Source organism: Alligator mississippiensis, chromosome 15 (genome assembly GCF_030867095.1).
Source record: "Alligator mississippiensis isolate rAllMis1 chromosome 15, rAllMis1, whole genome shotgun sequence".
In the NCBI taxonomy this organism is placed as follows: Eukaryota; Metazoa; Chordata; order Crocodylia; family Alligatoridae; genus Alligator; species Alligator mississippiensis.
This window is the reverse complement of record NC_081838.1, coordinates 22201844-22328477: the sequence shown is the minus strand read 5'-3', so window position 1 is coordinate 22328477 and position 126634 is coordinate 22201844. Positions and strand designations below refer to the sequence as shown.

Here is a 126634-nt window from a genome sequence, read left to right as displayed (position 1 = left end):
CAACAGACAGCTCTCTCCTTCCGGCCCTGCGGCTGTCCAGCTGGAGAACAAGTATGAAGCCCTCACACCGAATGAGGAGCCCACTCCAGTGGCAGGGAAGGCCAAGCCCTTCACCACAGAGTAAGGGAGGATCAAAACCACTGCTGCCAAGAAGAAGAGAGGGAGTTGCCTAGGGAGTTTGCCCTATAAGAGAGCCAAGGAGCAGAAGACTGTGTGTGTGTGACCATGCACTGGGGCCCGGGTGTGGGTGTTTGTTGCATGGGCTTTTGTAGGGTGGTTTCCTTTTTCCCTACAAAATGAGCAAATGAGGCAGGAACGGAGGCTGGGACAGCACCTGTGACCCGTGTGGGATGAGCCATGTTCATGTTCCACCTGGAAGCTGTAGCACTTCATTGGCATCCAGTATAAGCTGGTGTCTGCCCTGGAGAAAAAAGATTCAAAGACATCCATGCTGCATTGCATCAAGGAAAAGGAAGATTGATTATTTGGACAGGAGTTAAAACTTGTGAGCAGGGGGCTGGGCTAGATCAGTGGCTCTCAACCTTTTTTTTTTGTATCAGGACCCATTTGACCCACTCTGTTCAGTGGCCAGTCCCGACCCAGTGAATAGTTTAATTCGAAAACAGACCTGCTGCCCCCCACCCCAGGCCAGAGCCCCACAGTGTGTGGGGCAGGGCGTGGGTGGGTGTGGGGGGTGAGGAGGCATTGGGACCCCCAAACAGCCCCTCTCAGGCTGGGACTCTGCCAGTCTGCAGGGAAAACCCACCGTTTCCCACATTTTTGTCCTGTAAAGGAGAACCCACTTTGAAGTTTGTTCATGAACCTTTCATATATTCTTGCCACCCACTTTTGGGTTGTGACACACAGGTTGAGAAACTCTGGACTAGCTGTGACTTCTGCTTGGCTACGATTCCAGGCCTGGTCACTTGGAGTTCTCCAGAAAGGGAAGCCGGTGAACTGTAAGAGGCCACTATTCATCTGAGCTGCCCTTGCCAAGATGCTTCTGCTTTCCTGAGCCCTTACGCAATGCTACTTCAGATGTGGAGATCGCCATGTTGGCCAGGCTCAGCCCCTCTAAACTGCCTCGTCCTCCTAACAGTTGTTTGCAGAACGTTTTTGCTCCTCGTTGCTCCAGACCATGTCTGCCTGGGCCCTGGACCGGAGCTGCAGGAGTCTCTACCCAAGGGCTGCTGTCCTCATGAGAGGTTTAGATCTGCTCTTTTGCTTAGAAGCCCTTTCTGGGGCCATGAGTTGCAGGTGAAAGTGGTGTGGGGCATGCCGTGTGGGGTCCCATGGTGTGATGTGAGCATGTGGTGTAGTCATATAGGATGGCCACGGGGTGGCAGCACGGACACGTGTGCCCCACGAAGGCTGTCCTGGGCAGGGGAGAGGCAGAGACTGTAGCTCAGAGGGGCTGGCACTGTCCTGGGGGCATCGTGACGGGAGGGCCATGGTGACTCCCTGAGATGGGCAAATGGCTGAGCTGGGGCTTCTGGCCTGTGTTCAGGGGCCCAAACTATATTTGGGCTTTTGGGAAGCAGGAGGATCTGCTGACTTAGTTCTGTCTCTTTGGCATTGGCTCACGTTTAGCTGGGGATGAGTGGTGTCCTCAGAGGAAATGGGGTTGGGACCACAAGTATCCGTGCTATGTGGTATCAGGGAGAATGAAGACTTCTTGGATAGGAGTCATGAGAAGCTGGTGCAGGAGCAACCACAAAGTGTGCAGAGAAGTGGCTGCAGGTGACTGCCAGGGCATGGAGCGTCCCCAGCATCCACGAGGCACAGACAGCCGTCAGTAACAGCCGTGGGCGCTCAGAGGTAGGAGAGCTGGGGAAAGGCAGAGGAGACAATGGCTGACAAGCCCGGGCTGATCTAGAAGGTCTGGCACGATGGGACACAGTATTGGGGATCTGCGATAAAATTCCTCAAGTCCCATTGCACGTTTCAATTAACATCTGCCAGCGCCTGAGACCCAGTTGATCAGAGGTGGATTTTGTTCTCCTTTCCTGGTTCAGAGGTCCCGTGACAGCCCCCACCCCCCAGCTGTATAATGGGAGGGGAAGTGAAGATGCTGAGTTTCGGTAAGTGTTTGTTGAGTTTGACACTGCACTGTGCAGCTGCCCTCCACCCAGAGGGAATCCCAGTGCTTGCAGAGCAGCAGTTCTCATTCACCAGCAGCTCCCAGTGCTGACCTTACAGAGCCAGACATATGTAGCCTTTAGTCCTAGATCCCGTGGTAACTGGGGAAGCAGCCTTGAAAACACAGGAAGTGCTAGGCACCTATGAGCACTATTTCCAGCAAGTGTGGATAAGTTCATACTCCCTGTAACTCCAGAGTCCTTTCTTCCATCCTGAGCCCATGCATTTAAGTGGAGCACACTGTAGACCAGTGGTCCTCCATACTTTTAGACCCAAGGCACCACTTGTTAGACTCAAGGCCCCCCCCCCCAAAATGCCAGCTTGTAGCTCTTACTCAGTTCTTGACTATGGAAGAATAACAGACCAAATCTTCTGTTGCAGAGAACTCAGAAAGATACAATCGGACAAAAGGAGCAAGCAAGAGGGAAAGCCCGTGAGCAATCCCCTATCACTATAAACTGTGTAGCTGAGATACTTGAATTTGGAAGCATTTCTAGACTCTCTCAGGGGTCTTACCTGGCAGAGGAGATACCACGATCTCGAGAAGGTGGTGAAGATTGTCCCTTTGTCCTGCAAGCTGGCTGACATCTCTAGGTGGGGACTGGAGCCCTCCTAGCCAGAGGTGTTGAGGATGCCCTCGTGCCCTTGCAAGCACACCTTGCTGGGCATGCAGCTGCCCCCCCAGGCTGGCTGTGAACCAGTCACCAGCTCATCCCTGCTCATCCCACATTGGGTAAGTGGGTGGGAGAAAACCCCAAGATAAAACAAAACCCATTTCCTTCCTCTTCCCCAGGGCAGCAGCTATGCAAAGGGGACTGAGCTCTGCTGCAGTCAGTCGGCAGACAACTGCCCCAGGATGCTGGGGAGTGAGGTGCTGCTCATGCTGGGTAAGTACCTGTGAAACAGCCACCCTGGCTTGGACAGTGTCGATGAGCAGGGGCTGTTCAGGGAAGGGGGAGGTAAAGCAGGGCCTGGGTGGCCTGTACATTAATGATGGGGTAAACTGTAGGGAGTGAGAAAGGAGAGCAGAGGTGCAGAAAGCTCACTGAGTGCCTGGGGCAGTTGGGGGCGCAGGCAGGAGGGGAAAGAGAGGTATGCTGGCCACTGGGGTGGAGGGTGGGGAAGGTGAGGGGAAGGGAAGTCTTACCTCCCTGGGCTCTCTGCTCACTGTAGGCAGCTGTAGCACATTGGCTCCAGTGGCAGCAGCCCATGGTGCAGGCTCCCTGGAAGCTGCCCCACGTGCTCCATGTGTTTGTCCTCCTCCCCCACACCAGATATGCTATTGGGAGCAGGGCCACCCCTGCCTGGTCTGATAAAGGGTCCAAGCGATGCAATACCATTGCACTCTCCCTGGTCCCTCACATACACTGCGGAGCACAGGGCAGTGCTGCCTGGCTCCTATGGGCAGCGTCCAGTTGTCCTTCCTATGGCAAAGACTCCTGAAGGTGGCATTTTGCCTCCCGCAACCCAACTCCAAGTTCTGCTACAGGTGAGAGCCCAGCATCTGCTTGGGTCAAGGTCACCTTAGGGAAGGGCAACAGATGTGGCTCCCTGGGCCAGGGCTGCAGCCAGGTGCAGACACTGAGGTAGGATCCAGACAAAGACTGTAATGTTGTTAGAGAGAACTGCTGGGCATTATTTTCATGGGGGACTTTGACCTCCCAGATAGAGGATGGGGAATAAATGCTGCCAATGTTGGTAAGCCTGAAGGATCCTTCAGGGTGAGAGTTGACAGATTTTATCACCAAACCATCATGGAACCAAGGGGATGATGCTGGTTTGGACTTGGTCTTGGTGATGGATGGGGTCATATTGAAGTGTCCTTAATAGGAAATAACTTTGGGCAGAGAGATCACAAGATGATTGGATTAAAACTAAAGGGAAGGACAAAACAGCTGTTCTCCATTCTGAGAGGATGGACCTCTGTAAAGGGAGGGAACCAGAGCGAGGTCACCAGGACGGAGGAATTCAGGGACCTGAGTGTGGTTTCAGTCAAAGGTGCTAAAATGATCTGGAGTCTGTATCTCAAGCAAGGGGTAAACTCATGTGTCATAACAGTCCTTCTGCAACTCCTGCTGGTCGGGAAATCCAGGAGAGAGCATGTTCAGAGCAGTAGGTGAGCTTAAATTAATTTTCTATTTCCACTTTGTTAATTTTTTCCTATAAGAGTCAAAGCCTTTAGCTGCAGCTGCTACTTTCAGCTACAACTGGTGCTTTCCAAAAGCACTGAGCAGCCCGTGGGCTTAATGAACACCAGTGGTCTCGAGCAGCACTGGTTTCACTCTAAAATTGCAAAGTTTTGCTTTTGGGGAAACTCTTATCAAGTGCAGTTTGAACGGGGGTTTCAGATCCTGGCAGCCCCTGCATGCTGCTTCACTGTGACAGATATGAGTGCACTGTGGTTTGTTGCAGGTTGTTTTTATCTGTCAGGATCCTTATGCCTTGCTTGCTATCCCAACAAGCCCCGCTCCACTGACACAGGAACAGAGCAATGCCAGGCTCTGCCCATCATATGCATCCTCTGTTCCCAAAGGTTTTTTTCTAAAAGAAAGAATTAGGATTAACTATAACAGTGAACTATTTCAATGATGTGCTACTGACACTAATCATTATTTGTAAAAATACTTTTGCATAGTTTTTCATGGCAAATTTGTGTTTGTTACATCTTTTTTTTTAAGTTAGTTGGTTACAGGTTATGCGCAGCTGAACATAACATATGATATAATATACAAAACACAAGTAGCATACATGGTGGACAATACTATATGTATGAACGCCAAAACATATATTCTGCCCTATTCAACATGGATGAGGCATCGCTTAAAGTACTCTGTCCAGGTTTGGGCTCTGCAGTTTAAGAAAGATGTAGACAAATAATCCAACAGAAAACAACAAAAATGTTGAAAGGTCTGGAAAGCTGGACTGACGATGAAAGGCTGGAAGAACTGGAATATTTAGTCTGTAGAAGAGAAGATTGTGGAAGGGATTTGCTAACAGCCTTCAAATACTTGAAGGGCGATTATAAGGAGTATGGTTTTAGACTATTCGTGTAACACTTAATGCTTTAAATGCAGTTAAACATGAAGTGGACAGACGGATAAGCCTGTTACACCAGTTTAAAGCTGCTTGAAAGAATTCAAAAGTGTTCCTGGAAAATCAAGTAGTACTGTGAACCAGGTCACTGTGAACCCATTCAGTGTGACATGTGAACACCAAGAGTTTCACGACATGGGTCTGGTCAGTCCTCCAGATATCCCATGCTACATCATTCCTTTCCCCCTTACTCCTGCAGAAACGGGCCACTCTAGCGCGCTGCCAGAATTCTTCTGCTCTCCTGTTTCCCCTTGCGCTGGCACTTTGTACCACAGTGCTCCCTTGCCCTGCCTGTTCAGTAGAGCCCATCTTTCTAGCAGCCAGCTAGACTGTGGCTGAGGCTGATAAGGACAGCCAGAAGCGAGGTGTGTACAAAAAGGCGGAACATGTTTTTTTGGAAATCTCATTTTTCATTAATCTAATATAAGCAATAAAATATACTCAGTAAAAAATTGCAAGACTAGTAGCTGGCATCCGGTTGAATCAGTGCAGGAGAAATTAGGTGAGCTTCCATGGATTTCCATGGATTTACAAGTGAACACAAGCGGTACCTGGTGGTGCAATCATTGCAGAGCAGGGAAAATCACGTTTTTGGGCATAAGTCAGATAGATCCACATTACAAATGTAAAACGTTAAGAATAACCCTCATGAAAGAAATTTAAGAGCTAAAAATAAAGCATGTCGGAGGGGTTTTAAATTACCGTGAAGAAAAAGCCACAAAAGCGATAAAATCAGCTGATAACGTGGATACACAGATGCGATTTAGCTAGCGTAATGGCAATTTTTGTCATGTGGGTACAGGAAAAGTGTAACGTGGTAACAGGAGAGGTGTAACTTGGATAAACACCATTTGGGACAGTACCATTGCTACATGCGTCCACCTGCTCTTTGAGGCCATGAGGGCAGGACAAGAAATGCCAGTTTTAAATTGCAGCCTGGGAAATTTAGGCTGGATATTAGGAAAGGCTGGATGTTAGGAAGAACTTTCTCACTCTGACAGTGGTTCAGCAGTGGGACAGATTCCCAGTGATTGGAGAATCTCCATCCTTGAAGTTTGTAAGAGCAGATTAGACATGCACTTGGTTAAGTCGGGGACAGTGGCAATGCATAGGGGGTGCATAAGGGTGCATGTGCACCTCCTGAAAGTGCTGGTGCACCCCCTGACCGGCTGCACTCACCACTTAGGCGATGGGCTGGGGGGGCAGGTGGGACTGCCAGTGCCCTCCCTGCAAGCATCAGCCGATCACTGCGATTGCTGTAGCTGCTGCAGCAATCGGCTGTCACGGCCCGCAGGGGACGCCCCCCCCGGTTGGTGGGTGCCCCCCTGACCAAGGTAGCATCAGTCGCCCATGGTCAGGGATAATCCTGCCTCCATCAGGGAGTTGGACTAGATGTGACCTCTGGAAGGCCCCCTAATTCTTTGATGCTAAAAGAAACCACAAACAAAGGAAAACTATATGCTGATGTAGCAAGATCCAGATCCAGATACACACACCCCACATGAAGCCAATCTAACTTTTTCTCTTTTTTTTTTTAACTCTTTTGCAAAAAGAGTACAGAAACCACCCCCAGAAACTCTGGGCAGCTAAGCATGGGCCCAAGAAGGGAACAAGTGTGATACAGACTGTCTTGGGGTCCCAGGTTTGCATGTGGACAAACCTACCCTGTGACCTGGTGGCTTGAGCCCTGTGCTAGGAAACAGCAGATGCAGGTTGAAACACACTCTGGTTGAGGGGATCTAAAAGACAGATGTCCTGCTCTAAGCAGTAGGCTAATGGGATAAAACAGGGGAGGGCCCTCCTCCTCCACCATTTAACCCCCAGGAGGTAGGAGTGCCGAGGTTTTCTGCATCACTGCAGGGGAAAGCAGACTCTGAGGCTTTGCATAAGGGCTGGAAACTTGCTAACCAACCTCTTTCTTTCCAGTTTTAGACCGTGGGCCAGCAGGTGGGCAGATGCACTCTCTTCCTGTTTCTTTATGTCATGTCTAGCTAGAGCCAGCCCCTCCTCAGCAAGGGTTCTGCAAAGGCTACTTTGACTGTGCTTTGCCATCCTCTCACTTCCTAAAACTTCAGCAGAAAGGGTTGATTTTAGATCAGGGGCTCAGCTGTCGTGACCAGCAAGCTCACCTCCTGGTCAGACCTCATCTGTGGGAGCTTCTGAATGGTTTCTGGGTGCAGAGGACCCAGTGCCTGAGCTTGTTCTGGGGTTGAGTGGTTTTGGTGCTGGCCGCCTCTGCAAGTGCATCTATTTCCTTGTTCCCAGCCCCAGCTCATGCAGGACACCACGGTTTTTTTTTTCTGAGGGCCAACAGTGCCGGCTGGCTGTCATCCTCCTCAGGGCTGTCCTGCCAGGGGCCATCCCTAGGATCACAATAAGGGACACAGATTCCCTTCTTCATCATTGGATAGGGTGGGAAATATCCCCCTGGCCATGGAAGCAATGTGACCTTGCTGGGCTTAGACCTGGGCTTGCCATTTCACTGCAGTCCCTGTACTGCACCCATGGGAGGCCAGCTGCACCTGTGGGAGGCCGGAGTTTTCTGGCCCTGGTTCTGCTGCATTGTTGCCTGAAGGGCAACTCAGGGACCCCCCATTCCTCTCCTCCTGCACGCAGGGATTTCCCTGTTATGACATGGTGCAGAAAGCTCTTCCTCCTTGCTGGATGCTGTTCCAGTGCCCTGAGGAGGAAAGTGGGCAGCGGGTGCTGTCAGCAGGTCCCGTTCCATCACTCCTCAAGGACTGCAGACAAAAGTGATCATTTTTGCCCGATCTAGCCACAGAAAGCAGTTTATAGCTGTGACCAAATGCAAGTGCACTACTGCAGACAGCTGCAAAAACGGCCAACTGACTGAAAATCTGACTCCTCATTCCACGAGGTATGAGATGAAGATGTTTCAAAACGTAGCATCTTCTGTAACCTGTGTCTGGGGAGCTCCCAGCCTGTCCCTATTATCAGAACGGGAGGGGGGAAAGGAAGGGGGGGGAGTTCAATCTGGGAGTTTTCCAGCCCTGTCTGGAGGGTGGGGGTGTGTATTGGAGACCCCCAAAGGTAAGGGAGCTCCAATTCGCCATCACACCCTTCCCCAGCTGGGGAGCCTAAAAATGAGCTCCCTTTACTGCCTTTCCCACATCCTATTCTGAAAGCAGAGAGCACTGGCAGAGAGACGACTTGCTAGGAGAACCTACCTACAGGCTCCCAGCCCGCAGGTAGATTCCCCTGCCCCCTGGAGCCAGCAGTGAACGTCTGTGTGGTCAGGGTAACGCTGTAACTCAGAGCACTTTGCAGAAAACGTTACAGCCGGGAGCTGCACTTGTGTCTGCACCCAGGGTTGCTGCTGGCCTTATATTTGCCCTTGGGCTGCCTGGGCTGCTTGGAGCCTGTCACTTCCCAGCAGCTAGGGAGCAATGCCCTTTCAAAGGCAGCCTCCCCACTTTGGTGGCCACTGTTTGGTGGCCACATACATGGATTACGTGTGCCAAGGACTGATAAAACCCTCTGCAAGGGGAGATTTTGTCTTGCACTCATACTCATCCCCCTCCCAATCTCTTTGTAGGAGTTTAGGAGATTAGTGGGGGAGGCACTGAGGGCCCAAAAGGTAGAGGATAAGGGAGTTCATGAGGGATGGTCGTACCTTAAGGGGACAATCCTCCAGGCTCAGAGTGTGACAGTCCCCGAGAGAAAGAAGGGGGTAAGAGTGCTCAGAAACCCCCATGGCTCAGCAAAGGCATTCGAGAATGCCTGAGGGCCAAAAGGGAGGCCTACACCCGGTGGAAGGGAGGGGCTATCACCAAGGACAAATACTCCTCCTTGGCCCATGAGTGTAGGAGGGCCATTAGGAAGGCCAAGGCAGGGGTGGAGCTCAGGCTAGTGACCAGGATTAAGGACAACAAAAAGTCCTTCAAATACATTGGGAGTAAGAGGAGGGCACCAGGTAATGTAGGGCTTCTGCAAGATGCAAACAGTAATCTTGTGGCTACGCCAGGCGAGAAAGCCAAAATTTTTGACAAGTTCTTTGCCTCCGTCTTCTTGGACAGGGACCAGGACAGCTCTCCCACCACAGGTAGGGGCAATCTTGGGGATAGCACTGCCAGGCCTCGGGTCTGTGCAGATGTAGTTAGGGATCTTCTGGAGGGGCTTGATGTTTTTAAATCTGCGGGCCCTGATGCCCTCCACCCATGGGTGTTGAGAGAGCTGGCGGGGGTCATTGCTGTGCCCTTGACCCGGCTGTATGAGCTATTGTGGTCCACAGGCCAGGTGCCCAGAGATTGGAAACTAGCTAATGTGGTCCCCATTTATAAGAAAGGGAGAAAGGAGGACCCAGGAAACTATAGGCCCATAAGCCTCCATCAGTCTTGGGGAAAATCCTTGAAATAATTATCAAGGATCACATCTGTGGGGGGCTAGCAGGGGAGATCATGCTCAGGGGCAATCAGCATGGGTTTACCAAAGGCAGGTGCTGCCAGACCAACTTGATGGCCTTTTATGACCAGGTAACTAAATCCCTGGATGATAGTGTCACCGTGGACGTAGTCTTTCTAGTCTTTAAGAAGGCCTTTGACGCTGTCTCTCACCCCATTCTCATTAATAAACTGACCAACTGTGGCATTGATGCCTACACAGGTGGATGGGTCAAAAATTGGCTGATGGGGCGCACCCAGAGAGTGGTGGTGGATGGGACATACTCGACCTGGCGGGATGTGAACAGTGGGGTCCCCCAGGGCTCGGTCCTGGGGCCTACACTCTTCAACATCTTCATGAGTGACTTGGACAAGGGGATGGAAAACACGTTGTCCAAGTTTGCCGATGATACCAAGATGTGGGGAGAGGTAGGCACGCTCAAAGAGAGAGAGAGGCTGCAATTAGACTTAGACAGACTACAGAAGTGGGCGGATGTTAATAGGATGGGCTTCAATGTAGACAAATGCAGGGTGCTGCACCTGGGGAGAAGGAATCCACAGCACACATACAGGCTGGGGAGCTCCCCCCTTGTGAGCACAGAGGAGGAAAGGGATCTTGGAGTCATTATTGACTCCAAGATGAACATGAGCCGTCAATGCCAGACCACAGCCAGCAAAGCCAACCGTACCTTGTCATGCATCCAAAGGTGCATCTCAAGCCGGTCCAGAGAGGTGATACTCCCCCTCTACGTGATATTAGTCCAGCCTCAACTGGAGTACTGCATCCAGTACTGGGCACCGCACTTTAAGAAGGATGTGGCCTGCCTGGAAAGGGTTCAGAGAAGGGCCACCCATTTGGTTGGAGGGCAAATAGGGCAGGCCCTATGAGGAGAGGCTGAGGGACCTGAACCTGTTCAGCCTCAGCAAACAGAGGCTGAGTGGAGATTTGGTGGCTGCCTACAAATTTGTTAGCGGAGATCATCAGCAAATAGGAAGGGCCCTATTCCCCCCTGCAGCACCTGGGGTGACGAGGAACAATGGCCAGAAGCTGCTGGAGAATAGGTTCAGGTTAGAGATTAGGAGGCACTATTTCACTGTCAGGGTGGCTAGGATCTGGAACCAACTTCCTAGGGAAGTGGTCCTTACTCCTACCTTGGGTAAATTAAAAAAGAGGTTGGATGAACACCTGTCTGGGGTCATGAGATCCCAGCGTGTGCTCCGGCCAGTGGCGGGGGATTAGACTAGATGATCTATTTAGGTCCCTTCTGACCCCAAACTACTATGAAACTATGAAACTAGGCCACTGACCCCATGAGCAGCCTTCCTCACAGAGGAAAAGGAAAAGCTTTTTGCCTCCTCAAGTGCAAGGCATAGCCTGTACTCAGAGCATCGTGTTCCCTCAAAATAGCAAATATCCCCAGGCTTCATGTGGGGCGATACAATTGATACAACCCTTACCACCTCTGGCAAAGGTTGGGAAATTGAGGAGAACTCATCGGGCCACTTGATCGGTTATTATTAGAAAGTAGGCCTGCACGAGTCAGCAGCGATCTGATCTGGCTTCGGATCCGGCCACTTCGGGTGTCCTTGATCCGATCTGGAGCTCTGACCGGGTTTCCGCCTATTTCAAGAATTTAGGTACAGTTGCCCCCAAACCCCTGCACCAATCTTCTTGAAACTTGGCAGGCTTTGTGGCCTCAGTAAGAGCTGCCACCCCTGCAGTTTTCACTCCGCTATGTTGTAACGCCTAGACATGCCATGAGTTTTGCTTTCAAGAATTTGGGGTGCTGTTCCCCGCAAAACCCTACACCGCTCTTCTTGAAACTTGGCAGGCTCATGCTCTCTGCAGAGTCTACCACCCATGAAAATTCCATCCAAATTGGACAAAAAACAACAACGTTATAGATATTTTATTGTTTCCCCATTATACCCTATGGCCGGATCGCCAAGGCGGCTGTGAGGTGGCTCCGAAGCTCTTCGGGAAGCCGAACATGGCAGCGCTTCGACTCGGACGTGCTGCTTTGGACCCCAAAGCATCCGAAACTTCTCCAGATCTGAAGCTCTGTCTGAAGCCTTGCATAGCCCTATCAGAAAGCGCAATGATTCATGAAGTTAAGCAATAAATCACCAGGCTACTGAGGGCTATAAGAGAAGTGACCAACCATATCATCTGCTTAGAGGCCCCTGAGGGTACTGCTCAGATATCTATCAATTCTTTGGTCCATTGGTGCTGACGTCTCCCCGAACCACTGTAAAATTCCATTTTCATCTCTATTCCTACCTGTGCGTGTATTAACCAACCACAGATTTCATAGATTTCATAGACATTAGGGCTGAAAGGGACCTCAGAAGATCATCGAGTCCAGCCCCCCGCCCCAGGGGCAGGAAGTCAGCTGGGGTCACAGGATCCCAGCAAGATAAGCATCCAGATTTCTCTTGAAGGTGTTCAAAGTGGGTGCTTGAGCCACCTCCGATGGCAGGCTATTCCAGACTTTGGGGGCTCGGAAAGTAAAGAAATTCTTCCTTATGTCCAGCTTGAAACAGTCTTGCAGTAATTTATAACCATTTGACTTCATCATCCCTTGGGGCGCTCTGGTGAATGAACATTCCCCCAGATCCTGGTGGTCACCCCTGATAAACTTATAGGTGGCCATCAGATCACCCCTGAGCCTGTGCTTTTCCAGGCTCTCAGCCTGTTGTCGTAAGGTCTGTTTTCCTGACCTCTGATCGTGCGTGTGGCTCTTCTCTGCACCCTCTCAAGCTTCTCCACATCCTTTTTTTGAATTGTGGGGCCCAAAACTGGATGCAGTGCTCCAGGTGTGGCCTCACCAAGGCCAAGTACAAGGGGAGAATGACGTCCCGGGATTTGTTTGAGAAGCATCTATGGATGCAAGCCAGCGTTTTGGTCACTTTACTAGCCACAGCATCACTTTGAAGGCTCATGTTCATCTTGTGGTCAATGATGACGCCCAAGTCTCTTTCTTCCATAGTGCTAGCCAGCGTAGCACTGCCGAGCCTATAAGGATGCTGCGGGTTTTTCCTCCCAAGGTGGAGAACCTTGCATTTTTCAGTGTTAAACACCATCAGGTTCTCATCCGCCCATTTTCTGAGCCTGTCAAGGTCAGCCTGGATCACCCTCCTGTCTTCAGGTGTGGATGCTTTGCCCCAGAGTTTGGTGTCATCGGCAAACTTGGCCAGTCCGCTTCTGACTCCAATGTCCACTTCATTAATGAAGATGCTGAACAATATGGGTCCAAGGACGGAGCCTTGGGGGACCCCATTAGTCACAGCCATGATGCACATTTCCATCTTACTGTATTTCACTAATAAAAACAAATTATTATTCCAATGAGATGGGGAATCTGGTTATATGGGTCAAAAACAGAGTGGCTGGGCAGATTTGAGAAAAGACAAAACACATGGCACTTGATGCTGCCCTGTTGGAGGGATCAATGATCTCCAGCTCCAGGCCTGCTGCAGCCCAGAAATGTAAAAGAACTGGCACAGGCATCACAGGCTCTAGGGTGCCCGTCTGGCCCCTGGGATGTGCCCAGTAGTGAGGGGCAGGATGGCAGCAGTGATACACCTGACAGGGATGCTCAGATAGTAGAGAGGAGCTGCAGGCTGGTGTCCAACAGCTATGACATGCATGAAGGCGACCCTGCAGCACTGGGGGTCCTTGTGTGCTAGGTCAGCCTAGGAGGTGCAGAGGGGTGGGAAGCTCCTGCAGGCAGGAGCTCTGTCCTCACTCCAGCAGGGGGTCTGGGGAAATCCTACCCCGTGTGTGCTGGGCTGACGGCTCTAACCCTCTCTTGGCAGGTTGTGGGGCCAGAGTCTGCTCCTAGAGCACAAGGCCAGAAGAGACCCCTGTGGGCAGCCAGTCTGACCTCCTAGAAGGAACAGACCTCTGGGGTTACTTGGGCAGCCTCAGGGTTGCTGTCAGCACTGAAGGAGAAACGGGGTTCACTTGCATCCATGTTCTGTCTTGTTATCTTTGCAGCTCACACCCTTGGCCTAGCTGGTGAGTCCTCTCATCTTTGATCTTCCTGGCATAAATTCCAAGTTCCTGAGCCCCTGGAGCTTGGCAATCCCTGGGCACTGGGGGAGGGGTGTACTGGGTGATGCTGAGAGACAATCGTACTGCCCCTGGTGCTGGACAGGACTTGGTCCCTGGAAGGGGAACTGCTGTTATACGTCCCCAGTGTTGCCTGCTGCAGGACAGTACCCAGGCCCCAGGGATACTGCTATGGCCTTGCCCCACTGTGCCCCTGAACAAGGCAATAGATAACACTTGGCTGGACCCCAACTTCTCTGAGATCCTTTAAAATCCCACACAGTGCCCTGGTTCTGACTCCTGCATGTAGCGCTCAGACTCATCTCATCCCACCCACCTGTGCGCTGAATTCTCCTTTTCCTGCTCCCTCCCTCCCCGTCTGCCTGGCCCCAGCAGCTGCACAGAAGGCCGTGCTGACCCTGGACCCCCCCTGGAGCACCATGTTTGAGGGGGACAGCGTCACTCTGACGTGCAGGGGGCCCCACTCTTCTGGAAGGACCCACACCTCTTGGTATTTGGAGGGACAATCCTTGAACTCAACAGAAACAAACATCCTGCATATTAAAGCTGCAGAAGTGAAAGACACAGGCAAATACCAGTGCCAGACCAGTGGCTTCACACGCAGTGACCCCGTCCAGCTGACTGTCTCTGAAGGTGAGTGCTTTCAGGTGGGCTCCATCCTGCTCTGCACCCGCTGCTGGGACCTACAGGCTCTGGGGCAGTCAATGGGGCAGATTAGGCCTTCTGCCGTAGCACGTGTGGCGGGCCAGTAGGGGGAGCTCCTGCGTTGAGCCTCCCACCTCACCACGCCTGTCCACCTGCCGGACTCCACATGTCTTTCCAGGGGCGCCTAAGCCCTGGCAGACCCCCTTTCGAGCCCCACTGCAGAGTCCGGGGGTAACATGTGCTGCCACCACCCCGAGAGGGGACCTTCTAGGTCCTGTGTCCTCGGGAAAACACAGGCCTAATAGTCCTACGGGTACTCGACCCAATCCAAGCACTTGGGGCTCCTCCCCAAGTCGGGGGCCAAAAAGGATAGTCTCCCTTAGTCTGCAGACCCAAGGGGCCTCCTAGGCATAATTAAACCCACCCCTCAATAAGTCTCCTACACCAGTCACAAAGGAGAACTGTATTGGTTACAAAGGGTAGGGTTAGAATAGGGTAGGAGGTAGAGCACTCTCAAGGGATTACCATTGAGCAAAACAATCTGGCTGAGGTAGCCGTTTGATACGCAAACTCATCACTGTGAGCTGACTAGCTCTCTAGAAACACTTACAAGTATCATCCAGAAGATAGTAGAAATCTGGCTCAGAGATTTCCAGAGAGAGAGCGTTTCAGTTGGATCAGACTCTCTCCCTGTGTCCTGATGCTTGTGCCATGCTGGTAAAATGGCTTCTCTCCTTCTTCTTCTTGGACCAGGCCCTTATATAGCCTTTCTGACCTCAGCAGCCCAGTCCAATAGAAGCCAGCAGTGTTGGCCATTAGCCAACCAATTTAAAAAGCATCACTGGTTACCTGGGCAGAGGAGCAGGGGCTTTTCCCTCCCCCACTCAGGTGACCAGAGGGACCACCCCCTCGGCACCAGGCTTTTGTCACAAAGGCAGGGAGGAAAATTCCCCTTCCCTTAGGAATTCGACCGCAGTGTCCCAAATTGACTGGGACAGGTTTCTGGAGAGAGACACAGATGGTGGCATTTCTGCCACAGCACTCAGATGACAAGACTGTGGTTTTCCTCCCAGCTGACAGTTTCTAGTGGCGAGTCGAGGGCCCCCAGGTGGGCTCTATTCTGCCCTGCTCAGACCATGGAACTCACGGGCTCTGGGACAGGACACCAAGACAAATGCAGTGTCCAGCTGTGACAATCAGAGGGTAATTCTGTGGTTTCCCTCCCACAGCTCCCTAAGGACTCTGCAAGGAGTGACCAAGAAGGCCTCTCCAGCTCTAGCAGAAAGGTTCTGGGATGCCTGTCTCATCTTGCTAGAGCTGGAGCAGCGATGGGGCAGGTGCCTCCTTGTCCTGCAGAGTCTGATGGGGCTGGGTGAGGAGGAGGGGAGGGCTGTAACTGTGCAGGGGACCAGTTCCTAGGACCTTAACCAGTGCCTCAAACCCTGGAGCTAGACAACCCCTGAGAACATGAGGAAAGCTCTCACTTTTTTCTGATACAAGAGAAGTCTCTGGGTCATTGACAGGTAGGTCCCAGGCACCTTTCTGAATGCCTGCCCCTCTCCCACCTCACTGCCTTGTACACTGGTCCCCACCGCTACTGTTCTGCATGTATCTCTTTCAGACTGGCTGATTCTCCAGATTCCTTATACAGTGTTTGAAGGGGACCAGCTAGTTCTGAGATGCCGTGGGTGGAAAGACAGAACCGTGTCTGATGTCAGATACTACAGAAACGGAACTGACATTGCACCAAGCCACACATCTTCTAGTTATACTATTCAACAAGCAAAGACCACTGACAGTGGCGGATATCACTGCACAGGATCAGTGGGATTTGATTTGTCTAAAATGTCTCCTATGGTGCCAATTTCTGTCCAAGGTAAGGAGCTGCCTTGAGCATTGGGCTGGAGAAATGGGACAGTCACAGCACACAGGGCAGGGGGCCACTGATTCCCTTAGAAGGGAAATGTTCCCTTAGGCTGACAGCATCAAGGGGGTGTAATTCACTCAAGTGTCTCTAGTCTGGTTCCAGTTTGCCCCTGGTTTCACGGTGGTGCAGGTTCACTGGCTGAAGTGGAGCTAGAATTCATGTCAGTGGAGGGGGTGATATCAAAATTGGGACCTTTATCTTCAGCTGTCAGAGCATGAACCTGACAGTGCTGGAGGCAGGGATGGGCAAAGCAAAAGAAATGGATAATAGCAGGAGATGGATAATGCAGATAACAGCAGGAACAATTGTCCAGTGCCACCATCTGCTCACAGAGCAAAACATGCAGTTAAATGCCAACAAGGTTCATTATACGGTGACCTGAGTCAATGCATAAATAGCAGAGCAAGCCCTGGAGCACCGCCCTCCCCAGACAAAACCAACCTAGTCCCACACATCACATACAGCCTTCCAGGCACTCTGAGCCCTGGCCTTGCCTCGTTTTGTCCCAGCTGGGAAACCATCCTGTAGCAGGACCTGGCCTTAAGGCTGGCCATGTCAGCTCCTGGTGCCAAGCTACTCCTGCCCCACTCCAGCAACTCAGGATTCCCTTCCTTTTCCACCTCGCCTGCCATGCCTGGATGAGTAGTACAGTGTTAGGGAAGCTACCCCTGGCTCCTACTGTGAGCCTCATTTTACTCCACACAGCTTCTTGTCCCTGTCTGGCACCAATTCTGCCCCTCAGGCACTAAATCATGGTCCTTCTGGCCCTGTCTGTGACTTATGGCGTAAGTTGCCTTAGGAGTGATAATTGTGGCCTCCTGCTGCCACTACAGCCATGTCCCCAGGCTTGGAATATTTTATTCAGTACTGATTTGGAAGGGGCTCCCTGGCCCTGACCCCCACACTTGGCTCCTCAGGCCTCAGCCTCGGTCTAGGCTTCAGCCTTCCTGGCTTTGGCCCTTTTTCTATGGCTATGCCCCTCAGCCAAGGACCACTGCCTCCTGGGCCTCAACCCTGTCTGTCTCTCATTCTCCAGGGCCCTGGCCCTGTCTCCTTCCCTGTTGCATACTGCTAGTTTCCCAGCCTACACAAAACTGCTACCTGTCTATGCTGGGGTACCCTCAGGCACCTCTCTGGCCTTCTTACCACTCCCATAGCCACAAACTCCACTAAAACTTAAACATGACATAAATAGAAGCAAACCACTTCCCAGCTAAAATTCACCTCCACTCTGGGTCACTGTCACACCACAAGCCATCTGTCCCCCATTAGCACTCTGTCCAGCACTCTCAGGTGGCACTCTCAGGTATGCCTGTATCCTGCAGCCCCTCTGCCCCAGGAGTTCCTCTCCCTGCAGCATGCCAGACCAAACTATCTACTTTGCTTCAGGCACTGGGCTTATATGCCCCAAAGCACCATTCTTCAGGCCATGTGGCTTTTCAGCCACACACAGGGATTACCCTTTTGCTTAAGGACCAGCCTGCCCTCCTCTGCTGCTGCCTGACCCAGCTGCCTGCCCATGCAACAAGCCCAGCCTACTGCAGATTCCTTCATGAATTATGCATGCCCCCAGTGGCTGGGGAGGCACGGTGGCACTGGCGGTGGCAGGAGTGCAGCAGCAGTGGCGGGAGCACAGCGGCAGTGAGTAGGGAGCTGGCAGGAGAGTGGGGTGGTGAGTGCCAACCTTTGTAGGGGGTGCACTGCCATGCTTGGGTGCATGTGCACCTGTGTGCACCCCCTACAGGTCTCCACTGGATTCCTTGTTACACATCCACAGGAGGGACATATTTCACCTCACGGGTACAAAAGCTCGCTGTGCTGTAAGGGGCTTTTGCAGCAGAGGTTTGGGATGGGGAGAACAGAGCCCTGTGAAGTCTGTGACTCTCCTGAGCCTGTCCATGAACTCTGAGCCTGAACACTGTGGGGTGACCTAATCTGATGCCTTTTTAGAGCTGTTTTCAACACCAGAGCTGAGGGTGGCCAGTTCCACTGAAACCAGTGAAGGAAGCCCACTGACCCTGAAGTGTGTCACACAGCTTAACCCCCAGAAACCAGACCTATGGCTTCAATATACCTTCTACAAGAGTAGAAGGATTGTGAAAAGACCAACGAGCTCCCCTGTGTACCAGATCGCCAAAGTTGGGCTGACAAACTCAGGATTGTACTCTTGTGCGGTGCGGATGATGACCTCAAGCATACGGAAACAGAGCCCTGAGCTAAACGTCCAAGTTAAACGTGAGTGCCCGTGACATGGATTGTGGGGCAGGTGCTGAGGATTCCTAGAGGTGTGAGGTAGACAGAAAGCCCAGAGAGCTACGAAGAGCCTCTACTGGGCTCTGAGTCTGCCGGGGCTTGTTTGTCCCTGGCAGAGGCCACCTGCACTTGTTGGCTGGAGTGAAGAGGAATGGGGAAGTCTGATAAATTCCAGGTGATGCAAAATAGGGCTCCAGAGCTTGGGGAGGTCTGTGTGGCTTCTGTGGTTGAACCAGTTCAGCTTATGTGAGGCCTGTGTCACAAAATAGCTGAGCAAGTCAGGGGCATGATGCTCTGCTGAGCTGATGGGGAATCTGGCTATATGGGTCACAAACAGAGTGACTGGAGGCTGGGGGCATTTGAGAATCTGGCCCCTGTTGGCACTGGATTTATGACCCAGATGCCTTGTTCCAGGGGGGACCCAAAACCCTCAGACTGGCCATGACTTTTCCATTGGTAGGCAATTTATTGATATACCAGGATAACAACAAAGAATAGTACAACCAGTTCTATAGCTACCAATCCTAGGGCTGTCATCAGAGTCAAAATACATCTGGCCAGGATGCAAGCTTCACTCTGAGGCTCTCTTTTGAATGTCAGCAGCCTGGAGGTTGAAGGTTGATCCCTGTCCCCCTGCCTCCCCCCACCCCATGGGGTGAATGAGATGGGCTAGTGGTATGCCTTCTATCCATGTGCCTTGGGTTCCCCTCTTAGGGATCACTCTCAGGGGACAGGGACACTTCATTGCTCTAAAGTCCTTTCTTTTGTATTCTTTCCCCCTCCTGATGATGCTTCATCCATGGGCATCACTAATTGGTCTTTCTGTGGTAGTCATGCTGTCCATGTTCTGTCCTGCCAGCATATTCCTTTGTTTCACAAGCCCATCACATGCACATATCCTAATGAGCTTTCCCTGTCTTTTCCTAATTTAGTCTGCTCCCCCAAAACCAACTTTCAGACCCCACCCATGGGCCTTGTGAGCTGGTGCCACGTTATCTCATGTTATGGAATAGCGTGGTATATGCCCACAATTTCACAGGCTGTGTGTATCCGTTGGCCTTGTTGTGTTAGATACCCTATCTGCCTGGAAGGCTATGAAGTTGTGTGAGAACCAGGCCTTTAGAAATCAGTTAACTCTTGTATTGTCCTGGACTAGTATTCTAATACATGTATATATTTACCTACAAATCAGTTCCCAAAAACAAACCTCTAAATACTATTGTCTAGCCATCTGCCCCAACTGGCTATAATGAAACCCTGGCAGGGAATGTGCTGCTAAAGCAGAGGCCCAGAGCCTCAGGCACAGGGGTCATCTGAGGGCCTGATCTGAATTTTGTTTGAGAACTTGTCACAAAAGAGTCAAATGGAGAAAAAGGATTTTTTTTTTTTACTTGTATATTAAAACTAAATATAATGACCAGAAAGCAGGTGCAAGAGAGGAGTCTGTGGCTTGTCTTCAGCCAGGGCTCAGGGCACCTTTCAAGGTGGATAATAACATGACAATGACAACAGCAGAATGAGTGATTGTCCAGAGGCTTCACAGGGCAGAGCACACAGTAAAACGCCATGGGGTGACCCAGTCTAATGTCTTTTTAGAGCTGTTTTCAACACCGGAGCTGAGGGTGGCCGGCTCAGCTGAAGCGAGGGAAGGAAGCCCACTGACCCTGCAGTGTGTCACGCAGCTCAGCCCCTGGAAATCAGACCTATGGCTCCAGTACTCCTTCTACAAGAATGGAACGATTGTAAAAGGACTGATGAGCTCCTCTATGTACCAGATCGCCAAGGTGGGGCTGACAGACTCAGGACTGTACTCTTGCATGGTGCGGGCAGTGACCTCAGACATATGGAAACAGAGCCCCAAGCTAAACATCGAGGTTAAACGTGAGTGCTCATGCCAGGGATTGTGGGGCAGGGTCTGAGGATTGCCAGAGGTGTGAAGTAGACAGAAAGCCACAGGAAGCTGTGAAGAGCCTCTACTGGGCTCTGAGTCTTCAGGGGCTAGTTTGTCCCTGGCAGAGCCCATCTGCACTTGTTGGCTGGAATGAGAGGAAGCCAGGTGATGCAAAATAGGGCTCCAAAGCTTGGGGAGGCATATGTGGATGAACCAGCCCTGCTCATTAAGGCCTCTGTCACAAAAGAGCTGAGCAAGTCAGGGGAATAATGCCCAGCTAAGCCAATGGGGAATCTGGCCATATGGGTCACAATTGCAGTGACTGGAGGCTGGGCACATTTGAGAATCTGGCCCCAACTGGTTATAGTGAAACCCTGGTAGAGGATGTGCTGCTAAAGCAGAGACCCAGAACCTCAGGCATAGAGATTAGTTGAGAGCCTGGTCTGAATTTTGTTTGAGAACATGTCACTGTAACCTGTGCTGGCATACTAGGCCCATGTGATGTGCTGGATTTTGGGTCCTCAGGATGCCAGTAGCCCTGGGAGCCCCTCAGGCAGATCTACTGACTGAGGTGTCCCATTGAGAGGTGTGTCCCTCACCCTCACCACCCAGGAATTCACTCTGAACACAATGAACACATTAGTCTTTATTATACAAAACCAATTTATATACAGGAAAAATAAATAAACAAAAATATAATAACAATGGTTAATAACAAAACTAACAATTTAGATAAAATTTACAACAACATTAGGTGGATAATTCCAGCACACTGGGTGGTCCCACCTGTGTTAAACAACCTCAATAATTAAATTCACCTTGTTATAACCCTTTAAAACAGTCCCCCTCTTCCCCTCTCCTCCCCCTCCCCCCCCCCCACTCGCAAAACCCAATTAATTTCCTATTGGTCACCATCCACTTCCCATAACAATAAACAGAAATACAGCTATAACTATGATCCACCACTAGCTGCTGGAGGTGAGGCTTCTTCTGCTCCAGGAAAAATGGACTCCTTTAATCCTTCCTGGCAACACAGCAAAACAGGCTCTGAACAGCAGCTGCAAGCAATAGGCTCCCTTTTGTTTCCTTGTGGAAATGTACTTCCCGCAAATATTAGTGATTAGAGGTCCCCTCACAAACCCATGCTAGTTTGTGCTCTCTCAACCCACTCCCTTTCTGAGCTGTATCCTTCTCCCAGTACATCCACCCACAGGCAGAAGTTTCCCTCTGCTGGTCTCTGATTCTGCAGCTTTTCCCAGCTCAGACAGGGGTTTCCAGGTCTCTGGCCCTGCAGCTCCAGCCTCCCAGCTCCAGCAAGCCTACCAGCTTTGCTTACCAACCCCTCCCCACTCTTTCCCTGGCACCTGTGTCCCTGGTTGCACAGCTCCAAACCCCATGGGGAATCATAGATTTCATAGTCATTAGGGCTGGAAGGGACCTCGTGAGATCATCAGGTCCAGCCCCCCGCCCAAAGGGCAGGAACTCAGCTAGGGTCAAAGGATCCCAGCAAGATAAGCATCCAAATGTTTCTTAAAAATGCCCAGAGTAGCTGCTTGCACCATCTCTGGTGGAAGTCTATTCCACGCCTTCCGGGTTCAGACAGTAAAGTTTTTCCTTATGTCCAACCTAAAATGGTCTTGCAGGATTTTGTGACCATTGGACCTTGTCATCCCTTGAGGTGCTCTGGTGAACAGGCATTCTCCCAGGTCCTGATGCACACCCCTGATGGCTGCCACCAAGTCACTCCTTGAAAGCCTATCGAGTTCAGCCTGGATCACTAGCCTATCCTCAAGTGTGGCTACCCTTCCCCAAAGTTTGGTGTCATCAGTGAACTTGGCCAGTCCACTTCTAACACCAAGAGTTCAGATAGTTTATAAAGACATTAAAGAGTACAGGTCTGAGAACAGAGCCTTGGGGGACACCACTGGTCACTGAGTGCCATGTTGATTCGGTTCCATCAACAACCACTCTCCGGTTCTGACCTCGGATCCACTTCCCCAGCCATCAGCTTCTCATGGGATGACACAGGCTCTCCCCTGACCTCATGCCTGCTCCCTGGGTAAGTTTCAGCTCAGTTTTCCCTGGCTCCAGGGGAGTCTCTGTCCCCTCTCTTCAGGGCTGGATTTGGCTTCTCCCCAGCTACTCTTCTTTTCCCTCCATCAGCTTTTTTATGGCTCAGTAGCAACCAGTCAGAGCCCCCAGTTTGCAATATGGGCTCTGGACACAATTCAAATGCCCCAATAAAAAGGATGCACTGCATGCACTGCATACGCTCTTGTTGGATCGCTCACCCACTCAGCTTGCAGTCAGGTGAGCTTTGCAGCTGTTACATTATAAAAACAGTCAAATGGAGAAAAAGGATCATTTTCTTTTGAGTTATATATTAAAACTAAATATATTGACCAGAAAGCGGGTGTGCTCAGGAGAAGCCACTGGTCTTACCCCAACATGAAAGGAGTCTGTGCCTTGTCTCCCAGGGCACCTTTCAAGGTGGACAATAACATGACAATGACAACAGCAGAATGAGTGATCATCCAGAGGCTTCACAGGGCAGAGCACACAGTAAAATGCCAGCAAGGTTCCTAGTGGGATGGCTTGGGCTCATACATAAATATCACCGTCAGCCCTAGAACAGTGCCCTCCCCATACACAATCAGCTTGGCCCCAGCCCCACACATCACACACAGCTGTTAAGCATGCAGAACTACGTGGGACGCTCTGCCTTTCTAGCCAGGCAGAGTCCTGGCCCTGCCTCCCCTTGTCCCGGCTTTGTTGGACCATCTGCAGGGGAAACACATTTCACTTTGAGCACAGAGGCTCGCTAGGCTGAGAGGGGGTTTTGGAGCAGAGGTCTGGAATGAGAGGGCAGGCTCCTTTTTGAGGACTGGGACTCTCCTGAGTCTGCCCATGGCTTTTGAGGCTAAACGTTGTGGGGTGACCCTGTCTAATGTCTTTCTAGAGCTGTTTTCAACACCGGAGCTGAGGGTGGCCGGCTTAGCTAAAGCCATAGAAGGAAACCCATTGACCCTGCAGTGTGTCATGCAGTCCAACCCTTGGACACCAGACCAGTGGCTTCAGTACTCCTTCTACAAGAGCAGCATGATCGTGAGAGGACCAACGAGCTCCCCCGAGTACCAGATCCCAGAGGCAGGGCTGGCAGACTCAGGACCCTACTCTTGTGTGGTGCAGGCGGTGACCTTCAGTGTCCAGAAACGGAGCCCCGAGATAGTCATTGAGGTTAAACGTGAGTGTCTGATGGGGGTTGTGGGGCAGGGTCTGAGGATTTCCCTAATACCTGACATGGAAAGAAAGGCCCAAGGAATCTGTGCTGAGCTCTGAGCCCGTGAGACCCTGCTGAGCTGGTGTAGGCAGGCTGCGTGTCACTGTGGTGACTGTAGGTTGGGTATGTTTGTGAATCTGGCCAATGCTGGTTACAGTGAAACCCAGGCAGGGAAGGGAACGTATGTCCAGCCAAGGCTTGGAGGCCCTGGAGTGAGGAGCCAGGTCCCAGGAAATTGTGTTTCATGAACTTGGCAGTGGCGGGAAGGGAATAGGTAGGGCCTGAAACAAACAGAACAGGATGGGCAGAAACATGGCCCGGTATTGCCTCCATTGCGCTTTGTGTTGTAAAATCCCATTTTGAATGTTTAGTCTTTAAATTATCGCAACAACTGTTAAACCGGAAAGAAAATATTTGCTTTTTCTATTGCTTTATTATTAAAGTGGCACACAGATTGGTATCTCAGCCAGTACCAGCAAGGCCTCAGCCTAGGGGAACTGTGTGTGTGGGAGGAAGATAGTGGGGAGGGACGGGACAAGGCTGCAGAGGTGCACAGCGTTGTGAGTCCAGCAGGTGTGCCTCGTCCTTCTGTGAGGTGTGCAATCATGCCTGCTCCAAGCCTCCTGCTGGGCACAGCCAGGCCCCAATACACAGCACAGGCCCTGGCTGCATCCTGGGACGTGCCTAGCATGACACGCTGCCTGCTGGGTAGTCCTGGGCTTTCTGCCCCATAGTGTGGGGCCGAGCCAGTCCCATGCCCTGTAAGCAGACGCAGGCTCGTCTCCTGTTGTGTCCCCTGTCCCCAACCCCACTGCCTGCTGTGCTGGAGCCATCTGGGCCTCTGCCCCATGGTGCTGTGGGTCAGACCCTGCATCCTGTGGTGTCTCCAGGAGATGCCCCACCTCCCCTAAGTGACCTGTGGTGTGGCCCCGTGGTGCTGTGGGTCAGGCCATGTGTTCTATGGTGTCCCTGTAACCTGCACACGGGACGTGGTCCTGACTGGGCAGAGGCTGAGCCCCCTGGCCGTCCCTGCACCCTGGGGCTGGGTCAGCGCAGCAGGTCCCATTCCTCTCTTGGTCTCCCCGCAGGAGTCCCCGTCTCTGGAGTCACCCTGGGGGTGCAGCCCCGCCATGGGCAGGTGGTGGCAGGGGAGCAGCTGGTGCTGAGCTGCTCTGTGGCTGCGGGCACGGGGCCTCTCACCTTCTCCTGGCACCGGGAGGGCTCTGGCCTGGCTCTGTGGACAGCGACTCTGCGCACATGGAGGGCGGACTACGAGATCCCTGCTGCCATGGAGAGTGATGCCGGGGAGTATTACTGTGCTGCCTCCAATGGCCACAACCTGGTCCTGAGCCCACGGGTGACAGTCACAGTGTGGGGTGAGTAGGTCCCAGCTGATAGGGATGGGGATGGGGATGGGGCTGTCTCCCTGCCTTGGGGGTGGGGGATGAGGAGCTCCCGGCAGCCCCGGGCCCCGTGGGGCGGGTGCTGGTGGATAAAGGTGCTGGGGCCCAGGCTGCTGGGAGGGAAGGCGGGAGGCTGCTGCGTGCAGGCGGCACCACAAGGGAGGCGGCTGTGGCAGAAGGAGGCCGGGGCAGCGGGGTGTCCCTGCAGGGTGCAGGTGTCACCGCTCTGGTACCACGGGGGCTCCTGGCAGCCAGTTCTGGGGCCACGTTTCATTTCCCTTGAAACCCTTCATCTTTCTGAGGACAAATGTTTAAACAAATTGAGAAATATTTTTGGAAAAATTCCATATTCGTCTTCTCTTGCCCTCAGCTGCTACCCTTCTCCTCTTTTTGCTCCTGCAAACATAAGAAAAAGTAATAAGCAAGTCCAAGTAACAGCATCGTAGTATTTTGGTTTACAGTTGGGAGACATTAGACAAGCTTTGGAGAGCAAAATTCCCCCTCCTTAAGTATCGAAAGGGCCTCAGATAAATAACATTTTGAACAAATGCTGTGGACAAGGCTGTACCAGCCCGCACGCCCTGTCCACGTGGGCCTGGCACCAAATGGGAGGCACCATGGCTAGGTGTGGGTGCCGTGCAGGTCCCCTGAAATGGTCGGTAGTTATGATGCTGCCTGCTCCTAGCTGGGTCGAGGGCAACTTCTTGCCTCAGTGACATGACATGGAGCAAAGGGGATGAAGCTCTTCTTTGTGGAAGTGCCTAGGACTTCCCACCGCAGGCCTGGTTCCTGCTGCAGTGAGGACTCTGTGAACACACGTGAACAAGCTGGCACCTGCTCCCAAAAGCTCACAACTGTAGAGACTCAAACACCTCCTACCCTTCCCCTCCCCAGCTCCCTGGAGCAGACAGAGCTGTGACATGCCCTGGTCTCTCTCTCAGTCCCAGTGTCCTCGCCTGTCCTGACCCTTAGTGCAGCCGGCTCCTGGGCCGCCATCGGGGATGCAGTGGAGATCCAGTGTGAGTCGCACCACGGCTCGGTTCCTGTGGTCTATCGGTTTCATCACGAGGGAGCTCTGCTGGGGACCAGGACAGTCAGTGCCTACGGGCCAGGGTCCATCACCATCAACCTGACATCCGAGAGCGACTCTGGAGCCTACTCCTGCGAGGCTGACAATGGTGTGGGCGACGGCCCCCAGCGCAGCGCCCTCTCCCACCTTGCCGTGCTAGGTAGGTCAGGGGCTGATCAAGTAACCCCAGGGGAGGTATCCTGGGGTGGCAGAAAACAAATAGGACCTGTCAATTTGTGAAGTAAGATGCTGTCTGCCAGGACCTGCACAGTCAATCACATCCATGGGAGCAATTCCCGCACACTGACACAAGTCACTAAGCAATCCCTGTTCAGTCCAGACAGCTGTTCCCTTCTTCTTCGAGGTGCAGGTCTCCTCTGTCATGCAGCTGGTCTCCTCCAAGGGCTGAGCTCAAACCCTTTCCTCTCAGCTAATGGACCAGGCAGAACGTCGCATGGATAGTCCTACCCCAAGGTGGCTGCATGGGTATCAGCCTGGTTGTGTAAAACACCCAATGCCAACCCCCTCATTGTTTCAAGGTGCATTACTGATGTCCACTCTGATCTCAGGAAACAGTCAGAGAGCACAGGGGTTATTCTGCTTTAAACCAGCTCATCCTTCCACCTGCACAAATAGCCGTGGAGGGGCTCCCATGCTGAGGCTGAGCCATCAGTTTGGAGCCCTCCAGACTCTGTGTCAGGTAGGAAGGCTCCAGGGAAGCTCACTATATTGGATGTGAAGGACTTCTCCTCCCTTGCCATCCCCACGCCTCCTCACATTAAGGACCCGACCCCTGAGGTAGAAGATTTGGGCACTGCTGCCTCTGGAGCCCACAGAGCTGTTTTGCAAGCAGCATGGCAGGGGGTGCTGGTGAGCAGCACAAAGGCCCCCACACAGCACTCCTTTGCCCACCCTGCTAGCCCCCCTGGGTTCAGTTGCCCTGTCAGGTAGGTCCCCAGGACAGGCCTGCTCCCTGCAGCAGTGTTTTTCAACCTTTTTATCCTCAAAGCCCTTTCCATAATGTTTCTGAATTTTGCAACACCCCAGCTGAGAAGCACAGAGCTAAAATCCTGCTGGGATCCTATGATTATCTTGCTGGGATCTTATGACCCCTACTGACTTCCTGCCCCTGGGGCAGGGGGCTGGACTCGATGAGCTTCTGAGGTCCCTTCCAGCCCTAATGTCTTTGAAATCTATGAAAATCTAAATTTAGAAGAGACAGAGAGGGAGCCTTGAGGCTAAGGACCACTGATCTAGCTGGTGCCAGGTAAAAGCAGTGGGAGCAGGACCTAACCCTGCCACGTCCTGCTCTTGCCACTGTCAGTACCTGAGAGGGCAAGGGCAGCCCCTGCTCTGACGCTGATCCTGCAAGGTCTCATACGCCAGCAGCCGTGCCCGTGCCACTTCCTGCCAGCCCTGGGAGCGTGGGAAGATTGGAGGGGATGAGCCAGGCTGCAAAGTATAGCTCTGGCCACACGTCTGCCTGCCCATTTGACCAGCTGAGCACATGGCTTGGAAGCATAAGTGCAGCTGGTACAATGGGGACTGGGGAGAGCAACAGCAGAAGCAATCATCAGAGGAGCCATGGGTGCCACTGTGCTCGTTTGGGCAGGTGCAGGGCCCTAGATGAGAAGAGGAGAGTGTTTTGCTCATCATGTAGGTGTGGGGGGTGCCATACCCTTAGAGGGATCTTGTGGCACCCCAGGATGCTACACCACTCCGGTTGAGAATCTGCCCTATGGCCTGTTCTCTGTTGTCGGCTTTGCAGAATCATAAGGCATTTTTACACGTGCTCCAGGAAGGGGGTGGGGGCAGCACTTTAATTAGAGCAGCTCTGAGAGCCCCTCTAATTAAAGCACCCCAGTGTCTCATGTATATGCATCCCTGAACTTCAAAATGGAGGCAGGGGTGCTTGATCTAAAGCTCGTTTGACAAGCTGTAGTTCGAGCACCCCTGCCACCATTTTGAAGCGTGGGGACACTGATACACGAGATGCAGGAAGCTGCTGGAGTGTGGTAATTACCACGCTCCAGCAGACTCAATTAATTGTAATTGAGCACTGTAATTACAGTGGGTCAGATCAGCCTCCGTGCTTGTGTACAGGCACCATGGAGCAGTGGGCCTGGAAGGGACCTCCAGAGGTCACATCTGGTCCAAACCCTGCCTGGGGCAGGATCAGCCCTGTCCAAACCAGCCCATCGAAATTCTACAAAAGACTGCCATCAACCCTGACCCAACACAGACCTAACACCCTAACATGTCACAGGTAGAGCAGGGGAACCACGGCAGCCAGCGTGCTACTTCTATAACACATTGTCAATATATGCTCAGGAATCATAGGCAAAGGCCGCACATCCCCGCTACTGAGGAAGGCACCCCCCCGCCCCAGTCTATACCAATCTGACCATGGGGTAAAATTCCTCCCTAACCACAAATATGGCATCAGTCTGACCCTGAGCAGAGGGGCAGGACCCTCTAGCCAGGAACCTCCAGCTTTGGTCCCAGCAGGAGCATTGGCACAGCCCAGTCCAAGTCCCCAGTCATGACTGCAGCCAACACCCAGTGCCTCTGGGCAGGCTTAAAAACACCCTGACATGTGTAGCAGAAAAGGAGGGAGGGAGGGTGGCAGGAAGGGGGACAGGAGCAGGCAGCAAAGCCCAGAAGCCTGGGAAATCCACATAGTAGACCAAAGTCATCATTGCACCTGGATCATCCCCCGCCGGTGGCTGTCCAGCCTCTTGTCTCCAGAGCAAGCCTCTCCTTGTGAACCAGAGCTGTGGGCAGGAGCCCTCCCCGCTGGGCTCCTTCTGCACTCATGCCCTCTCCCTCGTGCTTGCAGTGCCCGTGGCTGGGGCCACCATCACCACCGATCGGGCACAGCCAGTGCTTATGGTGGGAGAAAGCCTGAATCTCAGCTGCTCGGTGCAAGTGGGAACAGACCCAGTGTTCAGGTGGCTTCACAATGCCCAAGAGTTGGATGCAGCTTCGGGGCTGGGCCTGCCAAGTCCTGTGGGGCACGTCCTGTATGTGGAGTCGGTGCAGCTGGGCCATGCGGGGAATTACCAGTGCATCGCCAGCAACCAGCTCAGTCCCCAGAGAGTCTTCCTGGCCCCCAGCGAGATTCTGGTCATCACCGTGAGAGGTAAGGCCTGGGGCTGGCTGAGGGACAGGCCAGGGTGGAGCTGGGGCAGGACCTAGACCTGGGTCAGGTTTATCTCCACATGCAGAATCAGATTCAAGACCCCATCAAGGCTTTCCACCCAGCCTGAATTTCACGGTAAGATCCATGCTTGTGGGTAGTACGTGTTCCCATCCCTTCGTGATTAGAGGGGGTGAGTCTTTCATCACCTTTCCCCTTCCACCACTGTCCCCAGAAGCCTGAGTGCAGGCTGTCAGCGCTCTTGCTCCCAGCTCAGGACATTTCTCATCTAATCCCTACTGTCTTGCCCAAGATAGCTGCTGTCATGGCCCCATAACTGTTTGGGTTCACTGTGTGCTCTATTGGTCACAAGGGGTGGAGGTGTCACCAGATCAGCTGTTCCCATGAGAGGTTCACCAGATGGGGACCAAACCAAGAGAAGGGGCTATTTTGGGTTTGAATTTGAACGACAGGCAAAGCCACAGAGACATTTTGGAGATGCAGAATGAACAGCTAGCCTTGGTATTAGGATAAAAAAATCCCCAGTTCCTGCTGAGTACATGGTTAACCCAATCCAGTCGGTAGATGTTTTATTGTTCTGCTGTTTCATCTTCTAGATGTTTTTTAAAGTTTCTTTGCTTAAGGACAGCTGCTCTGCGGGCAGTGGTGGACTGTCCAGGGAAGTTAAACTGTTCTGCTACAGGCTTGTGTGTATTTCTAGAACAAATGGCCATTCATTCTTCTACATAGGGATTGCTCCATCTGCCCAATGTAGGCAGCAGAGGGGCACTGTAAGCAGGTGATGGCAAATGTGGCATTGGTGGAGGAGCAGGGGAATAAACCTGGATGCTATAATTTGCACTGCAGTGATGATGTGGTCTGCGTTGAATTCATGGACATTGATTCAACATTAGTTCCAGGGCCTGGAGGGCAGCAGGGATGGTGCTGCTGGGATAGCTGGGATGTGATGCATGCAAATGGTAGCAGGGACCAGGACCTGCAGGAGTTGGAGTCCTTGGGGAAGCTGAGCCAGCCTGGCCATGTTCATGGCACAAACTGCAGTGCCCCAACCGCCTAGTGTTGAATACAGTCTAGCATCAGAGGAAGCTGCTGCTTATAGGACCTCACAGCCCCTAGTACTCAGGCTGCATGTAACCCCATCACAACCCAGGGACAGGTATTACAGGTATAAAGGTATAAAGAGCATCCAGAGGGGCAGCGACAGTGGGTTGTTTTACAGGGAAGCATGAGGCTGGAGGGAGGTTGCCAGAGGAGTTTCTCCAGGACTGACATTAAGGTTTCTCCGAATGACCTTAGCCCAGGAGGAGGATGGTGCCAGTGACACAGCACAGGGGGCACTGTCAAGAGAGGAGGGTCAGGGCATTGTACAGGACAGCCCGGATGACCCCAAGCCCCAGCGGGGCCCCATGGGGACGGGACATAGAGTGAAGGGTCATGCACTTGGGGAAGCTCCCAGACAGGAGCTATTTGGATGGGAAAGACTGAGAAGGAGGATCCCAGGGTGCATCAGGCTTTCACAGAATGGCTGAGCCACCAGTTCAGGCAGCTGTGGAGAGGCCAAAGCGATGTACCGGGATGTCTTGGGTGGGCGCTGCCACTGGAGACAGGGAAGGATTAATGCCATAGCTCCAGGCCCTGGTGGCTCTTCACCTAGGGATGAGTGCACAGCCCTGGGCACCGTGGGAGGGCAGAACGCAGACTGGGGCAGCACAGGGGAGAGCTGGCACAGCAACTGGGGAGGGGAGCGCCTGTTGGGCAAGAGCTTGGCTGGGTCGGGTAGGGAAGATGTCCTGGGCATGAGCCTCACACTTCCTGTGCTCTGCTCCAGACAAACACCAGGGAGGGACAAGATCTGCCGAAGGGAAAAGCCACTGCTGGCACAAGGGCAGATGGGAATGAAGCAGCAGGAGTTGCGCTGAGTATCAGAAGGCAGCTCCTGGCCCCCACGAACTGCCATCCAGAGCAGTGGGGCAGGAAACTCTGCCTCAGGGTCCATTCCTGGAAGATCAGGGGACCAGATGCAGCAGCAGAGACCAGGCGCACAGAACAATCCCATGCACCGGTGCAGGCTGGGGACCAACTGACTAAGCAGCACCTCTGCAGAAAAGGACCTGGGGCTGACAGTGAACAATAAGCTTAATATGAGCCAGCAGTGCACCCTTGTTGCCAAGAAGGCTAACGGCATCCTGGGCTGCATTGGTAGGAGCGTTGCCAGCAGGTCCAGGGAAGTGATTCTTCCCCTCTATTCAGCACTGGTGAGGCCACATCTGGAGTCCTGTGTCCAGTTTTGGGTGCCCCACTACAGAAAGGACATGGACAAACTGGAGAGAGTTCAGTGGAGGGCAATGTAGATGGTTCAAGGGCTGGGGCACTTGACTTTTGAGGAGAGGCTGAGAGAATTAGTCTTATTTAGGCTGGAGAAGAGATGACTGAGCGGGATTGAATAGCAGCCTTCAGCTCCCTGCAGGGTGGTTGCACAGAGGATGGAGCTGGACTGTTCTCAGTGGGGGCACATGACAGAACAAGGAGCAAGAGGCGTTTTTACACATGCTTTGGGAGTTGTGGGGGGGGTCACTTTAATTAGAGCGGTTCTGAGAGCATCTCATGTATCATCGCCCCTGCACTTCAAAATGGTTTTAAATAAAGTGCCCCTGCCCCCATTTTGAAGTGCAGGGATCCTGATACATGAGATGTGGAGGCTAGTTAAAGCACAGTAATTATATCTCTCCAGCAGACTCAGTTAATCATTGGAGCAGCCTCCGTGCTCATGTAAAGGCAGCCAACGGTCTCAAGTTGCAACAAAGGAATTTTAGGTTAGATATTAGGAAAAACTTTCTCACAAGAAGGGTAATAAAGCACTGGAAAAGGTTACTGAGAGAAGTGGTGGAGTCTCCATCCTTGGAGGTTTTTAAGACCCGGCTAGACAAAGCTTTGGCTGGGCTGAGATAGTTGGGGCTGGTCCTGCTTTGAGCAGGGGATTGCACTAGATGTGACCTCCGGAGGTCTCTTTTCACCCCGTTTTCTGTGATCCTGTGATTCAGCAATCAGCTGCTTGGTGCTCCTGAGTGTGTTTCCTCTGTCTCCCCAGGGGATGTGAGGGCCCAGGTGGCTGTGGGTGTGACTGTCCCCATCCTGTGCCTGGTCGCTGCCGCTGCAGCTGCCATCTTCTACATCAGGCACTGGCAGAAAGCAGGTAGGTGTCTCCCTTTATTCCCACTCCTGCAGTGCAGGTTTCACCATGCAGGGAGCTCCCTGAAATGTGCAGGGATTGCTGGTCACGTGTCAGAACTGTGCCCCTGCAAGTGCTCCCCGGGAAAGCAAGCATGACAGCACAGAAGTGAGGCCAGCGGTGCTGCCCTGGGTGCTGACAGCAGGTTCCTGATGTCTGCAGTCTCAGACTGTCTCCTGCCACCACAGAAGAGCAGCCAGGCACAGGAGGACCCTGGATTCTCACTGCTCCTTGCCCATGAGCCGCTCCGGGAGCTGGTGCTGGAAGGATGAGGATTTCAGATTAGTGGTTGGGAGCCTGGGGTGGGAGCAGCTCTTCCTCTTTTAAGTCTGGGCAGCTGCCCTGTTCTCAGCCCTCCAGGCTTTGCAGTGTGGGGTTGACCCCGCTGCCACTGCCAGTTCCTTGTCTTCAACAAGCCCCCTACCCAGCCCCTCTCCCTGATGCTTTTGCCCAGGGGAGAGGGACCCAGTGCTGAGAACCGTGGCCAGGGTGCTGGGGCTGGCAAATCTAACACTGATTTTCTCTCTTGCTTTGCAGAGGAGACATGTTTCTCTGCCTGGAGGAGGTGAGTGCAGCTTGGGCAGCAAGCAGGCTCTTGGTGGCACGGGAGAGGGCAGGGGCAAGTCCAGTGCCATCTGGTTTAAGACACTAGGTTACTCCAAGCTTGGTGCCAGGGTCAGTGGACCTCTCAGCTCTGGCTGCTGCCCCTCCTCCTGGGATGGATTGGAGCCAGCTCTCATTGCTGCAGCCACCTAAGGCTCTGGGGCCTGACTCCCTGTCACCCTGCACCTTATGCTGTTGTTTCTCCCAGGGCAAGATGAGGACAAGACATGGCCCAGTCAGAGTAGGAGCATTTGACAGCCCCTCAGCAGTGATGGAAGTAGAGGCATATGGTGTCTTAGAGGGAAGCAGGGAATTAGCTCCTCCATCCTTTTCCTCCCCTCCATCATCAGTCTCCACCTTGGCCGAAGCCAGGGCAGGGCAAGGGGATCCCTAAGAAAGTTTCTTCAGGCTGATCCCTGCACACAGGCACCAGGACAGCCTGTCACAGTGCAGGAGCTGCCACTGCCTTGGGGCCTGCATGAGAGGAGCATCCCTGATGCTCACAGGTCAGCAAGCCTGGTACTGCATGGGCAGCAGGGCACTCAGGACAAGTAGGCAGATGGAGTCAGACTGCACCCCAGCCCAGCCCAGGCTCTGGCCTTTCTTATGGCATGGCCAAAGGCAGCACAGCTCTTGGGACATTTGGTCCTAGTGCCCAGCTTGAGCTGGCTAGAGACCAAAGGGAGGAACTGGCATCAGACGCTGGTGGTGACATCCAGACTGCCTATTTGGAAACAGTCAGTGCTCACATGCCTTGCTGGGTCACCAGGGGTGAAACAGGCCTGGGATTATCTGGGCTCTCCCTTGCTCTCTACTGGCCTGCAGCAGCCCCTTTTGGGTTGGGGAAGAGCACCCCATGGGCAGAGAGGTTACACAGGGGACTTGAACAGTGGGCCCTATGCAGGTGACAGCTGACCTGCACCCCCATGCTGCCCCTGTGACCTGCTTGTCTAGCTGAGCAATGGCAGCTGGCAGTGAGTTGGGACTGCCTCTGTCCATCCCAGCAGCCCCTGGAGCCCAAAGGAGTCCTTTCCCTGAAGAGGGATTGGGGGAATCCCAGCCAGTCCGGGGGCAGAGACTGCAGCCGGACTTTACTGAGGATGGTGCTGGGCAGAGGGGAGGTGGCCTGGAGGGCTGGATCAGGTCCAGAAAAACCAAATGCAGAGACAGTCATGTTGTTAGAGCAGGGGCAGAGCTGAGAACCACAACCCTACAGCGCAGGAATGACTGGGGCTCGATTCTCCCTGACACCAAGGCCCATTCCCTTCAAGCCACAAAGGGGCCCTTGACATGAATGGTAACCTGGCCCTCGGCATGTAGGTGCCTTCTCCATCTGTCAGTCCGTTTGTCTGTCTCCCTGTGCCATACTCTGCAAGTGTCCATGCTATTCCCTGGCTCTCATTTCATCTTCTCCACAGGAGCACGCTGGACCCAGAGCAGCAGGAGCCCCCGCCCCAGGAGCTGTCTCCCCTGGCTGCTGTGGGCTCCTCCAAGCTGGATCCAACATATGGAAATGGTAAGGTCCCTCCTGTATGGAGGAGGGACATGGGGCCCTCTGTCCTGACTCCCTGCTCACGATGCTCAGTCCACACAATGCTTGGTGCAGAGGGGGCAGTGGTTGGGTGACATGATGCCGACCAGCACCGGGCTGGGCTGAGCTCAGGTGCCTGCACCAGGTGCTGGTGACCAGGATGGGGGGAGCTGCCCCAGGCCAGAGCTGTCATGGGGATGTTCTGCTCTGGTCCTGCAGAGCTCACGTGGCACAGCTAAACTCTGCTCAGACCCAGAGGCTCTGACCCTGCCTGTCATTCAGGAGGTGATGAATGTCAGCACGAGGCAAGATCTTCCCAGTCTTGTCTACAGGGGAGTGCGGCTCTTCCAACCCTCAGTGCCCTGTGGCACCGTGGTGAAGCACTACTGGACTATTTCAGCTCATCAGCTTCCGTGTCAACCCTGAGCTGTTGGGGCTGAAAGGATCTGACTTGATCAGAGCTCAGCCCAGATGGCCTTGGCCAGCCTGCTGCTGCCTGGGGGCTTTGTGTGTGGGCTGCCGGGGTGGGACTTCAGCACCAGGGAGCAGGGGGTGCAAAGCACAGTCACTGCCTCTAAAGTCAACAAGGCCTAAGTGAAACCTGACTTTTCCTTCCAGTGTATCCCCAGGAGCAAGGGAGTGGAGACGTGGTCTATTCTGTTGTCAGCATCAAGAAAGGAGGCAGGGGTGAGTGGCACAGAGCTGTGTCTCGTTGGAGAGGGAAAGGGGGTTTAGCACAGCGGTGGGTGAGGCAATGCACAGGCACAGCTGGGTTTCCAGGGCAGGCATTTGGTTCTGATGGTCTGTCACTTTCTCACCCAATTAAGTGCCAGGAGCCACTGGCAGCTCCATGTGTGCAGAGGTAGCAGGGAGGCACCAGGCTGCTGGGGAGATGTGTCCCTTTGCAAGGAGCTCCCTCAGCACATGGGCCTGGTACCGCACAAGCTCCACCAGGACATGCAGGGTGCGTCTTGCCCCCGCTGGCACTTCCCCCCTGCACCCAGATGCAGCCACTGCTGGGTGGGCCAGCTGTGGGGCAGGACAGACAGAAAACAGGGATGCCCCACGTGCAGGTCCCCCCGCCCACTGTCAGCCTGAATGCTTCAGAGTTCCTATTATAAAAGCTCTGTTCTGTGGAAAATCTTACAACAGGGTAATTCAGTTTAAATCACAAATGTCCAGCTTCTTAGCAGTCAGGGGTTGCATGCCATGTGGGCACAGACCATGGGGACACACAATGCTTAGGCCACTTGCCCTTCAGGTAACCTCCCCTCTGCCGTGCAGGCAGCCCAGCTTCCCCCTGCCACAGATTCATAGATTCAGAGATGTTAGGGTCGGAAGGGACCTCAATAGATCTTCGAGTCCGACCCCCTGCCTGGGCAGGAAAGAGTGCTGGGGTCAGATGACCCCAGCCAGATGCCTGTCCAGCCTTCTCTTGAAGACCCCCAGGGTAGGGGAGAGCACCACCTCCTTTGGAAGTCCACTCCAAATTTTGGCCACCCTTACCATGAAGAAGTTTTTTCCTGATATCTAACCGAAATCTGCTCTCTGTCAGTTTGTGACCATTGTTCCTTGTTACCCCAAGAGGCACCCTGGTGAACAGCATCTCTGATCCCTTGATGCGTCCTCCTAATTAATTTGTAGCTGGCCACAAGATCACCTCTCAGTCTTCTCTTGTGGAGGCTGAAGAGATCCAGGTCCCTCAGTCTCTCCTCGTAGGGCCTGTCCTGTAAGCCCCTAACCATACGAGTGGCCTCCTCTGGACCCTCTCAAGTCTATCAACATCCTTCCTGACTCCTAGTCTCACCCTGCTCCCAGCCACATGTCACGTGGTCAGCTCCCCCTGCCACATGCACAGCACACGCAGCCTTGCTCCTCCCTTGCTGCACCACCCAGAGTGGGGGCCAGAAGCTTGAATGTCAGAAGCCAGGGTGGGAGTGAGAGACCAGAGCCCCCAGCTGCCACTGCATCAAAAGCAGTGAGGGGAGCTGTGGCTGGGCAAGGGCCCATGGGCCACATGTTAGCATGGGCAACTGGTGCCACCTTATTTGGGGGGGCATGTACACCCCCCCCAGCGACCAGTCAGCAACCAGGGAGGGGGTCAATCTCAGCCAATCTTGCTGACCCGGGGGGGGTCCCTGTGGCTGCTACTGGAAGCAGCCACAGAGTCCCCCCACTGCCGTGGCTGCAGCCATTTCTGGTGCTCCTTGGCCGGCACTCACAGGGGGGCACCGGTGCTCCTGCTGTTGGGGAAAAATCTAAGTTTCCGGGTTCGTTGGGTGGAGGCTCAGACGAACCACAACATAAGTTTAAAGACTTGATTTATTAAAGAATGCATTTAGAACAGACAACTGCCCCGCAGGGAGTTTGCCTGTTGAACTTTTTGAATTACACAAAGCATTGTATGGGAAACATGACGATATTATCACAGTAACAGCTTTACCAATTAACAATTGCCACTTGCTGCTAATTTAAATTTTCCTTACTGAGAAACTTAGAGCTGATAAAAGCCAGTTTATTTTAGTTTTGTGCTAGCTTTATTGTTAAAAGTTATGTCCTTCACCTTCTGATAGCTTATGCAGCATACGTGATCTGCTCGCTTACACATAATGGCGATGAAAGTTTCTGTTGTTCTCCTTCACCGCCTGCCCCCCCTGCCCATTGCCTCAGTGGCAAGCATGGTCAGTCAGGGGGTGCACCAGCACTCTCAGGGGGTACACCCCTGTGCACCCTCTACGTATCGCCACTGCATGTTAGCTCAGGACTGGGCAATTATTTTGGGCCAAGGGACGCTTACCAAATTTTGGCAAGCCATCAAGGGCCACATGGTAGCCCCATCCCTTGACAGCTGCCCTGCCCCTGGTCACCATCTTGGGACTAAAAGTCCTGCCTCTAACTCCTGACCTTTGCCACCAGAAGTCCCTCCCGTTGCCCCCCAGAAGTACTCCTTTCAGCAAGGGGTTTTGCCATCGCAGAACCAGAAAAATACCAAACTATATTCTAAAAATCAAACATGTACTACAACATTCATTCATTTCATTTCATTTCAAAAAATATTTTTGTCCTGATTTACATGTGTTTGTGTAGTGTACACAGAGGGGATTGCACAGTAGCTTAAAATGAGGTCTTAATCTGGTATATTGTGGGGGGTGTGGGTGGGAGGGTGGGTATAAGTTTGTGGGGGGTGGGGGGTGTGGGTGGGTATGGGTTTTGTTGGGGGCTGTGAGTGTGTGGGGTGAGGAGAGCTGGGAAGGGTCATGGCTTGTGGAGGGGGAGGGTTTGCCTACAGCCTGCACCCCCCCCCCCCCCCCCCCCCCGCAGCAAGCAGAGCCTCTGCAATGCTCCTGCAAGCCTGGGCTCTGCACTCCTCACCCCAAGGCACTGGCACAGCCCTGTGCTGCTGCTCAGTACCACTTGCCCCCCATCTGCCACTGCTGTCCTTCTCCTACTGCTTCCTTGCCCCCCTCCCCCTTGCTGCTCCAGCACCACATCCCAGCTGCTCCTGCAGTCCCAGCCCTGCAGCTGGGAACCATGCGGTGGTGAGCAGGCAGGCAGGGAAATGGCTGCAGCAGGTAAGGGGAAGGGGCAGTGAGTGGGCACGTGGGGCACAACAATAGCCGGGCAGGAGTGTGGGGCCTGCACCAGTGCCCTGGGGTCAGGGCCAGCACCAGCGGGGCCCAGAGCAGGACAGCAGCACCACAGGGCACAGACCCTGTGCTCCTGCCTGGCTGTCTCTGTGCTCCATGCACCCTCTCGCTGCCCCTCCCCCCCACCTGCCACAGCCATTTCCTTGCTCCCATCCCCCACCCACCAGCCCCTGGGGTCGCATGGTTCCTGGCTGCAGCGCCAGGACTGCAGGATCTGGCTCAGCCAGCCCTGAACACTGGGGCAATCACCCACAGTCCTCCCCTGCCTCCCCACCTCCTTATCTGTATTTTCCGTGGTGCAGGGAGACAAGAACAGCCCAAAGCCAGAAACCTCCAAAAGCCCCTGCTAGGCAGAGGCTTCCCGCTGTGGCTGGGGTCAGGGCTAAATTTGCTGCTCCCACTGCTTAATCCTGCTGGTGGCTCCCCCGGGTCCTACTGAGCCTGGGTCTTATCATCTTTGACAGGCAGCCAGGGGCAGATAAATATTAATTTTCTAAATTTTTTAGGTACCCCACAGGCCAAATAGAATGGCAGGGTGGGCTGGATCCAGCCTGCGGGCTGTATTTTGCCCACCCCTGTGTTAACCCCTTGCAGGCTGCACACATCCCACAAGCCACCAGTTGGACAGCCCAGGTTTCAATTAACATTGCTTTCCTGCTCCCCAGCTGCCATTAATGCAGGGTCTCCTCAGCTAGGGATTTTCATTCCTGTTCAAGAAAACTGTGAACCTGATTGTGCACAAAGTGCTGCCAGTGCCAAGACCTGATCCCTTTGTGTTTCTCTTACAGACAGGCCCATGGGAACCCCACTGAGGAAGAAGGTAAGTGTAACCTGCCACAGCTGCTGCTCCCTGCTTGATGCTGTCACAGAGCTCTGTCCATCTCCACCCACCTCGCTCACTGCCCCTGTGCTCTCTCCAGCAGGAATACCTTGTCACCTATGCTGTGCTCCCCTACTCCAAGCTACCCCGGGATTCAGCCACCAGAGCAAGGGCATCAGAAGAGAGAGACCAGCCCATGAGTGATATTTATGAGAACATTCTCCGCCCGTAACCTGCGCTGACCTCAGCACGGCCCCTTGAAGCCTGGGACGGCCTGGGCTGCTCATTAATACTCCACTGCCCACTTGGCCTGCAACACAAGGCATGAGGCCTGGGACCACAGGAGCCAGTGTCCATCCTGGTGCCTTCTGAGCTGTGACTGAGGATGGAGCACTGAGTGAGACTGAAGCTCTTTTTGGGGCCAGGTGACTGCAGCTGACTTGCTGAGCCAGGCAACTGGCTGAGTTGGGGCTTCCTGACCTGGATGGAGGTGTAAAAGCAGAAGCCTTGATCTTACATAATCCCTATAATGGGGCCTGTGACTCTCAGGACATGGGCAGACAAAGCATTTGTAGTGCTCCAAATGCCATGAAAGCACTCCAGAAAGTGAAAGGAGAGACATCACTTGCCAATGAAGTGCTAATATTTGGGCTGTTCTGCCTCAGGATGGAACAGAAGCTACTTGAATGGGCTTCACTGAAAAGCGCTTCATGCTATATTTGCATATCGGAGCAGAATTTGGCAGGCTGTGATCAGCCCACCAGCTTCCCAGAGTGCTCCTCAGGCTTCTTTTAAGGTGGTTCTGCTGTGACTTTGAGCTCCACTGCTTGGGGTCATAATACAATGGCATGCTGCACCCATCACTTGATGACTGGCCCCCACGGGCACCAGTGTGGTGCAGTCTCACAGACCCCCTCAGCACCTCACCAGAGGCCAATACCCAGAATATCCAAGTGGTCCATGAACTGGGAGTTAATGGAGTTCATGAACCTCCTTGCCATCACAGCCAGGCCGCTTACGAATGGGTGGCAGCTGAGATACTGGCTTATGAGTACAACCATGACTAGCACCAGTGCCACACCACAACAGTGGTACTCATAGTTTCATAGTTTCATAGTTGGTAGGGTTGGAAGGGACCTGAGCAGATCATTTGTCCAACCCCCTGCCATGGGCAGGAAGAATGCAGGGGTCAAACGACCCCGGCAAGATGATTATCTAGCCTCCTTTTGAAGACCCCCAGGGTAGGGGTGAGCACCACTTCCCTTGAAGTTGGTTCCAGGTCCTAGCTGCCCTGACTGTGAAGTAGTGCTTCCTGATGTCTAGCCTGAATCTACTTTCTGTCAACTTATGGCCGTTATTCCTTGTTACTCCCAGTAGTGCTCAGGGGAACAGGGACTCTCCCATGGCCTGCTGGTCCTCCTTGGCCAGTTTATAGACAGCCACCATATTCCCTCTCAGCCTTCTCTTGTGGAGGCTGAACAGGTTTATGTCCTGTAGCCTCTCCTCATAGGGCCTGCCCTGCTGCCCCCGATCATGTGGGTGGCCCTCCTCTGGACCCTCTCAATGCTGTCCACATCCCTCCTGAAGTGCAACTCCCAGAACTGGATGCAGTACTCCAACTATAGCCTGACCAATGTCGCACAGTGCCATACTCATGGCACTATGCTTTGGGAGCCCAGCCGGTGACATGCCCATCTCATGAGGACTTGGCATGTGCGTAGCCAGCAATGAGTCCACAGCACCTTGCTTCATGGCTGACTCCAGGGGGAACTTGGAGCCCCAACAGCAGCAGCGAGATAGAGGCCAAGGACAGCAAGGAGCCATCAAACCCAGGATGGAGGACAGAAGGATACCACGGAGTCCCTCCAGTTTGGGATCCTGGAGCAGGAAATACACCAGCCACTGAAACACAACTTGGACTCCACCAACATCAAGGTGCTGGAGTCACCTGCCAGCCCATCCTACAACCCTCCCAACTCACCCTTCCATTGCCTGAAGATGATGTCTACAAGGTTGGCCACTGGACCAGCTGGTGAGCAGCAACACCCCCTCAGGCTGTCAGCTCCCTGCCTCCCGCATCAACATCTGGGCAGTGACCAGCCGCATACCAGGCCTGGGGCATGGATGCTCCCATATATGATCCCTTGTGGGTTGTTGGTGATGGGCTAGTGAGAGCTGGAGGGGAACCCAAAGTCACTCACAGGTGGGGGCTGTGTTAGATCTGTGTGGGGGGAGCTAGAGACAGCCAGAGAGTCAGTCAAGTACTGGTGGAGGTTCAGTTGTCCCATGACAGCAGGGGAGGGGATTGCTAATGACCCCTTGAGTTCTGTGTGTGGGGTAGGACTGTCCTTGGGCTGGTTGCCAAGAGGGTTCAGCTCCCCCTTTCATGCCTGGCTTGGGCTGAGAAAGGGTCTCATTGGGTCCATGCTGGGGGGACAGAGGTAAGCCCTCTAGTATAGCACAGTGGTGCTCAACCTTTTCTTCCTGCAGGCCAGATGGGCAGTGCCAGTGTGCCCATGGGCCAGATCCGGTCTGTGGGCCTGATCCTGCTGCGTGGGTAGGAGAGGGTGCTTCAGCCCTGACTCTGCCACATGGAGGGAGCAGGAGGTAGGGAAGCAGCCCAGCCCCGATTCTGCTGCAGAAGGGCGCAGTGGCGGGGGGTAGCCTGAGCCCAATCTGCCTGTGCGGGGCTTGGTAATTTAGCAGTTGGGGAGGGGTGGTGATATTAATTGCCAGTTTTGCTCTACTGCCAAATTTCCTGATCCATGGGGAGCCCTGCAGGCTGAGTGCCATGGCTCCATGGGCCGGGTGTTGAGCACCCCATGTATACAAGTTTTGGGTGGGACGTTAGAGGCTTTTCTTTGGGGCTTTCACTCATAGTGGCCAGTTCATTCCCTTAAGGACAGTTTGGCACTCTAGTGCCTGTCTATGCAGAGATAAACATGTTCCTTCCCTCTCCCCATTCCCAGGTGCTCTACCCATTCCCCACCTGCAGTCAGTGGCTGTGGCTGACTGGGATTGACTGAGATGCAGAGGAGGGGGCCTATGTGACCATCAGCAGTCACATCTTACTCTCCACTCCATCCCCTCCTGGGCTACTGCAACATATGCCTGGGGTGGTGGTCACCCTGGAGTGCTCCAGGCCCAGTCCCAACCCTCCGACTGCCTGTCCTTGGCTACAGACTGATCTTATTCCCCAGACTCTGCTGGACAAAATCCCAGACCAAGCCAGCACCCTGGCCAGATCTTACAACTTAGATCAAGTTGCAGCAAGGAAAGTTTAGGTTGGATATTAGGAAAAAACTTTCTTACTAGGAGGGTGGTAAAGCACTGGAATAGGTTACCTAGAGAGGTGGTGAAATTTCCATCCATAGAGGTTTTTAAGACCCAGGTAGACAAAGCCTTGGCTGGGACGATGTAGTTATGCCTGGTCCTGCTTTGAGCAGGGGGTTGGACTAGTGTGACTTTCTGAGCTCCCTTCCAGCCCCCATTTTCTACGAACCCCACCAGTCATTCCAGTGAGCATTCCTCCCTGAGGGTTTGCAGAAAATATGAAATATAAGGTCTGTCATTTCCTCATCCTGACCCCTCCCTTCTCTACGTACTTGTTATTACCTGTCTGGTTCTAGCATACCCTAGCTATTCAGCAGGGGACCTGTAGTTTCCGTGGTCTTTATTTTCTGATTAGTGTATTTATAGAACCTCTTCTCATTGTCCTTAGCCTCTCTTGCCCAGTTTAACTCATTCTCATAGTGCGATGACCCCTGCCAGCTCCCTCAACACCCTTGGGTGGAGGGCATCTGGACCTGCAGATTTAAAAATGTCCAGCCCTTCCAGAAGATCCCTAACTACATCTGCGCTGACTGAAGGCCTGATAGAGCTATCCCCAAGATTGTCCCTACCTCTGGTAGGTGGGATGTCCCGGTCCCTGTTCAGGAAAACAGAGGCAAAGAAACTGTTAAAAATATCAGCTTTCTTGTCTGGCGTGGCCACCAGATTACCGTTTGTGTCTTGCAGGGACCTACATTGCCTGGTGCCCTCTTCTTGCTCCCAATGTACTTGAAAAAGGACTTTTTGTTGTCCTTAATCCTGGACGCTAGCCTGAGCTCCATCTCTGCCTTGGCCTTCCTAATAGCCCTCCTACACTCCCGGGGCGAGGAGGAGTACTCCTCCTTGGTGATAGCTCCTCTCTTCCACTGGTTGTACGCCCCCCTTTTAGTCCTCAGGCATTGCTGAATGCCCTTGCTGAGCCAAGGGGGTTTCTGAGCACTCTTACCCACCTTGCTTCTCTCAGGGACTGTTATCCTTTGGGCCTGGAGGATTGCCCCCTTAAGATACGACCATCCCTCGTGGACTCCCATCCCTCATGGACTTCTAGGCCCTCAGTGCCTCCCCCACTAGTCTCCTAAGCTCATTGAAGTTGGCCCTTCTGAAATCAAGGGCTTTAGCCTTGGTGTGAGCCCTAGACGCCCTGCGTTTGGTAATGAAATCCAGCAGGTGATGATCGCTATTGCCCAGGTGGTCAAGGACCTGCAGTCCCCTCACCAGGTCATCCCCCGTGGCCAGGACCAGGTCCAGCAAGGCGTTACCCCTAGTGGGGCTGTGCATCTCCTGGATAAGGTGAAGGTCCTGTAATACAGCCAGGAACCTATGCAAGCAGTCAGACCTGGCTGTCTGTTCCTCCCAGCAAATGTCTGGGTAGTTTAGGTCACCCATGACAATAACATCCCTTGACCTAACCGCCTCCATAAGCTGACTGGAGAAGTCCTGGTCCAGCTCTTCCCCCTGGTTGGGTGGTCTGTAGTAGACACCCACCGTCAGGTCCCTCTCACCATGCCCTGCTTGTAGTTTGACCCATAGTGTTTCTGCCCGACCCTCCTCTAACCCAAAGCCAATCCTTGATGTGAGGTGCTCTTTGACATAGAGCGCAACCCCCCACCTTTCCTCTCTGTCCTGTCTCTCCTATATAGGGTGTACCCCCGAATGCCCATTGCCCAATCATAGGTAGGGTCCCACCAGGTTTCTGTGAGCCCTACTAAGTCTGGGTTCTTGCTTGCAATCAGGAAGCACAGTTCCTCCTGCTTATACCCCATACTACGAGCATTAGTGTAGAGGCACCTGAGGCCTCCTGAGGGTGATTGTGCCTTCCTCCCACACCCAGGACAGTTGTGGCCCCCTGCTCCCTGGACGTTGATACTTACCTGTGCTTCCCTTCCTCTTGTCACCCTGCATGCTGGTGAAGCATCCTCTCCACTCGAAGCGGCCCCTTCCCCCAGCGAAGCTAGTTTAAAGCCCGCCGTATGAGATCAGCCAACCTATATTTCTTGGTATGTTTCCTTAATACCTGCCAGCCCTTCCATTGCCTGCATGCTTTCCTAGAAGCAACTTGTGCAGCCACTGTGGTTCTTGTTGAGCTTCCAATACCATGCCCTTTAGAAACTGCCAATCCTTCTGGACCTTTTTATCCCATGGCACCTTGCCTATTTCCTGGAGTCAGTTAAAATCCATCCTTTTGAAACCCAGGGTCTTAGTTCTGCTGACCTCCTGCATTCCCTGTCTCAGACCATAACTCTATCCTGCCATGATCACTTCCTCTCATGTTTCCCATCACCTTCATGTCCTCAAGCCAATTGTTCCCTGCTGGTCGGAACAAGATCCAAGACTGATGATGCCCCAGTCACATCCTCAACTTCCTGGAATAAAAAGTTGTTCTCTACACAAGTCAGGAACTCCCTCAACATTTTATATTTTGCTGTATTATTCCTCCAGCAGATATCTGGAAAGTAAGAGTCTTCCATAAGTATCATCTCATACTTTTTGGATACTTTTGTCATCTCCTTCAAAAGTATCTTATCCACCTTTTCTTCCTGACTTGGTGCCCTATAATAAATCTCCACCATTATATTACCACTGTACCTTTCCCCCTTTATCTTCACTCAAATTACACTCATATCTGTTATCTTCTTCCTCCTAGACCAGAGAACAAGTATGTGTATTTTTGATGTACTACAGTAGCACCACCCTTTTTTCCCAATTCTGTCTTTCTGAAAGTGTACCCTTCAATGTTGAGGCTCCAGTCAAAAGAGATGTCTCACCAGGTCTCTGTAATAGTTTTCTTTACAGGCTTGACTTCCAGTCCATCCTCTTTGTTTGCCATACTCCTTTTATTTGTATACATACAGGACTGTCACTTGCAAATCCAGGGAAGTGATTCTTCTCTTTTTAGCAGAGACCTCAGCTGGGGCCCCACACTTCAAGAAGGATGTGAAGGTATTGGAAAGTGTCCAGTGCAGAGCAACCAAAAACATGAAAGGCCTGGGAAACAAGACTTCTGAGGAAAGACTGCAAGAACTAGGGTTATTGCATTTGGAGAAGAGGAGACTGAGAGGGGATCTGCTAAGGGTCTTCAAATACTTGAAGGGCAATTATGGAAAGGAAGGAGATGTGCTTTTCTCTGTAGCCTTAGGGGACATGACTAAGAGCAATGCATCAGGGAAAATTTAGGTTGGAGATTAAGAGCAACTTCCTGACTGGGGGTGGTCAAGCATTGGGACAGGCTGCCTAGAGAAACTGTGCAATCTCCATCCCTGGAAATTTTCAAGAGCAGGTTAGACACACATGTGGCTGGGATGATCTAGTCAGGGACGATCTTGCTTAGAGCAGGGGCTAGACTAGATGACCTTGTGAGGTCCTTTCCAGCTCTATTTGCCTATGATCTGAGGTATATTACATTTCACCTTGCAGTTTCCTGTTGCATTCCTTTTGGCTGTCCTGTGGCTCTCTAGACCTTCTCCTGATTGAAGATGCTTCTTTTGGGCTTCTTCCCTCCAGCTGTGCTGGAAGATTTTTTTCCCCACCTTCCCCTGTGGAACCTCATTTAAAGCCCTCCTTAATAGGTTAGCCAGAAGATACCAAAAGATGCTCTTTTCTGTCCTTGTCAGGTGGATCCCGTAGATAGTAATCCTTCTCCTTGGATCATCTGCCTGTTGTTGAGGAATCCAAAGCCTGCACACTGGCACCCCTTTCTCAGCCACCTGTTTTACCTCCATGACATAATGGTCCCTGCCTGGGCACTGACCTTCGACCAGGACCAATGAGGAAATCACCTGCACCCCAAACCCTTCAATCCTCCTGCCTCTTCCTGCCACACATGAGAATCTATATTGCACAAACACAGGTAGCCAGGAAAACACCAGGGCAAGTGCATGTTCTTCTGTTTTGTAGGAGTTAACAGTGCAAGGTGGGGCTGTTGATCTGTCCCTTGCCTCTTTTACCAATACCTTTTAGTACCTTGCCAGCCTACCTTGCAATGCAGGGAACACAGTCAAAATGATGTGTGACAAGGAATATTACATGCTTTGTTTCTAGCCCACTCCCCTCCCCTGCCACCACCTCCTGTGTCTATACATACTAGTGGGTGGATGCTTATTGTACGTGGAAAGGGCAGTAGATGTGCAGTTTATGCACATGAATCATGAGGCTGATGGCGCAGCACCGTGGCTGCTGATGTCATATAAGAAGACTTATTCAGCCAATCAGGATATGGCTGTAAGATGTGGTCACAGCTCCATAGCAGCCCGTTGTGATGTAGGAGACACCCCCAGGTATAAGAAGCTGAGTGACCCAGGGGAGAGCTGAGTCTAGAGGCCAACTTAACTTGAATGTGAGTAGCCTGGCCCTGGGGTTCATGTTGGAGCTTCTGCCATGGGCTTGAGATCCACAGTTGTACAGACACATCTAAATGCAGAGCTTGGGAGGTGGGTGAAGGGGAACAGAAGAACGGAGTCAGGACTTCCAGGGTCTGTCCCTGGCCCTGGGAGAGTAGTAGACTCTAGCATTTAGACCAGGGAGGCTTGGAGTCAGGACTTCCAGGTTCTGGAAGGGGATTGGCGTCTAGTCGTTAGAGCAAAGCGACTCCTGCTCTAACGACTAAAGAATCTTCCCTCCTTCCATCATCTATCAGCCCTACTGAGATCTATCCTGGGGGCCTTGAGCCCTCAGCAGCTCCATAGTCTGTAGAATTCATGCAAATAATCAGCTTTTCCTCATGCAAAGCAGGAACTACAGCAGCTGGCAGGAGCTGCCATGGCTACCCAGAGCAGAGAGGATGGCATCACACTGTCAAGGGAGGAAATGGAAACCCTGAATGCTGCCTTTGAGCAGGGTACCCTTGCTGGAGCAGCATCCAGGCTGCAAGAGATCCTGGAGTCACTAGAGACTGTCCACCTGGACATGGTCATCATGGGTGAAACAGGTTCTGGGAAGTCATCCTTTGTCAACGCGCTCCGGGGGCTGAGAGATGAGGATGCAGGAGCTGCCCGTACTGGTGTGGTGGAGACCACACAGGAGCCGACCCCATACCAGCACCCCCAGTACCCCAATGTGACCATCTGGGACCTTCCAGGAATCAGCACATTTGGTATCTACCCAGAGGCCTACCTAGATCAGCTTGGCTTCTCATCTTGCAATATCTTCATCATCATCGCCTCACAGCACTTCACAGCCCAACATGCCGTGCTGGCCCACCATATCCAGAGCATGGGCAAGAGCCTCTACTTTGTCCGCTCCAAAGTGGATGTGGACCTGGACTCCTCTCTCCAGCGCCGACCGTCCAGCTACAGTGAGGCAGGGGTGCTCCAGGAGATCCAGGAGGACTGCGAGGAGGGCCTGCGGGCCCAAGAGATTGAGTTTTCCAGGGTCTTCCTGCTCTCTGCCTTTGAGCTGGGCAAGTACGACTTCCACCTCCTGAAGGAGACCTTGGAGAAGGAGCTGAAACACCACAAATGGGAAACCTTCCTGCTGGCCCTGCCAGGCATCTCCCTGCAAATCCTGGAGAAGAAGAAAGCCTCCATGCTGCAGCACATGTGGCTGGTCTCAACTGTGGCCAGTGGTATCCACACTGTGCCCATCCCTGGGCTCTCCATCTCCTGTGATGTGGACCTCTTGGTCAGGACATTACAAGGCTACTGCAAGGCCTTTGGCCTGGATGACAACTCGTTAGAGAAACTGGCAGCACAAATGGATCAGCCTGTGGGACAGCTGAGGGCTTTGGTCAAGTCACCTCTGGCCAAAGAGGTCTCCAAGACGCTGGTGGTGCAGCTGCTGACTCAAGCAACCAGCATGGTGCCAAAGTTATCCAAGCAGGTGGTCAGCACTGCCCCCGTGCTGGCCTCCATGGCCTCTGGAGCACTGTCTTTTGCCACTACGTACAAGATGATAAGGAGCTTTGTGGACAAGGTCACTGAAGATGCCCAGAGGGTGCTGATCAAAGTGTTTGAGGTGGAAGCTGAGAAGTGATCCAGAAAGGAGGAAAAGAAACATCAAGGCACGCTCTTTTGAGGGAGGGGGAACCAAATCCAGTCCTGGGGCAAAGGGGAGCCCAGACTTCTCAGGAAACCCACCAAGCTTCCTACAGCACAGCAAAATTTTGTTGCTGAGCTGAATATAAAATATAGAAGTGAATGCTAGCCTTCCTATTGCCTTTGTTTCATTCTGTTTACACTCCAAATGGCAGATCTGGTTCTGCGCAAACCAAGCGTAACCAAGGGTACACCTGTTGCATACTAGCATAGGCAGATCTAGGATTTTGAAAAGGGGGCTGCAGATAGCGAGGGGCATCCTCACATATTTTTCTCCAGTTAAAAATAAACTAGAAGCTTTCCTGATGTGCTAGGGGCCTGGGGCTGAATTTTTCAGTTTAAGATTGAAGCAAAAGCAAGAATAACTTTATTGGAATGAGCTAAAAATAGTCTGCAGGGCTGTGAAATAGGAGCGTCATGACCAGGAGCAGGCAACAGGCAGCAGAATTGCAGAACAAAGCATGGCTTGACTGGCGGACCATCAAGACCATTAAAAAGGAGCGAGGGTTTTTAATCCATGTGGAATGAAGAGTATAGAAGGGATCAGGTAGGTAACAAAAAGCCATGAAGTCAAGTATCCCCCTCAGCACTGTGGCTAGAAGTGCAGCTGCCCCGGCCAAGCAGTTGAGTTTAAACTTTTGGTGGAGCAGGAATCAAAAGGGGGTACCTGTGTGCCAGTGCCTCTCCCCGTGCCCCCCACCCCCTGCCCGCCACCAGATCCACCGCTGCATACCAGGAGTAACTCTGGGAAAATACTTCAGTGCCAACCAGAAGTAAATCTGTTGTGTGAGGAGGACCATTGGTGCAGCTTGGGAGGTTCCACCATTGTACATAACCGGTTGTAACCCATTTTGAACAAACAATTTATTGACTGTAAACTAATGTAAACTTTGCTCAAGTCACCACAAACCAGGAAGAAACCAGCAGGAAATTGCTGGCCCCAATATTCTTTTTTCCTGCTTTGCAAGCAACTTTAAGCTGGGGTAAACCGGTCAAGCTCCTTGTAAATCAGTAGAGCTCTCAGTTACCCCATATGGGGCTCTGGCTGGCTGTTGTAAACCTGGAGTAACTCCAGAGGCTGGGGGTAACTTCACTGACACTGTGTTGCACCAGAATAAGCCAGAGTGAAGTCAGGCAGAGTTTACCTAGCCATTTCTAGAGAGCGGGGGGCAAGGAGGAAAATGAAGGAAACTTCTGAGATGCCATGATTACTAAGGGGAAGCATAACCACATCCTCTGGGATGAACTACACAGTCAGAGCCCAGTGTGCACTGTTGTGGCCGGGGAAGGTCTAAGCATTAGGACCCACAATAAGGGCTTGCATTCTAGCCTCAACATTGGGAGGCAGTAGTGGTAAGTGGTTAAAGCAAAAAAGCTGTATGACTGCCTGATCTTGGGACAGTTTCATCGAGTCCTTGTTGAAGATGAGGAGACTCTTTATTTACCCCACATGGTACACACTCTGAGATCAGTGAAAGTGCCCTCTTCAGTGCTGGTAGTATGCAACATGCTTTGCAGGCTCTGCTGCCTACTTCCTGTCTGCAGCTTTGGTGTAGCTGTCCTGGCGGGGAGGGGTCCCCATGTATTTAACCCCAAAGATTCGCTAGGGATTTCTCCATCATTAGTGTCTGTCCCATGGGAGTCATTTATTTGCTCTGGAAATGCAAGGCAGCGCAAACCGTTACCCAGGGGAAACTCAGTGCAGCCTGGGTAAGGCCAACAGGGAGTCATGTACCACACACAAAGGACTACAAGTTGTTGGGATCCAGGCACCAAACAGCATGGGGCCCAACAAGGATTGCCCCCCGCCCCCTCCCCTGCTGATAGAAAATTGCCAGTGCTGACTGTAACCAACCACAAAAGGCACAAGAAGAACACACGGCATTTACCATATTTCAGATAGCTGGCTTCTTACTGTTTCTTGAGAAAGATGAATTGCATAGCTAGGAGCATAGGAGCCCAGGACAATCATACCCTTGAGATCCCTTCTTCTAGGCCTGCTTGCAGCCCCCCTCTTCTCCCCCTGACCAGTAATGCTGGCAGTGGTATCGGTCCACCGTACCCCCAGCACCAGCAGCTGAGGGAAGAGCGGAGCCACGCGGGCCGCCTGCCCCTGCTGCTCCTTTCCCTCTAGCTGTGGTGCTCCCGGCACTTTTGGGCTTGCACGGCCCTTCCTCAGAGTCACTCCCTGAAGAGGCTGCCATGCCAGGAGGAGGAGGCTGGTCAGGCACCAAGGCTATTGCTGTAGGACTGGGCCAGCAGTGCACCCCCTCTCTATGGCAGTGGTGGCACAGGTCTTCCAGCAGCCCACAGGGTACCACCAGCACTGCCTGCACTGACTGAGCTGCGGTTGCCCAAAAACGGCAGCAATGGGAGCTTTGCAAAGTTGTGGGACCCTGTGTGTCATTGGGTCTGTGGGCCCATTCAGTAATCCACCCTGACCGTAGGGACAGGCACATGGGGACACAAAGCCACTAGCCATTACCTGCCCAAAGTTGATCTCAGACCTTGGTGACACCAGCAGCTTTCCAGAATCCCTGCGGACGCTTTCTCAACTGCTGCAGGGGAGTGAAGGCAGGTTGCGACCAGAGTGGGGTGAAAATCCGAATTTCTATCACAGGGAAACTCCAGCATCTCAATACTGGTTTTATTCAAATCAGGACAGAAAGTCCAAATAGCTATATTTGGAGAGAAACAAGATGTTTCAAAGTTCTCAGGTCAAAATCCTTCTTTTTTGTTGTTGTTGAAATCATCCAAAATCTTTCTTCTCAAAACAGTTTGACTCCAAACATCACCTGTGGTGCTATGATGGGTTACAGAAGCTGAATTTTCATGTTCTCCACCCCCTCCTTCCCCCTAATGGCAGGTCCTACCCCATAGCACCTTCCTAGGCATGTGGTTCCCTCAATGCACAGTACAGCTGGGGCAGAGAAGAGAATGCAAAGCAAGCAGGCGTATGCAGTGCTATGAAGCAGCCAGGCTTACAGGGGAGAATGGGACATGAGACCCCCTGGACGGCAACTGAAGCCAGCCTAACATGAAGCTTATCCAGCCAATATCCTAACAAAATTTGGGCAAATAAAAGTTTTCCTGTAGAAAATTTCAATCTTGCAGAAAAGTAATTTTTTGCTGAAAAAAACCTTCTGACAGGAAATTGCCAACAGCCTCTAGCTGCAGCTTTGCCCTCTGTGGCAAAAAGGGGTTAACCGGACTGAGTTCTAGCCTGAGTTATTGTGGGGAACACTTTGGGGGCCTCAGTGGGAGCATACTTCACTGTCTACTGTTGCTGTCAAGAAGGACCTTTAAAGTCACCCCCTTTGACCTCCTGCATATCTTAAGCCAGAGCATGTCACCCCATGACTGTCCACAGCCTGTTAACTTGGGTCTGGCCAAAGATTTTGCACAGAAGGGCATGTGACCTGGGTATGAAGCCAGCAAGGGACATGGAATCCAGAAGCCTTTTGTACAGATTAACCTCCTCCACATGCACCTTATTTCTAAGAAAAGGAAGGGACTATTTCCTCGAAGCTGCTATTCATCAAGTAAAGAAGCGCACGTCTCAGCCCTCATTCAAGGAGCTAAACCCAACTCTGGCTGTTGGATTTGCAACAGTGAAATCTTATAAGTGTGACATGAGTACTGTAATGGCTCAAGAACCAGAAGGCTAATATTGCAATGATTTATTGAAGGCCAAGTGTCTTCTGATGTGGGTTTCTGGAGACAGCAGCTAGTGCTTGGGGCTGGTGAGACTGCACATGATTGAAAGTGTAAGCTCCCAGTCAAGAAACTTTTTGTGCCTCCAGAGCTCCAGCACATGCTGGTAACGGTCTGCAGTCTTGTGTCCTCCCTTTCATCCCATCCTTCATGCTGTTCCCAGGGTGCCCATGCCCTGCACCTTACCAAGAACATGGATAAGTGGTAGAGCTGCCAGGATCACTGGACTGCTTTCAGGACATACCAAAGGGGCAAAACATTGTGCCTATGTTGATGAAGTCTGTACTGAGTGTGAGGAGGAGGAGAAGCTGCGAGTGTACCTGAGTTTGCTGACTCCTGGGAGATGCACACGGCAAGGTAAAAAGCCAATGCCCAAAGTGCAAGGAAGTAAAACACAATTCTGTAAGCTGTAGAAGGGGAACAGCTGACTCCACACCATAAGTCTTTCTATACTTATTGGTTTGATTTATATGCTGCCTTCCCAACAAAGGCTCAGGGCAGCTTGCAACAGGACAACAGAGTAACTTAAAGAACAGGAGAACGACAAGAGAACAAAACTCCCATGTATCTACTGTGGCTGTGTCAGTCCTGGGTGGTAATGTGGAGCTGCATGCTCCAATGATCGATTATTACTGGAATCAATAAATTCACCAAGCTGGTCAGTTGGTTCCTTCAAAATTAAGCTTCCTTAGGAAAACAGTCCAAAGGGCTGAGATCGGTCTCTGAAACTTGCATTGTACGGTTCCTTCTTTAAACAGTTTCTTTGTTACAGCAGTGGCAAACATCAATATCCTTCTCAGGGTCGGAGCCATTCATCTCTGCCACCTAGACAGCATGCAGAGAGTGGGTGACAGCATCAGGCCTGCCATATGCTATTGAACAAACACGGCTGGACTCGCAGCTGTGTCACCGGCGCACAATGAATTGATCTATTGGGAGGATCAAATAGATTTATATTTCATATTAGTAGCCTTTGCTTTGATCCCGGTGGGTGGGAACAGCTCTGGCATTTGGGCGCTGTGTTTGCCTTGCTCTGGTCCCTTTTCTTCAAAAAGTCGCCCATAGCCTACTTAAGGCAGAGGGGCAGAAGCACCACAGGGATTGCCCTTCTCCCTGTTAGGAGCCTCCTAGTGTGGGGCTGTGCAGCTGGACCTGCCAAGACACAGGACCTGCAGAGCTGGTGAGTGCTGAGCATCCCCTTGGGGGCTGTCCCCCCAGGAATGTGAGGCATCGATCCCTGTGCGGAGCCTCTCAGTCGTCTCTAAACAGGGTCTAATTTCTGGGCGGTGATTTCCTGCTTCTGACCGTTCACAATCCTGTTCAAAGGAGGCAGGAACGCATCATCTGACATGAAATGCAGATGGGGCTGAAACATGGCAGCCTGAGAACGGCCACTTCACTCTTTGCTCCTCTCCAAAACACCGGCTACAACCTGGCTCCCAGCACATCTATGTCTGCAGGCACCAAGCCTCTGTGGGTCTATCCCTAAAAGCAGATCGAGCACCAGGGCCCCTGTGCAGTGAATGGGGAGAGCGAGGGCCTTGGAAAGGGATCCACTACAGCCTGTGGACTGAGGTAGCAACAGGAAACGCTGGGCTATGTCCAAGCCCTGCCCTGCTCTAGTGCATTATCATTAGAGCCCGAAGGAGATGCTTCTGTCCCTTCAGGACCCACCACCAAAGCCCGCTCCTAGCATTCAGCATTGAACCAGAGGCCCTCTGGTTCTGGCTGACAGCCAGGCAGCTGCGGCCCGCACCAGGTGGGCATGACCTGGGAGAAAGGTCTGGGGACCGCCTCAGACCCCCACCCTCCACCTCTGACTTGGGAGTCGAGCCCTGCACTCCTGCATAAAACCCATTGGGAAGCAGGAGCCATTAAGCAGGAGATGAAGGCACAAAGTAGAGCGACTTGCCTGGACGTCTGTGCCCCAGCGCTGCAACATGCTGTCAGGTAGCTGGAGCCACGGCTCGTCCCCATCACTGGGTGCAGCTGGGACTGAACTGTGGGGGTCTCGGATGCTGCAGGGTGAACAGACTTCTCCTACACAGGGCTTGAGAGTGGCCTGGGACACCAGACCATTCATCGCCCCCTCTGGACCCGCTCCTAGCCTTCGCTGGGCACCGCAAGTGCTCCTGTTGGCTTCAGTTCATGAGTGAACACAGGGGCTGACTGGCTCAGGGCTCGCACGCCAGTACTCCTCCCAGTGCCCAGCTGGCACGGGGTTCCCTGGAGTTTCCCATGGCCGAGCACACCCGAGCCAGGTGAGACCTGGGTGGGCTCCCAGGATGACCCAGTGCTGAGGAAGCTGCTCCAGGCCCATCCCCACAGCCCACGGGTTTCAGCACAGAGTTTCCAGAGCACCAGGCGGGTTCTGCAGAGAGGCCGGCATGTAGCAACCCGGCTGAGTTTGAATGGTGCCCACAACCATCACCCCCACCCCGGGCCTTCCTGCCCACTGCCGTGCTGCTTACTAGCCCCTGCTCTCCTCTTTTCCCAGCTGTGAAGTTCACCATGAAGCAACTTGTCCTCCTGCTGCTGCTCCTCTCCGCAACTGCCGGCCGCCTGTGCAGTAAGTGCAGGGTTGGTTCTTCTTCCTGGACATGATTCTCCCAAGCTCGGCCCAGCAGGGAAGCCGGGATGAGGGTTGCTTGGAAGGAAGTGGGAGGGGGACAACTGCCTTGGCAAGGCGTGGGCTGTGCTGACTCCAGGCTGGACTCAGACATCCACGGCCGACTCTGCCATCCTGCTCGTGGCTCACAGGGACTCAGCTGCAGAGACGTTCCTCTCTGCCTGTGTCCCAGGCCAGGACAGTCCTGAGGGCTCCATCACTGCTGTAGCAGCATGCAAAAGCCCAGCCACAGCCTAGGGCCTGCACTGCTGGGCCCTGCCAGACCAAGAACAAAACTGTCCCTGCCCAATAGGGCTTCCAGTGTATGTGGGAGATGCTTTAAGTGACTAGCTATTTTGGATTTTGATCCTGAGATACTTGAAAGAACTGTCAGGCATCCCCAAATCGACCTGAAATGGGATCCCAAATCCTCCCACAGACTGTGAAAGAAATAACTGGTTTCCAAAGCTCTGAGCAGCCAGTAGCTCCCTCAAGCCTTAGCCAGGCTATCCCAATGCTCTCTGTTTGCTCCAGGCTTTAAAAATGGTCTGAGACTAACTTAGAGCTGTGAAACCATTTTTAAAGGCATCATCTTCCAACCCATCACTCCCACTTGAAGTCAGTCCAAAGAGGCACTGGACCAGCTGTGAGTGTGCCATGGAGCTGGGTGTGCACCTCTGTGCTGGGGCCTGCAGGTGCCTCGCTGGGTCTGTGCGGTTGTGCAGCCATCCCTAGAAGCCAGTCTGGTCCTTTTTCCCCAGGTTTCACACTCCCTTCTTCCCACTCACAGAAATAAGTCCTTCAATGGTTCCTCCCTGAGAGTGCTCTGCAGGGCTCCTCTGGTGCCCCACCGCCCACTTGCTGGCGGGCAGCGGCTCTGTGTCCTGGCCCACCTGCTCCCTGTTGCTGTCCCGCTTTGACTCAGGGGCTCCTACTGGAGCCTCCCCACTGCCTGCAGGTCTTGCTCCTTAAAGGGCTAATCGCTGGCCTTGGAGAGCTTCCCAGTCTGATCTGGGAGACACCACTGACAGCGAGGCAGCACCTGGCTGGGAATGGCTCTGCGTGCACATTGGCAGTGGATACAGATAACCAGGCACATCGCTGCTGCACCCTCACAGTGCCTTCTCCTGACCCGGACAGCCTTCCCCTGGCCACAGGTCTTCCCCAGGCTCCGTATTCACAGGATTGTGGGGTCTGCATCCTTCTGGCCCCGTCCCTGTCACAAAGAGCCCTCCTAACCCTTGTGACCCCCATGCAGATGGCAACCAGGGCACCGTGGGGCTGAAGCTTGCCATCCTCAACCTGCTGAACAAGTGGAAGGACACGTCCTGCTGCCCAAACAACCAGAGTGGCCCACATGGCTGGAGCCTGGCCCGCAGCTGCAAGGAAATCAAAGCCAGACGGCATGACGCTGAAGGTGAGTGCACAGGAGGCATCCTCAACCCTCCCGGTGCCACCTTGGTTCTGCGCTGTGCCTGGCCTGGGCACAGGGAAAGATAGAGCTGGTGCAGTCCATTCACATGTATCAGTGCATTGGGTACCAGGGGCTCCTGCACACCTGGGACCAGGGAGGGTGATCTGGCTGTACACACAAACCCCCAGCAGAGCCAGCTCATTCCCAACTGAACCCAGGAGCATATTTTACTGGGGTGCAGCTCGAAGATGAAGGGGCCCCAGACAATACAGCGTGCCTGCTGCCGGGGGGTCCAAGATGCCCATGCTCTGCCCCGTTCCCTGCTGGAAAGGGCCCTGCAGTGTGATGTGCCCAGCAGTGCCCAGGAGGGATGCACACAGGGCTCCCACCTGGGCTCACAGTGGGGGCTTTCCAGTGGTGCAAGTGGCCCGTACATGCCTGACGCTGTGGGCCCCTGCGTGGGGCTCCTCATGTGAGCCACATCAAGGGACAAAGTGCAGGACACAGCCGGGGCTCCAAGCACACAGAAAACCACTGATCAGGGACCCCCTGCTCTAGGGACACTGGCACAAGGAGTGTGTGCTGGGCAAGTTGCCTTGCTGCATCTGTCCTTTCCAGAGCCGCTGGACCCTGTCTCTACTGTCACGGGCCCAGGCAAGGAGGAAGAGCAGCGTGAGGGACAGGGCAGGTCCCCCACAATGAGGCACAAGCCCATTCTGTAATAACACAGGACCTGCCCCTCAGTTACACACAGGCCTGGTCTTGCTGTATGCACCGCTCTTGTGCAGGCAGAATGGTTTCTGAGGCTGTGGCTTGTTTCCTGATATGGGGCAGAATTCAGCTCCCCTTGCACATCTACAGGGCAATTTCCTAGCCCTCTGGCTGGCCATTTTTGGCTCTCACTTTGCACTTTGGTGGTGTAAGCTGTTTCGTAGCACATGGGCTGAGCAGGCATGGCAGGGTTACACACCACCAGGTAGACACACAGCTGTCAATGCCTATACACAAGCATGCCTGCTGGGAGGAGCTGGACCCTCCCGTGTTCTAGGGCACACACCCAAGAAGCAGGAGACCCAGTTCCCAGGGGTCTCCCCTCACCTAGATGTGCTTTGAACATGCTACCCTTAGCTTTCCTAGCACAGGTCTCCAGCCACCAGCCAGCAGGCGAGGCATAATGAGGGTGCTGGATAAAAAAGGGTCTGCCGCAACACCATGGCTCAAGGCTAGAGCTTAGGGCTGACTCCCCTTTAGATCAGGGGTCCGCCTCAGTGAGCCACACATGCCCTGCTTCAGATTTCTTTGCCCTGGCCCCACCTATCCCCCTCTCATGGCAACCCAGAAAGCAGACTCCAAAGGAGCACCGCTGAGGCTCTGAGCTGATGCCCACTCGGTGCCATGCTGGCCAGAGCCCCCTGCCAGGAACGGGGAGAGATCCAGGCTCCAATCCCCTCTCGGCAAGGGTCCAGGGACCCAGGCTCTGGCTTTCTGGGTGAGGGCCCCAACCACACAGCTGAAATGCAGGAGGAGCCTCCTCCGCCTAACACCTGTCAGCCGTGGGGGTATATGTAGGGCGGGTGCCTGTACACAGCCCCATGTATCAGGCCTCCTGCCCCTGCACACCTACATATCCATGCAGCTGGGGTACCAGAATCACTCCCTGGACATGGCCTTTCTGGCCCTAACATGGCTGATATATAGAGGTGGATATGTATGGAGCTTGGAGATATATGGAGCCAGAGATATATGGAGCTAGAGATAAATGGAGACACAGATGTATACAGCGAAAGATATGTGGATCAAGAGATAAGTGAAGGAAGAGATATATGGAGATATATATAGAGAGAGCTGGAGTTTTATGGAGCTAGAGATACATGCCATCGATGCCCCCAGAGGGATATAAAAATCACCCATGGGGATGCCAGCCCAAGTCCTGTGGGGAGGCGATTCCAGCGGTGCAACAGTGCCAGATGGAGGACAGCATCTCCATGACACCTGGTATCAGGGCCCTCTGCCCTCACTCCCGCAGCTGCAGACCCTCCCCAGGGACATAGCCCGGGCACCCATGCTACTTTCCCCAAGCTGTTGGAGAGGCCCTCGCCTTCCCACAGCCCAGCCGCCCTAGACCATGCCTCCTCCCACCACAGACGGGCTGTACACCCTGAGCACTGAGGATGGCGAGATCTACCAGACCTTCTGTGACATGACCACACGCGGCGGCGGCTGGACCCTGGTGGCCAGCGTGCATGAGAACAATGCCCGTGGGAAGTGCACTGTGGGTGACCGCTGGTCCAGCCAGCAGGGGAGCAGCCCCCTCTACCCGGAGGGGGACGGGAACTGGGCCAACAACAACACCTTCGGCTCCGCCGTGGGCTCCACCAGCGACGACTACAAGGTGGGAGCCCTGCTCCGGGGCATCAGTCACCTGCTCCCCACTCTCCTGCTGCCCCTGCCTCAGGGACACTGGCAATCAGTGTGCCATGCCCTCCTTCCCAGCTGGCCCCTCTCCCTCTCCACGGCACGCTTTAGCATTGCTCGGCCTCTTCAATCTGTGGGTCACAGCTGGGGGCAGAGGTGACACCATGTTGGGCTCTTTTGCCAAAACAGAGATTTTCACAAAATCATTTAAGCAGACACATCCCATTTTGCAAAATGTCCAGTGAACATACCCCAAATTAGCCCAACTTGCTGGTCACTTGCCTAAAGAAACAAGTTTTGCAGCATTTCCAAATGTTGGGCTCTTGCGGGCCTCAGGAGAGGGAGCTCCAGAGCTGAGGGGCGACTGCCAAGAGCGACCTCCTATGTGTTGTGTCCAAGTGAACTTAATGTGTTTGGGACCACGTTAATACCCCCGAGAGAATGGCTTGGCTGCAAAATGCCAGCTCAGCCCTTGCTTTCCAGAACCCTGGCTATTACGATCTCCAAGCTCGGGACCTGTCCGTGTGGCACGTCCCCAACAAGACACCAGTGAAAGATTGGAGGGACATGGCCATCCTGAGGTACCATACTCGGAATGGCTTCCTGTCATCTGAAGGTGGAAACTTGCTCCGGCTCTACGAGGTAACGGCAGCGTTGGGTTGGGGGCTATGGAGGCAGCGTGTGCCAGATGGGCTGGGGGGCTGACAGCATCCCTGGGGGGAGCTGGGGGAGTGATACTTCTTGGGGGCTTAGGGCCTGGGAGCCTTTGGCCTCAACATAGCTTGTTTGAATTTGACTGTGGCACTCGTGGGATGAGCAGGCAGTTGCCTTTTCAATACCACATTACAGAGCAACCCTGGTTCCTTGGCACTGCCATGCCGAGAGGGCCCAGGACTGAGCCACACCAAGAAGACCAGACTCCTCTTGTATTCTGTTTGCACTGGGCGTGAGATTTTAGTGCAAGGCCAAATCTATGGGACATCCCCTAGTCCTGCTCTTGGTTCACATGTCCCCTGCAGGGTGTCTCCCCAGGCCAGGAGGCGGTGATGCCAGACACCTGGTGACTCTCACCTGTTGTTATACTGCCTAAGATCTGTATTGGCATGGCAGCTAGGAGCCCCAGCATGGGTCTGAGCTTCACTGTGCTCACCATGGTGCAGACGCAGGCCAGAAAGGTAGTCCTTACCCAAAGGAGCTTCCACCCAACTGCCCCAGCATGTCACCTTCCAGTGCGTACTGCCCAAAGTAGGTTTACACTGCGCATCAGGAAAAATTTCTTCACTGTCAGAGTAAGGAGGGTAACCTGCCACAAGGGCAGCAGGGGAACCACGGCACCGATGTTCTGCTTCTATGAAATGTTGTCAATATAGTCTCAAGAGATCCCAGGTAGAGGCCACAGCCCCACTACAGAGGAAGGCAACCTCCCCCACCCCCACCAGTCTATACCGGTCTGACCATGGGGTAAAATTCCTTCCTTGACCTCGAATGTGGCATCAGTCTGACCCAGAGCGGAGGCACAAGACCCTCTAGCCAGGAAACTCCAGCTTTGGTCTCAGCAAGAGCATTGGCAGAGCCCAGTTGCAAACCCCAGGGGCAACCAGCAAAGCGCAGAAGCCTGGGAAATCCCCATAGTAGAGCACAGGCATCACTGCACCTAGATCATCTCTGGCCAGTGGCTGTCCAACCTCTTCTTGAACAGAAAATCCACAATTTCCCTTCTCATCTATTCCCCTGCCTCCCTGATCTAACAGGGAAGTTTTTCCTGACATCTAATCTAAACTGGCTTGGCTGCAACTTCAAGCCGTTGGTCCATGCCCTCCTCTCTAAAGCAAGAGCTCCCTTCCAGCCCAAGTTTTCTTTGATTTTACACTACCCAAAAATGTGTGCACATGCAAAGTGATACACATGGCACAGTTGTCCAGCAAATGCATTATATCTATGCCTTCTCCACATCAGACTTAGTGCCTGCTTGCTAGCTACTACAAGGATAGATGCTGTTGCTGGATTCCTATAATGTTTGTGTCTTCCAGAAATACCCAGTGAAATACGGTGCTGGTATCTGCCCTATGAATAATGGCCCAGCCGTGCCTGTTGTCTATGACTTCGGCAGCCCTGGGCAAACCGCTGCCTACTACTCCCCGAATGGCCGAGGTGAGCTTGGGTTAGCAGCAGGAGCATGTGCTGCACAGAGCAGTCCTGCCCCTCCAGCATGAATGACCCTTATTTTGGATTGAAGGAAAACAACAACACAAGAACAAGTGGAAAATCCCCAGGGAACAGCAGGTTGCATGTGTGTGCACCTGCGTGTGTGTGTGTGTGTCCATGCACGTGTATTCTCCACATTAACATTTGTACATGGTAATTGAACTCAATACAGATCCAAGAACTTAAAAAGTGCCACGCAGGAATTACATAGCTGTGACACAGCAGCAGTGAACAGCCCAGCTGTGACTGTGGCATCTCCTGGTCACTTCTGCAGGTTGGAGTTGTGCTTCATGAGCCCCCGGCCTTCTCAGCTCATGGGCTTTCCCAAGGGTAGAGGCTCCGCTCTGCTCCTCTCTCCTGGCTCCATCTCTCCATTGCATACAAGCCTCCTGACTCGCCTTTTCTTTCACCAGCTGAATTCATCGCTGGCTTCATCCAGTTCCGTGTGTTCAATCATGAGAAAGCGGCCATGGCCCTGTGTGCAGGGATGAAAGTCACTGGCTGTAACACTGAGCATGTGAGTACCCCCCGATCAGGCCCAAGGAGTTGCCTCGGGCTGTTCGCTGACACTGGTTGGGTCCTTTTGTGCCTGCTGTGCTAGTGGTAACATTCACCCCAGGCCAAGCCAAGCATGTGGGTGTCACTCCTGCGCCAGAAGGTCCCAATGCGACACGAACAATGACAGGTCACTACAGAGGCAGGACTCTAACTGAAGTTTCAGCAATCCTGGGGCGTCCCAGAGCCCTTCATACAGTGGCTCAGCATCATTGTCCTCAGCTCATTGATGCAAGAGATCAGACAAGGGGACACAGCATGGAGCAGAAAGCAGAGCAGGAGACCACCCCATGTCTAGTTCAGCCTTCTGCAGAGCACAGGCCAGGGCCTCCCCCAGTGCTACCTGCCTCACACCAGGCCTGTGGAGCCTGCCCTCCCAGCAGCTGGAGCCCTGGAGGCTCCAGCATCCAGCATGTTGGGAGCCTGCTTTTCCCTCAGTTGTCCCATTAGTCTAGTGAGGGGAGCCCAGCCCTGGGCGGGGCACGTACAGGGGACCCCGGACCATGTGTGGCGAGAGAGAGGGGTCTTTCTGACAGCACCCCCTGCCCCTCCATCACTTCTTCTCCCCCCTCGGTGGGATTTGAAACGGAACAACTCCGAGGTGTACCCACATTCGCTGGTGGGGGCTGAGCCATGAGCGCTGTGGGGCAGGGGTGTCCTGCTCTGTGTCTGCATAGCACGGGATCCAGCTCTGGGACCGGGGCTGCGGCAGGAGCAGGCGGTCAGAGGCTCTGGCCAGACCTGCAGCACACGCTCCTGTCTGCCCAGCTGTGCCAGGCCAGGGTGAGAGGTGTGACCGATCCCTGACAGAGGCCCTTACTGCAGGTGCAGACATGTAGGGATGACTACACTTCTCCCTACTATTGTCCCAGGTCCTCCTGGCTGGGGCGGGTGGCCTGATGCCTTCCCAGTCACCAGTGTGACCATGCATGGTACGTGCTTCTGGGCATACAGGTGCCAAAAGCCTGCCACAAGATTACGCTGTCCTGCTGCCAGACAGTACAGCCATGATTGCCCCAGGGGCTGGAGCAGGGTCTCTTGCACCTTGGTCTGAGGCAGCTGGCACAGCCCGGAGTCAGGACAGCAGGTAGGATGGGCCCCTGCTCTGCGCCGTTCTGCTCCTGTGTGGCACTGCCTCCGTTCTCTGCTCCTCCCAGCACTGCATAGGCGGTGGAGGTTTCTTCCCAGAAGGCAACCCGAGGCAGTGTGGCGACTTCCCCGCCTTCGACTGGGATGGCTATGGAACCCATCAGAGCTGGAGCACGTCCCGGGAGATGATCGGATCTTCTGTGCTGCTGTTCTACCGCTAAGTCCAGGCAGGCTGGCATTCCCGGTGAAACACCACCGCTGCCAGCCCGAGCTGCTCACCAGAAAGAAAATCTGCCCTTTTCTCAGCTCTTGGGGATGCAAATAAAATGCTGACTGCCACGCTGCAGGTTTGGGGTTTCCATGTGATCACTTCCTTTTAGATCTGGAGAGGTTGGGGGAAAGTTTTCAGAACAATCAGTGTGAGGCGTCACTGTTGGCATCATTCTCAGTGGTCACCGTCACACACAGTATCTTGCATCTGCTGCTCTCAGCGGGTGCACAGAGGGTCCGCACTGCTGTTCATGATGCAAAGAGGACAGAGGGTTGATGCGCCTTGCTCCAGCTCACTCTGGGATCCACTCCCATGGCCACTGGTGCCACACAGCTCCTCATAACCTTAGGCCTAGCGCTCCAGCACGAGGCTCCGCTGCTTCCCACTGCTAGAAGCAAAAAGACCAGACTAGGAACTGTGAAAGCTGGGAGCAAAGGCGGGGCCAAAGTAACACCCTCCTCACATGAACACAACAAGGACTGTGCAGTACAAGATAACCACAGACCCTGCACTCGCCAGCACTAAGCTGTTATCACACGCATTGAACACGTCTGAGTAATATGGCACAACACCCCCTCTCCTCCTGCCTTGGACACCTCTCTTCTTTCAATGCATGTGTTAGGCACGCCTTGCTGCCCCAGCACAGAGCGCGCTACAATCCAGTGCCAGCATGGTACCCGCTGGACATGTGATAGACCAAGGTCAATGCGTGCCCAGTTCTCCCAGGCTCTGGGTCAGCAGGGAAGTGGCTTCTTGCGCCCACATCATCCCAAGCTCAGGGCATTTCCAGACCAAGGCACTCTCGCAGATTAGCCCCAGCAGTCCTTTTCTAAAGCCATCTCTAGGTGACACCATCTAAACTCTGTAGCATGCACCATACAGCGTATACCAAAAATAAAGTTGTTCCAAGCCAAAGCCTGCCACAATTGCTGAGCTGGGCACATAGGCGGATTAATGCCCGGGCATCCTGAGCACTGGCCAAGGCCCCTTCAGGAAATGGGGGCCCCAGAGCAATGCATTTGTGCACATGCAGAGCTGGCAGCCGCAGGCATGCAGGTGACTGAGATCCTGGCACAGAGCAGAGACCAGGGAGCAGCTGCACAGCCCCACAGAGAGCAACTCGGTGCACAGTCTGTGGAGGGGAAAATGGGGCATGGGAGGGGGCCCCACGGTGACAGAGGGGGCTGGGGTTGGGGCTAGGGCTCAGGGCACGGCACTGCCCAGCCCCAGCCAGGTCAGCGAGGTGCTGCACGGCGAGCAGGAGGGCACAGGCCCAGCAGGAGGGGCGCAGCCCCACTGCCAGGAGGTCTGAGTGCTGCTCTGGCCTCTGTTGCTGACCAGCAGTCAGTAATTACTTGGCAGCTGCTCCTTCCCTTTGGGCCTCATTTCTTCCCCGTGAAGCCAGATCAGGACACTTCTGTCGAGTGCCGGAGGAGAAAGAAGTGCCACGCAGCACTTAAAAGCATTTGAAGAAAAAGACTTTTCTGCCCCACTGACTGTCCTGAATGGCTGGAAGCTTTCCTGTATCCCGGGGGCTGAAAACCTATTTCAGTGAATGGGAAATATCAAGTTTGCCACTTTAAACTGCCTCTGTTACAGATGGGAAGGACTGCAGGTTTCTTGGCTCAGATCCATTCAGCTCTGCCACCTGGTCAAATGCAGCAGTCAGACCTAATGACAGGTCTGCCCCTGCTCTTGCATAAGCTGGGAGGTCCCTGACAGGATGGCACATGCTGCATCAGTGAATTCAGCTTCAGGGAAGATCCATCCTGGCTGAGCTGGTTACTGGAAACCACACTGACCCTTTGGCTGGGGGCAGATCCACCGCACGGAGCTTGTGTTTGCTTTTCTCAGCTCCACTCCCTGCACCAGGTTGCCTGTAGCCTATTTAAAGCAGGGCGGCAGGAAGACCACAGGCTCATCCTTCTCCCGGTTAGGAATCTGCTGGCGAGAGACGTGGGACCTACAGAGCCGGTGAGTGCGAAGCATCCCCCTGGGCCTGTCCATCGGGGCCCCCGGGAACATGAGGCGTGGATCCCTCTGTGGAGCCTCTCATGAAGGCATTAAATGGCCTTAGCTCCATCGTTCTCCACCTTTTTAGACACCCTCAGCTCTCAGTTTTCCCTCTGCTGTTGACTACAGAGAAATAAGGGAGTGAAAGAGCTCAGAAAGACCACATCAGGGCAGTATGCTTCTAACACTGTGCAGTCTGATCTGAAATCTCTGGGTTTATCTTGTGAATCGTGTCTGCACACCTAACAGTGCTCACATTGTGTGGCCTCTTACAGTACCCTTGAAAGGACCTCAAGGCACCAAGGTGCTGGGTGTGGCAGAAATGCCACCGTCGGTGCCCCTCTCCAGAGATCTGTCTCTGCCAGCATGAGAGGCTGGTGTTGAATCCCTCAGGGCGGGAGATCTCCCTCCCTGCCGACATGACAAAAGCCTGGTGCCTGGGAAGAGGATGCTCTGGTCACCTGGGGGTGGGGGAAGGGCCCAGGTAGCCAGTGATGCTTTTTTAGATTGGTTGGCTCGTGGCCAGCACTGGCAGCTTCGATTGGACCGGGCTGCTGAGGTCAGGAAGGTTATTTAAAGCCCTGGGCCAGGAAGAAGGCAGCCATTAGCCATGCGGTCATCCAGGTGAATCTGAACCTGGCTCTCTCCTCATCACCGCATGCTCCAAGAGTGCCCTGCCTCCAGAGGGAACTCCAACCACCTCTGGATGATGCGTGTGAGTAACCTACTCGAGATCAAGCTAGATATTTAGCTTACAGTAACTCTGATGCGTGTTTAAATGGCTACCTCAGCCACCCTGGTTTGCTCTATAGGATTCCTCTGATATTTCCATGATACTGCTCTACCTTTTACCCTCTTTCCGCCCTACCCCCTGTAATCAATAAAGTTCTCCTTGTGACCGGTGTGGGAGACTCATTGAGGGGTGGGTCTAAATTATGCCGAGGAGGCCCCTTAGGTCTGTGGACTAAGGGAGGCTTCCCTAATCAGTCCCTGACTTGGGAAGTGCCCCAAGTGCCTGTATTGGGTCTAGGACCCATTGGACGATCAGGCCTGCATTCTCCAAGGTGCGCAGAGCCAGAAGTGAGTCCAGAGCCTTGGATGGTGGCAGCGGGAACCCCAGGCTAGCGGGTGTGCTCCAGGGAAGGGGTCAGCCAGACGGGAGGCACCCCAGGGAGGCACTCGGAGCCTGGAAGGTGGGCGGGCGCAGGGAGGTGGGCGGCTCAACACAGGAGCGCCCCCTACTGGCCCGCCACACTGTGCAGTAAACTCATGCAGGAGCAGGTCTGAGCTGTGCATTATCCCATGACTCACTGAAGATACTAAATCATCCTTGGAGTGGGGCTGGAAGCCAGGATCCAGTCCTGCCCAGAAGGTCATAAACTCCATCCTGCAAAGCAGAGCAGTTTCATCAGGGGGGCAGCCCCTGCCCAGCCAGTCTAGCCTGGCCCTGGGGTGCTGCACTTGTATGGAGGTAGGAGGTTTCTGTGTGGTCTCCCTCTGGCGGGCAGAGGGGATTGAGCCTGGCACTCCAGCATTATCTCTCAACTGCCAGTTGTGCCTCTTGGGGTGCTGTGTATGGGGCCAGAACCGGCTCCTACAGGCAGGTGCTGGATGTGTCCAAAAGGGATGGAGGTTGGAGAGCAGCTTAGATCCGTGGTTTCCAACCTTTCTTCACTTGCGGACCCCTTTGGAAATTTTGAATGGAGGTGCGACCCCTCTGAATAGTAAGCATGGGTATTCACACACTTTGATTGATCATGGTCTTGTTTCACAGACCCCTTAAACATAGTTTCTTAGTTTCATAGTAGCTAGGGTCAGGAGGGACCTGAACAGATCATCTAGCCTGACCCCCTGCCACAGGCAGGAATGAATGCTGGGTTCACAAGACCCCAGACAGGTGATCATCCGACCTCCTCTTGAATTTGCCCAAGGTAGGGGTGAGGACCCCTTCCCTGGGAAGTCGGTTCCAGATTGTGGCCACCCTAACTGTAAAATATTGCCTTCTGATCTCTAACCTAAACCTATTCTCCATCAGCTTATGACGATTGTTCCTTGTCACCCCAGGTGGTGCTGGGGAGAAAAGAGCTCTGCCTATTTGCTGTTGATCTCCCCTGATGAGCTTGTAGGCAGCCACCAGGTCCCACCTCAGCCTCCTCTTGCTGAGGCTGAACAGGTTCAGGTCCTTCAGTCTCTCCTCGTAGGGCCTGTCCTGCTGCCCTCTCTCCAAGCGGGCGGCCCTCCTCTGAACCCTCTCCAGGCTGGCCACATCCCTTTTGAAGTGCGGTGCCCAGTACTGGACGCAGTACTCCAACTGCGGCCTGACCAAAGTCGCATAGAGGGAGAGGATCACCTCTCTGGACCAGCTTGAGATGCACCTTTGGATGCATGACAAGGTATGGCTGGCCTTGCTGGCTGCGGTCTGGCATTGGCGGCTCATGTTCATCTTGGAGTCAATAACGACTCCAAGATCCCTTTCCGCCTCTGTGCTTGCAAGAGGGGAACTCCCCAGCCTGTGTGTATGCTGTGGATTCCTTCTCCCAAGGTGCAGCACCCTGCATTCGTCTACGTTGAACCCCATCCTATTCTCATCTGCCCACTTTTGTAGTCTGTCTAAATCTAGTTGCAGCCCCTCTCTCCCTTCAAGCATGTCCAACTCGCCCCACATTTTAGTGTCATCAGCAAACTTGGACAGCGTGCTTTCCACCCCCTCGTCCAAGTCGCTGATAAAGATGTTAAACAGTGTGGGCCCCAGGACCAAGCCCTGGGGTACCCCACTGCTCACATCTCTCCAGGTTGAGTATGACCTGTCCACCCCTACTCTCTGGGTTCACCCCATCAGCCAATTTTTTACCCATCCAACTGTGCAGGCATCAATGCCACAGTTGCTTAATTTGTTGATGAAGATGGGGTGAGAGACAGTGTCAAAGGCCTTCTTAAAGTCTAGAAAGACTATGTCCACAGCGACACCATCATCCAAGGATTTAGTTACTTGGTCATAAAAGGCAATCAGGTTGGTCAGGCAGGACCTGCCTTTGGTGAACCCATGCCGATTGCCCCTGAGCATGATCTCCCCTGCTGGCCCCCACAGATGTGCTGCTTGATGATCCTCTCCAAGAGCTTCCCGAGCACCGAGGTGAGGCTTACAGGCGTATAATTGCTTGGGTCCTTCTTCCTCCCTTTCTTGAAAATTGGGACCACATTAGCCAGTTTCCAATCCCCCGGCACCTGGCCAGATGACCACAAATGGCTCATACAGCCGAGCTAAAGGCTGCGCGATGACCCCTGCCAGCTCCCTCAACACCCTTGGGTGGAGGGCATCTGGACCTGCAGATTTAAAAATGTCCAGCCCTTCCAGAAGATCCCTACCTACATCTGTGCTGACTGAAGGCCTGACAGCGAACCCCTGGAGCCCCTCAGACTGCATGTTGAAAACCACCAGCTTAGCTTGTAATAAACCTAGGCACCAAACCTCTGCGCTCTGACAGGACTGACACACTTCTGGGCACATGCAGAACTAAAACGTCCAGTGTACAGGGAGCTGCACTGATCATACCCGTGTGTCTCAGCCCCTGTGGGGTAGCCTGAAACCTGCTCTTCGACCCTGGCCACTCCGTTCTGCCTGCACTCCCACATGGAGCTGGCCCAAACACCAGCAGGCATTTAATCCCATTTGAAGCAGGAGCTGGGATATGAGATCAGACAGGGGATGGGATGTGCCAAAGGGTCCGTGAAATGGCAGAGTTCAGGGCTCTGTCCATGCACCTGTTATGTGACAGCAGGACAATCGCAAGCCCCGTTTCCCATGGAGAACCCAATCCCATCCTGCCCACATGTGAAATCCTGCAACGCAGCACTTTGAGGAGACAGGCCCAAGCAGAAGCTCCCTGGCTTCTCTGTACTGACCATAATCCTGGCGACAAAAGAGGTTTCAGAAGAGCTGCACTTCCAGAGCACGGGCAGTTCTGCAGAGGCAGGGATGCAGCAGCCCCACTGCGATGGAGAGCCCCAGCCCACGCACGCCCCTTCTCTCCCCCTCACCTGCCCGTCCACTACCGGCCGGCTTCCTGACCCCCTGCTCTCCTCTCTTCCCAGCTGTCAAGTCCATCATGACGCAACTCCCCCTCCTGCTGCTGCTCCTCTCCATGGCCTCAACCGCCCACCTGTGCAGTAAGCGTGCGGTGTTTCTTCTTCCCGGAAATGTGCTGAGCTCGGCCTCAGGGATCCCCAGCAGGGAGGCTGGGATGGGGGTTGCATGAACAAAGGGGACGAGAGACAACTGCCCTGGCAAGGCACAGGTATTGGTGACTCCAGGCTGGGCTCTTACACCTACGGCCGGCCCTGCCATCCTGCCCACGGCTCAGGACGCAGTTGCGGGGACGTTCCCCTGCCCATGTCCCAGGCCAGGACTAGCAGGGACAGCTGCCGCCGGAGGGCTCCATCACTGCTGTAATGGCTCAAAGGAGCCCAGGGCAGATGTGGGCCCCAGGTGCTGGGTAAAATGATCCCTGCCCCAAAGAGCTTCCAGGGTTAGTGCCTGGCCAATTTGAGGATCTGCCCTGAGACTCCTAAAAAGGCCTGAAGGCATCTCCAGGCAGCCCCCAAAATCAGCCTGAACCAGGACTCCCAATCCTGCTCCAACCTTGACAAGAAGTCATTTGATTTCCAAATCTCTAAGCAGCCAGTAGCTCCCTCTCGCCTCAGCCCAGGTTTCCTGGTTAGCTCCGGTCTTTTAAACACATCGCACCCACCTGAAATCAGCCCCAAACTGTCCGCGTGCTTCTGTGAGTGTGCATCAGGGAGCTGTGTGCGCACCTGTGTGTGCATCTGTGGGTGTGCCGGGGTGTCGGTGGGGTTGCGGGCTGCTGGCCTACTTAGCAATACTGGGGGAAAGGAGGCTGCGCCTGGGATGGGGCTTGGGTCCTTTTCCCAAGGCTTCACTCTTACTTCTTCCCACTCACACCAATAAGCTCCTCAGTCGTTCCTCCCCCAGAGTGCTCTGCAGGGCTCCTGTGGTGCCACACCGCCCACTTGCTGGCGGGCAGCGGCTCTGTGTCCTGGCCCTCCTGCTCCCTGTTGCTGTCCCGCTTGGACTCAGGGGCTCCTACTGGAGCCGCCCCACTGCCTGCAGGTCTTGCTCCTTAAAGGGCTAATCGCTGGCCTTGGAGAGCTTCCCAGTCTGATCTGGGAGACACCACTGACAGCGAGGCAGCACCTGGCTGGGAATGGCTCTGCGTGCACATTGGCAGTGGATACAGATAACCAGGCACATCGCTGCTGCACCCTCACAGTGCCTTCTCCTGACCCGGACAGCCTTCCCCTGGCCACAGGTCTTCCCCAGGCAGGAGTGAGGGGTCTGCGTCCTTCCACTCCCATCCCTGTCACAAAGAGCCCTCCTAACCCTCGTGGTCCCCTATGCAGATGGCAACCAGGGCACCGTGGGGCTGAAGCTTGCCATCCTCAACCTGCTGAACAAGTGGAAGGACACATCCTCCTGCCCAAACAACCAGAGTGACCCACATGGCTGGAGCCTGGCCCGCAACTGCGGGGAAATCAAAGCCAGCCAGCCTGATGTTGAAGGTGAGTGGACAGGAGGCATCCTCAACCGTGCCGGCACCTCCTCGGTTCTGCGCTGTGCCTGGCCTGGGCACAGGGAAAGATAGACAGGCCTTATGATGAGATGCTGAGAGCTATGGGACTCGTCCGCCTGGAAAAGCACAGGCTCAGGGGTGATCTGATGGCCGCCTCTAAGTTTATCAGGGATGCTCGCCAAGATCTGGGGGAACGTCTGTTCACCAGAGCGCCCCAAGGGATGACAAGGTCAAACGGTCACAAACTCCTTCAGGACCATTTCAGGCTGGACATAAGGAAGAACGTCTTTACTGTCCGAGCCCCCAAGGCCTGGAATAGACTTTGACTTCCTAGCACAGGGCTCCAGCCACCAGCCAGCAGGCAAGGCATCATGAGGGTGCTGGATAAAAAAGGGTCTGCCACATCACCGTGGCTCAAACCTAGAGCTTAGGGCTGACTCCCCTATAGATCAGGGGCCCGCCTCAGTGAGCCACATGCCCTGCTTCAAATTTCTTTCCCCTGGCCCCACCTATCCCCCTCTCATGGCAACCCAGAAAGCAGATTCCAAAGGAGCACCACTGAGGCTCTGAGCTGATGCCCACTCGGTGCCATGCTGGCCAGAGCCCCCTGCCAGGAACGGGGAGAGATCCAGGCTCCAATCCCCTCTCGGCAAGGGTCCAGGGACCCAGGCTCTGGCTTTCTGGGTGAGGGCCCCAACCACACAGCTGAAATGCAGGAGGAGCCTCCTCCGCCTAACACCTGTCAGCCGTGGGGGTATATGTAGGGCGGGTGCCTGTACACTGCCCCACATACCAGGCCTCCTGCCCCTGCACACCTACATATCCATGTAGCTGGGGTACCAGAATCACTCCCTGTGTGGACATGGCCTTTCTGGCCCTGACATGGCTGAAACATGCCATCGATGCCCCCAGAGGGATATAAAAATCACCCATGGGGATGCCAGCCCAAGTCCTGTGGGGAGGCGATTCCAGCAGTGCAACAGTGCCAGATGGAGGACAGCATCTCCATGCCACCTGGTATCAGGGCCCTCTGCCCTCACTCCCGCAGCTGCAGACCCTCCCCAGGGACATAGCCCGGGCACCCATGCTACTTTCCCCAAGCTGTTGGAGAGGCCCTCGCCTTCCCCAAGGCCCAGCCGCCCTAGACCATGCCTTCTCCCACCACAGACGGGCTGTACACCCTGAGCACTGAGGATGGCGAGATCTACCAGACCTTCTGTGACATGACCACATGCGGCGGCGGCTGGACCCTGGTGGCCAGCGTGCATGAGAACAACGCCCGTGGGAAGTGCACTGTGGGTGACCGCTGGTCCAGCCAGCAGGGGAGCAGCCCCCTCTACCCGGAGGGGGACGGGAACTGGGCCAACAACAACACCTTCGGCTCCGCCGTGGGCTCCACCAGCGACGACTACAAGGTGGGAGCCCTGCTCCGGGGCATCAGTCACCTGCTCCCCACTCTCCTGCTGCCCCTGCCTCAGGGACACTGGCAATCAGTGTGCCATGCCCTCCTTCCCAGCTGGCCCCTCTCCCTCTCCACGGCACGCTTCAGCATTGCTCGGCCTCTTCAATCTGTGGGTCACAGCTGGGGGCAGAGGTGACACCATGTTGGGCTCTTTTGCCAAAACAGAGATTTTCACAAAATCATTTAAGCAGACACATCCCATTTTGCAAAATGTCCAGTGAACTTACCCCAAATTAGCCCAACTTGCTGGTCACTTGCCTAAAGAAACAAGTTTTGCAGCAGTTCCAGATGTTGGGCTCTTGTGGGCCTCAGGAGAGGGAGCTCCAGAGCTGAGGGGCGACTGCCAAGAGCGACCTCCTATGTGTTGTGTCCAAGTGAACTTAATGTGTTTGGGACCACGTTAATACCCCCGAGAGAATGGCTTGGCTGAGAAATGCCAGCTCAGCCCTTGCTTTCCAGAACCCTGGCTATTACGATCTCCAAGCTCGGGACCTGTCCGTGTGGCACGTCCCCAACAAGACACCAATGAAAGATTGGAGGGACATGGCCATCCTGAGGTACCATACTCGGAATGGCTTCCTGTCATCTGAAGGTGGAAACTTGCTCCGGCTCTACGAGGTAACGGCAGCGTTGGGTTGGGGGCTATGGAGGCAGCGTGTGCCAGATGGGCTGGGGGGCTGACAGCATCCCTGTGGGGAGCTGAGGGAGTGATACTTCTTGGGGGCTTAGGGCCTGGGAGCCTTTGGCCTCAACACAGCTTGTTTGAATTTGACTGTGGCACTCGTGGGATGAGCAGGCAGTTGCCTTTTCAATATCACATCACAGAGCAACCCTGTTTCCTTGGCACTGCCATGCCGAGAGGGCTCAGGACTGAGCCACACCAAGAAGACCAGACTCCTCTTGTATTCTGTTTGCACTGGGCGTGAGATTTTAGTGCAAGGCCAAATCTATGGGACATCCCCTAGTCCTGCTCTTGGTTCACATGTCCCCTGCAGGGTGTCTCCCCAGGCCAGGAGGTGGTGATGCCAGACACCTGGTGACTCTCACCTGTTGTTATACTGCCTAAGATTTGCATTGGCATGGCAGCTAGGAGCCCCAGCATGGGTCTGAGATGAGTACTAGACTCCAGGGAAGGGGTGGACCATCCATCATTGGAGGTGTCTAAGAAGTGGTTGGAGACCGCTGGTCAGGGATGATCTAGGTGTAGCAATGCCTCTGTTCTACTATTGGGATTTCCCTGGCTTCTGGGCTTTTCTGGTTGCCACATGGAGCTGGGAGAGAATTTCCTTCCTTTCCCCACCCCTGAACCCTACTGCTATGTGTCAAGGTGTTTTTAAGCCTGCCTCACAGGCACAGGGTGTTGCCAGTGCTCCTGCTGAGACTTGAAGTGGGAAGTTCCTGGCTAGAGGGTCTTGTCCCTCCATTCAGACCAGTCTAGTCCAACCTCTGCCTGAGGTAGGATCATCCCCATCCAAACACCTTGTACAAATCCATTGCCTAGACCCTTTGAAACCCACCATCAACCTTGACACAACATAAGCTTAACACACTAACCTGCCACAAGGGCAGCAGGGGAACCACGGCACCGATGTTCTGCTTCTATGAAATGTTGTCAATATAGTCTCAAGAGATCCCAGGTAGAGGCCACAGCCCCACTACAGAGGAAGGCAACCTCCCCCACCCCCACCAGCCTATACCGGTCTGACCATGGGGTAAAATTCCTTCCTGACCCCAAATGTGGCTTCGGTCTGACCCGGAGCAGAGGCACAAGACCCTCTAGCCAGGAAACTCCAGCTTTGGTCTCAGCAAGAGCATTGGCAGAGCACAGATGCAAACCCCAGGGGCAACCAGCAAAGTGCAGAAGCCTGGGAAATCCCCATAGTAGAGCACAGGCATCACTGCACCTAGATCATCTCTGGCCAGTGGCTGTCCAACCTCTTCTTGAACAGAAAATCCACAATTTCCCTTCTCATCTATTCCCCTGCCTCCCTGATCTAACAGGGAAGTTTTTCCTGACATCTAATCTAAACTGGCTTGGCTGCAACTTCAAGCCATTGGTCCATGCCCTCCTCTCTAAAGCAAGAGCTCCCTTCCAGCCCAAGTTTTCTATGATTTTACACTACGCAAAAATGTGTGCACATGCGAAGTGATACACATGGCACAGTTGTCCAGCAAATGCATTATAACCATGCCTTCTCCACATCAGACTTGGTGCCTGCTTACTGGCTACTACAAGGACAGATGCTGTTGCTGGATTCCTATAATGTTTGTGTCTTCCAGAAATACCCAGTGAAATACGGTGCTGGTATCTGCCCTATGAATAATGGCCCAGCCGTGCCTGTTGTCTATGACTTCGGCAGCCCTGGGCAAACCGCTGCCTACTACTCCCCGAATGGCCGAGGTGAGCTTGGGTTAGCAGCAGGAGCATGTGCTGCACAGAGCAGTCCTGCCCCTCCAGCATGAATGACCCTTATTTTGGATTGAAGGAAAACAACAACACAAGAACAAGTGGAAAATCCCCAGGGAACAGCAGGTTGCATGTGTGTGCACCTGTGTGCGTGCGCACATGCATGTGTGTGTGTGTGTGCGCGCACGCGCGTGTGTGTGTGTTCCACTTTAACATTACTACATAGCAGTCGAACCTGATACAGATCCCAGAACTTAAAAGGTGCCTCACAGCAAATATGTAGCAGTGAACAGCCAAACTGTAACAATGGCATCTCCTGATCATTCTGCAGGTTGGAGTTGTGCTTCATGAGCCCCCGGCCTTCTCAGCTCATGGGCTTTCCCTAGGGTAGAGGCTGAGCTCTGCCCCTTTCTCCTGGCTCCATCTCTCCATTGCATACAAGCCTCCTGACTCGCCTTTTCTTTCACCAGCTGAATTCATCGCTGGCTTCGTCCAGTTCCGTGTGTTCAATAATGAGAAGGCGGCCATGGCCCTGTGTTCAGGGACGAAAGTCACTGGCTGTAACACCGAGCACGTGAGTACCCCCCGATCAGGCCCAAGGACCTGCTTTGGGCTGTTCACTGACACTGGTTGGGTCCTTTTGTGCCTGCTGTGCTAGTGGTAACATTCACCCCAGGCCAAGCCAAGCATGTGGGTGTTGCCCCTGCCCCAGAAGGTCCCAATGCAACATGAACAATAGGGCTGTGCAGAATGGCACCGTTCTGTTTCGACTTGAGTTTCGACAGAACAGCGTTTCGTTTTGAATTTCATTTCGATTCGAGACCGCTGTTCCGTTTCGCTTCGTGACAGTTTCAACGTTTTGCCCATTCGCTATAACGGGGAAGCTCAAAACAGCCTCTCTCATCTAGCAGGCATATGGGGGCGTGCAACCGCGGAAGGGCTGTGGGGGTTGTGCAAGGTCTCCCAGGGCTGCGGGCCCATGATCTGCCTGCCAGATGAGAGAGGGAAGGTGGGTGCTGCCTCCTGGGACCGGGGAGATGGGGAAGGGAACTGAGCATGATCGCTCAATTCCCCTCCCCAGCGCTACCAGCGGGCTGGGAAAAGGAACGCAGGCCAGCTGAGCTGAGCCCCCAGCCCCATCGCAGGGCTGGGGAGGGGAACTGAGTGTTCATGCTCAGTTCCCTTCCCCAGCCCAAACACAGCGCTGGGGAGGGAACCAAGGGCTCAGTTCCCTTCCCCTGTGCTGTGATCGGCTTCCCGCAGCCCGGCGGCAGGAGGCAGGGAGAGCCAGGGCTGCGCTCCAGGCTGAGCCACATGGGGCTGTGGAGCCACTGGGAGCGCAGCCCTGGTTCTCCTCTGGCTGCTGGCTGCTTCGAAACTCGAAATGTCTTGAAACTTTCGAAACTTTTCGACTAGCCTCGTTCTGTTTCGAGGCTGTTTCGAAGCCCTTTCTTTCTATTTGATTTCGCTGTTTCGAGCTCAAAATGAGTCAAATCGAAACAGCCAGCGAAATTTCGCACAGCCCTAATGAACAATGTCAGTTCACTGCAGGCACAGGGCCTAGCTGAAATTTCAGAGAGCATGGGGAGTCCCGGAGCCCTTCATACAGGGCTCAGCATCATTGTCCTCAGTTCATTGATGGGGAAACAGGCAGGGGGGAACGAGATAACCCAACAGTGGTCGCCCAGCCCAGAGCTGCACTCCCTAAGCCAGGGGTGGCTGAGCCGCAGCACACATGACTCAACTGGCATGCAGAGCTGCTGCATGTGTCACACAGCAGATTGGGGAAGGGGCAGTTCATACAGCTGCAGATAAGGCAGAAAGCAGAACGCAGAGCAGGAGATGAGGCAGGGAGCAGCAGAGCAAGGAGCAGAAAGCAGAGCAGGAGATCAGACAAGGGGACACAGCATGGAGCAGAAAGCAGAGCAGGAGACCACCCCATGTCTAGTTCAGCCTTCTGCAGAGCACAGGCCAGGGCCTCCCCCAGTGCTACCTGCCTCACACCAGGCCTGTGGAGCCTGCCCTCCCAGCAGCTGGAGCCCTGGAGGGGCCCGGTGGGCATTGGCAACATGCCCAGCACGTTGGGAGCCTGCTTTTCCCTCAGTTGTCCCATTAGTCTAGTGAGGGGAGCCCAGCCCTGGGCGGGGCACGTACAGGGGACCCCGGACCATGTGTGGCGAGAGAGAGGGGTCTTTCTGACAGCACCCCCTGCCCCTCCATCACTTCTTCTCCCCCCTCGGTGGGATTTGAAACGGAACAACTCCAAGGTGTCCTCACATTCACCTGTGGGGGCTGAGCCATGAGCGCTGTGGGGCAGGGGTGTCCTGCTCTGTGTCTGCATAGCACGGGATCCAGCTCTGGGACCGGGGCTGCAGCAGGAGCAGGCGGTCAGAGGCTCTGGCCAGACCTGCAGCACACGCTCCTGTCTGCCCAGCTGTGCCAGGCCAGGGTGAGAGGTGTGACCGATCCCTGACAGAGGCCCTTACTGCAAGTACAGACACGTAGGGATGACTGCACTTCTCCCTACTATTGTCCCAGGTCCTCCTGGCTGGGGCGGGTGGCCTGATGCCTTCCCAGTCACCAGTGTGACCATGCATGGTACGTGCTTCTGGGCATACAGGTGCCAAAAGCCGGCCACAAGTTTATGCTGTCCTGCTGCCAGACAGTACAGCCATGATTGCCCCAGGGGCTGGAGCAGGGTCTCTTGCACCTTGGTCTGAGGCAGCTGGCACAGCCCGGAGTCAGGACAGCAGGTAGGATGGGCCCCTGCTCTGCGCCGTTCTGCTCCTGTGTGGCACTGCCTCCGTTCTCTGCTCCTCCCAGCACTGCATAGGCGGTGGAGGTTTCTTCCCAGAAGGCAACCCGAGGCAGTGTGGCGACTTCCCCGCCTTCGACTGGGATGGCTATGGAACCCATCAGAGCTGGAGCACGTCCCGGGAGATGATCGAGTCTTCTGTGCTGCTGTTCTACCGCTAAGTCCAGGCAGGCTGGCATTCCCGGTGAAACACCACCGCTGCCAGCCCGAGCTGCTCACCAGAATGAAAATCTGCCCTTTTCTCAGCTCTTGGGGATGCAAATCAAGAGCAAATAAAGAGCTGACTGCCACTCTGCAATCAAAACAGGTTTGGGATTTCCATGTGATCACTTCCTTTTAGATCTGGAGAGGGTGGGTAGAGGTTTTTGGCACAGTGAGCGTGAGGCGTCACTGTTGGCATCATTCTCAGTGGTCACCGTCACACACAGTATCTTGCATCTGCTGCTCTCAGCGGGTGCACAGAGGGTCCGCACTGCTGTTCATGATGCAAAGAGGACAGAGGGTTGATGCGCCTTGCTCCAGCTCACTCTGGGATCCACTCCCATGGCCACTGGTGCCACCCAGCTCCTCATAACCTTAGGCCTAGCGCTCCAGCACGAGGCTCCGCTGCTTCCCACTGCTAGAAGCTAAAAGATCAGACTAGGAACTGTGAAAGCTGGGAGCAAAGGCGGGGCCAAAGCAACACCCTCCTCACATGGACACAACAAGGACTGTGCAGTACAAGATAACCACAGACCCTGTGCTCACCAGCACTAAGCTGTTATCACACGCATTGAACATGTCTGAGTAATATGGCACAACACCCCGTCGCCTCTTGCCTGGGACACGTCTCCAGACCAAGACACTCTCGCAGCCTGACCCCAGCTGCCATTTTCTAAAGCCATCTCTAGGTGACACCATCTAAATCCTGTAGCATGCACCATACATCATTTACCAAAAACAAAGTTGTTCCAAGCCAAAGCCATTCACAAGTGCTGAGCTGGGCACATAGGAGCATTAATGCCCGGGCATCCTGGGCACTGGCCAAGGCCCCTTCAGGAAATGGGGACCCCAGAGCAATGCATATGTGCATATGCAGAGGTGGCAGCCGCAGGCATGCAGGTGACTGAGATCCTGGCACAGAGCAGAGACCAGGGAGCAGCTGCACAGCCCCACAGTCTGTGGAGGGGGAAATGGGGCATGGGAGGGGGCAAATCGAAGCCCCCACGGTGAGGGAGGGGGCTGGGGTTGGGGCTGTGGCAGGCCAGTAGGGGTGCTCCTGCACTGAGCCACCCACCTCACTGTGCCCAACCCCCTTCCAGGCTTCGAGTGCCTCCCTGGGGGTGCGTCACGTCTGGCCAACCCCCGTCCTGGAGCACACCCACTAGCCTGGGGGTAATGCCCCCATGACCCAGGGTCTGGAGTGATCCTGGCTCTGTGCCCCCTGGGAAACACAGGCCTAGTAGCCCTTGAGAGTACTTGACCCATTTCAAGAACCTGCGGTGCTTCCCCCCATCAGAAGCACAAGTAGTGGTCTCCCTTGGTCAATCGAACCAAGGGGACCCCAAGGTACAATCTAGACCCACTCCCAATAAGTCTCCCATGCTAGGTACAAAGGAGAACTTTATTCGTTACAAGGAGAAGGGTTGGAATAGGGTACAGCGTAGAGCAATATCAGAGAAATCCCATAGAGCAAACAGGGTGGCTGGGTAGCCTTCAATCACGCATCTGAGTTACTGCAAGCTACATGTCTAGTTAGATCTCAGGTCGCTTACCCACAAGTATCATCCAGAGGCAGGTGGAGATTCCCTCTGGAGGCAGGCAGTTCATTGATCATGTCTCAAGAGAGAGAGCAGTTTTCACACGGCCCAGCTCTTCTCTCTCTGGGTTTTCATCATGGCTACAGCACTTTCTCCTGGGCCGTCCTTAACTTATATAGATCTTATGACCTCATTTACCTGGTCCAATGGAGGCCAGCACCTGCTGGCTGCCAGCCAACCAATTTGAAATGCATCACTGGTTGCCAGATAGACTAGCAGGGTCTCTAGCCCCCTCTCAGTCATGTTGGCATTGCTTAGAGCAACAGGAAGCGTACGCCCCCACCCAGGTGTGTGATGCCAGTCACGTAGGCAGAGGGAGCAGGTTTGCCCCCTCCCTCAGGAATGTCTAAAGCTCAGGGTCACATGAAGAGATGGGGCAGAGGAGTGACCACGGTACCAAATTGTCACGTAGCAGAGTTTTGGAGAGAGACAGGGATGGTATTCTGCCAGGGGGGCTAGGGCTCGGCGCACGGCACTGCCCAGCCCCAGCCAGGTCAGCGAGGTGCTGCACGGCGAGCAGGAGGGCACAGGCCCAGCAGGAGGGGCGCAGCCCCACTGCCAGGAGGTCTGAGTGCTGCTCTGGCCTCTGTTGCTGACCAGCAGTCAGTAATTACTTGGCAGCTGCTCCTTCCCGTTGGGCCTCATTTCTTCCCCGTGAAGCCAGATCAGGACACTTCTGTCGAGTGCCGGAGGAGAAAGAAGTGCCACGCAGCACTTAAAAGCATTTGAAGAAAACGACTTTTCTGTCCCACTGACTGTCCTGAATGGCTGGAAGCTTTCCTGAATCCCGGGGGCTGAAAACCTATTTCAGTGAATGGGAAATGTCACGTTTCCCACTTTAAACTGCCTCTGTTACAGACGGGAAGCACTGCAGGTTTCTTGGCTCAGGACTATTCAGCTCTGCCACCTGGTCAAATGCAGCAGTCAGACCTAATGACAGGTCTGCCCCTGCTCTTGCATAAGCTGGGCGGTCCCTGGCAGGATGGCACATGCTGTGTCAGTGAATTCAGCTTCAGGGAAGATCCATCCTGGCTGAGCTGGTTACTGGAAACCACACTGACCCTTTGGCTGGGGGCAGATCCACCGCACGGAGCTTGTGTTTGCTTTTCTCAGCTCCACTCCCTGCACCAGGTTGCCTGTAGCCTATTTAAAGCAGGGCGGCAGGAAGACCACAGGCTCATCCTTCTCCCGGTTAGGAATCTGCTGGCGAGAGACGTGGGACCTACAGAGCCGGTGAGTGCGAAGCATCCCCCTGGGCCTGTCCATCGGGGCCCCTGGGAACATGAGGCGTCGATCCCTCTGTGGAGCCTCTCATGAGGGCATTAAATGGCCTTAGCTCCATCGTTCTCCACCTTTTTAGACACCTTCAGCACTCAGTTTTCTCTCTGTTGTTGACTACAGAGAAATAAGGGAGTGAAAGAGCTCAGAAAGACCACATCAGGGCAGTATGCTTCTAGCACTGTGCAGTCCGATCTGAAATCTCTGGGCTTATCTTGTGAATCGTGTCTGCACACCTAACAGTGCTCACATTGTGTGGCCTCTTGCAGTACCCTTGAAAGGACCTCAAGGCACCAAGGTGCTGCAGTTGTTGGCTACAAATGTCCAACTTGGGATCCTTAAAATTCTGGTTTATTAGGCGGATTGAAACACTGTAATGAGTTAAATCATAAACCTTGGGGCTGGTCCCCACACGCACACACACACACACACACACACAGTAGCAAGCTACAGAGTTAGGTATACCTACCCTACAAGCGCTGGAGTCTGCCATCGATGGCCAGTCAAGGCTTCTTTCAGCGTGGTGTTATCCTCCAAAAGGGGGTCGCCGGCTGGTCCTTCTGGCTGGACAGGTCTGGTCAAGTTGGAGATCAAGAGGGCACCACTGAGGGTCACTTTTTACTGCCTTTTATCTGTCCTTGGCAGACTTTGGTGACTCCCCAGTTTTCAGGTTTCCCAATCCAGGGGTCGTTGAGCCTCGTGGGACTTCCTCCCCCCTCGGTGGCTACTGGACTGCATCTGTCAGCCCCAGGGGTCGTCTGCATGTACGTGCAGGCTTGGGAGTCCGTTGATGAATTTTGAATAGGGCTCTGGGAGTGATCTGGAGATATTCAGCCCAAAAGTTGGTCCCCGGTGTTGATTAACTCATGCCAGGGCTTCTAGCCTTTGATCAGTGAGGTTTAGAGATTTCCCGGTTGTTACGTTGTCTTCTATTGAGTTCCTCTCTTGGTTGATCTGCAGTGTCCCAGGTGTTAATCGTTGTCTGCTGCTACAGTGTTACACATTCAATCACTGATTCACTGCTCTTTCAGGGGCCAGCCTGATACAGGGAAGGGCAGTTTGATTCCTGCCCTTGTTAACATTGTTACAATGTATAACTTACTTATAAAACTAAAACACATTTAGTTGAAAGGTGAGGAGTATAAAATATAAGCTACAAATGCCATGGCACACAAATAGATAAAAAATACCAAAATACAAGGGGAGATACAAAATGCACACATACAAATTTTAAAACACAATTCATAGATTCATAGATGTTAGGGCTGGAAGGGACCTCAATAGATCATCGAGTCCGACCCCCTGCATAGGCAGGAAAGAGTGCTGGGTCTAGATGACCCCAGCTAGATGGTTATCTAAACTCCTCTTGAAGACCCCCAGGGTAGGGGAGAGCACCACCTCCCTTGGGAGCCCGTTCCAGACCTTGGCCACTCGAACTGTGAAGAAGTTCTTCCTAACGTCCAATCTAAATCTGCTCTCTGCTAGAAACGGTAGAAAAAGAGAAACATATCCAAAGAGGGGAGAGCAAATGCAGGCAAGAGGAAAAGGGGGCTTTCTGCTACACAGTAAACTGGTTGAGAACGACCGCCTTACCCTCAGCTGCAGCAACGTTGTGTTTCTTGTTGGCTTGCCCGAATTTCAATAGCTAAGCCAGCACTGGCCCAGAGGGTGTGAGAGTGGGTCCATTGCTTCCTGAGCCTCAGGACCCCCTAATCATCAGGCCAGAGGCCAGATGGGGGAAGCGCTCCCTTTCTCTCCTGCTGGAGATGCTCCACTTTGCACAAAGGCCCGGAGGCTTTACCAAGCCGAGAGCACAGCGGTGGTTAGAGCCTGTCCCGCTGCGATGGAGGGCCCCAGCCCACGCACGCCCCTTCTCTCCCCCTCACCTGCAAGCCCACTGCCGGCCAGCTTCCTGACCCCCTGCTCTCCTCTTTTCCCAGCTATGAAGTCCATCATGACGCAACTCCCCCTCCTGCTGCTGCTCCTCTCCATGGCCTCAACCGCCCCCCTGTGCAGTAAGTGTGCAGTGTTTCTTCTTCCTGGAAATGTGCTGAGCTCGGCCTCAGGGATCCCCAGCAGGGAGGCTGGGATGGGGGTTGCATGAACAAAGGGGACGAGAGACAACTGCCCTGGCAAGGCACAGGCTTCGGTGACTCCAGGCTGGGCTCTGAAACCCACGGCCGGCCCTGCCATCCTGCCCACGGCTCAGGATGCGGCTGCGGGGACGTTCCCCTGCCTGTGTCCCAGGCCAGGACTAGCAGAGACAGCTGCCGCCGGAGGGCTCCATCACAGCTGTAATGGCTCAAAGGAGCCCAGGGCAGATGTGGGCCCTGTGGCGGGCCAGTAGGGGGTGCTCCTGCGTTGAGCCGCCCACCTCCCTGCGCCCGCCCACCTTCCAGGCTCCGAGTGCCTCCCTGGGGTGCCTCCCGTCCGGCCGACCCCTTCCCTGGAGCACACCCGCTAGCCTGGGGTTTCCGCTGCCACCATCCAAGGCTCTGGACTCACTTCTGGCTCTGCGCACCTTGGAAAACACAGGCCTGATCGTCCAATGGGTCCTAGACCCAATACCAGCACTTGGGGCACTTCCCCAAGTCAGGGGCTGATTAGGAAGCCTCCCTTAGTCCACAGACCTAAGGGGCCTCCTTGGCATAATTTAGACCCACCCCTCAATAAGTCTCCCACACCGGTCACAAAGGAGAACTTTATTGATTACAGGGGTAGGGCGGAAACAGGGTAAAAGGTAGAGCAGTATCATAGAAATCTTACAGGAATATCAAAGGAATCCATAGAGCAAACCAGGGTGGCTGAGGTAGCCGTTTAAACGCATCTGAGTTACTGAAGCTAAATATCTAATCGGATCACTAGTAGCTTACTCACTCGCATCGTCCAGAGGTGGTTGTTGTTTCCTCTGGAGGCAGGGCACTCTTGGGGCATGCGGTGATGAGGAGAGAGCCAGGTTCAGATTCACCTGGATGACCGCACGGCTAATGGCTGCCTTCTTCTTGGACCAAGCCCTTAAATAACCTCTCTGACCTCAGCAGCCCAGTCCAATCGAAGCTGCCAATACTGGCCACAAACCGACCAATCTCTCAAGCATCCCTGGCTACCTGGGCCCACGCGCAGGGCCGGGTCTTTCCCCCCCTGCCCAGGTGACTAGAGCATCGCCTCCCAGGCCCCAGGCTTTTGTCATGCAGACAAGGAGGGAGATTCCCTCTCTGAGGGATTCAACAGCAGCCTCCCAGGCTGGCCGGGACAGATATCTGGAGAGGGGCACCGACGGTGGCATTTCTGCCACAGGCCCTGGGTGCTGGGTAAAACGATCCCTGCCCCAAAGAGCTTCCAGGGTTAGTGCCTGGCCAATTTGAGGATCCGCCCTGAGACTCCTAAAAGGGCCTGAAGGCATCTCCAGGCAGGCCTCAAAATCAGCCTGAACCAGGACTCCCAATCCTGCTCCAGCCTTGACAAGTGACTTGATTTCCAAATCTCTAAGCAGCCAGTAGCTCCCTCTCGCCTCAGCCCAGGTTTCCTGGTTAGCTCCGGTCTTTTAAACACATCGCACCCACCTGAAATCAGCCCCAAACTGTCCGCGTGCTTCTGTGAGTGTGCATCAGGGAGCTGTGTGCACACCTGTGTGTGCATCTGTGGGTGTGCCGGGGTGTCGGTGGGGTTGCGGGCTGCTGGCCTACTTAGCAATACTGGGGGAAAGGAGGCTGTGCCTCGGATGGGGCTTGGGTCCTTTTCCCAAGGCTTCACTCTTACTTCTTCCCACTCACACCAATAAGCTCCTCAGTCGTTCCTCCCCCAGAGTGCTCTGCAGGGCTCCTCTGGTGCCACACTGCCCACTTGCTGGCGGGCAGCAGCTCTGTGTCCTGGTCCTCCTGCTCCCTGTTGCTGTCCCGCTTTGACTCAGGGGCTCCTACTGGAGCCTCCCCACTGCCTGCAGGTCTTGCTCCTTAAAGGGCTAATCGCTGGCCTTGGAGAGCTTCCCAGTCTGATCTGGGAGACACCACTGACAGCGAGGCAGCACCTGGCTGGGAATGGCTCTGCGTGCACACTGGCAGTGGTTACAGATAACCAGGCACACCGCTGCTGCACCCTCACAGTGCCGTCTCCTGACCCAGACAGCTTTCCCCTGGCCACAGGTCTTCCCCAGGCAGGATTGAGGGGTCTGCGTCCTTCCACCCCCATCCCTGTCACAAAGAGCCCTCCTAACCTTCGTGGTCCCCTATGCAGATGGCAACCAGGGCACCGTGGGGCTGAAGCTCCTTAATAATAGGGGTGTGGGGCCTGCATCCTTCTGGCCCCATCTTGGGTAACAGAGATCATTCCTCACCCTCATGATCTCCCTGCAGACACAAGTGGGGGCACTGCAGCGCTGAAGCTCGCTCTCCAAAACCTGCTGAACACGTGGGAGGACACATCCTGCTGCTCCCAGACATCCCCAGGGCAGCAGAGCTGGCCCCGCAGCTGCCAGGAGATCAAAGCCTCGCAGGATGGGGCACAAGGTGAGTGAGCAGGAGGCGTCAACCCCACTTCCAGAGCTGCACTAGCTCAGTTGGCTGCCTGTCACGGGTCTCAGTGCCATCCCTCTGCCCTCACGTGGAGGCACAATCTGCCCAGGCTCCTGCAGAGTCCCTGCAGCTGCAGACCCTCCCCAGGGGCACGGCCCAGGCACCTGTACCACTGTCCCCGGGCTCTTGGAGGGGCCCTCGCCTTTCCACAGCCCAGCTCCCCTAAACCATTCCTCTTCCCACCCCCCGCATCCCCACAGACGGGCTGTACACCCTGAGCACTGCAGATGGCGAGATCTACCAGACCTTCTGTGACATGTCCACGCACGGCGGCGGCTGGACCCTGGTGGCCAGCGTGCATGAGAACAACGCCCACGGGAAGTGCACTGTGGGTGACCGCTGGTCCAGCCAACAGGGGAACAGCCCCCTCTACCCGGAGGGGGACGGGAACTGGGCCAACAACAACATCTTCGGCTCCGCCATGGGCTCCACCAGCGACGACTACAAGGTGGGAGCCCTGCTCCGGGGCATCAGTCACCTGCTCCCCACTCTCCTGCTGTCCCCTGCCTCAGGGACACTGGCAATCAGCATGCCATGCCCTTCTTCCCAGCTGGCCCCTCTCCCTCTCCACGGCACGCTTCATCATTGGAGCCTCTTCAATCTGTGGGTCACAGTGGTGTTTCCTGCCCCCACCTGAGGTCAGGCCCCAGCGCGCCAGGTGCTGCACAGACAGGGAAAGAGACAGCCTGGGCCTGAGGAGCTCAGGCTCACAAGTCAGTGGATCATTTTTCCCATATGGCAGATGAGGAGCTGAGGTGACTTGCACAGGGAGTGTGTAGCCAAGCCAGAGCAGAAGCTGAGCTGCCAGGTCCCAGCCCCATGCCTGAATCACAAAACCAGCCTTCCTTCATGGGCTCAGGCCCCCTAGTCCTCCCACATCCCCACGGCCTCTCCCACTCCTGGCTCCCCTCATCCCAGCCTCTCGCGATCTGTGCCATTCCCTCGCATCACAGACAATCTTTGAATCCCCGAGCAGTGGGGCTGGAAGGACCTCTGGTCACATCTAGTCCAAGCCCTTGCCTGCGGCAGGATCAGCCCTGTCCAAAGCATCCCATTGTCTAACCCAGGAGTGTCCAAGATCTGGCTCGTGGAGTCACAACATCCAGGTTCCTGTGCTGGCCCTTATCTGCATTTGGCATATGTGGGACCAGCCCCATGTATGGGGCCCTGGACGTGCACCGCACGTTGTATGGAGCCAGTGCAGGGCCCCCCACGTCAGATCCAGTACCTGTGGTGCCCACTCTGCCACACACGGCACCTGCTGCAGCCAGTCCAGGGCAGGTGCCCTGTGCAGCATCAGTCCTGGAGCAGCACTATGGGCAGTGCAGGCCTGGACCATCCAGAGCAGACACTTAATCTGGGAGGCAGGACGGGGAGCTGTGGGCACATACTGCCAGTTCCAGTCACTCCAGGACACAGAGCAGGTGAAGTGGGCTCCATATGTGGCACAGTCCCAGACTGGGCAGAGCAGACACCATGGGCACTAGATCGGGCATTCAGGGCTGGGCGAGAGCTGTCAATGAGCTCAATCTGAGCCATGGGGCTGGCTCTAAGCCATTTATCTGGTCAATGGCCTTGGTCCTGCAGAGCCAGAGGAGTTTGACACACATGGTCTAACCTCTTAGTAAAAGTGCACGGTCAACCCCAACACAGAACAAGACATTGCATCCAAATCTGCCACAGGTAGAGCAGGGGGACCAATGTCCTGATGCTGCAAGACTTGTTAAATAGCCCTTCTCAACCCCATCAGCCTCCATGCTCAGCTCCCTGCTGAAGCCCTGCTGCTCATGGGTTTCAAGTGAACTCACCATGCCCCACTTCTGGTGAAAGTCTGGGGCCAGGAAGCACCAAACAGCATTAACTCCAAGCTGGCTACTCAGCCCTGCTGAGATGTTTCCTTCCAACTGTCGCAACAAGGGGTGCTGAGCCCATCATACCCCCTCGAGTCTACTGAATCATCCCCCAGCTGGGAGCCCCCCAGTGAGGCTGCAGCAGGATTGTCCCCGCAGCTGCACTTGAGCCGTCAGTGTCCAGCAGGCCTGAAAGGGAAGTCTCCGGACAAAGCAAAACAGCTGATTCTGGGGAGGTTCTGGCTCCAGAGAGGCCCGCAGGCTCAGGCAGGCAGGTGTGCTGAGCCTCGTCCTCCCCACAACTGGCTGCTGGCGCGGTGTAGACAAGCTCTTCTGTCCCCTTTGCTCCCCAGTGCACAAGGGGGGTGACAGTTTTTGCCTCGCAGGGATTTTATGAGGATAATTAATAGGTTTGGGGCCCTTTGAATCCCATGGTATTGGGCCATGCTCATACCCCAGAGACACGGCCGAAAAATGCAGCTCAGCCCTTGCTTTCCAGAACCCCGGCTATTACGATCTTCAAGCTGGAGACCTGTCTGTGTGGCACGTCCCCAACAGGGCGCCGCTGAGGAAGTGGAGGGACTTGGCCATCCTGAGGTACCACACTGAGACCGGCTTCCTCTCATCCGAAGGTGGGAACCTGCTCCGGCTCTACGAGGTACCGGCAGCCTCGGGCTGGGAGCTATGGAGGCAGAGTGTGCCAGAGGAGCTGGGTGACTAACAGCGTCCGTGGCGCTGGGGGGCCTGGGGAAGCGAGACAACCCACGGCTTGCATACAGTGCTTCTTGGGGACGCAGGGGATTGAAGAAGGGACCAGAAGCCTTTGGCATCAACACAGCCTGTTTGAATGCTACGGTGATGGCTCACCCTTGGGGCACCATGGAGTCCTGGTTTTGGGTTCAGGCATCTTCGCAGGGATGTTTCTGCACACAGGGGGCAAAGATGCCAGGTACTTGATGATCTTCCTGATTTATACTGTGCCTCATGGGAATGTTTAGGAGCCCTGCCACGGGCCTCACCCTGGCTGTGTTCGGTGCTGTGCAGGCACTGAGCAGAAACGTGACCACGGCCCCCACGTGTCCATGCCAAAGGATGCCTGGACTTGTCAGCGTCACTTGCTCTTGTTTGTAATGCCCTTGCTGTGCCCAGAAGTTTGTTGTAGGAGATGGGACACTGGTAGAAATTGCCTTGTGAATGTGCACCGAGGTCACCTTCCCCACGACAGCTATCACGCAGGTTTGCTGGCCTGCCACGATGCTGGATTGCTGTCACGTGTTTGTCTTCCAGAAATACCCGGTGAAATATGGTGCTGGCAGCTGCAAGGTCGACAATGGCCCGGCCGTGCCCATCGTTTATGACTTTGGCAGTGCCGAAAAAACTGCTGCCTACTACTCGCCAAGCGGCCGAGGTGAGCTGCGGTTTGTAGCCTGGGCATGTCCTGCCTCCGCTGCTAGTGCGAATGACCCGTATTTGGGGTGAAAGGAGAGCTCCAACTCAAGAAAAACCAAACCAAAAATCCCCAGGGGACAGCAGGGCACAGGAGTGTGTGCATCCACGTGTGAAGGGTTGTGTGTGCATACCTGCATGCATGTGTGTGTTCCCCACTTAATATATGGTACTAGCTGGTCACTGAATGCAAAGTAGCCCCAGAAACTGAAAGGCGCAGTGCAGCAGAGCTAAGCATCGAAGTGTGCCACAGTGGTGAGCACCACAACCATGATTGTAATCCTATCTAAAGCAGTGGTACTTGACCACGGTGCCACAGCGCCTCGGGATGCCACAAGATCCTTGTAAAGATACTGCAACACCCCAGCTCCTGTGCAAGGAGTGCTGCATGCTCTTCCTCCTACCTGCCCCACAGTCCTGCAGACAAAGGGCACCTACAGCTGCACGCCGACAGCCCCTGCATCGGCCACTCAGCAGGGTGCTCTGCCACGGTTGGCAGACAAACATGTGGAGCTAGAGATGCATTTTTCAGCCCTGCCTGCCTAGCCCCCTGCTTCTTACGCTCTCACAGGGCTGGTTGCGGGGCAGGGATGCAGGGGCAGGAGGCGTTGGTCCTCAGCATGGGAGTCGCTGGAGGAGCAGCCATGGCAGTGGCAGGGCTTCATTTGCCCCCTCAGATACCGACTGGAGCGAGGAGGTTGTTTCCTTCGCCTTCCCCCTTTCTGTGCAGTATGTGTTCTGTTGCCCACCCCCCTGTCCCTCCAACCCACTCAGTGCCCCCCACATGCCACATGTCCATCCCAGCACCTCATCCCTACCAGCTGGTGTACCCAGACTTTGTCCGTTTGGGCCCCAGGCCTGGATTTCAGGAAAGGATAACGAAGGACATAAATCGGCCCCTCAGTCACAGTGCCTAGAGGTGAGCTAGACCCACATGTAGGGAATCCATAGGGAAAACATGCATAGGGAGCATTGAGTCGGGCTTACAGCTCTGTTTCATCAACCCCACTCCTTTCCATTTCAGTGGGGTATGTGCCCCTCTCTCCTGCCTCCATTTATCTATTGCATCAATCCCCCTGACTTCCCTTTTTCCTTCATCAGGTGAATTCACCGCTGGCTTCGTCCAGTTCCGTGTGTTCAATAACGAGAAGGCGCCCATGGCCCTGTGTTCGGGGCTGAAAGTCACTGGCTGTAACACCGAGCACGTGAGTACCCCCCGATCAGGCCCAAGGACCTGCTTTGGGCTGTTCGCTGACACTGGTTGGGTCCTTTTGTGCCTGCTGTGCTAGTGGTAACATTCACCCCAGGCCAAGCCAAGCATGTGGGTGTCGCCCCTGCCCCAGAAGGTCCCAATGCAACATGAACAATAGGGCTGTGCAGAATGGCACCGTTCTGTTTCGACTTGAGTTTCGACAGAACAGCGTTTCGTTTTGAATTTCATTTCGATTCGAGACCGCTGTTCCGTTTCGCTTCGTGACAGTTTCAACGTTTTGCCCATTCGCTATAACGGGGAAGCTCAAAACAGCCTCTCTCATCTAGCAGGCATATGGGGGCGTGCAACCACGGAAGGGCTGTGGGGGTTGTGCAAGGTCTCCCAGGGCTGCGGGCCCATGATCTGCCTGCCAGATGAGAGAGGGAAGGTGGGTGCTGCCTCCTGGGACCGGGGAGCTGGGGAAGGGAACTGAGCATGATCGCTCAATTCCCCTCCCCAGCGCTACCAGCGGGCTGGGAAAAGGAACGCAGGCCAGCTGAGCTGAGCCCCCAGCCCCATCGCAGGGCTGGGGCGGGGAACTGAGTGTTCATGCTCAGTTCCCTTCCCCAGCCCAAACGCAGCGCTGGGGAGGGAACCGAGGGCTCAGTTCCCTTCTCCTGCGCTGTGATCGGCTTCCCGCAGCCCGGCGGCAGGAGGCAGGGAGAGCCAGGGCTGCGCTCCAGGCTGAGCCACATGGGGCTGTGGAGCCACTGGGAGCGCAGCCCTGGTTCTCCTCTGGCTGCTGGCTGCTTCGAAACTCGAAATGTCTTGAAACTTTCGAAACTTTTCGACTAGCCTCGTTCTGTTTCGAGGCTGTTTCGAAGCCCTTTCTTTCTATTTGATTTCGCTGTTTCGAGCTCAAAATGAGTCGAATCGAAACAGCCAGCGAAATTTCGCACAGCCCTAATGAACAATGTCAGTTCACTGCAGGCACAGGGCCTAGCTGAAATTTCAGAGAGCATGGGGAGTCCCGGAGCCCTTCATACAGGGCTCAGCATCATTGTCCTCAGTTCATTGATGGGGAAACAGGCAGGGGGGAACGAGATAACCCAACAGTGGTCGCCCAGCCCAGAGCTGCACTCCCTAAGCCAGGGGTGGCTGAGCCGCAGCACACATGACTCAACTGGCATGCAGAGCTGCTGCATGTGGCACACAGCAGATTGGGGAAGGGGCAGTTCATACAGCTGCAGATAAGGCAGAAAGCAGAACGCAGAGCAGGAGATGAGGCAGGGAGCAGCAGAGCAAGGAGCAGAAAGCAGAGCAGGAGATCAGACAAGGGGACACAGCATGGAGCAGAAAGCAGAGCAGGAGACCACCCCATGTCTAGTTCAGCCTTCTGCAGAGCACAGGCCAGGGCCTCCCCCAGTGCTACCTGCCTCACACCAGGCCTGTGGAGCCTGCCCTCCCAGCAGCTGGAGCCCTGGAGGGGCCCGGTGGGCATTGGCAACATGCCCAGCACGTTGGGAGCCTGCTTTTCCCTCAGTTGTCCCATTAGTCTAGTGAGGGGAGCCCAGCCCTGGGCGGGGCACGTACAGGGGACCCCGGACCATGTGTGGCGAGAGAGAGGGGTCTTTCTGACAGCACCCCCTGCCCCTCCATCACTTCTTCTCCCCCCTCAGTGGGATTTGAAACAGAACAACTCCGAGGTGTGCTCACATTCACCTGTGGGGGCTGAGCCATGAGCGCTGTGGGGCAGGGGTGTCCTGCTCTGTGTCTGCATAGCACGGGATCCAGCTCTGGGACCGGGGCTGCAGCAGGAGCAGGCGGTCAGAGGCTCTGGCCAGACCTGCAGCACACGCTCCTGTCTGCCCAGCTGTGCCAGGCCAGGGTGAGAGGTGTGACCGATCCCTGACAGAGGCCCTTACTGCAGGTGCAGACACGTAGGGATGACTGCACTTCTCCCTACTATTGTCCCAGGTCCTCCTGGCTGGGGCGGGTGGCCTGATGCCTTCCCAGTCACCAGTGTGACCATGCATGGTACGTGCTTCTGGGCATACAGGTGCCAAAAGCCGGCCACAAGTTTACGCTGTCCTGCTGCCAGACAGTACAGCCATGATTGCCCCAGGGGCTGGAGCAGGGTCTCTTGCACCTTGGTCTGAGGCAGCTGGCACAGCCCGGAGTCAGGACAGCAGGTAGGATGGGCCCCTGCTCTGCGCCGTTCTGCTCCTGTGTGGCACTGCCTCCGTTCTCTGCTCCTCCCAGCACTGCATAGGCGGCGGAGGTTTCTTCCCAGAAGGCAACCCGAGGCAGTGTGGCGACTTCCCCGCCTTCGACTGGGATGGCTATGGAACCCATCAGAGCTGGAGCACGTCCCGGGAGATGATCGAGTCTTCTGTGTTGCTGTTCTACCGCTAAGTCCAGGCAGGCTGGCATTCCCGGTGAAACACCACCGCTGCCAGCCCGAGCTGCTCACCAGAATGAAAATCTGCCCTTTTCTCAGCTCTTGGGGATGCAAATCAAGAGCAAATAAAGAGCTGACTGCCACTCTGCAATCAAAACAGGTTTGGGATTTCCATGTGATCACTTCCTTTTAGATCTGGAGAGGGTGGGTAGAGGTTTTTGGCACAGTGAGCGTGAGGCGTCACTGTTGGCATCATTCTCAGTGGTCACCGTCACACACAGTATCTTGCATCTGCTGCTCTCAGCGGGTGCACAGAGGGTCCGCACTGCTGTTCATGATGCAAAGAGGACAGAGGGTTGATGCGCCTTGCTCCAGCTCACTCTGGGATCCACTCCCATGGCCACTGGTGCCACCCAGCTCCTCATAACCTTAGGCCTAGCGCTCCAGCACGAGGCTCCGCTGCTTCCCACTGCTAGAAGCAAAAAGACCAGACTAGGAACTGTGAAAGCTGGGAGCAAAGGCGGGGCCAAAGCAACACCCTCCTCACATGGACACAACAAGGACTGTGCAGTACAAGATAACCACAGACCCTGTGCTCACCAGCACTAAGCTGTTATCACACGCATTGAACATGTCTGAGTAATATGGCACAACACCCCGTCGCCTCTTGCCTTGGACACCTCTCCAGACCAAGGCATTCTCGCAGCCTGACCCCAGCTGCCATTTTCTAAAGCCATCTCTAGGTGACACCATCTAAATCCTGTAGCATGCACCATACATCATTTACCAAAAACAAAGTTGTTCCAAGCCAAAGCCGTTCACAAGTGCTGAGCTGGGCACATAGGAGCATTAATGCCCGGGCATCCTGGGCACTGGCCAAGGCCCCTTCAGGAAATGGGGACCCCAGAGCAATGCATATGTGCATATGCAGAGGTGGCAGCCGCAGGCATGCAGGTGACTGAGATCCTGGCACAGAGCAGAGACCAGGGAGCAGCTGCACAGCCCCACAGTCTGTGGAGGGGGAAATGGGGCATGGGAGGGGGCAAATCGAAGCCCCCACGGTGAGGGAGGGGGCTGGGGTTGGGGCTGTGGCAGGCCAGTAGGGGTGCTCCTGCACTGAGCCACCCACCTCACTGTGCCCAACCCCCTTCCAGGCTTCGAGTGCCTCCCTGGGGGTGCGTCACGTCTGGCCAACCCCCGTCCTGGAGCACACCCACTAGCCTGGGGGTAATGCCCCCATGACCCAGGGTCTGGAGTGATCCTGGCTCTGTGCCCCCTGGGAAACACAGGCCTAGTAGCCCTTGAGAGTACTTGACCCATTTCAAGAACCTGCGGTGCTTCCCCCCATCAGAAGCACAAGTAGTGGTCTCCCTTGGTCAATCGAACCAAGGGGACCCCAAGGTACAATCTAGACCCACTCCCAATAAGTCTCCCATGCTAGGTACAAAGGAGAACTTTATTCGTTACAAGGAGAAGGGTTGGAATAGGGTACAGCGTAGAGCAATATCAGAGAAATCCCATAGAGCAAACAGGGTGGCTGGGTAGCCTTCAATCACGCATCTGAGTTACTGCAAGCTACATGTCTAGTTAGATCTCAGGTCGCTTACCCACAAGTATCATCCAGAGGCAGGTGGAGATTCCCTCTGGAGGCAGGCAGTTCATTGATCATGTCTCAAGAGAGAGAGCAGTTTTCACATGGCCCAGCTCTTCTCTCTCTGGGTTTTCATCATGGCTACAGCACTTTCTCCTGGGCCGTCCTTAACTTATATAGATCTTATGACCTCATTTACCTGGTCCAATGGAGGCCAGCACCTGCTGGCTGCCAGCCAACCAATTTGAAATGCATCACTGGTTGCCAGATAGACTAGCAGGGTCTCTAGCCCCCTCTCAGTCATGTTGGCATTGCTTAGAGCAACAGGAAGCGTACGCCCCCACCCAGGTGTGTGATGCCAGTCACGTAGGCAGAGGGAGCAGGTTTGCCCCCTCCCTCAGGAATGTCTAAAGCTCAGGGTCACATGAAGAGATGGGGCAGAGGAGTGACCACGGTACCAAATTGTCACGTAGCAGAGTTTTGGAGAGAGACAGGGATGGTATTCTGCCAGGGGGGCTAGGGCTCGGCGCACGGCACTGCCCAGCCCCAGCCAGGTCAGCGAGGTGCTGCACGGCGAGCAGGAGGGCACAGGCCCAGCAGGAGGGGCGCAGCCCCACTGCCAGGAGGTCTGAGTGCTGCTCTGGCCTCTGTTGCTGACCAGCAGTCAGTAATTACTTGGCAGCTGCTCCTTCCCGTTGGGCCTCATTTCTTCCCCGTGAAGCCAGATCAGGACACTTCTGTCGAGTGCCGGAGGAGAAAGAAGTGCCACGCAGCACTTAAAAGCATTTGAAGAAAACGACTTTTCTGTCCCACTGACTGTCCTGAATGGCTGGAAGCTTTCCTGAATCCCGGGGGCTGAAAACCTATTTCAGTGAATGGGAAATGTCACGTTTCCCACTTTAAACTGCCTCTGTTACAGACGGGAAGCACTGCAGGTTTCTTGGCTCAGGACTATTCAGCTCTGCCACCTGGTCAAATGCAGCAGTCAGACCTAATGACAGGTCTGCCCCTGCTCTTGCATAAGCTGGGCGGTCCCTGGCAGGATGGCACATGCTGTGTCAGTGAATTCAGCTTCAGGGAAGATCCATCCTGGCTGAGCTGGTTACTGGAAACCACACTGACCCTTTGGCTGGGGGCAGATCCACCGCACGGAGCTTGTGTTTGCTTTTCTCAGCTCCACTCCCTGCACCAGGTTGCCTGTAGCCTATTTAAAGCAGGGCGGCAGGAAGACCACAGGCTCATCCTTCTCCCGGTTAGGAATCTGCTGGCGAGAGACGTGGGACCTACAGAGCCGGTGAGTGCGAAGCATCCCCCTGGGCCTGTCCATCGGGGCCCCCGGGAACATGAGGCGTCGATCCCTCTGTGGAGCCTCTCATGAGGGCATTAAATGGCCTTAGCTCCATCGTTCTCCACCTTTTTAGACACCTTCAGCTCTCAGTTTTCCCTCTGTTGTTGACTACAGAGAAATAAGGGAGTGAAAGAGCTCAGAAAGACCACATCAGGGCAGTATGCTTCTAACACTGTGCAGTCCGATCTGACATCTCTGGGCTTATCTTGTGAATCGTGTCTGCACACCTAACAGTGCTCACGTTGTGTGGCCTCTTGCAGTACCCTTGAAAGGACCTCAAGGCACCAAGGTGCTGCAGTTGATGGCTACAAATGTCCAACTTGGGATCCTTAAAATTCTGGTTTATTAGGCGGATTGAAACACTGTAATGAGTTAAATCATAAACCTTGGGGCTGGTCCCCACACGCACACACACACACACACACACACACACACACACACACACACACACACACACACAGTAGCAAGCTACAGAGTCAGGTATACCTACCCTACAAGCGCTGGAGTCTGCCATCGATGGCCAGTCAAGGCTTCTTTCAGCGTGGTGTTATCCTCCAAAAGGGGGTCGCCGGCTGGTCCTTCTGGCTGGACAGGTCTGGTCAAGTTGGAGATCAAGAGGGCACCACTGAGGGTCACTGTTTACTGCCTTTTATCTGTCCTTGGCAGACTTTGGTGACTCCCCAGTTTTCAGGTTTCCCAATCCAGGGGTCGTTGAGCCTCGTGGGACTTCCTCCCCCCTCGGTGGCTACTGGACTGCATCTGTCAGCCCCAGGGGTCGTCTGCATGTACGTGCAGGCTTGGGAGTCCGTTGATGAATTTTGAATAGGGCTCTGGGAGTGATCTGGAGATATTCAGCCCAAAAGTTGGTCCCCGGTGTTGATTAACTCATGCCAGGGCTTCTAGCCTTTGATCAGTGAGGTTTAGAGATTTCCCGGTTGTTACGTTGTCTTCTATTGAGTTCCTCTCTTGGTTGATCTGCAGTGTCCCAGGTGTTAATCGTTGTCTGCTGCTACAGTGTTACACATTCAATCACTGATTCACTGCTCTTTCAGGGGCCAGCCTGATACAGGGAAGGGCAGTTTGATTCCTGCCCTTGTTAACATTGTTACAATGTATAACTTACTTATAAAACTAAAACACATTTAGTTGAAAGGTGAGGAGTATAAAATATAAGCTACAAATGCCATGGCACACAAATAGATAAAAAATACCAAAATACAAGGGGAGATACAAAATGCACACATACAAATTTTAAAACACAATTCATAGATTCATAGATGTTAGGGCTGGAAGGGACCTCAATAGATCATCGAGTCCGACCCCCTGCATAGGCAGGAAAGAGTGCTGGGTCTAGATGACCCCAGCTAGATGGTTATCTAAACTCCTCTTGAAGACCCCCAGGGTAGGGGAGAGCACCACCTCCCTTGGGAGCCCGTTCCAGACCTTGGCCACTCGAACTGTGAAGAAGTTCTTCCTAACGTCCAATCTAAATCTGCTCTCTGCTAGAAACGGTAGAAAAAGAGAAACATATCCAAAGAGGGGAGAGCAAATGCAGGCAAGAGGAAAAGGGGGCTTTCTGCTACACAGTAAACTGGTTGAGAACGACCGCCTTACCCTCAGCTGCAGCAACGTTGTGTTTCTTGTTGGCTTGCCCGAATTTCAATAGCTAAGCCAGCACTGGCCCAGAGGGTGTGAGAGTGGGTCCATTGCTTCCTGAGCCTCAGGACCCCCTAATCATCAGGCCAGAGGCCAGATGGGGGAAGCGCTCCCTTTCTCTCCTGCTGGAGATGCTCCACTTTGCACAAAGGCCCGGAGGCTTTACCAAGCCGAGAGCACAGCGGTGGTTAGAGCCTGTCCCGCTGCGATGGAGGGCCCCAGCCCACGCACGCCCCTTCTCTCCCCCTCACCTGCAAGCCCACTGCCGGCCAGCTTCCTGACCCCCTGCTCTCCTCTTTTCCCAGCTATGAAGTCCATCATGACGCAACTCCCCCTCCTGCTGCTGCTCCTCTCCATGGCCTCAACCGCCCCCCTGTGCAGTAAGTGTGCAGTGTTTCTTCTTCCTGGAAATGTGCTGAGCTCGGCCTCAGGGATCCCCAGCAGGGAGGCTGGGATGGGGGTTGCATGAACAAAGGGGACGAGAGACAACTGCCCTGGCAAGGCACAGGCTTCGGTGACTCCAGGCTGGGCTCTGAAACCCACGGCCGGCCCTGCCATCCTGCCCACGGCTCAGGATGCGGCTGCGGGGACGTTCCCCTGCCTGTGTCCCAGGCCAGGACTAGCAGAGACAGCTGCCGCCGGAGGGCTCCATCACAGCTGTAATGGCTCAAAGGAGCCCAGGGCAGATGTGGGCCCTGTGGCGGGCCAGTAGGGGGTGCTCCTGCGTTGAGCCGCCCACCTCCCTGCGCCCGCCCACCTTCCAGGCTCCGAGTGCCTCCCTGGGGTGCCTCCCGTCCGGCCGACCCCTTCCCTGGAGCACACCCGCTAGCCTGGGGTTTCCGCTGCCACCATCCAAGGCTCTGGACTCACTTCTGGCTCTGCGCACCTTGGAAAACACAGGCCTGATCGTCCAATGGGTCCTAGACCCAATACCAGCACTTGGGGCACTTCCCCAAGTCAGGGGCTGATTAGGAAGCCTCCCTTAGTCCACAGACCTAAGGGGCCTCCTTGGCATAATTTAGACCCACCCCTCAATAAGTCTCCCACACCGGTCACAAAGGAGAACTTTATTGATTACAGGGGTAGGGCGGAAACAGGGTAAAAGGTAGAGCAGTATCATAGAAATCTTACAGGAATATCAAAGGAATCCATAGAGCAAACCAGGGTGGCTGAGGTAGCCGTTTAAACGCATCTGAGTTACTGAAGCTAAATATCTAATCGGATCACTAGTAGCTTACTCACTCGCATCGTCCAGAGGTGGTTGTTGTTTCCTCTGGAGGCAGGGCACTCTTGGGGCATGCGGTGATGAGGAGAGAGCCAGGTTCAGATTCACCTGGATGACCGCACGGCTAATGGCTGCCTTCTTCTTGGACCAAGCCCTTAAATAACCTCTCTGACCTCAGCAGCCCAGTCCAATCGAAGCTGCCAATACTGGCCACAAACCGACCAATCTCTCAAGCATCCCTGGCTACCTGGGCCCACGCGCAGGGCCGGGTCTTTCCCCCCCTGCCCAGGTGACTAGAGCATCGCCTCCCAGGCCCCAGGCTTTTGTCATGCAGACAAGGAGGGAGATTCCCTCTCTGAGGGATTCAACAGCAGCCTCCCAGGCTGGCCGGGACAGATATCTGGAGAGGGGCACCGACGGTGGCATTTCTGCCACAGGCCCTGGGTGCTGGGTAAAACGATCCCTGCCCCAAAGAGCTTCCAGGGTTAGTGCCTGGCCAATTTGAGGATCCGCCCTGAGACTCCTAAAAGGGCCTGAAGGCATCTCCAGGCAGGCCTCAAAATCAGCCTGAACCAGGACTCCCAATCCTGCTCCAGCCTTGACAAGTGACTTGATTTCCAAATCTCTAAGCAGCCAGTAGCTCCCTCTCGCCTCAGCCCAGGTTTCCTGGTTAGCTCCGGTCTTTTAAACACATCGCACCCACCTGAAATCAGCCCCAAACTGTCCGCGTGCTTCTGTGAGTGTGCATCAGGGAGCTGTGTGCACACCTGTGTGTGCATCTGTGGGTGTGCCGGGGTGTCGGTGGGGTTGCGGGCTGCTGGCCTACTTAGCAATACTGGGGGAAAGGAGGCTGTGCCTCGGATGGGGCTTGGGTCCTTTTCCCAAGGCTTCACTCTTACTTCTTCCCACTCACACCAATAAGCTCCTCAGTCGTTCCTCCCCCAGAGTGCTCTGCAGGGCTCCTCTGGTGCCACACCGCCCACTTGCTGGCGGGCAGCAGCTCTGTGTCCTGGTCCTCCTGCTCCCTGTTGCTGTCCCGCTTTGACTCAGGGGCTCCTACTGGAGCCGCCCCACTGCCTGAAGGTCTTGCTCCTTAAAGGGCTAATCGCTGGCCTTGGAGAGCTTCCCAGTCTGATCTGGGAGACACCACTGACAGCGAGGCAGCACCTGGCTGGGAATGGCTCTGCGTGCACACTGGCAGTGGTTACAGATAACCAGGCACACCGCTGCTGCACCCTCACAGTGCCGTCTCCTGACCCAGACAGCTTTCCCCTGGCCACAGGTCTTCCCCAGGCAGGATTGAGGGGTCTGCGTCCTTCCACCCCCATCCCTGTCACAAAGAGCCCTCCTAACCTTCGTGGTCCCCTATGCAGATGGCAACCAGGGCACCGTGGGGCTGAAGCTCCTTAATAATAGGGGTGTGGGGCCTGCATCCTTCTGGCCCCGTCTTGGGTAACAGGGATCATTCCTCACCCTCATGATCTCCCTGCAGACACAAGTGGGGGCACTGCAGCGCTGAAGCTCGCTCTCCAAAACCTGCTGAACACGTGGGAGGACACATCCTGCTGCTCCCAGACATCCCCAGGGCAGCAGAGCTGGCCCCGCAGCTGCCAGGAGATCAAAGCCTCGCAGGATGGGGCACAAGGTGAGTGAGCAGGAGGCGTCAACCCCACTTCCAGAGCTGCACTAGCTCAGTTGGCTGCCTGTCACGGGTCTCAGTGCCATCCCTCTGCCCTCACGTGGAGGCACAATCTGCCCAGGCTCCTGCAGAGTCCCTGCAGCTGCAGACCCTCCCCAGGGGCACGGCCCAGGCACCTGTACCACTGTCCCCGGGCTCTTGGAGGGGCCCTCGCCTTTCCACAGCCCAGCTCCCCTAAACCATTCCTCTTCCCACCCCCCGCATCCCCACAGACGGGCTGTACACCCTGAGCACTGCAGATGGCGAGATCTACCAGACCTTCTGTGACATGTCCACGCACGGCGGCGGCTGGACCCTGGTGGCCAGCGTGCATGAGAACAACGCCCACGGGAAGTGCACTGTGGGTGACCGCTGGTCCAGCCAACAGGGGAACAGCCCCCTCTACCCGGAGGGGGACGGGAACTGGGCCAACAACAACATCTTCGGCTCCGCCATGGGCTCCACCAGCGACGACTACAAGGTGGGAGCCCTGCTCCGGGGCATCAGTCACCTGCTCCCCACTCTCCTGCTGTCCCCTGCCTCAGGGACACTGGCAATCAGCATGCCATGCCCTTCTTCCCAGCTGGCCCCTCTCCCTCTCCACGGCACGCTTCATCATTGGAGCCTCTTCAATCTGTGGGTCACAGTGGTGTTTCCTGCCCCCACCTGAGGTCAGGCCCCAGCGCGCCAGGTGCTGCACAGACACGGAAAGAGACAGCCTGGGCCTGAGGAGCTCAGGCTCACAAGTCAGTGGATCATTTTTCCCATATGGCAGATGAGGAGCTGAGGTGACTTGCACAGGGAGTGTGTAGCCAAGCCAGAGCAGAAGCTGAGCTGCCAGGTCCCAGCCCCATGCCTGAATCACAAAACCAGCCTTCCTTCATGGGCTCAGGCCCCCTAGTCCTCCCACATCCCCACGGCCTCTCCCACTCCTGGCTCCCCTCATCCCAGCCTCTCGCGATCTGTGCCATTCCCTCGCATCACAGACAATCTTTGAATCCCCGAGCAGTGGGGCTGGAAGGACCTCTGGTCACATCTAGTCCAAGCCCTTGCCTGCGGCAGGATCAGCCCTGTCCAAAGCATCCCATTGTCTAACCCAGGAGTGTCCAAGATCTGGCTCGTGGAGTCACAACATCCAGCTTCCTGTGCTGGCCCTTATCTGCATTTGGCATATGTGGGACCAGCCCCATGTATGGGGCCCTGGACGTGCACCGCACGTTGTATGGAGCCAGTGCAGGGCCCCCCACGTCAGATCCAGTACCTGTGGTGCCCACTCTGCCACACACGGCACCTGCTGCAGCCAGTCCAGGGCAGGTGCCCTGTGCAGCATCAGTCCTGGAGCAGCACTATGGGCAGTGCAGGCCTGGACCATCCAGAGCAGACACTTAATCTGGGAGGCAGGACGGGGAGCTGTGGGCACATACTGCCAGTTCCAGTCACTCCAGGACACAGAGCAGGTGAAGTGGGCTCCATATGTGGCACAGTCCCAGACTGGGCAGAGCAGACACCATGGGCACTAGATCGGGCATTCAGGGCTGGGCGAGAGCTGTCAATGAGCTCAATCTGAGCCATGGGGCTGGCTCTAAGCCATTTATCTGGTCAATGGCCTTGGTCCTGCAGAGCCAGAGGAGTTTGACACACATGGTCTAACCTCTTAGTAAAAGTGCACGGTCAACCCCAACACAGAACAAGACATTGCATCCAAATCTGCCACAGGTAGAGCAGGGGGACCAATGTCCTGATGCTGCAAGACTTGTTAAATAGCCCTTCTCAACCCCATCAGCCTCCATGCTCAGCTCCCTGCTGAAGCCCTGCTGCTCATGGGTTTCAAGTGAACTCACCATGCCCCACTTCTGGTGAAAGTCTGGGGCCAGGAAGCACCAAACAGCATTAACTCCAAGCTGGCTACTCAGCCCTGCTGAGATGTTTCCTTCCAACTGTCGCAACAAGGGGTGCTGAGCCCATCATACCCCCTCGAGTCTACTGAATCATCCCCCAGCTGGGAGCCCCCCAGTGAGGCTGCAGCAGGATTGTCCCCGCAGCTGCACTTGAGCCGTCAGTGTCCAGCAGGCCTGAAAGGGAAGTCTCCGGACAAAGCAAAACAGCTGATTCTGGGGAGGTTCTGGCTCCAGAGAGGCCCGCAGGCTCAGGCAGGCAGGTGTGCTGAGCCTCGTCCTCCCCACAACTGGCTGCTGGCGCGGTGTAGACAAGCTCTTCTGTCCCCTTTGCTCCCCAGTGCACAAGGGGGGTGACAGTTTTTGCCTCGCAGGGATTTTATGAGGATAATTAATAGGTTTGGGGCCCTTTGAATCCCATGGTATTGGGCCATGCTCATACCCCAGAGACACGGCCAAAAAATGCAGCTCAGCCCTTGCTTTCCAGAACCCCGGCTATTACGATCTTCAAGCTGGAGACCTGTCTGTGTGGCACGTCCCCAACAGGGCGCCGCTGAGGAAGTGGAGGGACTTGGCCATCCTGAGGTACCACACTGAGACCGGCTTCCTCTCATCCGAAGGTGGGAACCTGCTCCGGCTCTACAAGGTACCGGCAGCCTCGGGCTGGGAGCTATGGAGGCAGAGTGTGCCAGAGGAGCTGGGTGACTAACAGCGTCCGTGGCGCTGGGGGCCCTGGGGAAGCGAGACAACCCTCGGCTTGCATACGGTGCTTCTTGGGGATGCAGGGGATTGAAGAAGGGACCAGAAGCCTTTGGCATCAACACAGCCTGTTTGAATGCTACGGTGATGGCTCACCCTTGGGGCACCATGGAGTCCTGGTTTTGGGTTCAGGCATCTTCGCAGGGATGTTTCTGCACACAGGGGGCAAAGATGCCAGGTACTTGATGATCTTCCTGATTTATACTGTGCCTCATGGGAATGTTTAGGAGCCCTGCCACGGGCCTCACCCTGGCTGTGCTCGGTGCTGTGCAGGCACTGAGCAGAAACGTGGCCACGGCCCCCACGTGTCCATGCCAAAGGATGCCTGGACTTGTCAGCGTCACTTGCTCTTGTTTGTAATGCCCTTGCTGTGCCCAGAAGTTTGTTGTAGGAGATGGGACACTGGTAGAAATTGCCTTGTGAATGTGCACCGAGGTCACCTTCCCCACGACAGCTATCGCGCAGGTTTGCTGGCCTGCCACGATGCTGGATTGCTGTCACGTGTTTGTCTTCCAGAAATACCCGGTGAAATATGGTGCTGGCAGCTGCAAGGTCGACAATGGCCCGGCCGTGCCCATCGTTTATGACTTTGGCAGTGCCGAAAAAACTGCTGCCTACTACTCGCCAAGCAGCCGAGGTGAGCTGCGGTTTGTAGCCTGGGCATGTCCTGCCTCCGCTGCTAGTGCGAATGACCCGTATTTGGGGTGAAAGGAGAGCTCCAACTCAAGAAAAACCAAACCAAAAATCCCCAGGGGACAGCAGGGCACAGGAGTGTGTGCATCCACGTGTGAAGGGTTGTGTGTGCATACCTGCATGCATGTGTGTGTTCCCCACTTAATATATGGTACTAGCTGGTCACTGAATGCAAAGTAGCCCCAGAAACTGAAAGGCGCAGTGCAGCAGAGCTAAGCATCGAAGTGTGCCACAGTGGTGAGCACCACAACCATGATTGTAATCCTATCTAAAGCAGTGGTACTTGACCACGGTGCCACAGCGCCTCGGGATGCCACAAGATCCTTGTAAAGATACTGCAACACCCCAGCTCCTGTGCAAGGAGTGCTGCATGCTCTTCCTCCTACCTGCCCCACAGTCCTGCAGACAAAGGGCACCTACAGCTGCACGCCGACAGCCCCTGCATCGGCCACTCAGCAGGGTGCTCTGCCACGGTTGGCAGACAAACATGTGGAGCTAGAGATGCATTTTTCAGCCCTGCCTGCCTAGCCCCCTGCTTCTTACGCTCTCACAGGGCTGGTTGCGGGGCAGGGATGCAGGGGCAGGAGGCGTTGGTCCTCAGCTTGGGAGTCCCTGGAGGAGCAGCCATGGCAGTGGCAGGGCTTCATTTGCCCCCTCAGATACCGACTGGAGCGAGGAGGTTGTTTCCTTCGCCTTCCCCCTTTCTGTGCAGTATGTGTTCTGTTGCCCACCCCCCTGTCCCTCCAACCCACTCAGTGCCCCCCACATGCCACATGTCCATCCCAGCACCTCATCCCTACCAGCTGGTGTACCCAGACTTTGTCCGTTTGGGCCCCAGGCCTGGATTTCAGGAAAGGATAACGAAGGACATAAATCGGCCTCTCAGTCACAGTGCCTAGAGGTGAGCTAGACCCACATGTAGGGAATCCATAGGGAAAACATGCATAGGGAGCATTGAGTCGGGCTTACAGCTCTGTTTCATCAACCCCACTCCTTCCCATTTCAGTGGGGTATGTGCCCCTCTCTCCTGCCTCCATTTATCTATTGCATCAATCCCCCTGACTTCCCTTTTTCCTTCATCAGGTGAATTCACCGCTGGCTTCGTCCAGTTCCGTGTGTTCAATAACGAGAAGGCGCCCATGGCCCTGTGTTCGGGGCTGAAAGTCACTGGCTGTAACACCGAGCACGTGAGTACCCCCCGATCATGCCCAAGGACCTGCTTTGGGCTGTTCGCTGACACTGGTTGGGTCCTTTTGTGCCTGCTGTGCTAGTGGTAACATTCACCCCAGGCCAAGCCAAGCATGCGGGTGTCGCCCCTGCCCCAGAAGGTCCCAATGCAACATGAACAATAGGGCTGTGCAGAATGGCACCATTCTGTTTCGACTTGAGTTTCGACAGAACAGCGTTTCGTTTTGAATTTCATTTCGATTCGAGACCGCTGTTCCGTTTCGCTTCGTGACAGTTTCAACGTTTTGCCCATTCGCTATAACGGGGAAGCTCAAAACAGCCTCTCTCATCTAGCAGGCATATGGGGGCGTGCAACCGCGGAAGGGCTGTGGGGGTTGTGCAAGGTCTCCCAGGGCTGCGGGCCCATGATCTGCCTGCCAGATGAGAGAGGGAAGGTGGGTGCTGCCTCCTGGGACCGGGGAGCTGGGGAAGGGAACTGAGCATGATCGCTCAATTCCCCTCCCCAGCGCTACCAGCGGGCTGGGAAAAGGAACGCAGGCCAGCTGAGCTGAGCCCCCAGCCCCATCGCAGGGCTGGGGAGGGGAACTGAGTGTTCATGCTCAGTTCCCTTCCCCAGCCCAAATGCAGCGCTGGGGAGGGAACCAAGGGCTCAGTTCCCTTCCCCTGCGCTGTGATCGGCTTCCCGCAGCCCGGCGGCAGGAGGCAGGGAGAGCCAGGGCTGCGCTCCAGGCTGAGCCACATGGGGCTGTGGAGCCACTGGGAGCACAGCCCTGGTTCTCCGCTGGCTGCTGGCTGCTTCGAAACTCGAAATCTTTCGAAACTTTTCGACTAGCCTCGTTCTGTTTCAAGGCTGTTTTGAAGCCCTTTCTTTCTATTTGATTTCACTGTTTCGAGCTCAAAATGAGTCGAATTGAAACAGCCAGCGAAATTTCGCACAGCCCTAATGAACAATGTCAGTTCACTGCAGGCACAGGGCCTAGCTGAAATTTCAGAGAGCATGGGGAGTCCCGGAGCCCTTCATACAGGGCTCAGCATCATTGTCCTCAGTTCATTGATGGGGAAACAAGCAGGGGGGAACGAGATAACCCAACAGTGGTCGCCCAGCCCAGAGCTGCACTCCCTAAGCCAGGGGTGGCTGAGCCGCAGCACACATGACTCAACTGGCATGCAGAGCTGCTGCATGTGGCACACAGCAGATTGGGGAAGGGGCAGTTCATACAGCTGCAGATAAGGCAGAAAGCAGAACGCAGAGCAGGAGATGAGGCAGGGAGCAGCAGAGCAAGGAGCAGAAAGCAGAGCAGGAGATCAGACAAGGGGACACAGCATGGAGCAGAAAGCAGAGCAGGAGACCACCCCATGTCTAGTTCAGCCTTCTGCAGAGCACAGGCCAGGGCCTCCCCCAGTGCTACCTGCCTCACACCAGGCCTGTGGAGCCTGCCCTCCCAGCAGCTGGAGCCCTGGAGGGGCCCGGTGGGCATTGGCAACATGCCCAGCACGTTGGGAGCCTGCTTTTCCCTCAGTTGTCCCATTAGTCTAGTGAGGGGAGCCCAGCCCTGGGCGGGGCACGTACAGGGGACCCCGGACCATGTGTGGCGAGAGAGAGGGGTCTTTCTGACAGCACCCCCTGCCCCTCCATCACTTCTTCTCCCCCCTCAGTGGGATTTGAAACGGAACAACTCCGAGGTGTGCTCACATTCACCTGTGGGGGCTGAGCCATGAGCGCTGTGGGGCAGGGGTGTCCTGCTCTGTGTCTGCATAGCACGGGATCCAGCTCTGGGACCGGGGCTGCAGCAGGAGCAGGCGGTCAGAGGCTCTGGCCAGACCTGCAGCACACGCTCCTGTCTGCCCAGCTGTGCCAGGCCAGGGTGAGAGGTGTGACCGATCCCTGACAGAGGCCCTTACTGCAGGTGCAGACACGTAGGGATGACTGCACTTCTCCCTACTATTGTCCCAGGTCCTCCTGGCTGGGGCGGGTGGCCTGATGCCTTCCCAGTCACCAGTGTGACCATGCATGGTACGTGCTTCTGGGCATACAGGTGCCAAAAGCCGGCCACAAGTTTATGCTGTCCTGCTGCCAGACAGTACAGCCATGATTGCCCCAGGGGCTGGAGCAGGGTCTCTTGCACCTTGGTCTGAGGCAGCTGGCACAGCCCGGAGTCAGGACAGCAGGTAGGATGGGCCCCTGCTCTGCGCCGTTCTGCTCCTGTGTGGCACTGCCTCCGTTCTCTGCTCCTCCCAGCACTGCATAGGCGGCGGAGGTTTCTTCCCAGAAGGCAACCCGAGGCAGTGTGGCGACTTCCCCGCCTTCGACTGGGATGGCTATGGAACCCATCAGAGCTGGAGCACGTCCCGGGAGATGATCGAGTCTTCTGTGCTGCTGTTCTACCGCTAAGTCCAGGCAGGCTGGCATTCCCGGTGAAACACCACCGCTGCCAGCCCGAGCTGCTCACCAGAATGAAAATCTGCCCTTTTCTCAGCTCTTGGGGATGCAAATCAAGAGCAAATAAAGAGCTGACTGCCACTCTGCAATCAAAACAGGTTTGGGATTTCCATGTGATCACTTCCTTTTAGATCTGGAGAGGGTGGGTAGAGGTTTTTGGCACAGTGAGCGTGAGGCGTCACTGTTGGCATCATTCTCAGTGGTCACCGTCACACACAGTATCTTGCATCTGCTGCTCTCAGCGGGTGCACAGAGGGTCCGCACTGCTGTTCATGATGCAAAGAGGACAGAGGGTTGATGCGCCTTGCTCCAGCTCACTCTGGGATCCACTCCCATGGCCACTGGTGCCACCCAGCTCCTCATAACCTTAGGCCTAGCGCTCCAGCACGAGGCTCCGCTGCTTCCCACTGCTAGAAGCAAAAAGACCAGACTAGGAACTGTGAAAGCTGGGAGCAAAGGCGGGGCCAAAGCAACACCCTCCTCACATGGACACAACAAGGACTGTGCAGTACAAGATAACCACAGACCCTGTGCTCACCAGCACTAAGCTGTTATCACACGCATTGAACATGTCTGAGTAATATGGCACAACACCCCCTCGCCTCTTGCCTGGGACACGTCTCCAGACCAAGACACTCTCGCAGCCTGACCCCAGCTGCCATTTTCTAAAGCCATCTCTAGGTGACACCATCTAAATCCTGTAGCATGCACCATACATCATTTACCAAAAACAAAGTTGTTCCAAGCCAAAGCCATTCACAAGTGCTGAGCTGGGCACATAGGAGCATTAATGCCCGGGCATCCTGGGCACTGGCCAAGGCCCCTTCAGGAAATGGGGACCCCAGAGCAATGCATATGTGCATATGCAGAGGTGGCAGCCGCAGGCATGCAGGTGACTGAGATCCTGGCACAGAGCAGAGACCAGGGAGCAGCTGCACAGCCCCACAGTCTGTGGAGGGGGAAATGGGGCATGGGAGGGGGCAAATCGAAGCCCCCACGGTGAGGGAGGGGGCTGGGGTTGGGGCTGTGGCAGGCCAGTAGGGGTGCTCCTGCACTGAGCCACCCACCTCACTGTGCCCAACCCCCTTCCAGGCTTCGAGTGCCTCCCTGGGGGTGCGTCACGTCTGGCCAACCCCCGTCCTGGAGCACACCCACTAGCCTGGGGGTAATGCCCCCATGACCCAGGGTCTGGAGTGATCCTGGCTCTGTGCCCCCTGGGAAACACAGGCCTAGTAGCCCTTGAGAGTACTTGACCCATTTCAAGAACCTGCGGTGCTTCCCCCCATCAGAAGCACAAGTAGTGGTCTCCCTTGGTCAATCGAACCAAGGGGACCCCAAGGTACAATCTAGACCCACTCCCAATAAGTCTCCCATGCTAGGTACAAAGGAGAACTTTATTCGTTACAAGGAGAAGGGTTGGAATAGGGTACAGCGTAGAGCAATATCAGAGAAATCCCATAGAGCAAACAGGGTGGCTGGGTAGCCTTCAATCACGCATCTGAGTTACTGCAAGCTACATGTCTAGTTAGATCTCAGGTCGCTTACCCACAAGTATCATCCAGAGGCAGGTGGAGATTCCCTCTGGAGGCAGGCAGTTCATTGATCATGTCTCAAGAGAGAGAGCAGTTTTCACAAGGCCCAGCTCTTCTCTCTCTGGGTTTTCATCATGGCTACAGCACTTTCTCCTGGGCCGTCCTTAACTTATATAGATCTTATGACCTCATTTACCTGGTCCAATGGAGGCCAGCACCTGCTGGCTGCCAGCCAACCAATTTGAAATGCATCACTGGTTGCCAGATAGACTAGCAGGGTCTCTAGCCCCCTCTCAGTCATGTTGGCATTGCTTAGAGCAACAGGAAGCGTACGCCCCCACCCAGGTGTGTGATGCCAGTCACGTAGGCAGAGGGAGCAGGTTTGCCCCCTCCCTCAGGAATGTCTAAAGCTCAGGGTCACATGAAGAGATGGGGCAGAGGAGTGACCACGGTACCAAATTGTCACGTAGCAGAGTTTTGGAGAGAGACAGGGATGGTATTCTGCCAGGGGGGCTAGGGCTCGGCGCACGGCACTGCCCAGCCCCAGCCAGGTCAGCGAGGTGCTGCACGGCGAGCAGGAGGGCACAGGCCCAGCAGGAGGGGCGCAGCCCCACTGCCAGGAGGTCTGAGTGCTGCTCTGGCCTCTGTTGCTGACCAGCAGTCAGTAATTACTTGGCAGCTGCTCCTTCCCTTTGGGCCTCATTTCTTCCCCGTGAAGCCAGATCAGGACACTTCTGTCGAGTGCCGGAGGAGAAAGAAGTGCCACGCAGCACTTAAAAGCATTTGAAGAAAACGACTTTTCTGTCCCACTGACTGTCCTGAATGGCTGGAAGCTTTCCTGAATCCCGGGGGCTGAAAACCTATTTCAGTGAATGGGAAATGTCACGTTTCCCACTTTAAACTGCCTCTGTTACAGACGGGAAGCACTGCAGGTTTCTTGGCTCAGGACTATTCAGCTCTGCCACCTGGTCAAATGCAGCAGTCAGACCTAATGACAGGTCTGCCCCTGCTCTTGCATAAGCTGGGCGGTCCCTGGCAGGATGGCACATGCTGTGTCAGTGAATTCAGCTTCAGGGAAGATCCATCCTGGCTGAGCTGGTTACTGGAAACCACACTGACCCTTTGGCTGGGGGCAGATCCACCGCACGGAGCTTGTGTTTGCTTTTCTCAGCTCCACTCCCTGCACCAGGTTGCCTGTAGCCTATTTAAAGCAGGGCGGCAGGAAGACCACAGGCTCATCCTTCTCCCGGTTAGGAATCTGCTGGCGAGAGACGTGGGACCTACAGAGCCGGTGAGTGCGAAGCATCCCCCTGGGCCTGTCCATCGGGGCCCCCAGGAACATGAGGCATCGATCCCTCTGTGGAGCCTCTCATGAAGGCATTAAATGGCCTTAGCTCCATCGTTCTCCACCTTTTTAGACACCCTCAGCTCTCAGTTTTCCCTCTGTTGTTGACTACAGAGAAATAAGGGAGTGAAAGAGCTCAGAAAGACCACATCAGGGCAGTATGCTTCTAACACTGTGCAGTCCGATCTGAAATCTCTGGGCTTATCTTGTGAATCGTGTCTGCACACCTAACAGTGCTCACGTTGTGTGGCCTCTTGCAGTACCCTTGAAGGACCTCAAGGCAGCAAGGTGCTGCAGTAAACTGGTTGAGAACGAACGCCTTAGCCTCAGCTGCAGCCATGTTGTGTTTCTTGTTGGCTTGCCCGAATTTCAATAGCTAAGCCAGCACTGGCCCAGAGGGTGTGAGAGTGGGTCCATTGCTTCCTGAGCCTCAGGGCCCCCTAATCATCAGGCCAGAGGCCAGATGGGGGAAGCGCTCCCTTTCTCTCCTGCTGGAGATGCTCCACTTTGCACAAAGGCCTGGAGGCTTTACCAAGCCGAGAGCACAGCGGTGGTTAGAGCCTGTTCCGCTGCGATGGAGGGCCCCAGCCCACGCACGCCCCTTCTCTCCCCCTCACCTGCAAGCCCACTGCCGGCCAGCTTCCTGACCCCCTGCTCTCCTCTTTTCCCAGCTATGAAGTCCATCATGACGCAACTCCCCCTCCTGCTGCTGCTCCTCTCCATGGCCTCAACTGCCCACCTGTGCAGTAAGCGTGCGGTGTTTCTTCTTCCTGGAAATGCGCTGAGCTCGGCCTCAGGGATCCCCAGCAGGGAGGCTGGGATGGGGGTTGCATGAACAAAAGGGACGAGAGACAACTGCCCTGGCAAGGCACAGGCTTTGGTGACTCCGGACTGGGCTCTGACACCCACGGCCGGCCCTGCCATCCTGCCCATGGCTCAGGACGCAGTTGCAGGGACGTTCCCCTGCCTGTGTCCCAGGCCAGGACTAGCAGAGACAGCTGCCGCCGGAGGGCTCCATCACAGCTGTAATGGCTCAAAGGAGCCCAAGGCAGATGTGGGCCCCAGGTGCTGGGTAAAACGATCCCTGCCCCAAAGAGCTTCCAGGGTTAGTGCCTGGCCAATTTGAGGATCCGCCCTGAGACTCCTAAAAGGGCCTGAAGGCATCTCCAGGCAGCCCCCAAAATCAGCCTGAACCAGGACTCCCAATCCTGCTCCAACCTTGACAAGAAGTGACTTGATTTCCAAATCTGTAAGCTGCCAGTAGCTCCCTCTCGCCTCAGCCCAGGTTTCCTGGTTTGCTCCTGTCTTTTAAACACATCGCACCCACCTGAAATGAGCCCCAAACTGTCCGCGTGCTTCTGTGAGTGTGCATCAGGGAGCTGTGTGCGCACCTGTGTGCGCATCTGTGGGTGTGCCGGGGTGTCGGTGGGGTTGCGGGCTGCTGGCCTACTTAGCAATACTGGGGGAAAGGAGGCTGTGCCTCGGATGGGGCTTGGGTCCTTTTCCCAAGGCTTCACTCTTACTTCTTCCCACTCACACCAATAAGCTCCTCAGTCGTTCCTCCCCCAGAGTGCTCTGCAGGGCTCCTCTGGTGCCACACTGCCCACTTGCTGGCGGGCAGCGGCTCTGTGTCCTGGTCCTCCTGCTCCCTGTTGCTGTCCCGCTTTGACTCAGGGGCTCCTACTGGAGCCGCCCCACTGCCTGCAGGTCTTGCTCCTTAAAGGGCTAATCGCTGGCCTTGGAGAGCTTCCCAGTCTGATCTGGGAGACACCACTGACAGCGAGGCAGCACCTGGCTGGGAATGGCTCTGCGTGCACATTGGCAGTGGATACAGATAACCAGGCACACCGCTGCAGCATTAACTCCATGCTGGCTCCTCAGCCCTGCTGAGATGTTTTATTCCAACTGTTATTTTCCCAGTTATACCTGGTTGTTGTTTGAAACCCAACTTTTCATGGAAGACAAACCAAAGTATCATGGCTGTCTGGCACTTCTTGCCTGGCAATGAGTGGGGTGGCATTCTGTGTGGTCTGTCCCCTGTCTGTGCCCTTCCCAGTCTGGGCAGACCAGCCGGCTCAGCCACAGATGCTTTTTTTCATTACAAGGTTGCGAAAATGAAAATGTCCAATTTTGAAATGGTAAAAATATATTTTGGGGGCATGGAAGTGATGGATAATGTGAGACACACAAAACTGCCTCAGTTCCCCTGTAACAGGATAAGACACACCCTCAAGACCTGCAGCCAGTTTAGGAAAGTGGTGCTGGTAACCGCCAGCCTCCCCTGGTGCAGAGAAGTCAGGACTGCCCAGTCCTGCCGCACCTGCCCCCCTGCCCCTTCCAGGCTGTGGGGCAAGGCAGTGACCCAACACCTGAGGGCTGGATGCAGCCGAGCACTTCAGCAGACGTCATTGGGACTGCTCAGAATGAAGCATGTACTGTGCTGAGCTGCAGCTTGAGGGAGCCATGGAGCAATTCATGGAGGCTTACTTATACCTCAGCAGCCACAGGTCACAACAAGGGGTGCTGAGCCCATCGTACCCCCCCAAGTCTGCTGAAACATCCCCCAGCTGGGAGCCCCCCACCAAGGCTGCGGCAGGATTGTCCCTGCAGCTGCACTTGAGCCGTCAGTGTCCAGCAGGCCTGAAAGGGAAGTCTCCGGACAAAGCAAAACAGCTGGCTCCAGAGAGGCCCGCAGGCTCAGGCAGGCAGGTGTGCTGAGCCTCGTCCTCCCCACAACTGGCTGCTGGCGCGGTGTAGACAAGCTCTTCTGTCCCCTTTGCTCCCCAGTGCACAAGGCGGATGACAGTTTTTGCCTCGCAGGGATTTTATGAGGATAATTAATAGGTTTGGGGCCCTTTGAATCCCATGGTATTGGGCCATGCTCATACCCCAGAGACACGGCCGAAAAATGCAGCTCAGCCCTTGCCTTCCAGAACCCCGGCTATTACGATCTTCAAGCTGGAGACCTGTCTGTGTGGCACGTCCCCAACAGGGCGCCGCTGAGGAAGTGGAGGGACTTGGCCATCCTGAGGTACCACACTGAGACTGGCTTCCTCTCATCCGAAGGTGGGAACCTGCTCCGGCTCTAAGAGGTACCGGCAGCCTCGGGCTGGGAGCTATGGAGGCAGTGTGTGCCAGAGGAGCTGGGTGACTAACAGCGTCCGTGGCGCTGGGGGCCCTGGGGAAGCGAGACAACCCTCGGCTTGCATACGGTGCTTCTTGGGGACGCAGGGGATTGAAGAAGGGACCAGAAGCCTTTGGCATCAACACAGCCTGTTTGAATGCTACGGTGATGGCTCACCCTTGGGGCACCATGGAGTCCTGGTTTTGGGTTCAGGCATCTTCGCAGGGATGTTTCTGCACACAGGGGGCAAAGATGCCAGGTACTTGATGATCTTCCTGATTTATACTGTGCCTCATAGGAATGTTTAGGAGCCCTGCCACGGGCCTCACCCTGGCTGTGCTCGGTGCTGTGCAGGCACTGAGCAGAAACGTGGCCACGGCCCCCACGTGTCCATGCCAAAGGACGCCTGGACTTGTCAGCGTCACTTGCTCTTGTTTGTAATGCCCTTGCTGTGCCCAGAAGTTTGTTGTAGGAGATGGGACACTGGTAGAAATTGCCTTGTGAATGTGCACTGAGGTCACCTTCCCCACGACAGCTATCGCGCAGGTTTGCTGGCCTGCCACGATGCTGGATTGCTGTCACGTGTTTGTCTTCCAGAAATACCCGGTGAAATATGGTGCTGGCAGCTGCAAGGTCGACAATGGCCCGGCCGTGCCCATCGTTTATGACTTTGGCAGTGCCGAAAAAACTGCTGCCTACTACTCGCCAAGCGGCCGAGGTGAGCTGCGGTTTGTAGCCTGGGCATGTCCTGCCTCCGCTGCTAGTGCGAATGACCCGTATTTGGGGTGAAAGGAGAGCTCCAACTCAAGAAAAACCAAACCAAAAATCCCCAGGGGACAACGGGGCATAGGAGTGTGTGCATCCACGTGTGAAGGGTTGTGTGTGCATACCTGCATGCATGTGTGTGTTCCCCACTTAATATATGGTACTAGCTGGTCACTGAATGCAAAGTAGCCCCAGAAACTGAAAGGCGCAGTGCAGCAGAGCTAAGCATCGAAGTGTGCCACAGTGGTGAGCACCACAACCATGATTGTAATCCTATCTAAAGCAGTGGTCCTTGACCACGGTGCCACAGCGCCCCGGGATGCCACAAGATCTTTGTAAAGATACTGCAACACCCCAGCTCCTGTGCAAGGAGTGCTGCATGCTCTTCCTCCTACCTGCCCCACAGTCCTGCAGACAAAGGGCACCTACAGCTGCACGCCAACAGCCCCTGCATCGGCCACTCAGCAGGGTGCTCTGCCACGGTTGGCAGACAAACATGTGGAGCTAGAGATGCATTTTTCAGCCCTGCCTGCCTAGCCCCCTGCTTCTTACGCTCTCACAGGGCTGGTTGCGGGGCAGGGATGCAGGGGCAGGAGGCGTTGGTCCTCAGCTTGGGAGTCCCTGGAGGAGCAGCCATGGCAGTGGCAGGGCTTCATTTGCCCCCTCAGATACCGACTGGAGCGAGGAGGTTGTTTCCTTCGCCTTCCCCCTTTCTGTGCAGTATGTGTTCTGTTGCCCACCCCCCTGTCCCTCCAACCCACTCAGTGCCCCCCACATGCCACATGTCCATCCCAGCACCTCATCCCTACCAGCTGGTGTACCCAGACTTTGTCCGTTTGGGCCCCAGGCCTGGATTTCAGGAAAGGATAACGAAGGACATAAATCGGCCCCTCAGTCACAGTGCCCAGTGGTGAGCTAGAACCACACGTAGGGAATCCATAGGGAAAACATGCATAGGGAGCATTGAGCCTACAAAGGTTTAGAGCCACTGGCCTAGACACTTTTTGCAGAGGGCTTACAGCTCTGTTTCATCAACCCCACTCCTTCCCATTTCAGTGGGGTATGTGCCCCTCTCTCCTGCCTCCATTTATCTATTGCATCAATCCCCCTGACTTCCCTTTTTCCTTCATCAGATGAATTCACCACTGGCTTCGTCCAGTTCCGTGTGTTCAATAATGAGAAGGCCCCCATGGCCCTGTGTGCAGGGATGAATGTCACCGGCTGTAACACTGAGCATGTGAGTATCTGGCTGGGCAGTACTGGCATCGTGGCCAGATTCTGGCCAGCTGAGCACTCCAGTCCGTGGCCAGAGCCCAGCAGAATCACTGAGCTACTGGAGAGGAAGAACTGCCTCCTCCTCTAACACCTGCTAGCCATGGGCTGCAAAGTAGGGACATTTTTACTTAAACCCAGCAATGTCCAGAATGAGACTTGTGCATAGCTGCAAAGATACATCCTCAGCCAGTGAATAAACCTCCTGCACGTGTTTAGTCCACACTTACATGTCCACCCTGCTGGGGCAGCATCATTACTCTGTGTGTGTGTGTGTGTGTGTGTGTGTGTGTGTGTGTGTGAGTGCCAAAATCGCCACTTATGCAGCTAAACAGCTGCTATTTAGAGGCTCGAAGGGAAGTGGGATTTCACACCTCGCTAGTAAAATAGGAATCTGCCCTCAGAGTCTCACACTTGGTTAAGTTATTCCACAAATGCTGTCTCTTGCTGCAGCCTGGAGCCAGGACGTCAGAATGAATGGCTCCTGCTGTGCTCCAGTGTGGCACTGCCTCCCTTCTCTGCCAGTATTCCTGCTTGGATGTCAAGCTGGAGGCTCCTGGCTAGAGGGTCTTGCCCCTCCACTCAGGATCAGACTGATGCCATATTTGGGGTCAGGAAGGAATTTTCCCCCATAGTCAGATTGGTACAGACTGGGGGGATTTGCCTTCCTCTTTAGCGGGGGGCACAGCCTCTGCCTGGGATCTCTTGAGTGTACATTAACAACATTTTACAGCAGCAGGATGTTGGCTGCCACAGTCCCCCTGCTTTACCTGTGGCCAGTTCGGGTTTGATGTCTTATGTTGTGTCAGGGATGATGGCAGTTTTATGCAGGGTTTAGACAAGGGATTTGTATGGGATGGTTTAGAAAGGGATGATCCTGCCTCAGGCAGGAGGTTGGACTAAATGACCATAGAGGTCCCTTCCAGGCCAGCTGTGATTCTCTATGATTCTGTGATTCCTTCCAGCACTGCATAGGCGGCAGAGGTTTCTTCCCAGAAGCAAACCCAAGACAGTGTGGTGATTTCCCCGCCTTCAACTGGACTGGCTATGCAACCCATGAGAGCTGGAGCGTGTCCAAAGAGATGGCAGAGTCTGCGGTGCTGCTGTTCTACCGCTGAATACCGGGAAGCCAGCGTCCCCGATGAGATAACATGACTTCACACCTGCCAAGGCCACTCCCTGGAGAGAGAGACTCTCCCTCGGGACTCAGCCAGTAATGAGAAATAAAGAATCTCCATTAGACTCAGATCCTGGTTTGACTTGCTCCTCATGTGATCCAGAGACAGGTTCTCTGCACTCCTGTGGTTGCCATGTTATTGGTTACTGCAGGACTCTTGGGTGAATGAATGCCATCCAGTCCCAGTAACTTATTAGAGGCCAGGAAGAAATATTTTAATGCCCTGTTTGCCAGATTTTTTTTTATTTCCAGTGAAGCATCAGGGTTTGGCCATCGCTAGAGGCAGGATGCCAGATAGGTGGCTCACTGCTAGTAGAGAATCTCTCCACGGTGCTCGGCTGCTGAGTTGCTCAGATGCTCAGGGTCAAACTGATCCCCAGATCAGGAGTCAGGAAAGCAGCTTTCCTCAGTTATATCAGAAATTTGGGAGATTTTGCACTTTTTCCTTCAGCCTGGGTCAGAGATCCATATGCACACCCTGGCTAACTAGATTCCTGGCAATGCCTTGGGCACCAGTGGCATCTTGGTCTCTCCTGTTCTTTGTTTGGGACACACAACCACTGGCAGTCACCTGAGGACTGAACTGTTTTGGTCTGACTCAGGTTGCTGGGCTCAGTTTCAGGCTATCTGGTGAAATGCAATGGCTTGTGGGAAAGAGATGGTGAGACCTGATGACTTAGCCCATTCTGGTATTAAACTCTGAAACCACAAAGACCAGAGACACAGTGCAGCAGAATCAGAAGCCATAGGGCAGAAAGCCCAGGAGATGTGAAGCCTGGAAGTAGCACGATCTGAATCCAAGGTTATAACTATTTCTCCATATGGATCATTATATACCTTCTCACATCTAAGAATGGATGAAGCCAGGGGTGGCCAACCTGCAGCATGTGTGCCACAACCAGCATGGGCAGCCTCTGCATGTGGCAGGCTGCAGATCGGGGAGAGGACAGGCATCACATAACAGATAGGGTGGGGAACAGAAAGCAAGAGCTGCAGATCAGGCAGGGAGGATAGAGCAGGGAGCAGACAGCAGAGCAGAAAATTGGGCAAGGGAAGGGGGTCAGAGTGGCACTCAGGGCTGGTGAGTGGCATGCTTGGCACAACCCCACTGGGTTAAGTCACAGAAAACCTAATGTGTTCTGTGAAGCGTCATGTGGGACCATCTCCTATCCTGGGGCTGTGACTTACCGAGCTGGTCACCAGAGGGCAGGGTCCAATGCACAAAACAGGCAGCCGCAGGGAGCTTCCCATGCATGCATCCAGCTGTGGAGGGAGCCTGCCTAAGGGTCTACAAGGTCTTTTTGCCCCAATCAGTCTTTGACCTCCTTGCCAAGACAGCCCTGAAGACAGTTCATTGCATTGTTTTCAGTCCACTCCAAAATGGTTCCCCATTGCGACCGGACAGCTCAGCTCTGTACTGAGAGCTGTGCTCAAATGCAGCTGCAGTTGCAGAGATTAATGTCTAAAATGCCCAGGCAGGAAGGGGATTCATTTTGCCCATGCAGCAGATTGGCCTGTTCACACTAGCCCAGCCGAGCTCCCCAAACCTGATGGAAATAGCGAGATATTCAAATCAAGCAGCTGCATGAGCAGAAAAAAAACATATCGAGAGGAGGAAAAGAATGGCCCGCACAGATCCCCCTCTCATGCATCTGATGCTGCCTACGAGAGCCTATGCCTTTCTGAACCTGCTTTCTGCCTGACTTCAAACTAACAGGGCTACTGACTTCTCTCCTGGTCTCACTTCACATCTTACGATAGTTGATGTTTGCCCTAGTCGCATCATTTTGCCAACATCTTATCAGCGTTAGGGCTGTGCGAGGCTTCGGACTGTGCTTCGGAGCCAGAGAAGCTTCAGATGCTTCAGCATCTGAAGCAGCATGTCCGGATCGAAGCGCTGGCTTCTTTAGGCTTTCCGAACCACTTTGGACAAGCTTCGGAGCCGCTTCGGAGATCCGGCCATAGGGTATAATGGGGAATCAATGAACTATCTATAACTTTGTTGTTTTATGTCTGGGTTGGATGAAACATGCAGGCATGGTAGCCTCTGCTGAGAGCATGAAACCTGCCAAGTTTCAAGAAGATCAGTGTAGGGGTTCAGGAGGAACTGCACCCCAAATTCTTGAAAGCAAAACTCATGTCACATAAAAATATTTCATTGATTCCCCATTATACCCTATGGCCGGATCTCCAAGGCGGCTCCGAAGCTTCAGAGCTGCTTTGGCCGGATCAAAGTGGGTAACTGATCTGGAGCCCCGGATCGGATCCCTGGCATCCGAAGCAGCCGGATCCAAAGCCAGATTGAATAACTGCTGACTCGCACGGGCCTAATCAGCGTCTATTTTCAAAATGAAGACGACAGTCCAGCCCCTGTGGCTGTGGAGGGAAGTTTGTAAACACGCAACCTCGGGTTCAGAAAACTAGAGGGCAAATAAAAAAAAAAGAGTTGCATTTCTTTTAAATCACATGATCTTCATAGAATTGCAGAGCAGCAGGGCTGGAAGGGAACTTCTGGAGGTTATCTATTTCAACCCCCTGCTTGAGGCAGGATCTTCCCTATCCAAACCATCCTAGACAAATCCCTGTATAACCTATTAGTAACACTGCAAGGTCAACCCTGCCCCACACCTGCAAGACCTAGCACCCTCACCTGCCACAGGTAAAGCAGGGGGACCACAGCAGCAAGTGCAAAGCGCCATGCCCCCCCGCTACAGAGAAAGGCAAACCCTGCCAGTCTTTACCAATCTGACCACAGGTAAACTCCAAATATGGCGATTGGTCCTTCCTGACCCCAAATATGGCGATTGGTCTGACCCTGAGCAGAGGGGCAAGACCCTCTAGCCAGGAACCCGTAGTTTTAAGTCCCAGCAGGGGCATTAGCCCAGCCCAGTCCAGATCCCCAACCTCAGCTGTGGCCACAACCCAATGCCTCTAAAAAAAGTAAAACCAAAAAACAAAACTTTAAAAACCCTGACACGTGTAGCAAAAGGAGAAACTCCTTCCTGGCCCCATGTGGCAACCAGAAAAGCCCAGAAGCATGGGAGATCCCTATAGCAGAGCATAAGCTTCTCTCAGGATTTTGAAGGCACGATTGACTCTCTCTCAGTATTTCAGGTTGCAACATGATTCATGCAAACCCCAGCCCCTGGCACATAGCTTACGTGTGAAAGGGCATCACTGAAGTCTCTGTCACAATTACTAACAGATGAGTTTCCCCCTTCTTTTCCTGTACTCCGGATGATAAATAGTTACTAGTTTACAAAGAGCCAGGAACTTGTTGGGGACTGGGCTCGCTATTAGTTAAGGTAGGATTTAAAAAGATGAAAAAGCACCAACTAGTATACTGGCATCTTACTCCATCCTTTTTCTCAATGTAATGGACAATCTATTGAAAGTTTCTTAATCACCATTCAACATGAACATGCAGGTTACAATAGTCCACTTTGTCTCCAATACTGGGCTGGCTAGGTCCCATATTTGAGCAAGGCCCAGATGCATTTTTCTAGATTAATTTAAGGTACATTTTGAGGTACTCCCCTCCCAGCCAGATTTTCGTGAGAGGTTTCAATGAGCCACTTAACTCTTCCATTACAATTGTTTTAAATTCCCATATTGAAAGTTGTATGTTGCCACACAGGTAATTAATAGTCACTACTATTATTACATGTATTGATCAGATCTCCCTAGCTGGGTGGGCTGCTCATAGTTTAGAACAGGTGCAGACAACCTGTTCCCAGAGACAGAGAGCAAAATAGGACACAATCAGGTCTGTGATTCGGCTGCATGGCGTGGAAGCGGTGATTTGCTTTCAAAAGGCAGCTCAATGCTTCTGTCCATTCAGCTTTGGAAGAGCATCCCTTCTGTATACGCCCACAGGCACTGAACCCCACTGAACACAGCACCCCCAGCTATGTCCCAGCCATGCCATGCCCCACAGACAGGATGCTTTCTGGACTCACTGTTTTAAATTAAAAAACTGAAGAGATTAATTTGCTGCTAATTAATCACTAATGTTCCTAATGTGAATTATTAACATAATGTTCACCTAGACTAGATAGGAGGCACCTTCCCTCTGCCACCCCCCTTGTTGTGTGAAGGTGCCCGCTCAGGGGGCAGCACCTGGGGCACGGGCTGAGGGAAAGGGCCAGCAGCATGGCCTGGGGGGCCATTCTCACACTTTGTCGGAGGACTCAAGGCATGTTCATAGAGACAGAAGGGTTCCTGAATCCTTGAAAATGTCCTGCCAGAACAGATTGAAATAGGCTCCTGGTATATTTTAGCACTGACACCCTTCTCCATTAGTATAATAGCTCCTTCCAGAAGACCCAGCATCAGAGTTTCCTGCTGGTGAAACTAATTATTTGATAATATGGGGGGAGGAGACACAAAAGACTCAAACTGGCCAAGTCGTTCCATTTTGGGGGGTAGCAGAAATGATGTTCCATTTTTCTCTGGCATTTTGAGTTAAACATCACTCCACTTGGGCAGCGTGAACGAAACAGTATCAATGGACAAAAACTACATGCGAACCAAGCCTTGGGCCCCTTTGCATTATACATGAGATCCTCACCCAAGTCACAATCCCGTACTACCCATGTCATTAAAAAGCCCAGCTGAGAACACAAAGAACTTTTCAAAAGAAGGCAGACAGGCAACCATGCCTTTCACCTCACACTCGGTGCATGAGCAATGGGTGAGAGAAATCTGGAGGGTAACTCGAAGAACAAGGTGACTAAGGGTTACCATGGAAGGTATTGGAGGACTCCATCTGTGTGTGCGCGTGTATGCATGCTGTCACGGCGGGGTCCTTCAGGAGGGCCGTGATCTTCTCGAGGTCCCTCGCTCCGTGTCAAGGCCAGCCCAAGGCACCCTCTTATTCTCGCCCGCCACGTCTTGCTGGAAAATATGACTGGGAGGCTGCCTATGACTCCCTGGGCACGGCTACTCGGGACCTCTGTCCCCGCGGTTCTTCCGGACTCCTGTGGTCTCCCAGTGTGACGGGTGCTCCCCAGGCACCCTAGCCTTATGGGCTACGCATGGCTCCTACCAACCCCTAATACCACGCCCCAAGCCTCGCAGATGGGATAGACGTTGTCCGGTCACAATACACGCCCGCTTCCTCGGGTCCTCTCCTATAGTCTAGCCCACGCTGGGCTCTCTAATACCCAGCCTCTCACTGGGACTCTCGTCAAGCCCACTCTGGGCCTTCTCTAAAAGTGTGGTCCCGCTCAGGGACCCTCTAGCGGGTCTCCGGTCCTCTAGGCCAACCGCACGGCTACCCTCTCTGATCCCGGCTCACCGCACTGCTATCCCCTTTCTCCGGGGACAACCGCGGCACCCTGCCTCTGCTTGAGGGCTGTTGCCGCACTAGCCTACGGCCGTGCTCGCTACGCCCATCTTGGGCTTCTCAATATGGCGCTCCCCCTCTTCGGGGCTCGCCGTGCCCACCTTGGGTTTCTCAATAGTCCCCCCTTTCTCAGGGACTCGTTGGGCCCACGCTGGGCTCCTCTAGTTCGCCACGTCTACACTAGGGCTTCCTAGCAGTGCCCCCTTCTGGGGCTTGTCATGCCCTCTCCGGGGCCTCACAAAGCCGCCCCTCTCCGGGGCTGGGGTCTGCGTACCCCACACACAACCCGGGGTCTTTGTTCCCCGCCCACAACCCACTGGTTGCGCTCCTCGCAGCCAGTTACGCCTTCGCTGGCGCGCAAGCTGCGCCTTCACTAGTGCCGGGGTCCCCATACCACTGGGGTCCCCCCTTAGAGCACTGTGCCCTCACTCAGGCGCTGGGGCCCCACCCCTCTGGGGTCCCTACGAGGATAATGCGCCCTCCTGGCACTAGGGCACCCCACCCCAATGGGGTCCCTATGAGGCCTCCTCCAACCCCTACAGCCTCACCCAAACCTCCAGTATAATATCTAAGCCGAACATAAACTAGAGCCTCCTGGCTGTAATGCAAACATATGCCCTCTGGCTATAACAACATTGCTCCATATGACAGCGGTACTTGCTACTAGGCTCCTCTCCGCGTCCTCACTCCCGGAGCTCCTGCCTCCCCGGCTGCTGGCAGAGAACTGCCAGGCTGCCCTCAGCCCTGGGCTCTGAGGGCCGGGCCCTGACCCCTTCTGGCCAGCTGATTCTTATTAGTTGCCCTGGCAGCTCGCAGCTGTGCTCATTAGGCTCTGCCAGGGCTCGCTCTCCCTGGCAGTTTCTCCGCTCTAGGAGCAGGCACTGAGGTGCCCTGCGACACATGCGTTTGTCCATGACAAATCATATTTACAATATGAATTGTTTACCCTTTTGAAACATTTCAATAATAATGATGACGATGATGATGAACCTGGAGAGGGTCCAGAGAAGGGCCACTCGTATGGTCAAGGGCCTGCAGACCAAGCCCTACGAGGAGAGACTAGAGAAACTGGACCTTTTCAGCCTCCTCAAGAGAAGGTTGAGAGGCGACCTTGTGGCTGTTTATAAGTTCATCACGGGGGCACAGAAGGGAATTGGTGAGGTTTTATTCACCAAGGCGCCCCCAGGGGTTACAAGAAATAATGGCCACAAGCTAGCAGAGAGCAGATTTAGACTGGACGTTAGGAAGAACTTCACAGTTCGAATGGCCAAGGTCTGGAACGGGCTCCCAAGGGAGGTGGCGCTCTCCCCTACCCTGGGGGTCTTCAAGAGGAGGTTAGATGAGCATCTAGCTGGGGTCATCTAGACCCAGCACTCTTTCCTGCTTATGGAGGCGGTTGGACTCGATGATCTATTGAGGTCCCTTCCGACCCTAACATCTATGAATCTATGATGATGATGATGATGATATCCTACATTTCTATGCCACCTTCATTCCTAAAGAATACCAAACTATGTTACAGACTGTCCATACAGGAAGGGACGCAGTAGCTAATTAACAGCACAACGCAACACTGCCTCAGTGTAGAGCAGAGAGACCAGAGGGCTCATATATCTAACTGAAACTTTGGAGGAGATTGCAGCAATCTGAGCGCCATTGTGCAAGGTGGACTATGGCCAGGACACAGACAGGATGTTCCTTGTTCTTTCTGAAAGTCCCGTGCATATGTTAATGGGAATTGCAAGCGGTCATGATCTCAGTTTTATCTTTTCAATCCATGACACTAAGTTCTAGCACATCGCTGAGTTCCCATTCAATGCTGCTCTGGAGGACGGAGCAAGGTTTCCTAAACAATTCAGGGGCTTTCCTGGACTTTCCCCTTTTATATGAACTTCCCTGTGCAGGTGAACCTTGCAGGCAGAAGCTGTGTTGCTGCCCACACTGCTAGCTGCAGAACTTGTTGAAGTAAATGTCACAACCCATAGGGACATTAGGAGCAGCCTAATGTGGCCAGGTGGGTGGTTCCTGATCACAGTTCCCACAGTGCAGACAAGGCGAGTCCTCTATCTTAGTACTTGACACAGTGAGCTAGACAAGTGCTCCAAAGCTTGTCTCACAATCTGTGCTCCCCCTGAGGAGTAGCGGTCCGTGAGCACGGCTGGGGGCTGGAGGCTGGAGCCGAGAGGCTGGGGGATGGCCGGAGGCTGTGGCCAGGGGCTGGGGGCTGGAGCCAGGGGCTGGCGCAGGCTCCACCGGCTCTTGGGGAAGAACCTCTGCAGTGTCCTGGAGCCGGCAGAGCCTCACTGGGGCAGGCAGCAGCTCCTCCTTGAGGTGAGGCAAGGCAGGGATGAAGGCTGGCGTGGGCTCTGCCGACTCCGGGGAAGTGCTCCACTCCCCAGCCCTGATGCGGGGGAGCAGAGCACTTCCCCGGAGCCAGCAGAGCCCGCACCAGCCTCCCGCCCCACCTCGCCTAGGAGCTGACCTTCAGCTCCTCTCCTGGTGCGTGGCCCTGAAAAGGCTGTACACGGCCACACTTTTACTCGTGCGCAGCCCCGCACGCGCGCACCTTAGAGGGAACCTTGTCACAAACCGGTTGCCTTTCTGCTGACTGACAGCTCTAGATCCTCAGTGCGAGGCTGGAGGGAGGGAGGTCAGAGGACCTGGGATCTGTTGTTTTGGGAAAGCAGAGGCCAAGGGAAGGAGCAAGCACCAAGCTTCTGTGGCCCAAAGGAGTCTTTCTTTATTTCCTGCTTTCAGCATGACATTATCTCGCTTCACATCCTGTTTCTGTGACACTGTCAGAGAAGAGGAGAGGACAGCGCATAATGCACAGCCTGAAATAACCTGGGGTGAAGACGCTAGAAGGGGCTGAGCAGCCAAAGTGACCACAGTTTCCTGCCTTATTTTGAGCTAGCCGGGCTTGGTCAAAATTATTGTACAGCTGAGTCTAGATTCAAAGCAGGCCAGGAAATTCCTCCAACCATCCATGAACAGCAGCTCTTTGCTGCACTTGAGAAAGAGCGAGTGGCTATTTGGGGTATTTTTCCTTTGTGTGAGTCATCCTTCCCTTGTTACAATAACATACAGCTTCTGCAATTCATCATGTTGGCCTTTCAGATGCGTGTGTCAGTAAAGCTTCCATGCTTGTCTTGCGTTTGGGACTTTCTAAAAATGGAAACACCCACACAGAGACAAGAAGCAAGTGGAGTGACCTAACACCCGAAACTCCTTGGAACTGTAGCTGCATCTGGCCACCAAGTCAGCCTGCTCCTTCCCAGCCCTGTCACGGACACTAATACGGGCTGAATCCTGTTTCACTTTGCAAACCCAATGACACAGCCACACAACTGCATGTGGGCACTTATGCACAGTTTGAATTCAGCTCTAGGTGTGCAAGGGTGTGTGCACTCATGGAACACACTCAGCAGGGCTGTGCTCCGGCCGGCCAGGCTGCTGAGCAGTGACATGTGGTTGCCCAGGTACGTGCAATTGGAGTCAGGCAAAACCCTGAGACAACAGGATGCAACAGGACCTTCCCAATGCTTTACCTTGTGGGGAGAACACTTGCCCAGGGAGCAGGAGGCCCAGGTTCAAGACCCTCTTCACCTCTGCTGCCTCTGCTTTCCAGCAAATGCCAATGGCCAAGCCCAGGGCCCTGCACAGACGGGGGTTGTGGGAGGATGCACTTTCCCCAGATGCAGAAGGGCAGGACTGATCAGGAAGGGAATCGGCCCTGTCACTGCAGCCAGACCTCGGCACTCTGCTGTACTCTCACGCAACCTGGCCTCTCCCTTGCTGCAGGAATGGAGGTGCACCACGATTCACATAGTGAATCACAGGCTCCTCTGGGGCTCTGCAACACCATGCTCACCTACCTCTCTGCTCACCCTGTCACCTCCTTCGGGGGTCCTCTTCCCCCCTTCTGCCTGTCTCCACAGGAGGCTTCCCAGGGCTTTGTCCTTGCCCTCCCCACTCCTCCCTTTACATTCACTCCATAGATGAGCTTATCCCTGCAGACAATTTCAGCAGCCATTTGTACACCAACACGTCTCCAATCTCCAGGCGCCAGGCACTCCTTGTGCATTGAACCCTGTTCTGGAGTGGCCCATACAGCTGCTTCGCTTTCCTCCTGGTGTTTCCTTCTCAAGGCACATGTGCGGCTTCCAAAGGAACTCCCAACCAGGGATTGTTTGGCTCCTGGATGGGTCAAGAGAGAGAAAGATTAAAAAAAAAAACAAAAAAACCCCCTAAATTGCATAATACATGTCTGTGTGTCGCTGCACACCTCTGATCTGCAACATCAGTCACGAGTCCTCCTGGGCTGTGAATGTGCTGAGCCAGGGATCACGGCTACCTGTATATTTGTGTAGTCTCTACAAAACAGGCTCCATCAAGACTGAGGCCTCTGGTGCTCTTTGAATACAAGTGAGTTGTTCCAGTGGACATGTAGCTCCCCTTTGTCTCCTTCCTGCTACCACCTCGTCCTAGATCAGCATTGCTTCAATCTTGAACCCCTCTGCTGGTGCATGCCTCCTCAGGCTTTCACATGCTGTCACCTTCGTGAATGACTTTCAGAGCTCCACAGCATCTCCGGATCCCGTCACTGCAGTGTCCCACTGCTGCTTCCTGCCTCCTTGCAAAGGTGTGTGAGTGCAGCGCCTCTATCCACCTGCAATGCCGCAGCCTTCCCCGTCACGTAGATGGAGAAGCAGCTCTTTCCACATGTAAAACCCCAAATGCACTTGCCCTGCTCTGCTCAGATGCCCTCCTCCTCCACCTGCCCCTCCTCTGCACCCAGCACCTCCCCAGCTCTCTTCCTGATGGTACTACTAATAGTACAAGAGTCTTCTTTGCAGATGCCTCTTGGAGCAGGCCCCTGGCCTACTGAACTCTTCACCTGGTTTTGACCACAGATGAAACCCAGTCCATTACTCCTTTCATTTGAGCCTCTCAAACCGCTGAATAAGGGGTTGGAGGATCCAGTCCTAACGTTGCCCCAAGCTGGGAAACGGCTCAGCGGCAAACTCACCAACAGAGGCTCAGCATCATGCAAAGTGATTCAGGCCTCGTTATCCCTTGCCCTCTCCTTCCTCCCTCCTCTTCACAGATTCACAGAAGTTTAGGGCTGGGGGTCCCGCTCTGTCACTCCAAGCAACACCCTCAATGATAGAAATAACTGCAAACCGCTTTCGTAGAAATATAAGCTTGGTCTTCAGCAACTTTAAATCAGATTGGCTCAACCTGAGATCAAATCAACTCAAGCTGTACAGATAATTAGCCTTCCCCTACTCTGTGGAATTAATGTCACGCTATTGGCACCGTCAAGAGATCAAAAATCATCACACTGACTTAAAATTATGAGCAGGATACATTTGGGATACTTTTATTTTTTGCCTTCTGTTGTCTTAACCTGTGGGCTGCACTCACTGCCTGGTCTCAAGCCTTCTCTGTAATCACGGCGACTAGGCTCTTGCATTTTATTCCATGAGGGCTGGGAGTCTCACATAATACTGTGCGTCTGCTTTGAGAAAAAAACAAATATTGTGAGGCTTGCCGTAAAACTTCATGAGCTGGCAACAGTGAGGTTACCAGGCAAAGGTTAAAATATTCCCAAACAACAGCATTCACATCAGTGCCATGTGTCAGCCAGATCTGCTGTGTGATGCACAAGGAAACAGAGACTTCACAGCAATGGAGCCATGACAGTAATACACAGTGGTAAGGAAATTTGAAGTTTTGGCTTTTATAATAACCCTCATCTGAGCCTTGCAATTAGAAGTGCTGGGCGTAGCACGAACTCTGGGTGCCAACATAGAGGGAATGGCAACAGCAGCTCTTTGAGTGCCCGAGCCAAGTAAGAGTGCACCCCCAGCACTCAGCACCCATCTCCCACCCCAGTTTTCCAGCAGGGTTTGGCCCAGGTCACAGACCTTACTAGTGACACCTCTGCTTGCTGTCTGCCAGTATTGTGTTTGGCTGTAC

General features: G+C 54.4%; 6 protein-coding genes and 1 pseudogene across 7 annotated transcripts; all 7 read left to right on the top strand.

The window, feature by feature from the left end:
* Positions 1–14091: 14091 nt before the first annotated feature.
* On the top strand, positions 14092–39397 carry LOC102575863 (Fc receptor-like protein 3). The gene is made up of 13 exons (XM_059719115.1): positions 14092–14340; positions 15974–16228; positions 18230–18514; positions 20129–20413; positions 24792–25079; positions 26048–26335; positions 29015–29317; positions 32424–32528; positions 33102–33129; positions 34586–34683; positions 35317–35385; positions 39134–39165; positions 39269–39397. The coding sequence occupies exons 1-13, from the start codon at positions 14127–14129 to the stop codon at positions 39395–39397; spliced, it is 2379 nt and encodes a 792-aa protein (XP_059575098.1). The 5' UTR covers positions 14092–14126.
* LOC102575632 (interferon-inducible GTPase 5) lies at positions 38985–48638 on the top strand. Of its 2 annotated transcripts, XM_006272631.3 has the most exons (3): positions 38985–39165; positions 39266–41197; positions 47224–48638. In XM_006272631.3, the coding sequence occupies exon 3, from the start codon at positions 47251–47253 to the stop codon at positions 48460–48462; it is 1212 nt and encodes a 403-aa protein (XP_006272693.1). In that variant the 5' UTR covers positions 38985–39165; positions 39266–41197; positions 47224–47250; the 3' UTR covers positions 48463–48638. The 2 variants fall into 2 exon arrangements, with proteins under 2 accessions (XP_006272693.1, XP_019344173.1); XM_019488628.2 differs by lacking the exons at positions 38985–39165; positions 39266–41197 and adding an exon at positions 41211–46828.
* A 9747-nt stretch (positions 48639–58385) lies between these two features.
* Positions 58386–62745, top strand: LOC132245897 (intelectin-like protein). Its single transcript, XM_059719114.1, has 5 exons — positions 58386–58652; positions 59159–59317; positions 60706–60826; positions 61294–61397; positions 62593–62745. Exons 1-5 carry the CDS (start codon positions 58386–58388, stop codon positions 62743–62745), a joined length of 804 nt encoding a protein of 267 aa, XP_059575097.1.
* Positions 62746–64500: 1755 nt separating this feature from the next.
* On the top strand, positions 64501–77387 carry LOC102575404 (intelectin-like protein). Its single transcript, XM_059718160.1, has 8 exons — positions 64501–64769; positions 68901–68975; positions 70227–70385; positions 71564–71811; positions 72318–72476; positions 74139–74259; positions 74736–74839; positions 77089–77387. The coding sequence occupies exons 2-8, from the start codon at positions 68915–68917 to the stop codon at positions 77239–77241; spliced, it is 1005 nt and encodes a 334-aa protein (XP_059574143.1). The 5' UTR covers positions 64501–64769; positions 68901–68914; the 3' UTR covers positions 77242–77387.
* A 2547-nt stretch (positions 77388–79934) lies between these two features.
* LOC132245573 (intelectin-like protein) lies at positions 79935–91777 on the top strand. The gene is made up of 8 exons (XM_059718159.1): positions 79935–80112; positions 82098–82172; positions 84510–84662; positions 84929–85176; positions 87078–87236; positions 87866–87986; positions 89126–89229; positions 91479–91777. The coding sequence occupies exons 2-8, from the start codon at positions 82100–82102 to the stop codon at positions 91629–91631; spliced, it is 1011 nt and encodes a 336-aa protein (XP_059574142.1). The 5' UTR covers positions 79935–80112; positions 82098–82099; the 3' UTR covers positions 91632–91777.
* Positions 91778–94310: 2533 nt separating this feature from the next.
* Positions 94311–106185, top strand: LOC132245535 (intelectin-like protein). Its single transcript, XM_059718107.1, has 8 exons — positions 94311–94502; positions 96518–96592; positions 98930–99082; positions 99349–99596; positions 101498–101656; positions 102286–102406; positions 103546–103649; positions 105890–106185. Exons 2-8 carry the CDS (start codon positions 96520–96522, stop codon positions 106040–106042), a joined length of 1011 nt encoding a protein of 336 aa, XP_059574090.1. The 5' UTR covers positions 94311–94502; positions 96518–96519; the 3' UTR covers positions 106043–106185.
* A 5212-nt stretch (positions 106186–111397) lies between these two features.
* LOC132245896 (intelectin-like protein) lies at positions 111398–115347 on the top strand (annotated as a pseudogene).
* The last annotated feature ends 11287 nt before the right edge of the window (positions 115348–126634 follow it).

Bases quoted from the DNA above. Each gene is read 5' to 3' on its own strand.
- LOC102575863 (XM_059719115.1), top strand. From the start codon at position 14,127: ATGTTTGAGGGGGACAGCGTCACTCTGACGTGCAGGGGGCCCCACTCT. The intron at 29,318-32,423 runs GTAAGGCCTGGG...CTGTCTCCCCAG, and splicing joins TCTGGTCATCACCGTGAGAG to GGGATGTGAGGGCCCAGGTG. The intron at 35,386-39,133 runs GTGAGTGGCACA...TTTCTCTTACAG, and splicing joins CATCAAGAAAGGAGGCAGGG to ACAGGCCCATGGGAACCCCA.
- LOC132245535 (XM_059718107.1), top strand. From the start codon at position 96,520: ATGAAGTCCATCATGACGCAACTCCCCCTCCTGCTGCTGCTCCTCTCC. The intron at 96,593-98,929 runs GTAAGTGTGCAG...ATCTCCCTGCAG, and splicing joins CTCAACCGCCCCCCTGTGCA to ACACAAGTGGGGGCACTGCA. The intron at 103,650-105,889 runs GTGAGTACCCCC...TGCTCCTCCCAG, and splicing joins CTGGCTGTAACACCGAGCAC to CACTGCATAGGCGGCGGAGG.
- LOC102575404 (XM_059718160.1), top strand. From the start codon at position 68,915: ATGACGCAACTCCCCCTCCTGCTGCTGCTCCTCTCCATGGCCTCAACC. The intron at 70,386-71,563 runs GTGAGTGGACAG...CTCCCACCACAG, and splicing joins CAGCCAGCCTGATGTTGAAG to ACGGGCTGTACACCCTGAGC. The intron at 72,477-74,138 runs GTAACGGCAGCG...TGTGTCTTCCAG, and splicing joins ACTTGCTCCGGCTCTACGAG to AAATACCCAGTGAAATACGG.
- LOC102575632 (XM_006272631.3), top strand. From the start codon at position 47,251: ATGGCTACCCAGAGCAGAGAGGATGGCATCACACTGTCAAGGGAGGAA.
- LOC132245897 (XM_059719114.1), top strand. From the start codon at position 58,386: ATGCCTCCTCCCACCACAGACGGGCTGTACACCCTGAGCACTGAGGAT. The intron at 59,318-60,705 runs GTAACGGCAGCG...TGTGTCTTCCAG, and splicing joins ACTTGCTCCGGCTCTACGAG to AAATACCCAGTGAAATACGG. The intron at 60,827-61,293 runs GTGAGCTTGGGT...TTCTTTCACCAG, and splicing joins CTACTCCCCGAATGGCCGAG to CTGAATTCATCGCTGGCTTC.
- LOC132245573 (XM_059718159.1), top strand. From the start codon at position 82,100: ATGAAGTCCATCATGACGCAACTCCCCCTCCTGCTGCTGCTCCTCTCC. The intron at 85,177-87,077 runs GTGGGAGCCCTG...CTTGCTTTCCAG, and splicing joins CCACCAGCGACGACTACAAG to AACCCCGGCTATTACGATCT. The intron at 89,230-91,478 runs GTGAGTACCCCC...TGCTCCTCCCAG, and splicing joins CTGGCTGTAACACCGAGCAC to CACTGCATAGGCGGCGGAGG.